Source organism: Dendrobates tinctorius, unplaced genomic scaffold, assembly GCF_039654945.1.
Source record: "Dendrobates tinctorius isolate UK_male_01 unplaced genomic scaffold, ASM3965494v1 ptg000189l, whole genome shotgun sequence".
Lineage (NCBI taxonomy): Eukaryota > Metazoa > Chordata > Amphibia > Anura > Dendrobatidae > Dendrobates > Dendrobates tinctorius.
This window is the reverse complement of record NW_027361856.1, coordinates 8937760-9081938: the sequence shown is the minus strand read 5'-3', so window position 1 is coordinate 9081938 and position 144179 is coordinate 8937760. Positions and strand designations below refer to the sequence as shown.

Here is a 144179-nt window from a genome sequence, read left to right as displayed (position 1 = left end):
AGGCAACATACAAATCTGCTGTGTGGCACATCGGCCACAATCTGTCCACGTGTGTGGTCCGTGGCGCATGATGCAGATGCGTAATATTTTTTGCTGTTTGCTGTGGGGTCTGAAACCTGTGATGGCCCGGGCCATGGTCAGGGACGGTCCAGTAAGGCAGGGGAGGGCGCAGCTCCTGCAATGTACATGAGCTCAAGGTCATCAGAAATATTTAGGTGGATGTTGATTATTATGGGACATATCCAGATTGTGGGTGGAAGAAGGTGGCAGTGAGATTTCGGACAGGACTGAGACCAGAGGCCGGGCTCGTGTCTATGTGAGAAGGGAAGAGAGACCATCGATGGTGTCAGGAGAGCGTAGACCATCGTCTTATTCCAGAGTATTGTGTACTGAAAAGTGCGAGTGGTGGCCTCGGAGGAACAGGGACAATACATTTCCTCCGAGTGTCATGTGTTACAGTCGGTGGTCTCCACTCAGCATTATTGGTGGTCTCCGCAACGCTCTCTCTAGTGTGGAGGTTTGTACTCACTCACCTGCAGTTGAGGTAGGCACAAGAAGTGGTATTGCTGAAATGTCCAGGCAGGTTTATTAAGAATGCAGACATATTAGTCCTTTAAACCTAAAAGCATAGGTCTCACTCCGTACTGAACTACATTAACCAAGAGCCAAAGAAAATAAATTGATGGCACAAGGAGTGTATATAGAAAAATCACATAATTTTATTCAGAAAAAATGATACATAAAATTAGATCAGTGTGCACATAAGATGCCTCAAAAACACGAACTAGACAACAGCATGCAGCGAGATAGGGCACAACAAACTACAATAGTTAATAAATAACTGCTATATGGTGCCTCAATGCTGACCCACAAAACATTGCCACTATTTATATGTCGGCTATAAATGCCTAAATACATACTGTAGATATTTAATAAAGCAGATTACTGAGCCATCGAGAAAAAAAAAAAAAAAGGAAACCATAAACAAGTGCATGTCAACGTAATAATACCTGTAGTGTGTGTCCCAGCTGCTGCTACGGCCCACCCTGACGCATGTTTCGCCTTTTCTTCTTCCGAGGGTCTGCTCTCTCCTCTCTCCTGTAATGCATGACATTATTGGTGGTTGTCAGGAAAATATGAATAATCCGTAAAATTCTATGTGCACTTCCAGTGCTCGTGCTGCTCCTCCCCTTTAGGTTTGTGCAGTGTACACATGAAGCCCCATGTGCAGGTGTAGGAAGATGGACCAGACCGGTGCTGCCTCTCTTGTGCCGGTCCCGGAACCAAAGGGACTATCACCATTGTTGAAGGGGTGAAAGCATTTAGACCTGGACCAACCTTTGCACTGGACTGAAGGGGGTGTGACAGAGATAAAAAGGGGTTGTGCTCGGGAACAGGGGAGACTCGGCGGGAAGACAGAGTACGCAGCAGGAGACCGTTAACACTCGCTTCGTGAGACGTATCCTCAACACCATCCCTCACTGCCGTTACGCTTCCGCGTACCTCTGCTGACTGTGAGGGAATTGACTGCGTGCCTTCACCTACCTCTGAGACGGAATTGACCGCACCTGCTGTTCCGCAACTAACATGGGCACGCGGCCCACTCCTGAACAGTACTATCAGACGGATCCGGCTGGCTTGCATCCCGCCTCAGCCACTGAACTCTGCAACATTCCGGCGGAACCAGAGACTGCTTCACGACCTGCATGTTGCTCCATCCCCACCTTCGCAGGACCTTGCTCAAGGGAACCCGGATGCACTGCTTTCGTCAGGAGACAGTGCCTCGATTATCTTCAGGACCAAGCCAGAGACTTCACGCTCTTTCTTCGGCGCCACTGTGGAAGAACAAGCCTGCACCGCCCTGAGAACTTCAGACTGATAAGTTTGCCAGTTACTTAGATAACTGTTTTGTTTTCCCTGTTTTATGTGTTTTGCTTTCACCCCCTTCATCACCAATACTTTCCTTGTGGAGAATCCCCTGTAATAAACCCCCTTTAACTCTTGATCTACCTCCTGCTCATCACTGCATCCCACATCCCTGTGCTTTACTACACTTGCCATAGCAGTTGGGATGAACCCACGTACCAGCATTTCTATGGGAGCAATGTTGAATAATTTGCTTAAGTTCACGGGGAGTAACTATGTTGTGTAGCTGGACCGAACGCATGAGGGGAATGCTGAGAATGCACCCCATGACCCCTGCACTAGAAGCTGAAGTGGCCATGATGGCTTTAGATGGGGAAGCTAGAGACTCCGTCATTCGGTCCCCGGGGGACCTAAATACCTTTAACAAGGTGCTGCAAATACTAGAAGAGACTCATGGGGACCCCAAGGACGTAGGGGAGTTAAGGTCACATCTACTTAGCCATATGCAAAGGGAGGGGGAGACGGTGACAATACATGAATGCCCGCTAAGAGATTCATACTGCTATCCTTAGAAAATACGGCATGGGTGTAGGACCAATTGACGCAGTGCTGCGCGATCAGATGATGACGGGCTTATGGGACGTGCTGATGAAGCAGGCTCTGGGGGAATGTTTGCGGGATAACCCTCGCATGACATTGTCTGAAGTGGCAAGCAGGAGCAGGGATGAAGAATTGGAAGATGAAGAAGTCCCTAGATTCAGGAATTCTACCAGGACGGTGGTAGCTACGCATGAACAGATGCAAGTGTTGACCCATCAGGGAGTTTTGAGTCGATCTTGTGATGAATGGGTTCGGTTACAGAAGAAAGATGAAGAACTAGCCCAACTCAGGTGGTGGGTGACGCCCAAACAGCCTCCCTGTCAGGAAGAAAGGAATGCTCTATCACCAGGGACTCTGAACATTCTCCGGCAATGGGAAATTCTTCAGATGCAGAATGAGATGCTGTATCGAAAGGTTCAGCTACGGCAGGAGCTCGGCGCCACCTGGCAAATGGTGATTCCAGAGATGGGGTTATCCGAGGTGGTCACAGAAGTGCATGAACAGGGGGCACACTTCGGCCAGGAGAAGACCGTCCCATGGTTACAACGACTTGTGTACCATCCCCGGTTAAGGGCAGTAGTGGAGGAGACCTGTAGATTGTGCAGGAGCTGTGAGTTGGCAAAACCACCTGAGCAGAGAGCCCCCACACAAACCATCGTGACCTCGGCCCCCCTGGAGGTGTTATTGATTGACTACCTCACAATTGGGCCGGCCCATCAAGGGTATGAACATTGTTTAGTGATGGTGGATCACTTCAGAGTTTGCTGTTGTGACCCCAACCCGAGACCAGACTGCCAAATCCACCGCGTATGCCATCTGTAAAAACTTCATTCAAGTATATGGCTACCCAAAACTAATCCAGTCTGATCAGGGGGCCTGTTTTTTGGGAAAAGTTATGTAAGATTTACACCGGTTATATCAGATTGAAAAGTCTCGCACTACACCCTACCATCCACAAGGAAATGAAGCCTGGGAGCGATTCAATCGACTGCCATGAGAAAAAGGAATTGTGTGGGCATGATTTATATTTACAGGTGCTTCACACAAAATTAGAATAAAATCAAAAAGTTAATTTATTTCAGTTCTTCCATACAAAAAGTGACTCATTATGTATAGTCATTACAATCAGAGTGATCTATTTCACGTGTTTAGGCTAGTTTCACACTTGCGTATGGAGGAGCTGTGGAGGGATGCGGACTTCCTCTGTGAAGCTCCGGCCACTGCCGTGCCTCCTCCGTTCAGCTCCGCCTCTGTCGGCATGCGGCCTGCGCACCCCATCTTTAGCATTGGGTATTCAGGCCGTGCCGATGAAAGTGGATGCCTCCGCATGCGTCGTTTTGACGGTGTGGCGATCTGCACCGAATGCAACGTGTTGGATTTTGTTGCGGTCGTCGCATTGTCAAAACGACACATGCGGAGGCATCCACATACATCAGCACGGCCAGCATACCCAATGCTAAAGATAGGGTATGCAGGCCGCATGCCAACAGAGGCGGAGCTGAACAGAGGAGGAGCGGCAGTGGGCGGAGCTTCATGGAGGAAGTCTGCATCCCTCTGCAGCTCCTCCATACGCTAGTGTGAAACTAGCCTTTTTTCTGTTCTGACTCCATCTTGGCTTCTTTATACATGCATCTCTTCCCTTGAAAGATGGAGTCTATGATCAGATAAGGGGGCTCAGGAATGTCTTTCTCTAATGGACTTAGAGAAAACAGGAAAGTGGAAACAATGAAACTAAGTGAGAAACAAATCTAGACTTCTGATGGGTGTAGAGAGAATTAACTTTAGTCAACTAGACTTATGTATGCTAATGCCAGCACATATTTAGAGATAAGCTGAGCCAATTAAATTGTTACAATGTATGAATACTAATAACCTATATAAAGACTGACTGAATTATGTAATAAAGAGAGCTTTGAAGCTCAATGTATCAGCAAAGCTGTTCAATGCACACATTTTAATTTTACAATTTAATTTGGGACAGGCACAGGCACAACGTCTCAGAACGTCCCACATTATGTAGCGACGACATTATAAATTCTCAAACATTGTGAGTTAACCTCATCACCACTACCCTTTGACCTGTGAATGATGGCCTGAAGGACAGTTGTGGACTATAAAAGGAGACTTTGCCTCTTTTCCAAGTGACTCTACATGATATCAGCTTAGGGGACTTCGGCCCCAGCTGAAAGAACACAGATCTGCTCCATTGACCATCACTGAACACTCAGAGCTGTCTTAATGAATCCAGGTTGGGACGATCAGGTCACATGGCCACATACAGTGGGTATGGAAAGTATTCAGTTCAATTTTTCACTCTGTTTCATTGCAGCCATTTGGTAAATTCAAAAAGTTCATTTTTTTTCTCAATAATGTACGCTCTGCATCCCATCTTGACGGAAAAAAATTTGAAATGTAGACATTTTTGCAAGTTTTTAAAAAAAAAAAACTAAATATCACATGACCACGAGTATTCAGACCCTTTGCTCAGACACTCATATTTAATTCACATGCTGTCCATTTCCTTGTGATCCTCCTTGAGATGGTTCTACTCCTTCATTGGAGTCCAGCTGTGTTTAATTAAACTGATAGGACTTGATTTGTAAAGGCACACACCTGTCTATACTGTATAAGACCTCACAGCTCACAGTGCATGTCATAATCCTTAAATGGAAGAAGTTTGGAACCACCAGAAGTCTTCCCAGACCTGTCCATCCAGCCAAACTGAGTAATCATGGGAGAAGAGAGAGGTAAAGAAGAACCCCAAGATCACTGTGTCTGAGCTCCACAGATGCAGTATGGAAATGAGAAAAAGTTCCACAAAGTCAACTATCACTGCAGCCCTCCACCAGTTGGGCATTTATGACAAAGTGGCCCGACGGAAGACTCTCCTCAGTGCAAGACATATGAAAGCTCGCATAGAGTTTGCTAAAAACAAATACATGAAGGACTCCTAGACTATAAGAAATAAGATTCTCTGGTCTGAGGAGATAAAAATGGATCTGTTTGGTGATAATTCTAAGCGGTTTGAGTGGAGAAAACCAGGCAATGCTCATCACCTGCCCAATATAATCTCAACAGTGAAACTTGGTGGTGGCAGCATCATGCCATGGGGGTGTTTTTCAGCTGCAGGGACAGGACGACTGGTTGCCATTGAAGGAAACATGAATGTGGCCAAGTACAGAGATATCCTGAATGAAACCCTGATCCAGAGTGCTCTGGACCTCAAAATTGGCCGATGACTCACCTTCCAACAAAACATGACCCTAAGCACACAGCTAAAAATAGAATTAGACTTACCGGTAATTTGGTTTCTAGGAACCTTCCACGACAGTCACCTTGGAGGATGTCTCCCCGACCTAATGGGGGATAGAAAACACAAAGAGGTTAAATAACCCTCCCCTTCCTGCTACCTCAAGTCTTTTTTCTGGACATACTAGCATGAATAGTTACCACCAAAGTGCAGGAATCATCCAATAAAGGTATTTAGATAGGGAGGAAAATTAGTACTGTCGTCAAAGGTTCCTAGAAACTGAATTACCAGTAAGTCTAATTCTATTTTCTCTAGTCACCTTCCACGACAGTCACCTTAGAGTCATACCAACACTAATTTTTTAGGGAGGGACCACGGCTTGCATAACTCGTCTGCCAAATGTTAGATCCCTGTCAAAATTTAATCTATAGTGTCTGTGAAAGTGTGAACAGAAAACCAGGTGGCGGCTCTGCATATCTGCTTTGATGATGCGTTCCCTCTCGCTGCCCATGATGTAGCGACTGATCGAGTGGAGTGAGCCTTTAGAGACTCGGGAGGAGAGAGATCTTTTGACGAATATGCCAAGCAGATGGCCTGTTTGATCCAGTTCGCAATCGTGCTTTTTGCTGCTTTCTTTCCTTTTTTCTGTCCTGAATATTGGATAAAAAGGTTCTGGTCAATTCTCCAATCCATGGTTAGCTCAAGGTAACGGAGAACCACTCTGCAGATATCCAACCTGTGGAATCTTTCTTCCTTCACATCAGAAGGATTTGGGCAAAATGAGGGCAACACAATATCCTGACCCCTATGAAAGTCTGAGACAACTTTGGGCATAAAGGAGGGATCCAAACGCAGTACTATGCTGTCCGAGTTGAGCAATAGATATGGTTTTTGTACAGATAGGGCTTGCAATTCTCCTACTCGCTTAGCTGTGATGATTGCTACGAGAAAGACTGTCATAAGTGTCAAAATTTTCAGTGAAATTAAAGGTAAGGGCTTGAATGGGACTTGTGTTAGACTATTGAGAACTAATTTAAGATCCCAGAGGGGAACCCGACTAGGAAGTGTAGGCCGTATTCTGCTTGCAGTGGTCATAAACCATTTGATCCAACGGTGTCTGGCCAGGTCCTGGTCAAAGAAGGAGCTAAGAGCAGAAACCTGTACCCTCAATGTGCTTGGGGTAAGCCCTAGTTCTAAACCCTTCTGGAGGAATTCTAGGACCTGAGCAATGTTGGGATGGAAGGGATCAGGGACGCTAGGAAGACACCAGGAAGAGAACTTCTTCCATACTTTGCCATATATGGCATTGGTTACCGTTTTTCTGCTTTTTTGGAGAGTCCGGATTACGCTATCCGAGAGACCCTGGCTTTCAGGATGTTGGCCTCAGTAACCAAGCTGCAAGGTTCAGTTTGTTGAGGTTTGGGTATAGTAGGGGACCCTGCTGAAGGAGGTCGGTTTTTTGGGGCAGGAGTAAGGGACCTTCCTGGGCCATATCCATCAGAACGCTGTACTAGCTTCGCTCTGGCCACATTAGAGCAATTAGGATTGTTGTGACCTGGCCCCACCGGATCTTCTGTAGCGTCTTCGCCTACATAGGGATGGCGGGAAGGCGTAAGCCAGGTTGAAAACCCATGGATGGGCGAAAGCGTCTATCCCCTTGCTCTGTACGTGGGACTGAGGGAGAAATATGTTCTTGTTTTTGCATTTTGAGCAGTCGCAAATAAATCGACCTCTGGGTCCACCCATCTTGAGGTTAGGGATTGGATGACCACTTGGTTCAGACACCATTCTCCCAGATGGACATCCTTCCTGCTGAGGAAGTCCGCCTGGATGTTGTCTGATCCTTTTAGGTGTACCGCTGCGATGGACAATAGGTGTTTCTCCGCCCAGAGAAATATTCTTGCCGCAATTGATTTTAAGCTGGCATATTTTGTACCCCGCTGGTGTCGGAGGTAGACTACTGTAGTTACGTTGTCGGCGTAGATCCGAACATGATAGTTTTGAATGAGGGATGAAGCAGCTTTCAGTGCTTCTTCCACAGCCTTCAATTCTCAGATTGGAACATCTGGATCTTATGTCCTGGGATCATTGTCATTGGTAGTATGATTCCTCCACCATGGCTCCCCAACCTCTTAGGCTGGCATCGGTGCAAAGTACTTTCAGGGGGAGCTGATCCCAGCTCACCCCCTGCCTCAGGTTTCGGCAATTCAGCCACCATGAGAGGGCCGACTTCACGTGTCCTGGAAGCGGAATTCTTCTGGACAGAATGTTCCAATGCTTCCTTGAGTTTAAAAGGACGTATGATTGAAGGATTCGCCTATGTGCCTGAGCCCAGGACAATGCCTGAATACATGACGTCAGGGACCCGAGAATGGACATGGAGTCTCTTAAGGTCGGTGACCTTTGTTGTCTGAATCTGGAGATTCTCTGGCGAAGCTCGCGCCGACAATCCTCGGGAAGGAAGGATGTCTTCTTTTCTGAGTCTAAGAGAATCCCCAGGAAATTCTTCCTTGGGGAAAGGTGGAGGTCTGACTTCTGAAGATTCGGGATCCAGCCTAGGGATTCAAGGATCTCCAGAGTTTTTGACACGTCCTGGCTCAGTCGAGATGTTGATGGAGCGATGATGAGCAGGTCGTCTAAATATGGAACAATACATATTCCTTGAAGACGGATGAAAATGACTGCTTCCCTCATGACCTTTGTGAACACCCTCAGTACTGATGACACGCCGAACAGGAGAGCATTGAACTGGAGAAGGCTGATCCCCCGGCCGTGGGAGACTGCAAACCTGAGGAACTTCCTGTGATCTGGATGGATTGGTACATGATATTAAGCGTCCCTCAGGTCTATCGTAGTCATCACCCAGCCCTGTCCAATGAGAGGGATTGCCGATTTGACCGACTCCATCTTGAACCTCCGGTATTTGATAAATTGATTCGGGCGTTTCAAATTTATGATAACCCTGTATTTCCCGGAGGGCTTCTTTACGAGGAATAGGCTGGAATAATGGTCTCTGCCTATCTCTTGCTGGGGTACATATGAGATTACTTCTTCTCGTAAGAGATCTTGTAATTGAAGAAGTAAGGAATTTTGGAGATCTGGAGACTGTGATGGGGTAATACTCAGACACTGGGGGGGGGGGGGGGGGGGGAGACGTTCGAATTCCAACTTCAGCCCGAACTGTATGGTGTGGAGAATCCACTGGTTGGTCGACATGGACTGCCATCGGGCGAGGAAATGTGTGAGTCGAACCCCACCGGAGAGTCACTTTTGTCCGGGGCATACTGTTGTTGATGGACAAGGATGTTCTTGCCTCTACCACCCTTTGGGTAGCTCCACCATCCAGTCTTGCCCTTTCCCCTGAACTCCTTCTGGGAGGGCTGCTCACGTGGGGGGACAAAAAAATGCCTCCTTGTAATTTTCTGTTCGGGAAGCGATTTCTTCTTATCCGAAGCTTTTTCAAGGATATCATCCAAGACTGGCCCGAATATGTGGTGTCCTTGAAAGGGGATGGCACAGAGCTTCGTTTTAGAGGTGATGTCACCGCCCCACGACTTCAGCCAAAGCGCTCTTCTTGCGGAATTAGAGAGGACTAAGGATCTTGCTGCCACCCGCACCATCTCTTCTGAGGCATCGGCTAAAAAGCCCGTTGCCTTTGGAGAATGGGAAGGGAGTCTAGAATCTCTTCCCTGGAGGTCCCCTGAGAGAGGTGCTCTTCCAACATGTGAAGCCAGAGAAATAAGGCCCTGGTGACGCATGCAGAGGCTACCTTTGCTTTGAGCAAATTAGTAGAAGCTTCCCAGGACTTTTTTAGGTGGCTTTCTATCTTACGATCCATAGGATCTTTCAATAGGGAAGAATGCTCGAAAGGGAGGGACGTTTTCTTGGTCACTTTAGAGACCTCGATGTCTATCTTAGGGATCTCCCAAATAGAATTGTCACCTTCGAGGGGAAATCGATTCTTTAACTCAGAGGGTACGCTAAGTCCCTTCTCAGAGGAGGACCACTCTTGGAATATAAGATTTTGGACATTTTCATGAAGCGGAATCCCTTTCCTACCTCTGGGTTTCAGCCCCCCAAACATCTCATCCTGAACTGAGAACTTCACCTCCCCCTCCTCAACCCCCATGGTGTCTCTCACCATGGAGACCAGCTCATCCATATCCTCAGAAGAGTAGTGGTATTTTTTCCTATCGGGTTGAGGGGTGGATGTGGAGCCCTCATTCTCCCAAATATCCTCAGACCCTGAGGTATGAATTTCACCCGAGTCTGAGTCTGTTTCCGTAGGTGCCATATTCCTCTTTTTAGGGATAGGGGGATGCGGCACCGGGGTCTGGGAAAAGGCTGCCATGGACGTCTGCACCTCCTGCTTAATACGTGTTTTGATACTGTCCAGGAGGGAGGGCTGCTTGGTACGTAATATGTCCTGCGTACAAGCCTAGCACAGCTTCTTATAATCAGAGGTAAGCCTGGACCCACAAACACCACACTTGCGGCTGGGTTTATTCTTTGGGGCAGAGACCTTTACTCTCTAAAAAAGTGAGAGAAGGTATACTAAATGACCCATGCCACCAATGCTTGGACAGTAAGGGACCGGCCCTGCTACTCACGGTAGGAGGGGGAACGCTGGGCTCCGCAGATGCAGCTGTCAAAGGTTTGTCGCCGTCCATAGTCAGCTCACCAGTCACACAGACACACTACGCCTTACCTGGAGCTCCTGACCCAGATATAATGGAGTCCTCCAGCGTTAATTGTGTGCTTCTGCTCACTCTTGTTCCGCAGGGAGGAACCTATGGAACGACCCAGGCCGCGAATTCAAGCGCCAGAGCCCTCTGTTCCCCCCAGGGGCGCGCGCATTCCAGCTTGGAACGCAAAGGACGCGAACCGGAAGTGCAGTGCGCACAGACCCCGGCACCATGTGAGGATGCCGGGGAGCTACGGGAGGACCCCGGCCACACATCACCGCCCCGCTTTACCCCCGAAGAGGCACGGGAGGGGCGGGAAGGGGTCCCGAGTCACATGGCCCATGAAGACAGGAGCAGCCACCTGGAGGAGAGGCAAACCCCCCGACCTTGGCTGCCCAGCGTGGTAAGGTTTCTAGGAGCTCAGCTTGCCTGCCGCGGCAGCACCTGTAACGACCTCTTCATGCCCCACTGGGGGGACAGGAAAAACACTGGAGGTAGCAGGAAGGGGAGGGTTATTTAATCTCTTTGTGTTTCGTGTCTCCCATTAAGGCGGGGAGACATCCTCCAAGGTGACTGTCGTGGAAGGTGACTGGAGATATAAGGAGTAGCTTCAAAACAACTCTGTCACCATTCTTGACTGGCCCAGCCAAAGCCCTGACCTAAACCCAATTGACCATATCTGGAGAGACCTGAAAATGGCTGTCCACCAATATTCACCTTCTAACCTGACGGAACTGGGGAGGATCTGCAAGGAAGAATGGCAGAGGATACTCAAATCCAGGTGTGAAAAACTTGTTGCATCATTCCAAAGAAGACTCGTGACTGTACTAGCTCAAAAGGGTGCTTCTACTCAATAGTGAGCAAACGGTCTTAATACTTATGACTAGAGTTGAGCGAAACGGGTCGAAAAATTTCAAAAGTCGCCGACTTTTGGCAAAGTCGGGTTTCATGAAACGAAACCTGACCCTAGGATGAGGTCGGCCACGAGGTCGGCGACTTGCGCGCCAAAGTCGCATTTCAAAAGTTTGTTTTGCGCTCTTTTTCAGCCAATCAGGATCCACGGACACTGTGGGCAACGTGATGACATAGGCAGGGGTCACCACCATCTTTCAGAAGGGCATGCAAGTGATTGGCTTGCTTTGGTGGGCGTCACAGGGGGTATAAAAGGGCGTGCACGCCGACCGCCATCTTACTTCTGCCGATCTCAGTATAGGGAGAGGTTGCTGCTGATTCTGTAGGGAGAGCGTTAGGCAGGGAAGAAGACAAAAAAACTGCTTCTGCTGCTAGCGATTTGGCCTGTACAACACACCAGTCACTGTGTGTGCGCAGTGCAAGGGGAGGCTATATAGTGGTGTATCAGTGGTGTTGGTTGTTGGGCTGCCTTCTAAGGCTTCCTGACATTCCTGCATTGCTGTTTACCCACTGCTCCGTAAACTGCTTTTTTAAAAGCAATCATAATTTTTTTTTTTTGTCCTGCTGAGAAGAAAAAAAAACTGCTTCTGCTGCTAGCGATTTGGCCTGTACAACACACCAGTCACTGTGTGTGCAGTGCAAGGGGAGGCTATATAGTGGTGTATCAGTGGTGTTGGTTGTTGGGCTGCCTTTTAAGGCTTCCTGACAGGCTGGCATTGCTGTTTACCCACTGCTCTGCAAACTGCTTTTTTAATAGCAATCCAATCTCCCTTATCCTCTAGTCACTTTGGTCACAGCTGTGCCATCGAGCCTGTCACATAGCGCTCAGATATTCATTGGGTCTCACACAATCCAAAAGTGTCCAGTGTCCACAAGTGTGTGCAGAAATTCAAAATCTCCCTTATCCTCTCGTCACTTTTGTCACAGCTGTGCCATCGAGCCTGTGACATAGCGCTCAGATATCAGTGGGCCTCACACAATCCAAAAGTGTCCAGTGTCCACAAGTGTCTGCAGAAATTCAAAATCTCCCCTGACCTATAGACACCTTGTACCTTGTTTTACATTACTATATAGTTTGTTGGATTTTGTCTACATTTCTACCAAAAATGAGGAAGGCTGGTGGAAGAGGCCATGGAATTGGGCGGGGGTTGGCAGCTGGTAATGATGGTGTTGGTGGTGGATCTGATGGTAGTGGCAAGAGCAAAATAGGACCGAATGCAGGAGGTGTTGAGCCTGCGTCATCGTCTGGCTACATAAGGCCTCGAACGCTTAGTTTTCTAGGAGTTGGCAAACCGCTTTTAAAGCCAGAGCATCAGGAAAAAGTTTTGTCTTACATTGCTGACTCAGCCTCCAGCTCTATCGCCTCCTCTTCTTCAGTTGTAAAAAGTAAAAGCACTGAGTCGTCATTGGAGGCTCATGTTCGTGAACCACACCTTTCCTTGTGTCCTTCACCCCAACCAAGATTGAAGGATGACGCAGGCCATACTACTGATTACTCCATGGAGCTGTTTTCACATACCATGCCTGGATTATCAAGTTAAATGGTGAATTACCCAGGCCAAGATGAATCTGACATGGAGTGCACTGATGCACAGCCGCTGATGGATGATTCTGCTGGTACATTCACTCAGAGCACTACATTGTCCTTGCAGTGTACAGAGCCAGATTCTGACCCTGATGAGACTCAGTTGCCCCTTCCTGCACACTATACCACCATACACGGTGACACAGGAAGGTGCACATGACATAGAAGAGGAGGTGATGGATGACCCAGTTGTTGACCCAGATTGGCATCCATTGGGGGAAGAGGGTGCTGCTTCCAATAGCTCAGATGAGGAGCATCCACAGCAGACATCGACATCGCAACAGCTGTTATCTGGCAGGCCCGGAGCACTCCAAAGACAGGTTCCAAACATCAAAAGAGTTGCTGGACAGCTTGTCCAGAGGGTCAAAAGATCACAGCGTGCTAGGCCGCAAAATGTCTGCCAAAGTAGGAAGAGTGCAGTGTGGCACTTTTTTGACCAAAATCCTCATGATCAGGCCAAGGTTATCTGTAAGAAGTGTGCAAAGACCTTTAGCCGAGGGAAAAATCTGAAAAATTTGAATACCAGTTGCATGCTTAGACATTTAACCAGCATGCACTTGCAAGCGTGGACACAACACCAAACCTCAAGTGCCACATGTGCAACTGATCACAACGAAGGTAGTCAGCAACGCTACATTGTTTCCCCCACTGTAAGCCCACCAGCAAATGTTGAGGTGTCGTTGCAAGGCCACAGCAGTCAGGGAATCCCACGGTTATATCAACGAAAGACTGATTCTAGGCCATCAGAAAGAACACCAACTCCATCACCATCATCAACCCTCTCTCAGTCCGCCCTGTCCACCGCTACTTCCACCATATGCAGCTCTCAAGTCCAGCTCACCCTCCCAGACACTATGAGTAGGTCAAGAAAGTACTCCGTCTCTCATCCGCGCACACTGGGTTTGAACGCCCACATTGCCAAACTAATCTCGTTTGAGATGATGCCCTTTCGGTTGGTGGAAAGCACAGCTTTCCGCGAACTCATGGCCTATGCAGTACCACGCTATGACCTACCCAGTCGCCACTTCTTCTCTCGCAAAGCCATCCCAGTCCTCCACCATCATGTGAAAGACCGCATTGTCCATGCACTCAAGCAGTCAGTGAGCAGAAAGGTGCACCTCACAACTGATGCATGGTCCAGTCGGCATGGCCAGGGCCGTTACGTGTCCATCACTGTGCACTGGGTTAATGTGGTGGATGCAGGGTCCACAGAGGACAGCGCTGCCTAGCCCACGGTATAGGAAACAGTTGGCTGTAGGCGTTCGACCCTCCTCCTCCTCCTCCTCCAGAAGCGAAAGCTCGTCCACAGAGCGCAGTCGTACGAGCACTCCATCTGCAGCTGCCACTGTTGCACACGATGTGTCCCCCTATCGAGCAGCTAGTGGAAAGCGTCAGCAGGCTGTGTTGCAGATGATGTGTTTGGGCAACAGACACACCGCCGAGGTGCTGGCCGAGTACTTGAAGCGACAAACTGAGTCATGGCTGGGCAGTGTACATCTTGAGGCAGGCAAGGTAGTTAGTGATAACGGCCGTAATTTTGTGGCAGCCATAGCCCTTTCAAAACTCAGCCATATACCTTGCTTGGCTCACACCTTGAACCTGGTGGTGCAGTGCTTCCTCAAAAATTATCCAGAGTTAACAGCTCTGCTCCAGAAGGTGCGAAGACTGTGCGCGCACATCCGCCGGTCGCCTGTACACTCCGTTCGTATGCAGAAGCTGCAGCGATTGCTCCACCTTCCCAACCACCACCTCATTATCGACATTGCAACAAGGTGGAACTCCACCCTGCACATGGTGGAGCGGCTGTGCGAGCAGAGGCAGGCCATAATGCATTTGTGGGAGGCTACACGGCCAGGCACTTTGAGAGCAGACATGGAGTTGACAGGTGTGCAGTGGTCGAAGCTGAAAGACCTCTGTAAAGTCCTTCAGTGTTTTGAGGAATGCACACGGCTGGTAAGCGCAGACGACGCCATCCTAAGCATGAGCATCCCACTTATGCGTCTGCTCATGCAAACTTTGACGCACCTTAAGGAGCAGGCGTCTGCAGCCAATGTTGATAAGGAGGAGGGAATCCTTGATGACATTCAGCCATTGTCTGCTCAGGGACCTCTCCTGGACGAGGTGGAGGAAGAAGAGGAGGAGGATGATGGGGATGATTACTTAGGGGAGGAGGATGTATCTCGTGGGGCAAGTGAAAATGTTGGCGTGGCAAGGTCTGGTACAGGGTTTGTGCGTGACTGGAGGGATGTGGATTTGCCAGAAAGTGCTCCTCCAACCAGCACTCGCAGTGCATCATTGACACCGGGAACATTGGCCCACATGTCAGGTTATGCCTTGCAGATCCTAAAAAGGGACCCACGCATTGCCAAAGTGATAAACGATGACGACTACTGGTTGGCCAGCATCCTGGATCCACGCTATAAAGGCAAATTACAAAACATCATGCCACAGGAGAACCTTGACCTAATATTGGCTAATAAACAAGCAACTCTGGTAAATCGGTTGCTTGAGGCATTCCCAGCACACAGCAGCGGTGATGGTTCTCACACGAGCCGTACGGGCCGGGGGCAGCTTGGCAGAGGTGTTCGTGGTGCACACAGCAGAAGTGGCGTTGGAGACAGGGGTTTCATGACAATGTTGTGGACTGATTTTTCAAGTACCGCTCACACCACTGGTAATACTGCATCGATGGAAAGTGACAGGAGACAGCAGTTGTCAACTATGGTTACAAACTACTTTTCCTCCCATATCGATGTTCTCCCACACAGGTCATTCCCCTTTGACTATTGGGCCGCTAAACGGGACACCTGGCCTGAATTGGCACAATATGCCTTACAGGAGCTCGCTTGCCCAGCTGCAAGTGTGCTATCGGAAAGAGTCTTCAGTGCAGCTGGATCAATCCTGACAGAAAAAAGGACCCGTCTGTCAACCCAAAATGTGGATGATCTAACCTTCATTAAAATGAACCACGCATGGGTTTCCAAGGATTTTGTCCCACCTTCCCCTGATGACACATAGGGTGACAGAAAAATGGCTTGCTTTGGTCCACCTCTTCCTGGGACTTGACCTATTTCACCTTTTGCATCAGCTGAATGTCCAACATCAACATATGCCACTTTCTAAAACTCCCTAACTGTGCTGCCTCCCCCCCCCATGGCCGGGGTCACCACCTAGCGCACGACACCGTGCGAGTGCCGTTGCCCTGGACAGGTGGGTAGGCCGACTCTTGGGCGCGGGCACTGGCACAGGGTCCTTCATAGTGCAATCAAGTGTCTCTGACGGTGGTGGTGCACACCCGCCGTCAGACACACCGCCGTACTATGAGGGGCCCAGTGCCAGTACCGACGCCCACGAGTGGGCCCCCCTTGCTTGGGCAGGGCCCCAGCATTTGCAATCTTTACCTCTCCCTGCTCCTCCACTGTGTAGTCTGGGCCGTCAAATCCATACTGTGCCTGACACCGTCTGAGCCTGCCTCCTGATGTATAGACATATATTTTGAATGTGTACGCTATCCATACATGTTATCTGGGGATACGGTACCCTTTCTAACCTTTGTGCAATCACGTGCAATCCATACTGGGCCTAACACCGTCTGAGCCTGCCTCCTGATGTATAGACATATATTTTGAATGTGTACGCTATCCATACATGTTATCCGGGGATACGGTACCCTTTCTAACCTTTGTGCAATCACGTGCAATCCATACTGGGCCTAACACCGTCTGAGCCTGCCTCCTGATGTATAGACATATATTTTGAATGTGTACGCTATCCATACATGTTATCCGGGGATACGGTACCCTTTCTCACCTTTGTGCAATCACGTGTAATCCATACTGGGCGTGAGAACGGCTGGCGAGCTGTTAAGCAAGCTACAGCACCTGTGGTTTGCACACGTAAGTTTTTCATTTTTTCAGGAATGACGGTTAGGCCTAATTCCGGAACTGCGGTTGACCTGCAGTTACTGGGAAATCATCGTTCGCGGGTAATAATTGTAATCAGTGATCCCCATCACTAACGTTGTTCAGCGGGTTATCTGCACCTGTAAGCGACAAACGCTGGCCTTTTCAGTGTAGCGCACATGCAGCCACGGACATATAAGGGCATGACACACCAGTTATTGGCCAATCTCATGTGCCAGAGCCTCACGTGTCCCTCTAGTAAGCCGGACTCGGACCGCGGGGCATGACGGAGTCTCGTTCGTTAACTGAATTAAGCTTGCAATGTGTGCATCTGTTCTGTAGCTGGCATGGTTGAGGTTTCCCAGGTGGAGTCAAATTTAACCGTAGGCTCCACTCCTGGTGGTGCCCTTCTGGACATTCCTTTAAGGTTCAGCTTTGCAACCATACTGCCCACGTAAAACAAACACTTTGCCTTCATGAACGCTGTTTGGAGGGTCATGACTCGTGGGAATAACGCCGCCCAATCAGTTAACCTGCTAGAGCGATCGTTCGTTGCTCCCAAGCATGACATCACACTCCCTAGGAAGAAGGTAATGCCACTGTGGCGACCGTACTCCTGGGGGCGACACAAGTGCACTGATGCCCAGCCACTGCTCGATGAATCTGCTGGTACATTGACCCAGACCACTACATTCCCCTCGCACGCTCCACGACCTGAATCTGACCCTGATGAAACTCAGGTTACCCTTCCCATATACAGTTCCATCTTACACGGTGACAAAGAGGAAGCTGCAGATGAAAGTGCAGGTTCGGCCCACCCGCCATCAGACACACCACCGTACTATCAGGGGCCCTGTGCCAGTGCCGTCGCCAACGAGTGGGCCCCCCCTGCTTGCTCAGGATCACAGCACTTGCAAAGTTGAAATACTGTGCAGTGAGATGGAAGATGGGGACGACGAGGAGTCCAGACAAGTACAGGGATTCCCTAGCGAGGAGACTTATTTGATTGTTTTCAATGTTGGGACAGCAATTTTTGGGGAGCACTATACTCTGGAGAATGATAGATGGGGCCCATCATACACTGGAACATTCCAAAGGTGGACATCAGACACTGGAGCAGCATTTACAGGGCCCATTATACACTAGAGCATTAGAAATGGGGCCCATTATGTTTGGAGCATTATTTGGGCCCATAAGACAGTGGAGCTTCATCCATGGGGACCAACATATACTGTAGCATTATGTGGAGCTCATCATATACTGTTTCAAACATTATATGGGACCAATGATTTTGTATGGAGAAATAGATGGGCCTCGTCATGAGATGTAAAAAGTGAGGTATTTTTCATTGTACTATACCGCTATTTCTCTGCCGTATCGGAGCATGATGAGTTGTGGTATGTGTTAAAGGGGCGCTCTTTCCCCCAGGGCACATGAAAACCTGCAGCCAGCCCTCCCCCCCCACAACTTTAGCCAAATAACCCCCATTTTTCAGTGCGTTACTTGTATTATGAAGTTAATTAAGGTTGACAAGCTTAAGTAAGAAGAATTGATGCTTTTGGCATTCAAATGGGCACTGTAGGTGTGTTTCCTGTCCTCCTCTCACTGCCGACTTTTATTCCCCATTGACTTACATTGGGTTTTGTGACGACCCCGACTTTTCCCTATAATCGGACGATCTTGCTCGACCCGACTTTTGGAAAAGTCGGGTTTCACGAAACGAAACGCGACCCTAAAAAACCAAAAGTCGCTCAACTCTACTTATGACCATGGGTATTTTGCGGTTACTGTTCAATGTGTTATTTGCATGTTTTGTGGTTTAATAAAGTACTGCCACACTGTTTTACCCTCACCCTGTTGTTGTCTGAGTAGTAATATGCCCACTGGAAAGCTGAGCAAGGTGTTCAGTGGGATGAGATCTGGTTCATGACATGAGGTCTCGGGCAGCAAACTAGAGCACCTGCAGACACTCTGTGTGTTAACATTTGGTGGCAGCAGTGGGATACTATTCAGTTTCAAGGGAGCTGCAGGGGGACTGATGTTCATAGACACTGTCCAAAGACTCCACAACCCGGGAGGCATATAAATAGACTCAGCAGACCATAGGTTTTAGACGCCAACATCACAGCGCGGCCTTGGGAGAAGGAAAGCAGGGGAAATACAGCTGCAACCAGAAACGGCGACTGCAGTAGTTATGCCAGCTTAGACAGATTGAATAATGGGCAACTGACATCCAGTAGGATTTGATACAGGAATTGGGATACCCAGAACATCATGGAGGGCAATGAAAACTCCGCTGAAGTGCAGGCTTGTGTTATTGAACCAGTTTTGGAAGTTCCAGTATTCTTATCGCCAACACCGGACACTACCTCTATGATGTCCCACCACCAAGGAAATCATCTTCGCTATAGAGACGTGCCAGTGTTTACTGACAACACAAATGTGTTTGAACAGCTGCAAAGCTTTGAGACACTGATGATAGAGCAACCAGGACAGGATGCTGTCCGGTCTCTTGGGCCTCAGGACTGTCTGGACTATTAAGGACACCCTGTTGGCCCGTTTTCCCATCACCCCGAGAGATATTGCACCAAATTCTGGACTTTGTCTCTATAGGGAGCCTCCCTAGAATTTATACAGTAGCAGAGGATGAAGTGAAATACCCTCTTCACACGATATGTGTTACACCCGGTCGCATACCTCCGCGGGATCCCCGTCGGGACTCCCGCTCTGTGCCGGCCCCACGTTGTCCTGCTGCAGCTTCTGCTTCCTCGCTCCCTGCTTCCTGGCATGCGGCCAGCAGGTCTCTGAGTAGAATGCTTAGGTCGTGCGCATGCTCCTGGTATCTTAAAGAGACAGCGCACATTTTTCAAAAAATACTTCTGACCAATGGTGTGTTAGTGATTACTATTTCTGGCCCCTCCGCCCTAGGGAGGGCACCAGAGCAACAAGTATCCTCTGTTGCTAGCTTCTGGTTTCTGCTAATGTTGTGCCTGTGCTTCGCTTACCACTGCTGTCAGCTACCAGTTACTCGGCTATCCAGGACGACGTCCGTACTGTCTACGCCAGTTCAATCTCGTCCCGCTACTCAGCCATCCATACCACTGGACAACGCCATTACCACCTGTGCCAGCTCCTAACCGTACACCCGGAATCCGCCGGTCAGCTCCACGACATCTGATAAGGCTAATTTCACACTAGCATATGGCCGAGGTGCGGAGAGCTGCGGGCTTCCTCCGTGAAGTTCTGCCCCCTGCCGTGCCTCCTCCGTTCAGCCCTGCCTCTGTCGGCATGCGGCCTGCGTACCCTATGTTTAGCATTTAGGTACGCAGGCCGTGCCGATGAATGCGGATGCTGTCGCATGTGTCTTTTTAAATGGTGCGGTGACCGCACCAAAATGCAACACGTTAATTAATGTTCTCAACAATTACCTGTGAAGTTTCACAGGTCAAGCCAGAGACCAGGGGGAGGATATGGAGGACCCCGCCAGAGGAACTGAACCCCTTTCCAGCGAATTGAATACAGAGTCATCGTCTCAGAGCTTCCCTCATTGGGAAGTTGACAGGATCTAAAAGATCATATGATAAAAGCTGGAGATGTCTTCTATGCTGATGTGCCCAAGGATGGCATGGGGATGGTAGAGTTTATTCACAAGGATGACATGGAATTTGCTTTAAGGAAACTGGATGATACAAATTTTCATTCTCATGAAGACGAGACCTCTTACATTTGTGTCTGTGCTTAAAGACATGCCGATCGACTGTCCCAGATAAGTGGAGGATGATTGGAAGCCTATGACGACACAGCATTTAATCTTATTTATCCAGACATAAATTCAGTAGGCCCAGAAACTTAGGCCAGGGTCACACTTGCGAGTGTAATGCGAGAAACTCACGTGAATCTCTCGCATCAATACCCGACACTGCCGCTGGCACTCGGACCATAGTGTGCGGCTGCATAGAATTCCAGCGTCAGTCCTGGGTATCGATACGAGAGACTCGCACGAGTTTCTCGCATCACACTTGCAAGTGTGACCCTGGCCTTAGGCTGCTGTCTGAATGTTGACACTTGTGTTGATTTTTGTTGTAACTTATTGTCTGCTATCTTTGAGCAACAGGGATATAGGATAATTGAACAATTGTTTGTTAATATGTTAATTACATATTGTACAAGGCCAGCTAGTTTGCTGACCTGTAAAACAGAGGAGGCAAGCTAGGCCGATTGATTAAATATTCAAACAATGCAAGTTAATCTCATCACATTTTCCCCTTGACCTGTGGGTGATGTCTTGAAGGATAATTGGGAATTAAAAAAAAGGAGGATATACTTCTATATCAAAAGGGAGTTTACAGTACAACAGCCAGGACACCATTACAATAAAGAAACAGGATCAGGACAACATGACTCCATAAAGAGGGACACAGATTTGACATTCTGCAGAATGTGAATTTAGGGGATCATGGCCCTAGCTGGAAGAATACAGATTTGCTGCATTGACCATCAGTGGACCTTCAAAAACATTCAAAGAATCCAGGATGGGACAATCCAGTCACTTGGCTACATACCTCAATAGATTGTCAGCTTTCTAAGCTTGTCGTTACTTCCAGTCTGTGACCGCCAAAAGAGAGTTTCCACTAGTGGGAGTAGTCGGCCCTGTAAGTCTCGAAGTTGCAATTGCTCTAATCCCACAGAGTCAGCAGAAGGGTGAGACTCTAGAATTTTGCACCATCTTGGGTATTTTGCTGGGACTGTTCTATTTGTTATTGTCTGTTTGGGGATTCAATAAAGTATTGCCACGCTGTTTTACCCTCACCCTGTGTTGTCTGGGTAGTATGCCGACAGGAAAGGAAAGCAAGCAATCAGTGGGATGAGCCCTTGTTCATACAGTTTCACGCCAGTGGACTAGAGCACCCACTGACCTCGTGTCTCCGCAGAGATCATGGATGTGTCTCATTCCAGGAGAGAGGGGCGCAGGGATTATATGTTGCATATTCTAGGAGAGAGGGGCCTGGGGATCATGGATGTGTCATATATTCCAGACGAGGGGGGCGTGGGGATCAAGGATGAGTTGTATATTCCAGGCAAGAGTGGCGTGGGGATCATGAATGTGTTGTACATTCCAGGCGAAAGGAAAGTATTTATCATCAATGTATCATATATTCTAGGCGAAGGGAGCAGGGATCATTAATGTGTTGTATATTCCAGTTCAGAGGGGTGTGGGGATCATCAATGTATTGTATATTCTAGGCGAGAGTGGGGATCATGGATGTGTCATATTCTAAGCGAGGGGAGCGGGAATCATGGATGTATTGTATATTCTAAGAGAGAAAGGCACAGGGACTGTAGATGTGTCATATTCCAGGCAAGGGAGCGGGGACTGTGAATGCGTTGTATATCCCAGGCAAGAGGGGAGCGAGGACTGTGGACGCGTCGTATATTCTGGGCGAGAGGGGTGCAGGGACTGTGGATGTGACGTATATTCTAGGCGAGAGGGGACTGTGAATGCCTCGTATATTCCAGGCAAGAGGGGTGCGGGGACTGTGGATACATTGTATATCCCAGGCAAGAAGGGAGCAAGGACTTTGGATGCGTTGTATATTCTAGTCGAAAGGGGTGCGGGGACTGTGGATGTGTCATATATTCCAGGCGAGAGGGTCGCAGGGACTGTGGATGTGTTGTATATTCTAGACGAGAAGGGGATATGGATCATCGATGTGTTATATATGCTAGGCAAGAGGGGTGCAGGGACTGTGGATGTGTTGTATATTCCATGCGGGTGGGGTGCGGGGATCATCGATGTGTTGAATATTGAAAGCGAGAGGGACATGGGGATCATCGATGTGTTGTATATTCCAGGCCAGAATGGCGGGGGTGGGGGGGATCATTGATGTGTTGTATATTCCAGGCCAGAATGGCGGGGGTGGGGGGAATCATTGATGTGTTGTATATTCCAGGTGAGAATGGCGCTGGATCATCGATGTGTTGATTATTCCAGGCAAGAGGGGCGCAGGGGATCATCGATGTGTTGTATATTCCAAACGAGTGGGGCGAGGGGACCATCCATGTGTTGTACATTCTAGGCGAGAGGGGTGTGGGGACTGTGGATGTCGTATATTCTAGACGAGAGATGTGTGGAGACTGTGGATGTGTCGTATATTCCAGGTGAGAGGGTCATGGGGACTGTGGATGCATCACATTCTAGGAGATAGGGGTGTGGGAGATCATCGATGTGTAGTATATTCCAGGTAAGAGAGTAGGGATCATAGATGTTGTATGTTCCAGGTAAGAGAGTAGGGATCATAGATGTGTTGTATATTCCAGGCGAGAGGGGCGCGGGGATCCTTGGATGTCATATCCTAGGAGAGAGGGGCATGGGGATCATCAATGTGTTGCATAGTCTAGGCTAGAGGGGATCATCAATGTGTTGTATAATCTAGAAGAGAGGGGCATGGGGATTATCAATGTGTTGTATATTCTAGGGGAGCACGGGGATCATCTAGGTGTTGTACATTCTAGGCTAGAGGGGCGTGGGGACTGTGGATGTTGTATATTCTAGGCGAGAGGGGAGCGGGGACTGTGGATGTATATTCCAGGCGAGAGGGATGAGGGGACTCTGGATGTGTCATATATTCTAGACGAGAGGGGTGAGAGGGATCATCAATGTGTTGCATATTCCAGGCGAGAGGGTCACGGGGATCATCGACGTGTTGTATTTTCCAGGCGAGAGGGGCACGGGGATCATCGACGTGTTGTATTTTCCAGGCGAGAGGGGCACGGGGATCATCGACGTGTTGTATTTTCCAGGCGAGAGGGCCACGGGGATCATCGACGTGTTGTATTTTCCAGGGGCGTGACGACTGTGGAAGTGTCGTATATTCCATGCGAGAGAGGTGCAGTGACTGTAGATTTGTCGTATAATCTAGGCGAGAGGGGCTCATTGATGTGTTGTATATTCCAGGTGAGGGGAGCAGGGATCATGGATGTGTTGTATATTCTAGGCAAGATAGGAGCGGGGACTGTGGATATGTTGAATATTCCAGGCGAGAGGGGTGCGGGGATCATCAATGTGTTGAATATTCCAGGCGAGAGGGGCGCGGGAACTGTGGATGTGTCGTATATTCTAAGAGAAAGGGGCATGGGGACCTGTGGATGTGTCATATATTCTAGGCGAGGGGACTGTGGATATATCGTATATTCCAGGCAAGAGGGGTGCAGGGATCATGGATTGTGGTATATTCTAGGCAAGAGGGGCGCGAGAACTGTGGATTGGTCATATATTCTAGGCGAGAGGGGCACGGGGACCTGTGGATGTGTCGTATATTCCAGGCGAGAGGGGCCCGGAGACTATGGTTGTCGTATATTCCAGGCGAGAGGGGCGCGGGGACTGTGGATGTGTCATATTCTAGGCGAGGGGACTGTGGATATGTCATATTCCAGGCAAGCGGGGCGTGGTGACCGTGGCAGTGCCATGTATTTCAGGTGAGAGGACCATGGATGTGTTGTGACTAAGCTAACACAGAAGCTCAGACTCGCTCCTTGTCCCCAATTTCTGCCCCGCACAAGTGACAAGTCAAGTTTTTTCTTTTATTTGTTTTCTAGGTTTACAGCATTATATGAAAATCACAGCCGATGCCGTTCATAAAAAGGTCAGTCTGATATTTAATCTCAAAGTGTCTGTGCATTGCATAGGTGGAGATGTGCCTTCATAGAAGACAACACTTGTATTTACAGTTCGGTCAGAAGGGACAATGTATACATCATCGCGGGACTGTATACATACAATATAGATAGACATGTATATACAACACCATTCAGTCTCCTGCATGCTGCTCTCCTCTGACGGCTCTGTACAGCGGGGTCCTGCTGTATTACAGAGGATCTCGTTCCCCACCTGCCCCCCTCCCCCCAATTTCTCCTCAAGATTGAGAACTCCTGGGGTATTGACCATCGAGCAGTGGATGTCCCCAGGTTCTGGGGTAATTTAGTGCAATTTCCTCCCATCACACAGGCGTGATTTAGAGTTGTGGGTACTCGTAGGCCCTTGTAGACTGACTAGATGAGGGCACTCCGTCTGCTGCATTCAGGCTTTGCTACGAATGTTGGTTCAATTATGGTATATTACTAGTTCTGAACCCACACATGACTGGGCCTCACCCGAAGCAGCGACCATCACTACAGGTCTGGTATTTCCACCTCCAGTATTTTGCAGTCTTATCGTCCATTGCATCAGTTGGCTTGTTAGATATCATGTCAGTGGTCTGTGGGGAGGAGGATAAAATATGGCACTAGAAAGTGGGAGAGAGGAGCATTTGGTATGTAAAGGGTTCTGCTACTGTGCTCAATGCACTTGATAAATCCATGAGGCTGGCGATAATCTGAGCAAGAGATCACAAGGGGATGAGATACTGAAAAGAAACATGTCAACATGTCCAGAAGAAATGGAGGAAACCAACTTGGTACGGTAAGGCTGACTTATACGATGGTCTGTTGTCACCCCAAAGTCCTGCACTCGGCGTGCATCCTCGCAGGAACCTAGCGGGCATAGGCACTCAAGTATTAACAGCCCATAGTTATGACTGCAGGTGTATGTCGGGGCTAGGACGGAGCAGGCTCCTGCGGATCACAGGCTCGTGGCAGCAGCTCCTTGGTCCGGTCTTCTCATTGATATTATTGATGAGATCACGGAACCTCAGTAGTTTCCACTGGTGTCTGAGTTGTGACTTTAGTCCTGAAGTTTGATTCTTTGTAAAAGAAATTAAAAAAAAAAAAATATAGATGACTGAGGACGCTGCTCCTCCCTTCAGCCGTGACCCAACCTGTGCAGTCCGTACAGAGTTCTGACTATGGAGTGAGCGTTAGTTTTCCAGCTCCGAGGTCTTCAGTCCTAACATAAGAAAACTAAGATGCCAAGAGAGTAATTAGGAGCAGAGAGACAGTCACAGTCAAGTGTAAGTGTTCCCGCTTTGGGCTCGTCCCGCTAATGCTTTTCTCCAACTTGGGGATCACGGGATTAAAATTACCTGGAATATAAAAGAGGGAAAAGGTTTATGCAACGTCCTACACCCAAAATACAAGTGATGGTCTGGCGCTTTTAACAGTATAAAACAGCGACTTCGTCAGCACGGAGTCTGAGTTTGTAAATGGACAACAGGAGAAGGGCCAGAGTGCAAGAGATGGCTGAGGAAGGAGGGGGACAGGCTGAAAGTAGGGTGGAGATGAGCTGTGGCTGCAGTCCAAGAGACAGGCTTGGGCCAGAGAACGACAGACAGCTGAGGCAGGAGGGTACAGGCTGGAGCCACAGCCCAAGAGGTGGGTGGAGACTAGTTGGAGCTGTGGTAGAAGAGATAGGCTGGGGCCAGAGTACGACAGACGGCTGAGGCAGGAAGGGGACAGGCTGGGGCTACAGCCTAAAAGGCGGGTGGAGACAAGCTGGAGCTGCAGTCCAAGAGACAGGCTGAGGCCAGAGTACGAGAGATTGCTGAGGCAGGAGGAGACAGGCTGAGGCCACGAGAGGCAGGAGGAGACTAGCTGCAGGCCAAGAGGTGGGCAGAGACTGGACTGTGCCATAGTAGGAGAAAAAGCTGATGCAGGAGGGGAACAGGCCAGAGCCCAAGAGGCAGGTAGAGAAAAGCTAGGACCACAGCCCGAGAGGCGGGTGGAGACTAGTTGGAGCTGCAGTTCAAGAGACAGGCTGTGGCCAGAGTACGATGGATGGCTGAGGCAGGAAGGGACAGGCTGGAGCTATGATCCCAAGAGGCAGGTGGCGATAAGCTAGGGCCATAGCACGAGAGGCGGGTGGAGATGAGCTGGAGTCCAAGAGAAAGGCTGGGGCCAGTGTACAACAGGAGGGGATGAGTGGGGGCACAAAGAATATTCAAACTATAAGGTGGCGAGAGAGGCTGGACACTGAATGCTCAGCACCAGATATAACTAGCGAGGTTGGGAAGGCCACCATTGGCACCGCACTGAACATGTTTCCTTTAAGATAAGATAATCCTTTAATCGTCCCACTATGGGGAAATTCAGAGCATTACAGCAGCAAGGCAGGAACAAGTACAAATACAGATGCATAAAGGCATTACATTGACAGTAGGTAGGTACATATACGAAAAAAAAAAAAAAAAAAAAAAATGTAACCGGACTGTCACAACTTTGGATCTATCAGTTCTCTGTTTGGGTCGTTCTCCGTTTTTGGACAGTGCTGGTTATACAGCCTAACTGCAGCAGGAAGGAAGGACTTTCGATAGCGCTCCCTCTCACATTTAGGATGAAGTAGCCGGTCACTGACAGTACTGCACATCTTTGTCACGGTCTCATGCATGGGATGGGAATCATTCTGCACCATGGAGCTCACCTTGGCCAGTATCCTCCTGTTGCCTACTTCCTGAACTGGGTCAAGGGGGCATCCCAGGACAGAGCTGGCCCTTCTAATCAGTTTGTCCAGCCTATTCCTGTCCCTGGTTGATATGCCACTACCCCAGCACGCCACACCAAAGAAGATGACTGATGCCACAACAGACTTGAAGAAGAATTTACATGAAATCCATAAAGGTTTCTCTTGATCCAGGAACAGCAAGTCCTTCTTGAGCCCATTAAAGCGCAGAGCTGCCCTGTGACGCTGTTCTGCTGGCCACATTATGAGCTAAACATGACCAAAAAGGAAATGGAGCCGCTCATGTTAAGTTACGGCTGCGAGGACAAGAAAGAGAAGCTGAGGCCAGGAAGAATCCTAGTTTACGCTCCAACTGCAGCAATGAAGCCCCGTCTTATTCACGGCTGGTCAGAGCTCATTCACTAATCCAATCATACAGGCCACGTGTCTGAAAACCCAGAAACAGAGACAACAGACGAACCAGGGCACCAGGAACAAGCGCCTGCAGGACATCATAGGCGGTAGATGTGATTGTTCATCATGGACAAGGCTCAGAACCAGTGAGGCTGCCCTACTGATCGGCCATAAATCTGCAGCCCCAAGCAAGTGAGCCCCTGTAGGATATGACCTGGACACAGATATTGTGAGAAAAGCCATAGCACATAAGGACAGCTAGTACATGGCCATCCAGCAGGGGGCGACAGCGAACCACGAGGGGAACGAACTCACCTAGATCTTCAATCTTCACATCTGGTCCTATCGTGAAGTCGGGCAGCGTGGGAGTGTGCTTCTCTCCTGAGTGGGCCGCTGCGGGGAAACAAACAGCATTAGCACCCGCCAGCGACAACCACCCCCATGGTCCAGATCACTGCTCCAGGGTGGCCAATACTTACTGGTGGCACAGCACACGGACACCTTCATCTTCAGGCAGGAGTGCCGGTGGTTGTGGGTTGGAGTTGCTGGGGAAAAAAAAAAAAAAAAATGGAGAATCAGAGCAAAGCAGAGGAGGAGGAGCAGTTGGAGAGTCCTGCAACTGAGGTGACACTGCCTGTAAGGCTGGTTTCACATTTGCGGTTGAGTCCGCAGCGTTTGCTGCGCATACATCTGCATGCGTCCTGGGTACCCATCTTTAACATGGGGTACGCAGGGACATGCGTTTCTATGCGTTCAGGTGCATTTGCGCTGTTTCGCGGTATGCAGCGAACGCATCGCTGCATTTTTTTGCAGTGTCAAATATCCGCAGCCATCCGCATGCGGATGACGTGTGTAAAAAAATGCATTACTGGCTATGGTAACGCAAGAGTACGCAACGACATGCATACGCAAGAATTTACATAAAACACACCCATTGGGTGTTGCTTGTGTAAATTCAAAATTCGCCAGGAAATAGCATTTGCCTATTGTCCGCAACGCATTTTTGCATGCGTTTGCGTACGATACGCTGCGGACTCAACCGCAAATGTGAACCTAGCCTAAGGCAGGCGACTGCAGCAGGAGCCTCCCCCTCCTATGATCAGTGAATCTCTGCGTGACATGGGGTGAGGGCATCTGCCATTTACCTGGCAATATGGGGGGAGAAGAGACATAACCTCCTCCAGAATAAGGAAGGAAAAAGACAGCGCAATAGGGTTTTAACCAAATAAAAAATAGTCTGTTTTATGTTTTATATACATTTATTAGTTCTATAAGTGGTTTTGTATACGTTTTATCAATTTTATAGATGTTTTTGTATACATTTTATCTGTTTTATAGTAACAGTTAGCAAGGCTGAAAAAGACATTTGTCCATCCAGTTCAGCCTATATTCCGTCAGAATAAATCCCCAGATCTACGTCCTTCTAAAGAACCTAACAATAACTGTAAGATACAATATTGTTGCGCTCCAGGAAGACATCCAGGCCTCTCCTGAACCCTTTGACTGAGTTCGCCATCACCACCTCCTCAGGCAAGGAATTCCAGATTCTCACTGCCCTAACAGTAAAGAATCCTCTTCTAAACTGTGTTCCAAATTATTATGCAAAAAGAGTTTAGGAGTGATAAGGTTAGAATTTTTTTGTTTGTCATTTAAACTCATTGATGGTGATGTGTGTCAGGGCTCTTTATATCACTGAAAGCAATTACAGATACCTGTGCAAGTTAGTTTGGCAGGTGTGTCCAAATAAAGGCAAGACTACTTAAGAAGGCTGTTCAACATTATTAAGCAGCCTACATTTTTTGCCAAAATGGGAAAGAAAAAGGATGTGTCGGCTGCTGAGAAGCAACAAATTGTGGAGTATTTAGGTCAAGGCATGACTACAATCAACATTGCCAAGACACTTCATCGTGATCATCGCACAATCAAGAAGTATGTAGCCGGTTCCCAGCACACACGTGTGCGTGCTGATAAGGAAAAATTGAGGACTCTTTCCAACAGGCAATTGTGTCAGGTTAAAAGAGCAGCTGCAAAAATGCCTTGTCATAGCAGCAGACAAGTTTTTGAAGCTGCTGGTGCCTCCAACGTCCCCCGAACAACAAGATGCAGGGTCCTTCAGAGGTTTGCAGCTGTGCGTAAGCCATCCTGTCGACCACCTCTATCCACTGCACACAAGCAGAAACGGCTCCAGTGGGCCAAACGATACATGAAGACTGACTTCCAAAATGTTTTGTTCACCGATGAGTGCCGTGCAACGCTCGATGGTCCAGATGGATGGAGTGGAGAATGGCTGGTTGATGGACACCCCATGAAAACACGGCTAAGGCGCCAACAAGGAGGAGGTGGAGTAATGTTTTGGGCTGGAATCATGGGGAGAGAGATTGTCGGCCCCTTTAGGATCCCTGAAGGGGTAAAGAACTCCATAATCTATGTGGAGTTTCTAAAACAGCACTTCCTGCCATGGTTCAAGAGGAAGAACCGTGCTTTCCGCAGCAAGATCATTTTCACGCATGATAATGCACCGTCTCATGCTGCAAATAACACATCTGCATCTCTGGCTGCTATGGGCATAAAGTAGGACAAACTTATGGTGTGGCCACCATCTTCCCCTGACCTCAACCCCATTGAGAACCTCTGGAGCATCATCAAAAGGAGTGTCTATGATGGCGGGAGGCAGTTCACATCTAAGCAACAGCTCTGGGAGGGTATTCTGTCCACAGGCAAAACAATTGAAGCACAAACCATCCAAAAACTGACAAATTCAATGGACGAGAGAATTCAGAAGCTTCTTTCCAACAAGGGGTCCTATGTGCAAATGTAACATCACCTAGAAGAAAGTTTTGACTTGAAAACTGTTTGATTTCGTTTTGTAATAAGCTGATAATGCTTATAATTTCACAATTGACCATTTTTTTGTTCAAAATAAAAAGGTTGAAAACTCTGCTGTGCATAATAATTTGGAACATGCATTTTGAGCGTTTCTTATTTTTAAAAATATACTGTTTTCATAGGCAGTTTGTTCAAAAACATTGCAATTATACTAGAATATTAGATGCCTGGAAAACAACAATGACTGCAATTCATATGGGTAATTTAGAGAAAATATGAGGAAATATTTTTTGCATAATAATTTGGAACAGTGTATGTTGGTGGATAAACCTTTTCTCCTCCACACGCAGAGAATGCCCCCTTGTGTCAGTCACCTTCCTTGGTATAAACAGATCCTGGGAGAGATATTTGTATTGTCCCCTTATATACTTATACATTGTTATTAGATCGCCCCTCAGTCTTTTTTTTTTTTTTTTTTTTTAGACTAAATAATCCTAATTTTGTTAATCTCTCTGGGGATTGTAGTTCCCCCATCCCCTTTATTAATTTTATTGCCCTCCTTTGTATAGGTGTTTTTTATACATTTTATCAGTTTTAGGCCGGGATCACACATGCGAGGAATACGGCCAAGTCTCGCATGTTAATCCCCGGCACTGCCGCCAGCACTCAGGAGCGGAACGTGCGGCACCATGTATTGCTATGTGGCCGCACGCTCCGCTTTTGGGTGCCAGTGGCAGTGCCGGGGATTAACATGCGAGACTTGGCCGTATTCCACGCATGTGTGATCCCGGCCTTAGAGGTGTTTTTGTATACATTTTATCAGTTGTATAGGTGTACACATTTTGTCTGTTATAGGTGTTTTTGTATAGGTTTTATCAGTTTTATAGGTGTTTTTGTATACAGTTATGTTTTATAAGTGTATACATTTTATCTGTTTTAGAAGTGTTTGCATACATTTTATCTGTTTTCTCGTCTTTCCACAGTTTTTATAGAATTAATCTTTAATTAATATCTGTTATTACAGCTCTGTAATTGTGAAGGAGACCACTAATATACAAGACTCACAGTAGGAGTTTTTGGTTGTGCCAAGTAATGTGCCACCGCTAATACTCTTTGCCGCCTTTAAACAGATTGTTTTGTGCATTTATTTTTTGTAGCCATTTTTATGAATGCTATTTCGTATCTTCACTTTCTCTTTTAGGACATATCACTAGAATGTGATAACATACCAACAAAAAAAAGAAAAGGTAAAAGACTTATGGATCCTGTGTGTTCATTGCTGCCACTGTTGTCTGTAGACGCGCTTTGGTATGTGAAGGAATATCACTGTCACAACCTTCCTCATGTTTTCCTTATGCTCCATGGGATTTTTTTTTTCTGTGCACTTATATGATGGGGATTCTCCGGGGGACACCGGTGACCATAGCGCTCAGCAGAGACTATGCTGCGTCATTACACGGCCGGCGTGGACTTGATAACCCCATGATTTATTACATTACAACACATTCAAACCTTTATTTCACCACATATCCATTTTATAATTTAAAATATATATATATATATATATATATATATACACACATACATACACATATACACATACACACATTTTTAATCTGAAAAAAACAATCCAAAGAAAAAAATATTTAAGACATTTTTTGAGAGTAAGGGAGTTCTGAAACATGATTTAGGCGAAAAATTTACGAGCAAAAAAATAAAAAATTGGGAATTTTTTTTTTTAAAGATTTCTCTTTTTAAATTTCACATGAGGCTCTGAAATCTTGTTAACTTCTTCCGAGGAGCTCAGAGGTCAGCCCAACATAACATTAGAATATAATCATATCCCAAAGTCAAATCCATTTTATCTACACATTTATAGCAATTTTTACATACATTTTTTTCCCTGATAAACTTTGACACGTCAGAAGTTCGTCCGTCCGTCCCCCGCCCTTGCCAGCCAGTCCGTCCGTCCCCAAGATTTGAGTCTCCAACTAAAATGTGCCTGTAATGTATTGAATGCGGCTTTTCTTGTTCTGATGAAGTCTGTAGTATAAAGAAAAACCACATGTGCCGTTGCTCTGGATTTAGATTTATTATACAGTGGGGAAAAAAGTATTTAGTCAGCCACCAATTGTGCAAGTTCTTCCACTTATAAAGATGTGAGGCCTGTAATTGACATCATAGGTAGACCACAACTATGAGAGTCGAAATGAGAAAACAAATCCAGAAAATCACCTTGTCTGATTTGGCAAGATTTGTTTTTCAAAATTATGGTGGAAAATAAGTATTCCGTCACCTAAAAACATGCAAGACTTCTGGCTCTCACAGACCTGTAACTTCTTCTTTCAGAGGCTCTTCTGTCCTCCACTCATTACCTGTAGTAATGGCACCTGTTTGAACTTGTTATCAGTATAAAAGACACCTGTCCACAACCTCAAACAGTCACACCCCAAACTCCATTATGGTGAAGACCAAAGAGCTGTTGAAGGACACCAGAAACGAAATTGTGGCCCTGCACCAGGCTGGGAAGACTGAATCAGCAATAGGCAAGCAACTTGGTCTGATGAAATCACCTGTGGGAGCAATAGTAAGAAAATGGAAGACAAACAAGACCACTGATAATCTCCCTCGATCTGGGGCTCCACGCAAGATCTCACCCGGTGGGGTCAAAATGATCTCAAGAACGGTGAGCAAAAATCCCAGAACCACGCGGGGGGACCTAGTGAATGACCTGCATAGAGCTGGGACCAATGTAACAAAAGCTACCATCAGTAACACACTATGCCACCATGGACTCAGATCCTGCAGTGCCAGACGTGTCCCCCTGCTTATGTCAGTACATGTCCAGGCCCGTCTGAAGATTTCTAGAGAGCACTTGGATTATCCAGAAGAGTATTGGGAGAATGTCATATGGACTGATAAAATCAAAGTAGAACTGTTTGGCAGAAACAAACCGCCATGTTTGGAGGAGACAGAATGCTGAGTTGCATCCATAGAACACCATACCTACTGTGAAGCATGCGGGGTGGCAACATCATGCTTTGGGGCTGTTTCTCTGCAAAGGGACAAGGATGACTGATCCGTGTACATGAAAGAATGAATGGGGCCATGTACTGTGAGATTTTGAGTGCAAACCTCCTTCCATCAGCAAGGGCATTAAAGATGAAACATGGATGGGTCTTTCAGCATGACAATGATCCAAAGCACACTGCCAGGGCAACAAAGGAGTGGCTTCATAAGAAGCATATGAAGGTCTAGGAGTGGCCTAGCCAGTCTCCAGATGTCATCCCCATAGAAAACCTTTAGAGGGATTTGAAAGTCCGTGTTGCCCGGCGACGGGCACAAAACATCACTGTTCTAGAGGAGATCTGCATGGAGGAATGGGCCAACATACCACCAACAGTGGGTGCCAACCTTGTGAAGACTTACAGAAAACATTTGACCTCTGTCATTGCTAACAAAGGATATATAACGAAATATTGAGATGAACTTTTGTTAATGACCACATACTTATTTTCCACCATAATTTGAAAAAGAAATCTTGCCAAATCAGACAAGGTGATTTTCTGGATTTGTTTTCTCATTTTGACTCTCATAGTTGTGGTCTACCTATGATGTCCATTACAGGCCTCTCTCATCTTTTTAAGTGGGAGAACTTGCATAATTGGTGGCCGACTAAATACTTTTTCTCCCCACTGTATGTGACACCAGAAGCACAGATTATTCACAAATCCTCCAGACTCATCCTACAATCCATAGCGGGATTTTGCTCGGGGGACACGGATGGAAGTGATCACTCCAAGGATGAAAAGCCCCCAGTAGAACGCCTCTTGTCCTAGAGATTACAATCCATACTGTCTGTAAGGATTCATCTATTACTCTCTGTAGGGTTCTTTTTTTTCTCTTTAGGGACTTATCTTACTCTATGTAGGGATTCAGGTCTTATTTTCTATACGGATTCATCTCTTACTCTCTGTAGGGATTCATTTATTTACTATTTTACTTTTATATAGAGCCATTAATTCCACAGCGCTTTACAGACATTATTGGCACTGTCCCAGATGGAGCTCACAATCTAAATTCCCTATCAGTATGTCTTTGGAATGTGGGAGGAAACCTGAGTACCCGGAGGAAACCCACGCAAACACGGGGAGAACATACAAACTCCTTGTTACTCTTGGTGGGATTTGAACCCAGGATTCATCTTTTTTTTACTTTGTCGTGCCTTATTCTCTTACTCTCTGTGGGGATTCATCTTTTACGCTCTGTAGGGATGCATGTCTTGCTCTCTGTAGGGATTCGGCACCAGTCACACCTGCAGTTCAGCAGCTGGACACTAGGGGGAGCTATGCACCAGCCTTTCCACATATTACAAAGGCAGAGCAATGTCTGCTCCAGCTGCTGCCAGGTTACAGGACAGTGCGGACTATGGAGACCTATCTACACGGGGAAACACCGGATTATAGGGCATGCGGGCCGGACTAGGAGACCCATCTACAGGGAAAAATCTCCAGATTACAGGGCAGTGCGGCCTGGACTACGGACAGATCCTTCGTGGGACTTTGCTCGGGGAGAGGGATGGAAGTGATCACTGCCAGGATGAAAAGCCCCCAGTATAACACCTCCTGCACTAAAGAGTCCCATCCATCGCACCAGTCACACCTGCAGTTCAGCAGCTGGCCACTAGGCGGAGGTATGCACCAGCCTTTCCACATATTACAAAGGCAGAGTGATGTCTGATCCAGCTGCTGCCAGATTACAGGACAGTGCGGCCTGGACTAAAAGACCTATCTACAGAAGGAAATCTCCAAATTACAGGGCAGTGCAGCCTGGATTATGAAACCTATCTACAGGGGAGAAATCTCTGCATTACAGGACAATGCTGCCCGGACTATGAGACCAATGTACAGAGGGAAATCTCTGGAACACAGGGCAGTGCAGCCCAGACTACGGACAGATCCTTGGTGGGACTTTGCTCGGGGGGAGATGGATGTAAGTGATCACTCAAAGAATGAAAAACTCCCAGTATAACACCTCCTGTCCCAGAGTCCCATCCACTGCACCAATCACACCTGCAGTTCAGCAGCTGGCCACTAGGGGGAGCTATGCACCAGCCTTTCCACATATTACAAAGGCAGAGTGAGGTCTGTTCCAGCTGCTGCCAGATTACAGGCAGTGCAGTCCGGACTAGAAGACCTATCTACAGAGGGAAATCTCCGGATTTTAGGGCAGTGCAGCCTGGCCTATGAGGCACATGTACTGGGGGAGACGGATGGAAGTGATCAAAGGATTAAAGGCCCCCAGTATACCGCCTCCTGTTCCAGAGAGTCCCAACCACAGCTCCACCTACAGATCTGCAGCTGGCCACTAGGGGGAGCTATGCACCAGGTTTTCCACATATTACAAAGGCAGGGCATGACAGCTCCAGCTGCTGCCAGATTACAGGACAGTGCCGCCCAGACTATGAGATTTATCTACAGAGGGAAATCTCCGGATTACAGGACAGTGCAGCACGGACTATGAGACCTATGTACAGGGAGAAATCTCCAATTACGAGGTAGTGCGGCCGCTATGAGACCCATCTACAGGGGGAAATATCCGGATTACAGGACAGTGCGGACCGGACTACGTACAGATCCTTAGCTGGACTTTTCTCAGGGGAGACAGATGGAAGTGATCACTAGCCCAGAGTCCCATCCACTGCACTAGTCACACCTGCTGTTGTGAGAAGCTGGCCACTAGGGGGAGGTATGCACCAGCCTTTCCACATATTACAAAGGCAGAGTGATGTCTGTTCCAGCTCCTGCCAGATTACAGGACAGTGCGGCCCGGACTATGAGGACCTATCTTATAGTGGGAAATCTCCGGACTACAGGGCAGTACGGACTCGACTAGGAGACCTAAGCTACAGGGAGAAATCTATCCTCCGGTACTCGCTGAATTGTACCCATCTATCCTCCGGTACTCGCTGAATTGTACCCATCTATCCTCCGGTACTCGCTGAATTGTACCCATCTATCCTCCGGTACTCGCTGAATTGTACCCATCTATCCTCCGGTACTCGCTGAATTGTACCCATCTATCCTCCGGTACTCGCTGAATTGTACCCATCTATCCTCCGGTACTCGCTGAATTGTACCCATCTATCCTCCGGTACTCGCTGAATTGTACCCATCTATCCTCCGGTACTCGCTGAATTGTACCCATCTATCCTCCGGTACTCGCTGAATTGTACCCATCTATCCTCCGGTACTCGCTGAATTGTACCCATCTATCCTCCGGTACTCGCTGAATTGTACCCATCTATCCTCCGGTACTCGCTGAATTGTACCCATCTATCCTCCGGTACTCGCTGAATTGTACCCATCTATCCTCCGGTACTCGCTGAATTGTACCCATCTATCCTCCGGTACTCGCTGAATTGTACCCATCTATCCTCCGGTACTCGCTGAATTGTACCCATCTATCCTCCGGTACTCGCTGAATTGTACCCATCTATCCTCCGGTACTCGCTGAATTGTACCCATCTATCCTCCGGTACTCGCTGAATTGTACCCATCTATCCTCCGGTACTCGCTGAATTGTACCCATCTATCCTCCGGTACTCGCTGAATTGTACCCATCTATCCTCCGGTACTCGCTGAATTGTACCCATCTATCCTCCGGTACTCGCTGAATTGTACCCATCTATCCTCCGGTACTCGCTGAATTGTACCCATCTATCCTCCGGTACTCGCTGAATTGTACCCATCTATCCTCCGGTACTCGCTGAATTGTACCCATCTATCCTCCGGTACTCGCTGAATTGTACCCATCTATCCTCCGGTACTCGCTGAATTGTACCCATCTATCCTCCGGTACTCGCTGAATGTACCCATCTATCCTCCGGTACTCGCTGAATTGTACCCATCTATCCTCTGGTACTTGCTGAATTAACCCATCTATTCTCTGGTAATCGTTGAATGTACCCATCTATCTTCTAGTTCTCACTGAACGTACACATCTATCCTCCGCTACTTACAGATGTAGTAGTAGTTGCTTCCTGCGTGGAACTCGTACCCCAGGGAGAAGGCGCTGTATCGCTGAAACTTCTCTGAGAACTTGATGGGGCTGTGCAGGGAGTGCGTCCGGTTACACTCCCAGCGCTTGAATCCCTGGCTGATGTTACAGAAGCGGTAGCCGTCATAATTCACCATGTACAGGATATACTGCTCCATCCTGCGCTCCGCCATCGTATCGTTATAATGTGGGCAGTAAATGTCCAGGTAGTCGTTCACATTCACATGAACTGTGTAATCATTGCGCCGCAAACTGGAAGAAATGGAGAAAGAGACATTAGTCACATGTGCAACATATCACAGGAGCCACTACGCTACACCGTACAGCTGCGAGTCACATGTGCAACATATCACAGGAGTCACCATGCCACACCGCACAGCTGCGAGCCACATGTGCAACATATCACAGGAGCCGCCACGCCATACCGCACAGCTGCGAGTTACATGTGCAACATATCACAGGAGCTGCCACGCCACACCGCACAGCTGCGAGTCACATGTGCAACATATCACAGGAGCTGCCACGCCACACCGCACAGCTGCGAGTCACATGTGCAACATATAACAGGAGCTGCCACGCCACACCGCACAGCTGCGAGTCACATGTGCAACATATAACAGGAGCCGCTAAGCCACACCGCACAGCTGCGAGTCACATGTGCAACATATCACAGGAGCTGCCACGCCACACCGCACAGCTGCGAGTCAAATGTGCAACATATCACAGGAGCCACTATGCCACACCGTACAGCTGCGAGTCACATGTGCAACATATCACAGGAGCCACTACGCCACACCGCACAGCTGCGAGCCACATGTGCAACATATCACAGGAGCCACTATGCCACACTCTACAGCTGCGAGTCACATGTGCAACATATCACAGGAGCCACTACGCTACACCGTACAGCTGCGAGTCACATGTGCAACATATCACAGGAGCCGCCAAGCCACACCGCACAGCTGTGAGTCAAATGTGCAACATATCACAGGAGCCACTATGCCACACTGTACAGCTGCGAGCCACATGTGCAACATATCACAGGAGCCACTATGCCACACTCTACAGCTGCGAGTCACATGTGTAACATATCACAGGAGCCACTACGCTACACCGTACAGCTGCGAGCCACATGTGCAACATATCACAGGAGCCGCCAAGCCACACCGCACAGCTGCGAGTCAAATGTGCAACATATCACAGGAGCTGCCACGCCACACCGCACAGCTGCGAGTCAAATGTGCAACATATCACAGGAGCCACTATGCCACACCGTACAGCTGCGAGTCACATGTGCAACATATCACAGGAGCCACTACGCCACACCGCACAGCTGCGAGCCACATGTGCAACATATCACAGGAGCCACTATGCCACACTCTACAGCTGCGAGTCACATGTGCAACATATCACAGGAGCCACTACGCTGCACCGTACAGCTGCGAGTCACATGTGCAACATATCACAGGAGCCGCCAAGCCACACCGCACAGCTGTGAGTCAAATGTGCAACATATCACAGGAGCCACTATGCCACACTGTACAGCTGCGAGCCACATGTGCAACATATCACAGGAGCCACTATGCCACACTCTACAGCTGCGAGTCACATGTGTAACATATCACAGGAGCCACTACGCTACACCGTACAGCTGCGAGCCACATGTGCAACATATCACAGGAGCCGCCAAGCCACACCGCACAGCTGCGAGTCAAATGTGCAACATATCACAGGAGCCACTATGCCACACTGTACAGCTGCGAGTCACATGTGCAACATATCACAGGAGCTACTACGCCACACTGTATAGCTGTGAGTCACATGTGCAATATATCACAGGAGCCGCCACACCGCACCGCTGCGAGTCACATGTGGAACATATCACAGGAGCAGTCACGTTATACAGCTGAGTCACATGTTCAGCATATGACAGGAGCCGCCACGTTATACAGCGCAGTTACATGTGCAACATATCATAGGAGCCGTCATGTTATACAGCGGAGTCACGTGTGCAATATATCACAGGAGCCGCCATGTTATACAGTGCAGTCAGATGTTCAGCATATGACAGGAGCAGTGCTGTACTGCGGTCAGTGACCCATACATCTTCCCACACGAGCTGTGCTGTACCTCAACATTTCCTGCTCCCCAAAAGAAAAAAAATAAACATCTTTGTACCAGATACACACTCCTTAGACCAACAGTCGACTAAAAAGTCTGTGATTATCGGCCTCTGGTCACATGTGTCACTCAATACGTTTCATGCATGGCTGAGCTGTAATTTGTTTTTTTTCCTCTAATCTCTGTTCTCAAGGCTGAGAATTAATTACAAAATATTGAGCTGGCCAAAAGCACTTAGTAATTTTCACGCTTCCCCGTAACACACACCCCGACTGTGCCAGGCCACGGAGCTACAAGGAGCAGTGATCACATGAAGAGACGTGTGGGGATTATATAGAGCCGCGATCACATGAAGAGACGAGTGAGGATTATATAGAGCAGCAATCACATGAAGAGACGTGTGAGGATTATATAGAGCCGCGGTCACATGAAGAGACGTGTGAGGATTATATAGAGCCGCGACCACATGAAGAGACGTGTGAGGATTATATAGAGCCGCGACCACATGAAGAGACGTGTGAGGATTATATAGAGCCGCAATCACATGAAGAGACGTGTGAGGATTACATAGAGCAGCAATCACATGAAGGAGAGACATGTGAGGATTATATAGAGCCGCAATCACATGAAGGAGAGACATGTGAGGATTACATAGAGCCGCAATCACATGGAGACGTGTGAGGATTACATAGAGCCGCGGTCACATGAAGAAGAGACATGTGAGGATTATATAGAGCCGCAATCACATGGAGACGTGTGAGGATTATATAGAGCCGCGATCACATGAAGAAGAGACATGTGAGGATTATATAGAGCCGCGATCACATGGAGACGAGTGAGGATTATATAGAGCCGCGACCGCATGAAGAGACGAGTGAGGATTATATAGAGCCGCGATCGCATGAAGAGACGTGTGAGGATTATATAGAGCCGCTATCACATGAGGAAGAGACGTGTGAGGATTATATAGAGCCGCGATCACATGAAGAGACGAGTGAGGATTATATAGAGCCGCGATCACATGAAGAAGAGACGTGTGAGGATTATATAGAGCCGCGATCACATGAAGAGACGAGTGAGGATTATATAGAGCCGCGATCACATGGAGAAGAGACGTGTGAGGATTATATAGAGCCGCGATCACATGAAGGAGAGACATGTGAGGATTATATAGAGCCGCAATCACATGAAGGAGAGACATGTGAGGATTACATAGAGCCGCAATCACATGGAGACGTGTGAGGATTACATAGAGCCGCGGTCACATGAAGAAGAGACATGTGAGGATTATATAGAGCCGCAATCACATGGAGACGTGTGAGGATTATATAGAGCCGCGATCACATGAAGAAGAGACATGTGAGGATTATATAGAGCCGCAATCACATGAAGAGACGTGTGAGGATTACATAGAGCAGCAATCACATGAAGGAGAGACATGTGAGGATTATATAGAGCCGCGGTCACATGAAGAAGAGACATGTGAGGATTACATAGAGCCGCAATCACATGGAGACGTGTGAGGATTACATAGAGCCGCGGTCACATGAAGAAGAGACATGTGAGGATTATATAGAGCCGCAATCACATGGAGAAGAGACATGTGAGGATTACATAGAGCCGCAATCACATGAAGAGACGTGTGAGGATTACATAGAGCAGCAATCACATGAAGGAGAGACATGTGAGGATTATATAGAGCCGCGATCACATGAAGGAGAGACATGTGAGGATTATATAGAGCAGCAATCACATGAAGGAGAGACATGTGAGGATTATATAGAGCCGCAATCACATGAAGAGACGTGTGAGGATTATATACAGCCGCGATCACATGAAGAGACGAGTGAGGATTATATAGAGCCGCGATCACATGGAGAAGAGACGTGTGAGGATTATATAGAGCCGCGATCACATGAAGAAGAGACGTGTGAGGATTATATACAGCCGCGATCACATGAAGAGAAGTGTGAGGATTATATAGAGCCGACGCCTGCGGAGGGGCAGGGGCGCGACGCCTGCGGAGGGGCAGGGGCGCGACGCCTGCGGAGGGGCAGGGGCGCGACGCCTGCGGAGGGGCAGGGGCGCGACGCCTGCGGAGGGGCAGGGGCGCGACGCCTGCGGAGGGGCAGGGGCGCGACGCCTGCGGAGGGGCAGGGGCGCGACGCCTGCGGAGGGGCAGGGGCGCGACGCCTGCGGAGGGGCAGGGGCGCGACGCCTGCGGAGGGGCAGGGGCGCGACGCCTGCGGAGGGGCAGGGGCGCGACGCCTGCGGAGGGGCAGGGGCGCGACGCCTGCGGAGGGGCAGGGGCGCGACGCCTGCGGAGGGGCAGGGGCGCGACGCCTGCGGAGGGGCAGGGGCGCGACGCCTGCGGAGGGGCAGGGGCGCGACGCCTGCGGAGGGGCAGGGGCGCGACGCCTGCGGAGGGGCAGGGGCGCGACGCCTGCGGAGGGGCAGGGGCGCGACGCCTGCGGAGGGGCAGGGGCGCGACGCCTGCGGAGGGGCAGGGGCGCGACGCCTGCGGAGGGGCAGGGGCGCGACGCCTGCGGAGGGGCAGGGGCGCGACGCCTGCGGAGGGGCAGGGGCGCGACGCCTGCGGAGGGGCAGGGGCGCGACGCCTGCGGGGGACAGGGGCGCGACGCCTGCGGGGGACAGGGGCGCGACGCCTGCGGGGGACAGGGGCGCGACGCCTGCGGGGGACAGGGGCGCGACGCCTGCGGGGGACAGGGGCGCGACGCCTGCGGGGGACAGGGGCGCGACGCCTGCGGGGGACAGGGGCGCGACGCCTGCGGGGGACAGGGGCGCGACGCCTGCGGGGGACAGGGGCGCGACGCCTGCGGGGGACAGGGGCGCGACGCCTGCGGGGGACCAGTCATGTCCCCTATAGTCGGTACGCCGTGTCAGGATGAACGTGCCATTTTGCCTGGAGGGACATGCAACGCTGGCAGGCGACATTACCCGGCTCCATCTGTCAGAGGCCTCCGCTCCCGACCAACAGCAGATATTTATAGTGAGTGGATCCCATTTATACTAATTAAGAGGCAGCTCTGCGCCCCACACAGAAGAGACAGATGACGGCATCGCGCCAGTCACCAACACAGAGGAGCAGAGCAGGCGACAGCCTCGGAGGCAGAAGAAGCGGATGTCAGCTGTCACCAGAGCAAAATCTACAGAGAAGCAAGGAAGAGCGTCCGCAGCACACTACTACCACCATAATCCAGAAGGTCTGACCTCAAAATATTACCACCACACAGTGCTCCTGTACACAATACACTACTACCACCAGAGTGCTCCTATACACAATACACTATAACCACCATCATCCACCACACACTGCTCCTGTACACAATACACTACTACTACCACCATCAACCACCACACAGTGCTCCTGTACACAATACACTACTACCACCATCATCATCCACCACACAGTGCTCCTGTACACAATACACTACTACCACCATCATCCACCACACAGTGCTCCTGTACACAATACACTACTACCACCATCATCCACCACACAGTGCTCCTGTACACAATACACTACTACCATCATCCACCACAGTGATCCTGTACACAATACACTACTACCACCAGAGTGCTCCTATACACAATACACTATCAACCATCATCCACCACACACTGCTCCTGTACACAATACACTACTACCACCATCATCCACCACACAGTGATCCTGTACGCAATACACTACTACCACCATCATCATCCACCACACAGTGCTCCTGTACACAATACACTACTATCATCCACCACACAGTGCTCCTGTACACAATACACTACTATCATCCACCACAGTGATCCTGTACGCAATACACTACCACCACCAGAGTGCTCCTATACACAATACACTATAACCACCATCATCCACCACACACTGCTCCTGTACAAAATACACTACCACCACCATCATCCACCACACACTGCTCCTATACAAAATACATTATAACCACCATCATCCACCATACAAGTGCTCCTGTACACAACACATTACTACCACCATCATCCACCACACAGTGCTCCTGTACACAATACACTACTACAATCATCCACCACCACCATCATCCACCACACACTGCTCCTGTACGCAATACACTACCACCACCATCATCCACCACACACTGCTCCTGTACGCAATACACTACCACCACCATCATCCACCACACAGTGCTCCTGTACACAATACACTACCACCATCATCCACCACACAGTGCTCCTGTACACAATACACTACTACCACCATCATCCACCACACACTGCTCCTGTACACAATACACTACCACCACCATCATCCACCACACACTGCTCCTGTACACAATACACTACTACCACCATCATCCACCACACACTGCTCCTGTACACAATACACTACTACCACTATCAACCACAGAGTGCTCCTGTACACAATACACTACTACCACTATCAACCACACAGTGCTCCTGTACACAATACACTACCACCATCATCCACCACAGTGCTCCTGTACACAATACACTACTACCACCATCATCATCCACCACACAGTGCTCCTGTACACAATACACTACTACCACCATCATCATCCACCACACAGTGCTCCTGTACACAATACACTATCAACCACACAGTGCTCCTGTACACAATACACTACTACCACCATCATCCACCACACAGTGCTCCTGTACACAATACACTACTACCACCATCATCCACCACACAGTGCTCCTGTACACAATACACTACCACCATCATCCACCACAGTGCTCCCGTACACAATACACTACTACCATCATCCACCACAGTGCTCCTGTACACAATACGCTACTACCACTATCAACCACACAGTGCTCCTGTACACAATACACTACTACCACCATCATCCACCACAGTGCTCCTGTACACAATACACTACTGCCACCACACAGTGCTCCTGTACACAATACACTACTACCACCATCATCCACCACACAGTGCTCCTGTACACAATACACTACTACCACCATCATCCACCACAGTGCTCCTGTACACAATACACTACTGCCACCACACAGTGCTCCTGTACACAATACACTACTACCACCATCATCCACCACACAGTGCTCCTGTACACAATACACTACTACCACCATCATCCACCACACAGTGCTCCTGTACACAATACACTACCACCACCACCATCATCCACCACACAGTGCTCCTGTACACAATACACTACCACCACCACCATCATCCACCACACAGTGCTCCTGTACACAATACACTACCACCACCATCATCCACCACACAGTGCTCCTGTACACAATACACTACTACCACCATCATCCACCACACAGTGCTCCTGTACACAATACACTACTACCACCATCATCCACCACACAGTGCTCCTGTACACAATACACTACTACCACCATCATCCACCACACAGTGCTCCTGTACACAATACACTACTACCACTATCAACCACACAGTGCTCCTGTACACAATACACTATCAACCACACAGTGCTCCTGTACACAATACACTACTACCACCACACAGTGCTCCTGTACACAATACACTACTACCACCATCATCCACCACACTCTGCTCCTGTACACAATACACTACTACCACCATCATCCACCACACAGTGCTCCTGTACACAATACACTACTACCACCATCATCATCCACCACAGTGATCCTGTACACAATACACTACTACCACTATCAACCACACAGTGCTCCTGTACACAATACACTACTACCACCATCATCCACCACACAGTGCTCCTGTACACAATACACTACTACCACCATCATCATCCACCACAGTGATCCTGTACACAATACACTACTACCACTATCAACCACACAGTGCTCCTGTACACAATACACTACCACCATCATCATCCACCACACAGTGCTCCTGTACACAATACACTACCACCACCATCATCCACCACACAGTGCTCCTGTACACAATACACTACCACCACCATCATCCACCACACACTGCTCCTGTACACAATACACTACCACCATCATCCACCACACACTGCTCCTGTACACAATACACTACTACCACCATCATCCACCACCACACAGTGCTCCTGTACACAATACACTACCACCACCATCATCCACCACACAGTGATCCTGTACGCAATACACTACTACCACCATCATCCACCACACAGTGATCCTGTACACAATACACTACTACCACCACCATCATCCACCACACAGTGCTCCTGTACACAATACACTACTACCACCATCATCCACCACACAGTGCTCCTGTACACAATACACTACTACCACTATCAACCACACAGTGCTCCTGTACACAATACACTACTACCACCATCATCCACCACACAGTGCTCCTGTACACAATACACTACTACCACTATCAACCACACAGTGCTCCTGTACACAATACACTACCACCATCATCATCCACCACACAGTGCTCCTGTACACAATACACTACCACCACCATCATCCACCACACAGTGCTCCTGTACACAATACACTACCACCACCATCATCCACCACACACTGCTCCTGTACACAATACACTACCACCATCATCCACCACACACTGCTCCTGTACACAATACACTACTACCACCATCATCCACCACACACTGCTCCTGTACACAATACACTACTACCACCATCATCATCCACCACACAGTACTCCTGTACGCAATACACTACTACCACCATCATCCACCACACAGTGCTCCTGTACACAATACACTACCACCATCATCCACCACACACTGCTCCTGTACACAATACACTACTACCACCATCATCCACCACACACTGCTCCTGTACACAATACACTACTACCACCATCATCCACCACCACACAGTACTCCTGTACGCAATACACTACTACCACCATCATCCACCACACAGTGCTCCTGTACACAATACACTACTACCACTATCAACCACACAGTGCTCCTGTACACAATACACTACCACCATCATCAACCACACAGTGCTCCTGTACACAATACACTACCACCATCATCATCCACCACACAGTGCTCCTGTACACAATACACTACTACCACCATCATCCACCACACAGTGCTCCTGTACACAATACACTACCACCACCATCATCCACCACACAGTGCTCCTGTACACAATACACTACTACCACCATCATCATCCACCACAGTGATCCTGTACACAATACACTACTACCACTATCAACCACACAGTGCTCCTGTACACAATACACTACCACCATCATCATCCACCACACAGTGCTCCTGTACACAATACACTACCACCACCATCATCCACCACACAGTGCTCCTGTACACAATACACTACCACCACCATCATCCACCACACACTGCTCCTGTACACAATACACTACCACCATCATCCACCACACACTGCTCCTGTACACAATACACTACTACCACCATCATCCACCACCACACAGTGCTCCTGTACACAATACACTACTACCACCATCATCCACCACCACACAGTGCTCCTGTACACAATACACTACCACCACCATCATCCACCACACAGTTATCCTGTACGCAATACACTACTACCACCATCATCCACCACACAGTGCTCCTGTACACAATACACTACTACCACCATCATCCACCACACAGTGCTCCTGTACACAATACACTACTACCACTATCAACCACACAGTGCTCCTGTACACAATACACTACTACCACCATCATCCACCACACAGTGCTCCTGTACACAATACACTACCACCACCATCATCCACCACACACTGCTCCTGTACACAATACACTACCACCACCATCATCCACCACACACTGCTCCTGTACACAATACACTACCACCATCATCCACCACACACTGCTCCTGTACACAATACACTACTACCACCATCATCCACCACACACTGCTCCTGTACACAATACACTACTACCACCATCATCATCCACCACACAGTACTCCTGTACGCAATACACTACTACCACCATCATCCACCACACAGTGCTCCTGTACACAATACACTACCACCATCATCCACCACACACTGCTCCTGTACACAATACACTACTACCACCATCATCCACCACCACACAGTACTCCTGTACGCAATACACTACTACCACCATCATCCACCACACAGTGCTCCTGTACACAATACACTACTACCACCACCATCATCCACCACACAGTGCTCCTGTACACAATACACTACTACCACCATCATCCACCACAGTGCTCCTGTACACAATACACTACTACCACTATCAACCACACAGTGCTCCTGTACACAATACACTACCACCATCATCATCCACCACACAGTGCTCCTGTACACAATACACTACCACCAACATCCACCACACAGTGCTCCTGTACACAATACACTACTACCACTATCAACCACACAGTGCTCCTGTACACAATACACTACTACCACCATCATCCACCACACACTGCTCCTGTACACAATACACTACTACCACTATCAACCACACAGTGCTCCTGTACACAATACACTACCACCATCATCCACCACAGTGCTCCTGTACACAATACACTACTACCACCATCATCATCCACCACACAGTGCTCCTGTACACAATACACTACCACCACCATCATCCACCACACAGTGCTCCTGTACACAATACACTACTACCACCATCATCCACCACACAGTGCTCCTGTACGCAATACACTACTACCACCATCATCCACCACCACAGTACTCCTGTACGCAATACACTACTACCACCATCATCCACCACACAGTGCTCCTGTACACAATACACTACTACCACCACCATCATCCACCACACAGTGCTCCTGTACACAATACACTACTACCACCATCATCCACCACACAGTGCTCCTGTACACAATACACTACTACCACTATCAACCACACAGTGCTCCTGTACACAATACACTACCACCATCATCATCCACCACACAGTGCTCCTGTACACAATACACTACCACCAACATCATCCACCACACAGTGCTCCTGTACACAATACACTACCACCATCATCCACCACACACTGCTCCTGTACACAATACACTACTACCACCACCATCATCCACCACACAGTGCTCCTGTACACAATACACTACTACCACCATCATCCACCACACAGTGCTCCTGTACACAATACACTACTACCACTATCAACCACACAGTGCTCCTGTACACAATACACTACCACCACCATCATCCACCACACAGTGCTCCTGTACACAATACACTACCACCACCATCATCCACCACACAGTGCTCCTGTACACAATACACTACCACCATCATCCACCACACACTGCTCCTGTACACAATACACTACTACCACCATCATCCACCACCACACAGTACTCCTGTACGCAATACACTACTACCACCATCATCCACCACACAGTGCTCCTGTACACAATACACTACTACCACCACCATCATCCACCACACAGTGCTCCTGTACACAATACACTACTACCACCACCATCATCCACCACACAGTGCTCCTGTACACAATACACTACTACCACCATCATCCACCACACAGTGCTCCTGTACACAATACACTACTACCACTATCAACCACACAGTGCTCCTGTACACAATACACTACCACCACCATCATCCACCACACAGTGCTCCTGTACACAATACACTACCACCAACATCCACCACCACACAGTACTCCTGTACGCAATACACTACTACCACTATCAACCACACAGTGCTCCTGTACACAATACACTACTACCACTATCAACCACACAGTGCTCCTGTACACAATACACTACCACCACCATCATCCACCACACAGTGCTCCTGTACACAATACACTACCACCATCATCCACCACCACACAGTACTCCTGTACGCAATACACTACTACCACCATCATCCACCACACAGTGCTCCTGTACACAATACACTACTACCACCACCATCATCCACCACACAGTGCTCCTGTACACAATACACTACTACCACCATCATCCACCACACAGTGCTCCTGTACACAATACACTACTACCACTATCAACCACACAGTGCTCCTGTACACAATACACTACCACCATCATCATCCACCACACAGTGCTCCTGTACACAATACACTACTACCACCATCATCCACCACACAGTGCTCCTGTACACAATACACTACCACCAACATCCACCACCACACAGTACTCCTGTACACAATACACTACTACCACTATCAACCACACAGTGCTCCTGTACACAATACACTACCACCACCATCATCCACCACACAGTGCTCCTGTACACAATACACTACCACCACCATCATCCACCACCACACAGTACTCCTGTACGCAATACACTACTACCACCATCATCCACCACACAGTGCTCCTGTACACAATACACTACTACCACCACCATCATCCACCACACAGTGCTCCTGTACACAATACACTACTACCACCATCATCCACCACACAGTGCTCCTGTACACAATACACTACTACCACTATCAACCACACAGTGCTCCTGTACACAATACACTACCACCATCATCATCCACCACACAGTGCTCCTGTACACAATACACTACCACCAACATCCACCACACAGTGCTCCTGTACACAATACACTACTACCACTATCAACCACACAGTGCTCCTGTACACAATACACTACCACCATCATCATCCACCACACAGTGCTCCTGTACACAATACACTACTACCACCATCATCCACCACACACTGCTCCTGTACACAATACACTACTACCACTATCAACCACACACTGCTCCTGTACACAATACACTACCACCATCATCATCCACCACACAGTGCTCCTGTACACAATACACTACTACCACCATCATCCACCACACAGTGCTCCTGTACGCAATACACTACTACCACCATCATCCACCACCACACAGTGCTCCTGTACGCAATACACTACTACCACCATCATCCACCACACAGTGATCCTGTACGCAATACACTACTAACATCATCCACTACACAATAACATAGTATTTAAGACTGAAGGGAAACTAAGTCCATCTAGTTCAACCCATAGCCTAACATGTTGATCCAGAGGAAGGCAAAAAACCCATGCAGCAAACACTAAGCTCCTCACTGGGGAAAAAAATTCCTTCCCGACTACACATATGGCAATCAGACTAGCTCCTTGGATCAACGCAATAGTAAGGAATCTAGTATATATACCCTGTAATATTAGGCTAGGTTCACATAGCGTTTGTGTGCACAGCGTATTGTCTGCATGCGCAACCGCTTGTCAAAATGCAAAAAAACTGCTGCGTTTGCATTTTTTTCAGCGCATGCGTTTGGAGAATTTCCTTGACACAAGCCACACCCAATGGGCGTGTCTCATTTCCCAGACAGGATTGTGTGAAAAACTTGTGTACGCATGCGTTCCCATAGACAGTAAAGCGTTTATTTGACACACTCATCCGCATGACTGCACATATTTGACGGATTTTTGCCGCTTCCAAAAAATCCAACATGATGCGTTCGCCAGACCGCGCCGCGCACCGAAAAACAACGCATGCATACGCTGACGCATGCGAAATGATGCAAACGCATGCCCCTGTGTACACCATGTTAAAAATAGGGAAACATGACTCATAGATTGCTGCGGATGAAACGCTGCGCAAACGGTCCAAAATGTGAAACCAGCCGAATACTTTTCAAGAAAGACATCCAGTTCCTATCTTAAATTTTAGTAGTGAATGTCAGGAAAATAGGAAATCATTTTCCATGGTTTCCACCACACATACAGAGCCATCGTCTGCAGGTCCTTGGTATGTGAATGACATGCTCCAGCAACGATCCCCCTTCCAGCTTCCAACCACCTCTCTCTGCTCTGAGTCACTTTCCCTCCCCCCATTGGTTTGTAAAGGACACTGAGCTCACCCAACATTCCCCCTCCCTCTAGCTACTCCAGCTTGGTATAATGTGAGACTGTGGTATACCTGCAACACAAGGAGTAGTTTACAACCCTAAGGCTGCGTTCACACGTTCAGGTTTTTTCGCGACGGTTTTTACGCGACGGTTTTTACCGTCCGATTTTGCCGCGAAAACGCAGAAAAACAGCATCCCATGCATTCCTATGAGATTCCACAATGCTGTGCTAATGCTGCGGATTTTCCCACGGCGGAATTGCATCGCGGAAAAATACGCAGCATGCTCATTAACCCCTTACTGCCATCTGATGTACTATCCCGTCCATGTGCCCTGGGACTTAATTCCCAGGGACGGGATAGTAAGTCATAGCGATCAGCGGCGCCCACGTGGTGAGCGCCGCTGATCGCGGCCGGGTGTCAGCTGATTATCACAGATCGCTGATCTGTCACAGTGATCTGTGATGTGACAGATCAGCGATCTGTCACAGGACAGTGATGTCCCCCCTGGGACAACCTAATAAAGTTAAAAAAAAAAAAAATTGCTAAATAAATTAAAAAAAAAAAATATTCCCTAATAAATTCATTTTTTGGAAATAAAAAAAAACTAAAATAAAAGTACACATATTTGGAATCGCCGCATCTGTAACGACCTGCCCTATAAAACTGTCCCATTAGTTAACCCCTTTAGCGAACCCCTTAAATAAAAAAACAAAGCAAAAAATGCTTTATTATCATAACGCCGAAAAAAAAGTGCAATAACGCGCGACCAAAAAGACGCACATAAATATCCATGGTACCGCTGAAAACGTCATCTTGTCCCGCAAAAAACGAGCCGCCACACAGCATCAGAGAAAAAAAATAAAAAAGTTATAGCTCGCAGAATAAAGTGATGCAAAAATAATTATATTTTATATAAAATTGTTTTTATTGCATAAAAGCGCCAAAACATAAAAAAGTGACATAAACGAGGTATTGCTGTAACCGTACTGACCCAAAGAATAAAAGCGCTTTATCAATTTTACCGCACGCGGAACGGTGTAAACGCACCCCCCAAAAGAAATTCATGAAACGCTGGTTTTTGTTCATTCTGCGTCCCAAAAATCGGAATAAAAAGCGATCAAAAGAGGTCACGTGCCCGAACATGATACCAATAAAAGCGTCAACTCGTCCCGCAAAAATTAAGACCTCACATGACTTGGTGGGTCAAAATATGGAAAAATTATAGCTTTCAATATGTGGTGATACAAAAACTATTTTTACAATAAAAAGCGTCTTTTAGCGTGCGACAGCTGCCAAACATAAAAACCGCCATAAATAGTAAATCAAACCCCCCGTTATCACCCCCTTAGTTAGGGAAAAATAATAAAATTAAATGTATTTATTTCCATTTTCCCATTAAGGCTAGGGTTAGGGCTGAGATTAGGGTTAGGGGTGTGTTGGGGTTCGGGTTGGAGTTAGAATTGGGGGTTTCCACTGTTTGGGCACATCAGGTGCTCTCCAAACGCAACATGGCATCTGATCTCAATACCAGCCAATTCTGCGTTGAATAAGTCAAATGGTGCTCCTTCCCTTCCAAGCTCTGCCATGCGCCCAAACAGTGTTTTACCCCCACATATGGGGTATCAGCCTACTCAGGACAAATTGCAAAACAACTTTTGGGGTCCAATTTCTCCTGTTACCCTTAGGAAAATAAAAAATTGAGGGCAAAATTATTTTTTGTGGAATAAAAATATGATTCTTTTTATTTTCACGCCCAGGCATTATAAAACATCTGTGAAGCCCTTGGGGGTTCAAAGTGCTCACCACACATCTAGATAAGTTCCTTAAGGGGTCTAGTTTCCAAAATGGTGTCATTTGTGGGGGGTTTCCACTGTTTAGGTACATCAGGGGCTCTCCAAAGGCAACATGACACCCGCAGACCATTCCATCAAAGTCTACATTCCAAAACGTCCCTACTTCCCTTCAGAGCCCCGACGTGTGCCCATACAGTAGTTTTCTCCCACATATGGGGTATCGGTGTACTCAGGACAAATTGGACAACAACTTTTGGGGTCCTTTTTCTCCTGGTACCCTTGGGAAAATAAAAAAAATTGGGGACTAAATGATCATGTTTGTGGAAAAAATACGATTTTTTTATTTTCACGCCCGGGCGTTATAAACTTCTGTGAGGCACTGGGGGGTTCAAAGTGCTCACCACACATCTAGATAAGTTCCTTAGGGGGTCTAGTTTCCAAAATGGGGTCACTTATGGGTGGATTCCACTGTTTAGATACATCAGGGGCTTTCCAAACGCAACATGGTGTCCGATCTCAATTCCAGCCAAAAAAGTCAAATGGCGCCGCTTCCGTTCCGAGCTCTGCCATGCGTCCAAATAGTCATTTACACCCACATATGGGGTATCAGCATACTCAGGACAAATTGCACAATAACTTTTAGGGTCCTGTTACCCTTGGGAAAATAAAAATTGGGGGTGAAAAGATCATTTTTGTGGAAAAAATATGATTTTTTAATCGTACCGCTGTACGTTATAAACTTCTGTGAAGCCCTTGTGGGTTCAAAGTTCTCACCACATATCTAGATACGTTCCTTGGGGGGACTAGTTTCCAAAATGGGGCCACTTGTGGGGGGTTTCCACTGTTTAGGTACATCAGGGGCTCTCCAAATGTGACATGGCGTCCGATCTCAATTCCAGCCAATTTTGCATTGAAAAAGTCAAACGGCGCTCCTTCCATTCTGAGCTCTGCCATGCGCCGAAACAGTGCCCCCCCCACATATCAGGTATCAGCGTACTCAGGACAAATTGCACAATAACTTTTCCAGTCCAATTTCTCCTTTTACACTTGGTAAAATAAAAAAAATTGAACCTGAAGTGTTTTTTTGTGAAAAAAAGTTAAATGTTTTTTTTTTTTTTAAATATTCAAAAAATTCCTGTGAAGCACCTGAAGGGTTAATAAACTTCTTGAATGTGGTTTTGAGCACCGTGAGGGGTGAAGTTTTTAGAACGGTGTCACTTTTGGGTATTTTCTATCATATAGACCCCTCAAAGTGGCTTCAAACGTGATGTGGTCCTAAAAATAAAATGGTGTTGCAAAAATGAGAAATCGCTGATCAACTTTTAACCCTTATAACTTTCTAACAAAAAAAAATTTTGGATCCCAAATTGTGCTGATGTAAAGTAAACATGTGGGAAATGTTACTTATTAAGTTTTTTGTGTGCCATATCTCTGTGATTTAAGGGCAGAAAAATTCAAAGTTGGAAAATTGCGAAATTTTCAAAATTTTCGCCAAATTTCCGTTTTTTTCACCAATAAACGCAAGTTATATGAATGAAATTTTACCACTAACATGAAGCACAATATGTCATGAGAAAACAAAGTCAGAATCACTGGGATCCATGGAAGCGTTTCAGAGTTATTACCTCATAAAGGGACAGTGGTCATAATTGTAAAAATTAGCCCGGTCATGAACGTGCAAACCACCCTTCGGGGTTAATTTGCGGAATCGCGGCAATTCCGCCCACATAGGAATGCATTGTTCTGCTTACTTTCCGCATGTGGCTGTGCACACCATGCGAATAGTAAGCAGAACATTTGCGGATGGTACCCAGGGGGTGGAGGAGAGGAGACAGTCCTCCGGGCTGTGGGTACCATATCCCTGTAAAAAATAGAATTAAAATACAAAAATCGGGTTATATTCACCTTCCGACGTCCCGCGCAGCGTCCCCAGGCTTCAGCGATACATGCGGCAGCTCCCGTTCCCAGTAATGCATTGCGATGACCTTTGCTGACGTCGCGTCTAGCGACGTCAAAGGTCATTGCCGCAATGCATCACTGGGAACGGGACCTGCCGAAGCATCGAGGAGGCCGAGGGACGTCGGAAGGTGAATATAACCAGTTTTATTTATTTATTTTTTAACATTAGATCTTTTTACTACTGATGCCGCATAGGCAGCTTCAATAGTAAAAAGTTGGTCACACTAGTCAAACACTATGTTTGACGAGTGTGACCAACCTGTCAATCAGTTCTCCAATCCTCCAATCGATGCTACAGATCACTTGGAAAACGCTAGTATTCTGCAAGCTAATTATGCTTGCAAATCGCTAGTTTTTCCGTGGGAAAATTGCGGGAATTTAAAATGCGATTTTTCCCGCGGAATGGAATTCCGGAATTCTCGCGGCAACTTCCGCGGGAATTCTGCTACGTGTGAACTCAGCCTAACTGGTTAAAAGCAGTTCTTTAAGCACGTTTTCTTAGTTCATTCAAACTGTAATATAATAACGCAGATTAGGCATAGAGGCAGGAAACTTATATTTAGAATCTACATCCTTTGATCTATTCACCACAGCGCTTTACGACTTCCACGCTCACCAGAAACTGAGAAACGGGTATATGCTTCCCCGCAATACCTAGAGATACAACGTTTAGGTAATTTTGTCAGAAAAACTATAACACTCCTGCCGGCAAGCTGTGAGCCTCGCAACCAGAGTTATGGCTCTCATAAGTAGTAATTTTCAAAAGGGGAGTGCATTCTATAGCTCCACCCACCCAGGGAAAGGCATAAGATTAGGGGGCTCGAGCAGGAAGTCATTTGCCCGGGGTGCCAGCTAGGAAGCTGTGCTGTTAGACCATTTTCCCTTGGGGAAAGGCGCCTCTCCCCCCTTCTCCATATGGCGTGCCACTGACTGAGATCTATAAGTTTCATATTTTAATCCATGTTATTTTGTAATTGCCTATGTATAATGCATCTTGTCTTTTTTGTAACATCTTTCATATTTTTGTAAACATTTTCTGGAGTAAATCTATAATATTTATTAGTTTAGTTTTCCTTGCTCTATAACGTACTGCCACGTACTCTGTGCTCAATTTACACTACCTAGTAGTTTGGCTCCTGAACCGATATTGATTTTTATGTAGAACGAGGAGCTGGAGGCAGCAAAGTTTTCTGGGGCATTTGGAAGACTCTGCTAGTGACAGAACAGATATTTTGTGTCTATTACCTGCCTGAGACTGGGGACATACTGTACATACCGCCCCTCACTGCAGAGTGCCCAATAAGCCAGTACACGGCAAGGCAGCCTTTCTGGCGACTACTTATTATAGGTGTAGTTCTCTGACTGACCTGAGGGGAAAAGGGGCGCCAGACAGCTGCAAAGTCTTAGAACAGAAGGTGGGATATAATAAATCCCTGACTACTGGGGGAAACTTCACACCCCAGTTCATGACAGTGAATCACTCATTACAACATCATATGGCAAAGAGTTCCATAGTCTCACTGCTCTTACAGTAAAGAATCTGCGTCTGTGATTATGATTAAACCTTCTTTCCTCCAGACGTAGAGGATGCCCCCTTGTCCCCGTCACAGGTTTAAGAGTAAAAAGATTATTAGAAAGGTCTTGGTATTGTCCCCGCATATATTTATACATTGTAATAAGATCACCCCTAAGCCTTCGATTTTCCAAACTAAATAACCCCAAGTGTAATAACCTGTCTTGGTATTGCAGACCCCCTAGTTCCCCAATAACCTTGGTCGCTCTTCTCTGCACCCGCTCCAGTTCAGCTATGTCTTTCTTATACACCGGAGACCAGAACTGTACACTGTATTCTAAGTGTGGTCGCACCAGTGACTTATATAGAGGTAAAATTATGTTCTCCTCATGAGCATCTATGCCTCTTTTAATGCATCCTGTTATTTTATTTGCCTTTGCAGCAGCAGCTGCCTGACAATAGCCACTAAGGCTATGTGCACACGTTTCGGAATTGCCACGGAAATTTCCGCAGAAATTCCGGAATTCCATTCCGCGGGAAATATGCAAGAAAAATCCGCATTTTAATTCCCGCCTATTTCCCGCAGAAAAACTAGCGATTTGCAAGCGTAATTACCGTAGCTGGCAGAATGCTAGTGTTTTCAAAGCGATCTGTAGCATCACTTGGAGAACTGATTGACAGGTTGGTCACACTCGTCAAACATAGTGTTTGACAAGTGTGACCAACTTTTTACTATTGAGGCCGCCTATGCAGCATCAGTAGTAAAAAGATCTAATGTAAAAAATAGTAAATAAAAAAATCGTGTTTCTCACCTTCCGACGTCCTGCGCAGCATTCCCGATCATCGCGATGCTCCCGGCAGGTCCCGTTCCCAGTGATGCATTGCGCCAATGACCTTTGATGACGACGCGGTCTCGCGAGACAACAACGGTATCGCAAGACCGCAACGTCAAAGGTCATTGGCGCAATGCATCACTGGGAACGGGAGCTGCCGGGAGCATCGCTGAGGACTGTTGACACTGCGAGGAACATCGGAAGGTGAGAATATGACGATTTTTTTATTTTAATTCTATTTTTTACAGGGATATGGTACCCAGAGCCTGGAGGAGAATCTCCTCTCCCCCAGAACGTGGGTACCATCCGCAAATGTTCTGCTTACTTTTCGCATAGTGGGCACAACCACATGCGGAAAGCATTCCTATATGTGCGGATTTTCCCGCGATTCCGCACAAAGAATGAGCATGCTGCGTATTTTTCCGCGATACAATTCCGCCGCGGAAAAATCTGCAGCATTAGCACAGCATGTGCGGAATCACATAGGATTGCACGAGATGCTTTTTTTTGCGTTTTCGCGGCAAAATCGTGCGTTTAAAATTGCCACGAAAACGCAAAAAAAGGCTACGTGTGAACGCAGCCTAAATGTGAGTTTGTCATCCACCCATACACCCAGGTCTTTTTCAGTGATGGTTTTGCCCAGTGTTTTACAATTAAGCACATAAATTATACATCTTGTTTCTTCTACCCAAGTGAATGACCTTACATTTATCCCCATTAAAGCTCATTTGCCATTTATCAGCCCAAGCTTCTAGTTTACATAAATCTTCCTGTAAAATTAAATTGTCCTCCTCTGTATTCATTACCCTGCAGAGTTTAGTGTCACCTGCAAATATAGAAATTCTAGTCTGTATGCCCCCCACAAGGTCATTAAAAAATATGTTAAAAAGAAGCGGGCTTAATACTGACCCCTGTGTTACCCAACTGCTAACCGTGACCCAGTTCGAGTGGGCTCCATTAATAACCACCCTATGTTTCCTATCCCTGAGGCAGCTCTTAACCCACTTACACATTTTCCCCTATCCCCATTGTTCTCATTTTATGTTATCAACCTTTTGTGTGGCACCGTATCAAAAGCTTTGAAAAGTCCATGTACACCATGTCCACTGCATTCCCTTGATCCAGTCCGGAGCTTCCCTCTTCATAGAAGCTTATCAGATTAGTCTGACAGGAATGATCCCTTGTAAACCCATGTTGATATTGGGTCATGAGGTTATTCTTCTTCAGATACTCCAGTATAGTATCTCTTAGAAATCCCTCCAGGATTTTACCCACAGTAGAGGTTGAGCTTACTGGCCTATAATTTCCAAGTTCGGTTTTTGTCCCCTTTTTGAATATTGGCACCACATTTGCTACACGCCAGTCCTGTGGTACAGACCCTGTTATTATGGAATCTTAAGGCTATGTGCACACGTTGCAGAATTGCAGCAGAAATTTCGGTGGGAATTCCGCAACTCCCTCCGCGGGAAATACGCTAAAATTCAGCATGCGTGATTCCCATGATAAACTAGCGTTTTGAAAGTGTAATTAGCTTGAAGAATGCTGGCGTTTTCCAAGCTATCCGTAGCATCGCTTGGAAAACTGATTGACAGGTTGGTCACACTCATCAAACAGTGTTTGACTAGTGTGACCAACTTTTTACTATTGAGTCTGCCTTTGCAGCATCAGTAGTAAAAAGATATAAAGTTAAAAATAATTAAAAAAAAGTGGTGTTTTTCTCACCTTCTGGCGTCCCACGCAGCATTCCCGAGCCTTACGATGCTCCCGGCAACTCATTCCCAGCGAGGCCTTGCGACAATGACCTTTGATGACGTAGCGGTATCGCGACAATAAAAAAAGAAGTCATGGAATTTTTACAGGTTGGACTCCCTGGTATTTGACGTACGCCTCAGGAACTTAGTCTATAAGATTTTGACATTTGAGAGGTGCAGTTTAGCCCCTTAGCTACGGTATTGCAAGACCGCGACTTCACCAAAGGTCACTGGGAACCGGAGTGGGCGGGAGCATCGCTGAGGCCTGGGGACACTGCGTGGAATGCCGGAAGGTGAGAATATCATGATTTTTTATTTCAATTCTATTTTTTACAGGGTTATGGTACCCAGGGCCTGGAGGAGAGTCTCCTCTCCTCCAGACCCTGGGTACCATCCGCACATTTTGCGCTTACTTTGCGTATGGTAGCCATAGCCACATGCGGAATATAAGCGGAACAATGCATTCCTATGTGTGCGGAATTCCTGCAATTCCGCACAAAGAATGAGCCTGCTGCATATTTTTCCGCAAAGCAATTTTGCCGCGGAAAAATACGCAGCATTAGCACAGCATGTGTGGAATCCCATTGAATACAATGGGCTGCTTATTTTATGCGTTTTTGCGGCGAAAAACGCGGCAAAAACGCATAAAATCCGCGAGAATTCCGGACATGTGCACACAGCCTTAAAGATTAAAAATAATGTTCTATGACTGTACATAATTCCTGCAGTACTCGGGGGGTGTATCCCACCCGGGCCCGGGGATTTGTCAATTTTTAGACGCCACCATACTTCCTGCCGGATTAAGCAGGTGACATTTAAACCCATAGTGACAGCCAATTTGCAGCTTAATGACAGGGCCAATTTTTACAATTCTGACCACTGTCTCTTTATGAGGTTATAACTCTAGAACGCTTTAACGGATCCTGGTGATTCTGACACGGAAATCAGCAAAAAACAAACAAACGGAAATCTGCCAAAAAATTTTAAAATTTCACAATTTTCAAACTCTTAAATTTCACATTACAAGGCTTAAAAATTGACCAGCGATTTCTCATTTTTACAACAAAAATTACAAAACTTTTTTTTTTTTTTTTTTTTTTTAGGTACCACCTCACATTTGAAGTCACTTTGTGGGGTGTACATGACAGAAAATACCCAAAAGTGACACCATTATAAAAACTGCACACGTCAAGGTGGTCAAATCCATATTCAAGAAGTTAATTAACCTTTTATGTGCTGCACAGGAACTGAAGCAATGTGGAAGGAGAAAAATAAACATATACCTTTTTTCACAAACATTTTACTTCAGAACCAGTTTTTTATTTTCGCAAAGTGTAAAAAGAGAAAATGAACCACAAAATTTGTTGTGCAATTTCTCCTGAATATGCCAATACCCCATATGTGGGAGTAAACCACTGTTTGGGCGCACGGCACAGCTCGAAAGGAAAGGAGCGCGCAGTTTAACTTTTTCAATGAAGAATTGGCTGGAATTGAGATCGGACGCCATGTCGCGTTTGGAAAGCCCCTGATGTGTTTAAACAGTGGAAAATCCCTGCAAATGACACCATTTTGGAAACTATACCGCCCAAGGAACATATCTAGATGTGTGGTGAGCACTTTAAACCCCCAAGTGCCTCACAGAAGTTTATAACGTAGAGCCTTGAAAATAAAAAATAATCATTTCCACAAAAATAATCTTTTAGCCCGCAATTTTTCATTTTCTCAAGGGTATCAGGAGAAATTGGACACCAAAAGTTGTTTTGCAATTGGTACGGCGTACGCGGATACCCCATATGTGGGAGAAAACTACTGTTTGGGCACACGTCGGGGCTTGGGAGAGAAGTAGTGACTTTTGGAATGCAGACTTTGATGAAATGGTCTCCAGGCATCATGTTGTGTTTGCAGAGCCCCTGATGTGCCTAAACAGTAGAAACCCCCCACAAATGACCCCATTTTGGAAACTAGGTCCCCCAAGGAACTTATTCAGATGTGTGGTGAGAACTTTTCACCCCAAGTGTTTCATTAAAGTTTATAACGCAGAGCCGTGAAAATAAAATTTTTTTTCCAATAAAAATGATTTTTTAGCCCCCAATTTTCTATTTTCACAAGGGTAACAGGAGAAATTGGACCACCAAGAGTTGTTTTCCAATTTGTCCTGAGTACAACGATACCCCATATATGGGGGTAAATCACTGTTTGGGCGCACAGCAGAACTTGGAAGGGAAGGAGCACCGTTTGACTTTTTCAACCCAGAATTGGCTGGAATTGAGATCGGACGCCGTGTCGCGTTTGGAGATCCCCTGATGTGCCTAAACAGTGGAAACCCACAATTCTAACTCCATCCCTAACCCCAACACACCCCTAACCCTAATCCCAACACACCACTAACCCTAATCCCAACCCTAACCCCAACACACCCATAACCCTAATCCCAACCATAATCATAACCGTAACCACAACCCTAACCCCAACCGTAACCCTAACTTTAGCCCAAACCCTAACTCTAGCACACCCCTAACCCTAATCCCAACTTAAGCCCCAGCCCTAACCGGAAAATGAAAATAAATACATTTTTTATTTTTCCCTAACTAAGGAGGTGATTTACTATTTTTCTTTTATTCTGATCACTGTGATAGGGTCTATCACAGTGATCAAAATGAAACAATAGGAAAAAAAAAAATCTCATATCTCCATTTTCTCCCAGAAGAAGTAGCTGGCAGCCCAAGGGACCATAATAATCTTTTTAATATTACTTTCACTTCCTCATCTCCTTTAATTGTGCCCTCTGGAATCCACGGTCTGTATGTAACAAACTTACTTTCCTGCACAACTACTTTCTGAACAATTCTCTGATTCTGTTGGCTCTCACTGAAACCTGGGATTCAGGATTCTAACACCATCTCCCCTGCTGCCGTTTCCCATGGTGGCTTACAATTCTCCCATTCCCCGAGACCCACAAACAGACTTGGTGGTGGAGTCGGCATACACCTGTCTCCACAATGCACTTTCCAGGTCATCTCCCTAGTTCAATTACTCTCATTCCCTTGTTTTGAGATCCACACCATCAGGCTCTTCTGTCCCCTCTCCCTCAGAGTAGCAGTTATATATTGGTCCCCAGGCTCACCCACCCACTTCCTTGACCACTTCTCAGCCTTGGTGTCGCACTTCATGTCTTCAAAACTACCAACCCCTATCCTGGGAGACTTCAACATCCCCATTAACAGCACCACTTCCACACTGCATCCCAGCTTCTATCACTAACCACTTCTCTAGGCCTCTCACAGCTTTCAACCTCTGAGACACAAAAGGACAGTAACACCCTTGACCTGGTCTTTGTCCGGCTCTGTTCAATCTCCTACCACAACATTCTCTCGTTCACAAATCCTTACCCACACCAGCACACTCCTACCTACCACACATTCAGAAATCTACAAGCCGTTAACCCTCAGACACTTTCAGACTCCCTACACTCATCACTGTCCCCAATCTCCTCTTTTTCCTGTCCTAATCTGGCTGTTCATCACTACAACACTCTAAAGGTACTGTCACACTTAGCGATGCACCAGCGATCCCGACCTGCGATATGACCTGGTCAGGATCGCTGGTGCATCGCTAAGTGGACGCTAGTGAGCTGCCACACAGGCAGATCTCACCAGCGACATAGCAGCGGTCGGGGGTCGTTACTTACCTGTCAGACGAGGCGATCCTGACGTCCTCCCGCCCGCGTCCATGTGTCGCTCGTCGGCGCCATAGGAAGCCCAGCAGGAAGCTGATGATGAGAAACGGTCCAGGACGTTCTCGCGCGATCATCGATAACCAGCGGGGGAGCCGGTCGGTGGTAAGTATCAGACTTAGCGATATCGCTAGCAATATTGCTGCAGCGTCACAAAACCAGTGATGTTATAGCGATATTGCTAGCGATATCGCTTAGTGTGACAGGCCCTTTAGAAGCACCCATGACCAAATAGCGCCCCTCACCCTCAGAACAAACACAGAGTAAAACAGCCCTGGCTCACATTGCAAACTCAACTTCTCCAGAAGACTTCATCCACTTCAAATTTATGTTAAGAACCTATAACGCTGCCCTTCACCTCGCCAAACAGACCTACTTCACCACCCTGATCTCCTCACTAGCCAACAACCCCAAAAAACTTTTTTACGCCTTTCACTCCCTCCTCAGGCCAAAAGCACAAGCCCCTATCACAGACATTTGTGCTGATGACCTGGCCTCACACTTTATAGAAAAAATAGATAATATCCGTCAGGAAATCCATTCCCAACCACCAAGAGCTGTGACTCCCATCCCTCCCTGCATTTCCCCTGGCTCACTTTCCACATTTTATCCCATCACAGAAGTGGTCTCCAAACTCCTCTTTTCTCATCCGACTACATACCCCATTCCCTCACACCTCCTTCCAGTCTCTCTCTCCAGTTGTCACAACTCACCCAACTACAATCTTTAATCTCTCCCTCTCCTCGGGCATTTTCCCATCCTCCTTCAAACACTCCATTACTAAAGAAACCCGCTCTTGACCCATCCTGCACAAACAACTAAAGACCAGTCTCCAATCTTCCCTTCATCTCTAAACTTTTGGAGCGCCTAGTCTACTCCCGCCTTACCCATTACCTCTCCACTCACTCCCTCCTAGATCCTTCACAGTTCGGCTTCCGCCCCCCCTACATTCGACTGAAACTGCACTCAAAGTTACCAATGACCTTCTGACAGCAAAATGTAACGGTGACCACTCTCTGCTCATTCTTCTCGACCTTTCTGCAGCTTTTTAACATTGTTGACCACTGTCTCCTACGCTCTAGGCTCCAGTCACTAGGCATTAAGGACCCTGCTCTCTCCTGGTTCTCTTCCTATCTTTCTGACCACTCCTTCAGTGTTTTGTTTGCTGGCTCCACGTCATCTCCTCTTCCTCTCGCTGTCGGTGTACGACAGGGCTAAGTCCTTGGCCCCCTTCTCTTCTCGCTCTTCACAGCCCCAATTGGACAGACCATCAGCAGATTTTGCTTTCAGTACCATCTTTATGCTGATGACACACAACTATACACGTCATCCCTCGACCCTACCCCCCCTGTACTACAGAACGCCAATGACTGTCCGCAGTCTCCAACATCATGTCCGCTCTCTATCTGAAACTCAACCTCTCAAAAACGTAACTACTTCTGCTCCCACAGTCTACTAACCTCCCTAAATCTGACATCTCTCTCTCCGTGGGTGGCACCATAACAACACCTCGGTGTTATGCTTGACACCAATCTCTCCTTCACATCCCATATTCAATCTCTTGCCCGCTCTTGCCGCTTACACCTAAAGAACATTTCTAGAATACGCCCTTTTCTCACCATGAAAACAAAAACCCTCACTGTCGCACTAATCCACTCTCGCCTGGACTACTGCAATGCTCTCTTAATTGGCCTTCCCGTTACTCGACTTTTCCCTCTCCAGTCCATACTTAATGAAGCAGCCAGGGACATCCATCTGGCTAATCGGTACTCAGACGTGTCCGCTCTTCACCAATCGTTACATTGGCTGCCCATTCATTATAGGATCCAATTCAAAGTACTTGTTCTCACCAACAAAGCTCTCCACAGTGCGGCACCCCCCACATCTCCTCCCTCATTTCTGTCAATCGGCCTAACCGACCGCTGCGTTCTGCAAACGACTTTCGACTAACCTCGGCACTAATCTGTACCTCCCACTCCCAACTCCAAGACTTCTCCCGCGCTGCGCCAATCCTCTCGAATGCTCTTCCCCAAGAAATTAGGACTATCCACAATTTGCAAAGTTTTAGGTGCTCCCTCAAAACGCATTTGTTCAGAGCGGCCTATCACGTTTACTAATCAAAGTCATTTTATGTGTAAGTGTGTAGCCCATTCACTATCTCCATCTATCCCCCACTCCCTCAAGATGGCTGGACCATCACTGTAAATACATCATTGTAAATACATACCTGTACTTTGCATCGCCCCCACCTCATTGTAGATTGTAAGCTCTCACGAGCAGGGTTGTCTTATTTTGCTTTAATTATTGTATTGTTAAAGTTGTTACTTATGACTTGTGTTTGGAACTGTTAAACTGTAAAGCGCTGCGGAATATGTTGGCGCTATATAAAGATTATTATTTTTATTAATATTAGCCCGCCTTCTGTGACCCAGTTAGCTGCTTCACTGTCCTGCAGTTCCGTACTACCATCCTCCCCCACATCTATCCCATTGAGCGTCTGCTCAGTGAGAAGCAGACTCCTTTCCATATTGTCTATGGATCTCAGTGTTGCCAGCTGCACATTTAGATCCAGTATCTGGGCTTTCAAATGCACAATGTGCTCACATCTTGCACAGCAGTATGCACCATCGACCGGCTGTTCAAGGATTGCATACATGTGGCAAGATGTACATTGGATAGCATTGTCAATATTGGAGCACATTTCCTAATGGGGATTGCACTAGACAGAAAAGTTAAGTAACAAGAAATATAAAAGTAGTAATAAAATATAACATCAATTCAATATTTCATCCATTGTAAACTTCTTGAATCCAAAGTCACTGAATCACAAGTCACACACCACCTTTCGCACTTACGCTCTGGTCACACTCGCTAAGGAAAAAGAAGAGTTTTTTTTTCCCCCTTTAACAGTAACCTACAGCTCAATGCACTTCCAGTGCTCCTGTAGACTATACACTACCACCACCATCATCCACCCCCACACAATGCTCCTGTACTCAAACTACCACCACCATCATCTACACACATTGCTCCTGTACTGAATACACTACTACCATCATCATATGATCGGTTGAGAGAGCTCTTACAGTAAAGAACCAGATCCTGAGGTCGGCTGGCCAGTATAGATACAGCTCTCAGGCTGTGTGCACACACGTTGCTTTTTTTTTGCATTTCCGCCACGGAAACGCTTAAAAACGCGTTCCCATGCAATCCTATGGGAGTCCGCAGTTGCTGTGCCCATGATATGGATTTTACCGCTGCGGAATCGCATAGCAGTAAAATCCGCAGCATGTCCATCATTTCTGTGGAATCGAGGTGATTCCGCCGCTATAGGATTGCACTGAAACGCTCACTTTATGCATGTGGCTATGCCCACCATGCGTAAAGTGAGCGCTTCATGTGCGGATGGTACCCAGGGTCTGGAGGAGAGGAAACTGTCCTCTATGCCCTGGGTACCATATTCCTGTAAAAAATAGATTTAGAATTAAAATTCTTTTACTATTGCATAGGCAACATCAATAGTAAAAAGTTGGTCACACTTGTCAAGCACAATGATTGACAAATGTGACCAACCTGTCAATCACTTTTCCAAGCGATGCTTCAAATCGATTGGAAAAGAGCAAGCATTCTGCAAGCTAAAAACGCTTGCAAAACGCTTGTGTTTTGCAGGAAAACGCATGCGAATTCCGCATGTGTTTTACCCGCGGCGGGGAGTTCGGAAATGCTACGGACAATTCCGCAGCATTTCTGCAACGTGGGCACTTAGCCTAAACAGTAAAGAATCAGACATTAAGGTCGGCTGTTTCATATAAACACTGCTCTTACTGTTAAGAACCAGCTCCTGAGGTCAGCTGTTCAGTGTAGACCCACCTCTTACAGTAAAGAAGCAGCTCCTGAGATTGGTTGTTGGTTATAGCCATGGCTCACAAAAAAAAACAAAAAAAAAACCAAAAAAAAAAAACCAGATCCTGATGTCAGCTGTTCAGTATAGACACTGCTCTTACAGAGTAAAGAAGCAGCTCCTGATGTTGGCTGCTCCATATAGAAACTGCTTTTACAGTAAAGAACCAGCTCATGAGATCGATAATGATAAATTACAGAAAACTGACGGCACTTCTAGAACTAGTCTGAACAAGTGCATACCAAAAAACAGCTTGCATATCAAAATGAAGAAATGGTTGCACTCAATTGCATTAAGGCATGTCAATGTGAAATACAAGAAGTGTGAATAGCGTAGTGGCTTTTGAAATTTAGGAAAAACACGAGATAGCACAAAATTTGGCCAAAAAATGTGAGCCGATTCACCAACGTCAAGGTGATCTCGTTGAATGGGTCCCTGACCTGACTGCCTAGTGTGAACACTTACCTATGGCTAATAACTTGGTAAAGCCAGTATTTATAGGAAGGTCAAAATCGATATGGATAGGTGTAACGGTACAAAAAAGCCTGAGGGCCTCTGGAGATTGGTGCTTTTCTTTCTGCAGATGGATGGGGGTGCTATTGTCTTTTAAGGGGTCTCACATCTTTGTTGGTGTTGGCCATGCTCATCACGTTTACAGCGTTTTTTTCCCATATGAAAACCTTTGCAGTCCTTATTGTCCTCACCTCCAGAATGAGTCAGCAAAAAGGGATCAGAGTATTACACTACGAGGGATGCCGGCGGCCCCTGAGGTTTACATCTGCCCTATGTCAGCAGGAGAGGATCAGAGTATTACACTATGAAGGACGCCAGTTGCCCCAGAGCTCCACACCTGCACTACGTTGCCAGCCGAGGATCACAGTATTACACTACAAGGGACGCAGGCGGCCCCTGAGCTCTGTATCTGCCCTACGTCAGCAGCAGAGGATCAGAGTTTACATTATAAGGGATGTCAGACCCTCGCATCTGCCCTACATGAGTAGCAGAGGATCAGAGTATTGCACTATGAAGGACGCTGGACCCTCACATCTACGATACACGAGTAGAAGAGGATCAGAGTATTACATTATGAGGGACATCGGCGGCCCCTGAGCTTCACATCTGCCCTAAGTCAGCAGCAAAAGATCTGCGTTCACATCTGCCCTATGTGAGTAGTAGAGAATCAGAGTACTACACTACAAGGGACGCCAGAACCTCACATTTGCCCGACGTGAGTAGCAGAGGATCAGAGTATTGCACTACAAAGGATGCCAGAGGATCAGAGCATTACATTATGAGGGACGCTGGCAATCCCGGGTTGCCAGCTGGCTGCTCACATCTATCTGCCTACCACAGCAGCACAGGATCAGAGTATTACACTACAAGGGACGCCGGCGGCCCCAGAGCTTCGCATCTGCCCTACATCACGAGCCGAGGAGCAGACTGTGTGCTGTACTCCCGGCAGTTGCCACAACCAGGAGTAGGGAGTGTACCTGGGCTTTTGCTGACATATCTATGGCAGCACTAACGGGGGGTCTCTAGCGATTGCCCCCGGCCATAGCTCAGAATTTGGGGCACGGCGGGCACAGCCAGGCACACCCTCATGTCTAGAGGCGTTAGTGGTCATATAGACCCAGCGGTGGCCACACATCACAGATCTGGCGACGGAGCAGAGGAAAAGGTTCTGCCCAGAGACCAAATCCACTGAGACCGCGGCTGCTGACAGTCACCGCAGCCCGCACGCTGCTGCTCTGCCGTGCACTCTTTTCAATGGGACTAATTTAAGCCGGCAGGCGCACACAGCTGTACACTGTAGAAGAAAAGAGATGGGGCAGGGAGAGGAGGGAGAACACAGCCACAACACGGAGGGGGTCTGTACACGCCAAGTCTCCAGGTCTCGGACCACTTCTGCTCACAGGTGGCTGCGGATACAAGAAAGGGCCGGTGGGGGGGCTAGAAGGAGTCAGTCCTGGAGCCGGGACAGAAGAGCTGTACATGTAGGAGGCTGGAATAGGACTGGCAGAGTGCTCGGGCCGGCTGCACAACGTGTGTCCTAGTTACAACGAGGCATCATGAATAATTGAGCGCACATCAGACGGACGGTACATCAGCCCGGCAGCTGTGAGTGACACGCCAAGCAATCACTCAGGACGGGGAAATCAGCTGAAGTGGTCCCGACACTGTCGACCATCAGAGGACAGGAAACACGCGGGCAACCCCAGACAGGACACCGGGCCAGCGCATCGCGACCTTCACAAATCACGTTATTGCCATATCGGGGAGTCAAACTGACCCCTGAGGACCACTGATCAAGCACTGCGCGGCCATTCTGGCACAGAGCCCGCATCACTGGTGAGAGATCGTCGACTGCTTCACAAGGTCCATACTAATGACAGCCGCTTGTAGGACAGCAGGTAGCGGCTTCTGCAGATGAGGGGAATTCATTCTACAGGAAAAACTATTGTCCAAGTGTCAGATGCCATCGATTGGAAGGCACGTGGGCCCGGAGGGTGTGTGAGCGGAATCACAATGAGCGCCACCAGGTCCCGGACCACCGAATGAGCGGACAGCACAGCAGGGATTAATATGTTAAAGAGCCGCCGCCATCAGAAAGGCCACACAGCAAATATAAGCCACAGTCCGAGTGAGCACCTCCAGTAGGCACAGAGGTGTAAGGGGCATGAAACGAGAGCTGCAGCAGGCACCTACAGGAAATGCGTGCCCCCTACAGCCAGCGTCATCCCTACCGCAAAAGAGTGCCCCCTACAGCCAGCGTCATCCCTACAGCAAAACCGTGCCCCCTACAGCCAGCGTCATCTCTACAGCAAAACCGTGCCCCCTACAGCCAGCGTCATCCCTACAGCAAAACCGTGCCCCCTACAGCCAGCGTCATCTCTACAGCAAAACCGTGCCCCCTACAGCCAGCGTCATCCCTACCACAAAAGTGTGCCCCCTACAGACAGCGTCATCCCTACAGCAAAACCGTGCCCCCTACAGCCAGCGTCATCCCTACTGCAAAACCGTGCCCCCTACAGCCAGCGTCATCTCTACAGCAAAACCGTGCCCCCTACAGCCAGCGTCATCCCTACCACAAAAGTGTGCCCCCTACAGACAGCGTCATCCCTACAGCAAAACCGTGCCCCCTACAGCCAGCGTCATCCCGACCGCAAAACCGTGCCCCCTACAGCCAGCGTCATCCCTACCGCAAAAGCGTGCCCCTACAGCCAGCGTCATCTCTACAGCAAAACTGTGCCCCCTACAGCCAGCATCAACCCTACAGCAAAAGCATACCCCCTACAGCCAGCATCATCCCTACCGCAAAAGTGTGCCCCCTACAGACAGCGTCATCCCTACAGCCGGCGTCATCCCTACAGCAAAAGCGTGCCCCCTACAGCCAGCGTCATCCCTACAGCAGAAGCGTGCCCCCTACAACCGGCGTCATCCCTAGAGCAAAAGCGTGCCCCCTACAACCAAGCATCATCCCTACGGCAAAAGCGTGCCCCCTACAGCCGGCATCATCCCTATAGCAAAAGCGTGCCCCCTACAACCAGCGTCATCCCTACAGCAAAAGCGTGCCCCCTACAGCCAGCGTCATCCCTACAGCAAAAGCGTGCCCCCTACAGCCAGCGTCATCCCAAGAGCGAAAGCATGCCCCCTACAGCCAGCGTCATCCCTAGAGCAAAAGCGTGCCTCCTACAGTCAGTGTCATCCCTACAGCAAAAGCGTGCCCTCTACAGCCAGCATCATCCCTACAGCAAAAGCGTGCCTCCTACAGCCAGCGTCATCTCTACAGCAAAAGCGTGCCCTCTACAGCCAGCGTCATCCCTACAGCAAAAGCGTGCCCCCTACAGCCAGCGTCATCCCTACAGCAAAAGCGTGCCCCCTACAACCAGCGTCATCCCTACAGCAAAAGCGTGCCCCCTACAGCCAGCGTCATCCCTACAGCAAAAGCGTGCCCCCATACAGCTAGCATCCTCACGGATGCAAAACTCAGTAACTGATCCCCAGTGATGTGCACCACAACTCACACCCCACGTTAAAGAGCTCCCTGATCCTCACATTTTTGCTCTACAACTCACTGCTCTGCTCAGAGTCTCTCTTGTTCGAGTACACACTGCTCCTCTGTCATACCAATATCTGCTGTAGAGCTCGCTGCTCCTCTCATTCATCTGTGCTGTAGTGCTCCCTACTCCTCTCATACCAATCTTTGCTGTAGACCTCGCTGCTCCACTCTCATACCCATCTTTGTTGTAGTGCTCCCTGCTTCTCGCATACCGATCTTTGCTGCAGTGCTCCCCGGCTCCTCTCTCATACTCTTCTTTGCTGTAGTGCTCCCTGCTCTTCGCTCATGCCCATCTTTGCTGTAGTGCTGCCTGTTCCTCTCTCATACCCATCTTTGCTGTGAAGTTCCCTGCTCCTCTCACACCCATCTTTGCTGTAGAGCTCGCTGCTCCTCTCATACCCATCTTTGCTGTAGTGCTCCCTGCTCCTCTCATACCCATCTTTGCTGTAGTGCTCCCTGCTCCTCTCATACCCATCTTTGCTGTAGACCTCGCTGCTCCACTCTCATACCCATCTTTGTTGTAGTGCTCCCTGCTTCTCGCATACCCATCTTTGCTGTAGTGCTCCCTGCTCCTCTCATACTCTTCTTTGCTGTAGTGCTCCCTGCTTCTCTCATACCCATCTTTGCTGTAGTGCTCCCTGCTCCTCTCATACCCATCTTTGTTGTAATGCTCCCTGCTTCTCGCATACCCATCTTTGCTGTAGTGCTCCCTGCTCCTCTCATACCCATCTTTGCTGTAGTGCTCCCTGCTCCTCTCATACCCATCTTTGCTGTAGTGCTCCCTGCTCCTCTCATACCCATCTTTGCTGTAGTGCTCCCTGCTCCTCTCATACCCATCTTTGCTGTAGTGCTCCCTGCTCCTCTCATACCCATCTTTGCTGTAGTGCTCCCTGCTCCTCTCATACCAATCTTTGCTGTAGACCTCGCTGCTCCACTCTCATACCCATCTTTGCTGCAGTGCTCCCCGGCTCCTCTCTCATACTCTTCTTTGCTGTAGTGCTCCCTGCTCTTCGCTCATGCCCATCTTTGCTGTAGTGCTGCCTGTGCCTCTCTCATACCCATCTTTGCTGTGAAGTTCCCTGCTCCTCTCACACCCATCTTTGCTGTAGAGCTCGCTGCTCCTCTCATACCCATCTTTGCTGTAGTGCTCCCTGCTCCTCTCATACCCATCTTTGCTGTAGTGCTCCCTGCTCCTCTCATACCCATCTTTGCTGTAGTGCTCCCTGCTCCTCTCATACCCATCTTTGCTGTAGTGCTCCCTGCTCCTCTCATACCCATCTTTGCTGTAGTGCTCCCTGCTCCTCTCATACCCATCTTTGCTGTAGTGCTCCCTGCTCCTCTCATACCCATCTTTGCTGTAGTGCTCCCTGCTCCTCTCTCATACCCATCTTTGCTGTAGTGCTCCCTGCTCCTCTCTCATACCCATCTTTGCTGTAGTGCTCCCTGCTCCTCTCATACCCATCTTTGCTGTAGTGCTCCCTGCTCCTCTCTCATACCCATCTTTGCTGTAGTGCTCCCTGCTCCTCTCTCATACCCATCTTTGCTGTAGTGCTCCCTGCTCCTCTCATACCCATCTTTGCTGTAGTGCTCCCTGCTCCTCTCTCATACCCATATATTTACTGTAGAGCTCGCTGCTCCTCTCACTCACAGCTGGGGAACATGAAGTCCTGGTTCCCAGCTCGCTGCATGCCCAGTCATCTACAGATAAGGCACATTCCTAGCTTGTGCCGCCCTGTTATTGATCAAGGCCACGGCGCACTTTGCCTCACAAGAGGATTGAGTGGACAGAGCAGTGTTAACCCAGCCAAGATCATCAGCAGATGCTGTTCTCAGTAAATTGACCCCACAAAGAAGTCAACTGATACCAGGCTGAGCCTCTCAGATGCCCCATCCCAGCATAAGCTCGGTCCACCCAGGAGAGATCACATTAGCGGGTTCTGCTTCCCAATGATATAAGTGACAGGATCTGGCCTCAATCTGTTCTCTTCCTTTTATTGTCACGTTGAATGCACAAGGGGGGCACAGAGATGGTCATTATCTGCGGGAGGAAGCCATGCATGAAAGTGACAATATCCATAGTAATACAGGCGGCAGCAGCCACTGACCAGAAATGCTGGAAATAGCCGAGCCTCCACAAATCACCTAGTCAACTGCGCCTGCAGACGTGGCACATAGGACAGGGCTCAGCTATTGCCATACAGCAAGCTAAGATGGCGCAGCGCACCGACAGATCACAGGTAATGAGGTCCCCGCTTGTGTGTGGCCGTAGGGCAAGAATGGATTACAGCAGGTCCGCGTGAGATCACCTCTAGGTGCCAGTGGCACATTACATGTTTTCTAGAAGTAATCGTCAGTGCAGAAACAGCAAGTTATCCAGATATATCCATGACCCCCATGACATCCTTCATGCAGCAGTCACCAGACGGTGGGCGCAGAGGATGACAAGGTGGGCTACATGAATCTCAGTGCGCTCACCCCATAAGACCTTACCAGCTGAAGTTTAATGTACGAGAAGTCATGTGAGGAGACGAAACAAGATAGATATATATATATATATATATATACACATACATATATACACACACACACACACACACACACACACACACACACACAACGATCCAGGCTGCAGGGACCGGACGGCTCACTTTCGCCAGTCCAGAAGCGCTCAGTCAGCCCTTTTAATTTTGCACATCTTGCGCCACACAAAATGCCAGTCATAATGAAACGGGGCCAGAGGCAGCAAGCGGCAGATAATCAAAGGTAAAGTGTGAAGTATGAAGGCAGCAATCGAGAATAAGGCAATAAGTGCAGACACAGTAGACCCTCCAAATAGGGATAAAAAGGTACAAGAACCAGGAGAACCTACAGACACAGAAACCAATCAAGAACACATACTAAATGGATCTTTGACCTCAGCTGAACCATTTACAGAAACATAGCCATAAAGACGACGGTTACAGATGAGACTTTCCCAATCTCCTGTACGACCTTCAGCAACTTCTCACTTGGTGGTAAAGCCATCAGGGACAGTGGGCACGAGCTCTACGCTGCGCCAAGCAGAATCTGCACTTTCAAAGGTTGTTCTTTCTATAATTACAAAGCACCTGGTTGTGAGCGGCCCGGACACGCCTGGAGAGAAAACGCACAAGGAGATGTCACACATCTTCAATCATGTTTATAGAGACATGGAAGACTCTGAGGTAAGCTGCACGGGTGCACCAGGAGAGGATGCACCATTGATGGGACGTTCCAAGAGAGGACGTGCAACTTCCATGTCTGTGGTGTTAGGGAGGCCAGGAAGAAGAAGCGCACCTTCTATCATGTCTGTAGTGACATGAAGGCACTAGGAGAGGACGCGCACCTTCCATCAGGTCTGTAGTGACGCGGAGGCACCAAGAGAGGACACGCACCTTCCATCATGTCTGTAGTGACATGGAGGCACTAGGAGAGGACGAGCACCCTCCATGTCTTTGGTGACACAAGGAGGCATCAGGAGAGGATGCGCACCCTCCATCATGTCTCTGGTGACAAGGAGGCACCAGGATAGGACGCGCACCTTCCATAATGTCTGTGATTACACTGAGGTACAAGGAGAGGAAGCGCACCATCCATCATGTCTGTAGTGACACAAGGAGGCACCAGAATAAGATGTGCACCTTCCATCATGTCTGTAGTGACACGGAGGCACCAGAACTGGATGTGCACCTTCCATCATGACTGTGATGACAAGGAGGCACCAGGAGAGAAAACACACCTTTCATCATGTCTGATTACACGGAGGCACAAGGCGAGGAAGCAGACCTTTCATCATATCTGCGATTACACGGAGGCACCAGGAGAATATGTGCACCTTCCATCATGTCTGTAGTGTCACAGAGGCACCAGAACAGGATGTGCACCTTCCATCATGTCTGTAGTAACACGGAGGCACCAGGAGAGGACACGCACCTTCCATCATGTCTCTAGTGACACGGAGGCACCAGGAGGAAACGCATCCTGCATTATGGAATTATCGAGTTATAAAGCATAACTAACAGGACTTACATACAGTAGGCATATTTAATCTCTATGTGGAGATAAAATCCAGCGGAACCCAGTGGCAGCACAACCAACTCATTCAGAGCTTTGGGCGAAAAGTTATGGCCCATCCATGATTCTGGACAGAAAATCTTATTCTCAGACATGGGAGGAGGGAGGCAGCCCAGCCCAGCCAGTCAGCAGAGTGTAGGAGGGAACAGCCTAGGAGATATATGGCAGTCCCTCATTTTGGACTTAGTTTTCTATTAGCAGGAGGACCCACTAACTGACGCCGCCACGGAAACCATGTAACTAAGATTTGGACCTGTGATCCATCAGCACCTCCTTGTGGTCACATGCTACATAACACTGTAACTGCAACCTATCTATACCATACCTTTATACTGCACTCCTGACTGTATACAAGTTATTATTCTTGTAAATATATACCTGTGTATATCTAGTGCACCTTTTCGGCGATTAAATATAAAATTAATCTTTGGCTGCTCGTATCTCGATTCACAAATCCCCACGTACGCACGCTCGGTCAATTGTACGCTTCCCAGGGTTGGTTTCTGACCTGATATAAGCCTGTTGTCGAACGAGGAACTGGTGGCAGAATACCTTACTGTTTTAGTGAGGAACTCTGGGAGTGACGGCCGGGAGGTTTAAATATATATCCCCAGCCTGGACTGATGATATACATCCCCCCTCACTGGGAGTGCCTCACTAACTTGTACCTATAATGGAAGCCTTTCTGGTGACTATTTAAATGCCCTCGGTGCAGTTCCCTGACTGACCTGGAGCAAGCGGTGGCGCCAGAGAGCCAACCCCTGTGGGTCCTTCTCTCCCCACCCCCGAGGGGAGCGAAGTCCACGCCCCCCTTTCCCTGTGAGGTCCCTTACCTAGAGTCACCATTCATATATAATCAAACAAATAAAGCAGCACTCTGCAGAACTATAGCAAGCAAACATGAAATATGAAAAATTCAATTGCATTACTGCACTAGAAATATGAAAAAGCTGAGAATGCTTAGTGCATACATTGGCCAGTTCATGTGTACCTGGCAGTCACGATAAGGCGATTCTCGTTTCCAGGACCTAATGCCAATCCTCTCTTAGACAGTCTACATCTCTCTGGGAACCTAATGTGAATCCTCTATTAGACTAAAGTCTATATCTCTATGGAGAGGTAGGATCCTGCTGAAATTAAAAACGCCTGAGGCTAAAGGGCGGAGTTCTCAGTCAGAAGGCTAATACAATATCAAAACTGACGGTCACATCCAAACTCAAATTGGGTCTGAACAGGTACTTACCTAGAGTCGCCAACTCATGTACAATCAAGCAAATAAAGCATTACTCTGTAGTGCTATAGCATGCAAACATGAAATATGAAAATTGAATTGCATTACTGCACTAGACTGTCTAAGAGGATTGACGTTAGGTCCTGCCAACGAGAATCGCCTTTTTGTGGCTGCCGGGTACACATGAATTGACCAATATATGCGATAAGCACTCAATTTTTCATATTTCTAACGCAGTAATGCAATTGAATTTTCATATTTGCATGCTGTAGCGCTACAGACTGCTGCTTTGTTTCATTGTGATGACACGGAGGCACCAGGAGGAAACACACGTTCCATCATGTCTTTAGTAACACGGAGACACCAGGAGAGGATGCGCACCTTCCATCAGGTCTGTAGTGACACAGAGGCACCAGAAGAGGATGTGCACCTTCAATCATGTCTGTAGTGACACGGAATCACCAGGAGAGGACGCACACCTTCCATCATGTCTGTGAATACAAGGAGGAACTATGAGATGAGGTGCACCTTCCATCATGTCTGTAGTGACACGGAGACACCAGGAGTGGACGCACACCTTCCATAATGTCTGTAGTGACACGGAGGCACCTTGAGAGGACACGCACCTTCCATCATGTCTGTAGTGACACGAAGGCACTAGGAGAGGACACGCACCCTCCATGTCTTTGGTGACACAAGGAGGCACCAGGAGAGGATGCGCACCCTCCATCATGTCTCTGGTGATAAGGAGGCACCAGGAGAAGACGTGCACCTTCCATCAGGTCTGTAGTGACACAGAGGCACCAAAAGAGGACGTGCAGCTTCAATCATGTCAGTAGTGACACGGAATCACCAGGAGAGGACGCACACCTTCCATCATGTCTGTGAATACAAGGAGGAACTATGAGATGAGGTGCACCTGCCATCATATCTGTAGTGACACGGAGGCACCAGGAGAGGATGTGCACCTTCCATCATAGTGACACGGAGACACCAGGAGAGAACGCACACCTTCCATCAGGTCTGTAGTGACACAGAGGCACCAAAAGAGGATGTGCAGCTTCAATCATGTCAGTAGTGACACGGAGGCACTAGGAGAGGACGCGCACCCTCCATGTCTTTGGTGATACAAGGAGGCACCAGGAGAGGATGCGCACCCTCCATGTCTCTGGTGACAAGGAGGCACCAGGAGAGGACCTTCAAATCATGTCTGTGATTACACGGAGGCACCAGGAGATGATGCCCACCTTCCATAGTGTCTAAAGTGACAGAGGCACCAGGACAGGATGCGCACCTGCCATCATGTCTGCGATTACACCGAGGCACCAGGAGAAGACGCGCACCTTCCATTATTTCTGTGGTGACATGGATAACTTGGATGTGATCTGCACAAACATGCCAGGAGGGGACATCGACCTTTTATAAAGTACTTTTCATTTCACCCCCACACACAAGCTATAGGTAGCACATGACTGCATTCAGTCTGCTGACTCCTAGACCATATTTTTTGCATACGGCTTTGTTCTGCATCATAAAATATTTCAGATGGTGATGGAGGAAAATCAACTAGTCATCAACTGTACAAACTTTCTGCCCAGGAGATACAGTCTGGGAGTGCAGGGACCCCAAAGAAGCACTGCAAGATTCTTGTTTTTTAATCAAACTCACTTTCCTGTTGGCATCGATTTGTTGTCATAACTGATGCCAAGACGCTCACATTTGTCAGGTAGATCTCTGATAGCCTCCCCATCAGGTGTCCAAGAGAGATGCACACAATCCTCCAGGAGGAATCCTACGGTGACTCAATGACATGTTGCTGGGTGAAAAAAAGGCACAAGATCCCCAGGGTCGCAGAGGAAGATGGGAAGAGGCTTCTATTTTATGGCAGTCATGCTCTTCTCTCAGAGGGTAGCACGGTGGCTCAGTGGTTAGCACTGCAGCCTTGCAGCACTGGGGTCCTTGGTTCAAATCCCACCAAGGACAACATCTGCAAGGAGTTTCTATACTCTCCCTGTGTTTGCGTGGGTTTCCTTCCACATTCCAAAGACATACAGATAGGGATTCTAGATTGAGTCCCATTGGGGACAGTGACAATAATGTTTGTAAAGCACTGTGGAATTAATGGCGCTGCATAAATGAGAATAAATAAATAGAATTAAAATGAAATGCCATCGTAGATTCTTCTCCAGCTGCCAGGCAGGGGGAATTCAAAGAATGCAAACTGCATCCCCCATGTCACGTGAAGATGCCGTAGGAACCTGGACGTGGTCTGATCCGAGACCGGACAGGTATATTCATGAGCGTGTCTGCAGCACGATGGAGACCAGCTCGTCAGTTGGAGAAAAATGCAGCAACTTATGTTTATTAATGTGGCTGCACCTAGTTTTTTGGAGGACAATATTCTGGGTCAAACTCTAGACAGATTTGTTAATAGTGTATATTTTGGCTTGACGTGAGAACGACTAAGCCGAGCTGTAACTCGCAACAAGGAGGAGTAAGAGAAAATGTCTAAGTCTATTGGGATGCTCCAAACCTTCAACTCGCCTGGTCTGAGCATTCCCTCCACTATGGCGGATGTAGCTCCAAATCCATTCAGCAGTTATCTCTGATCATACTGGCCGTTCATCAAGAGGAATAAACATGTAAATGTATTCCTTCCACTGAGATCAATACTGCACTCAGTATCAGAGTTCTCCAGATTTACTGCATCACCAGATCCATTGGCTGGAACATCACCCTAATGACGTCCATCAATAATCCCAGAGCAGTCACCTCTGAGCCACCATCACTACACTCCCCCCATCTCTCCAGGAGATCTAGACATCACACTCTACAGACAGGGTACAAAGGTGCTGGAGGAGCATTCGTGGCTGATAAATGTCTCCTTCACAATTACAATAAAATATTCAATATATTCAGGAGGTTTCTACCCTGCAGTCCCAGGAGAAGGATGTGCCGTGTACGACACATCGACACCTTATAGGGGCCCTATCACAATGTTTTATGAGCCAGATGTGCATTTATTCAAGCAAAATGGTCTCTAGAGAAAGAGACCAGAAATCTGCACAAACTGCAAACCTGGCAGAGGTCACTGAGCGGAGGGACAATGTATTCAGCTCCTCTCTTAAGGGAGAGTCAGGGAGCGTCAATGCATCACATCCGGTAAGTACAGCCATGGTCATTACCAACCACTGTGGGGGAGATGAGGGACAAGACCTCCTGTGGACGCCGCTCAGGGTGCGTGCACTGGCCACAATTCTGGTCAGTAAAGGGTGATACGAAAGACTGAAGCTGCTTCCTCTCTGAGCCATCCTAGCAATAAAGTTTTAAAGCAATTTAGGGCATCATATTGGTACCTTGCCGGAAAGGGTCAGAGACCACAGAAGTCGCTATTAATTCAAGAGCAACTCAGACCCGGTGCAGGGCTTTCTGCTAAAGATGGAAGTCACTCTTCTCCAGTCACAGCCTTGTGGCCTAATGAAGCGCTCACAAAGGTCTGCAGCACACACATACAAGCCTTCATTATAAAGAGTCAGGAATGGAGGTCGAGAAGAAAGGAATAACAGCCACCCTCCCCGAATCACAGGGGCATTAGAGGGCGATCGGTTCCAGACCGTCACACTGCAGCAAGTTCAGAAAAGAGATACCAGGATGGTGAGCAGACTGTAAACTATGTCCCTATGAGGAACGGATAACGGATCTGGGAATGTTCAGTTTGCAAAAAAAGACGGCTAAGAGGAGACTTAATAGCTGTCTACAATATCTGAAGAGATGTCACAGTGTAGAGGAATCAGTCTATGACAAGCCCCTCAAACAAGAGACCAGTCCCCTCACCCAAGTTTCCAGGCCAGAAGTTGGGCCAGAGTCAGGGATCCATGGCTTTCCCTTTGGGAAAGCATATGTACCCTGTCCTCCCTATGATCTGCTGCCAACCCAGGGTCCACCAGGTGGGGGATGACGACACTGTTGGCCAAACACATACTTATCACTTCTAAATGAAGGGTATCCTAAATGGCACCGAACCTTGAAAGGATCTTTATGACAAACGGATAAGCAAAGTACTCACACAAGGAAATGAGGATTGTGCTGCTGAATTAGAGGACGGGATAGACGACATCCGCTCATGAACTTTATGTTAACAAGGAAATGGGTTATTACCGTGCATGAGACCTCTGGGGAGAGACATGCCGAGCATTGGAGCAAAGCATCCTCCGGAGAGGACTCCGAACAACAAGAGCCTCGCCCGGGACCAGATGCAACCAGCAGTACAACCACCTCCTTCCCCGAGGGAATGGGATACAAACACAGAAGTCCTGCGGCTGATAAACACAGGGCTGGTAGGGAGTGAGACCCAGGAGGTCAGGCCCTACACACCTCAGACATAACTGTACACTGAGGAAACACTAAATTTTGGGTGACCAGGCCATACAAGCCTTAAAGGGACCCAAAGCTAAGGCTGCCTATTGCTCCCCGTTATCAGCCACTCCAGGCTGTGGGAAGTTTGGTTCTGACCTCCTGTATGTGACAGATTTCCTTTGTTACACCATGCTTTGTGGCTTGTGTAGTGCGTCGTGCTCAGTTAGCACTCAGTTACTGCTCGTGCTCTTTGTCATCCCACACAGGGAGCAACTTTCAGTGAAATCCGCAGGACTGAATGGTTTCAGTTACACGCCAGGAACCTCGCTTAGCGGAGAATTAACAGGAGCTAAGTCTTCTGGTTCTCCACATACTAATGAGTCTGTACGAGAACACAGCGCATAGAAAGAGGATTTCTCGCCCTGTTAAAATTAAATCCCTTTTTATTTCCTTAATGCCGTAAAGGGCAGCCTTCCGGGAGCGGCCATCATTGATTAAGAGCTTCAATCCCTTCATATCCACTCCACAGACAATCCCAGGCCTCCTAATCGGGAGTGAGACTGAATTGCGGCGTCTGATCATCGCTGGAGCCTGTGACCCTGCGGTCCCGCTCAATTAATTATTAACCTTCAATCTTGTGTTTGACTCAAGAATTAAAAGCCAGTTCAATGCTTTACTAAATAAACCAGTGTAGATTTCAGGGAGCCGTCAACGACTAACAGAGGACGGCAGGTCTATCGGGACGTCCCGACACTCATGTGTCACCATGGCGAGAGGACGCTATGTAAGGTAACACCACAGGTTGTGATCTTACATTGGACCATTACCACAACGAGAGATCCAATTACATGTCAAACATCCCAAACAAACAGGAGACTATCGAGTGCTGGCGACCTACCAGCTCCAGGAGAACAGTGATGATCTAGAACTGCAGTGGAAAAGTGAACGATTCTTATGACTTCTCTCCCATCTACGGAATCAGAAAAATCTGTGATTGTCTAGATACGCAAGCAGTATGTGAACTATTTCTACTTTGTCTCTACAAGCTCTGGCATAAGATCAGTAATAATCTAGAAACGTAGATAGATTAACAACTTCTATAAGTTTTCTACAAGCTCCGGTATCAGAGGACATCAATGCTCATCTGAAGCCGCAGATGGAATGTGAACGATTCCTACGACTTATCCACTAGTTCTAGTAACAGACGATCAGATGGAACACCACCGATTCCTCTGACTTCTCTGATGCTGGAGCCTGTAGAGAAGATAAAAGAATCATTGACATGGTCTACAGTTCTATATCATTACCGATCTCTACAAGCTCCAGCATCAGAGGAGATCAGTAATAATCTAGAACTGCAGACAGAATGTGACAGATTCCGATTTCTCTATCAGCTACAGCATCACAAAAAGAGTTCTAATAGCAGAAGAGTTCAAATCCAACTAGCTTGGCCCGTGCGAAATTTTCGCATGTTGGTCGTCGGAGGCGCAGGCAATATCCAAAAAAGCAAGCTGGTGAAATCTAAATGTATTTCATGAGATGATGAACACAGACAGGTATTTATATATGTAGATTGGTAATACAAAAAATTTGTTTGATAAGTAGAGGCCAAAAAATGTTTTCCGGTTCAGGTGCCACCTGCAGGTCATTGTTTCTTTCAGCAGGTTTATGGAAATGAATGTTTAAACTGTATTTAGTGATAAAATCGTGAATGTGTGGTTTGTTTGGCTCTTTTCTTGCTGAAGGGGGCAATTTTACCTTTCAAATGGTCTACTATTTGTGTGTGTGGGGCGAAGTAATCACCGAAAAAAGCAGTTCATGTTTACAAATGTGTTTGCATATGTGACTCACCTGCAGTGAAGTGTGCAATTCTCCAATGTGCCTGAAATAGGCTGGGCAAGCTGGAAAGACCCCAAGGCAAATGTTTGGATTTGTTTGTGATGTCTGTAAGCAGCTTTGTGGTAGTGTGACAACCAGATTAATTTATCATCTCATGTCCTGTCTGATGAGTCCTCAATAGGGGACTTTCCTTTGTTCCGGCCACCAGATTTGATCCTTTTGAATGGATAAAGGATATTAATTTGTTTACTCGGAAACTAAAATGGAAATTGCCCTGAATGACAAAACCAAGTGTTAACTTGGAATATCAATTGAAGAACTCCCCTATGTGTTACTTCTGGCGGATTTGGCGGAATAGGGACAACGGGAAATTGGGGTAGGACCTTTCTCTGATTTAAAACCTAAGAGCAGCAAAATGCCTCCGATAGGTGAAACGGGGAGTATGGATATCTTTTTGCAGTTGGTCTCCGATGAGATCCGTAAAATTGACCCAAAAATCGAACAGGCCCTACCTAATCTACCGTACAGTGAGAGGAAAGCACTGGAGGGTCTTAAGAATAATATTCCTATTATATTGAAACCCTACGACAAGGGGGGGGGGGGGAACACAGTCATTTTCAATAGTGATAAATATATTGAGATGTGTCTCACAATTTTGTCTGACCAGTCAACCTATGAGGTACTTAGGAGGGATCCTACTAAGGATTATAGCCTCAGACTGTCTAAAATACTCAAGGAGGCTTTGGAATCTAGACTCGTTTCCAAAAATGAATACATAAGGGCATCAATCCCCTGAAGGGTAGACCGATAATTTCAGGGATTGATGCCCTTTGTCAAAACTCTAGTGTCTATTTGGACAAATTATTGAGACCATTTGTGCTGGCCCTTCCCTCTTACCTACGGGATACAATGGAACTTCGTAATAAACTCGAAGGGGTATCAGTTGACCCGGGCACTATACTGGCATCTATTGATGTCGAAGCATTGTATAGTAGTATTAAACATACTGAAGGCCTTAAAGCGGTAAAATATTTCCTTAAGGGTAGGGGTTTACATTTGGGAGCACAATTTTTTGTTGGAACTTTTTTTTTTTTTTTTTAGAGTTTGTACTCTGTCACAATTATTTTCTGTTTAATGGCAGGTACTACCACCAACTCAGGGACACAGCGATGGGGAGCCCTTGTGCCCCCACTTATGCTAATTTGCTCCTGGATTTGTGGGAGGACACAATGGTCTTCAACGACGAGGATGTCGTCTGGTCCCCTAGGATTCAATTCTGGGGATGCTACGTTGACTACATCATCGTCCTATGGGCAGGCAGTAAGGAATCTTTCGGGTCTTTTGTGGATTCTTTGAATACTAATGAAATGGGTTTTTTTTTTTTTTTTTGTTTTTTTACACATGAGGTGGGGGGAGATCTTATTACATTTTTGGATATTAACATTTCTATTTCCAAAGATGGCTCCCTGAAAACATCTCTCTTTCAAAAACCGACTTCTACGAACAGCCTTCTGAGATGGGAGAGCCACCATCCCCCCCCCCCCCCCCTTTAAAATGTGGTATCCCTAGGGAACAGTTCCTCAGCGTCAGGAGGAACTTTTCAGACTGGAAAGACTGAGGCACAATCAAGAGATCTGTGGAGGAGATTTAGGGATAGGGGATACCCTGCTAAGGTGTTAGAACTGGCCTTTAAACATGCTAAAAAAGCGAGTAGGGCATCTCTATTGGTTGCCAGGGAGAAAGAAAACCCTAACAATATGACTACACTCTTAGGTACTTTTGATGATCAGTCCGGGAGGATTATGGAAATACTTAAGAAATACCGGGCAATTCTAAAGACTGATCGTGACATATGTGATCTCATCACCGCTAAACCTTCGGTTACATACAGAAAGGGTAAGTCAATCAAGGACCATGTGGTAAAGAGCCATTTGAACTGCTGAAAAAAGAAGGAACATGGTTGCAGAATAAAGCAATGGGAACAATTAGATGTGGACATTGCAGTTTCTGTAAATTTGTATGTCCATCAAAGAAAAATATTCAGAATTGAGAGTCCTCAGTGGTTGATACCTTTTAATAGCTAACTGAAAAGGTGGTAACACATTGCAAGCTTTAAAGACTACTCAGGTCTCTTCATCAGGCATAGACTAATACAAAATCTGATGAAGAGACCTGAGTAGTCTTGAAAGCTTGCAATGTGTTACCATTAGTGTTGAGCATTCCGATACCGCAAGTATCGGGTATCGGCCGATACTTGCTGTATCGGAATTCCGATACCGACTTCCGATATTTTTTCAATATCGGAATTCGGCATCGGAATCGGAAGTTCAAAGTTGATTGACGGCCTGACGTCATCATGATGCGCGGTGTGTGCGCATCATGATGCGCCGTCATTTCGGGCCTTCCGGGGGTCTCTGCCGGCCTGCCGGGGGGCTGTGTGGACTGCCCGGGGTCGGTACCGGCCTGCCGGGGGGCTGTGCCGGCCTGCCGGTGGTCTGTGCACCCTGTGGGGGTCTGTACCGGCCTGCCGGGGGGCTGTGCCGGCCTGCCGGTGGTCTGTGCACCCTGTGGGGGTCTGTACCGGCCTGCCGGGGGGCTGTGCCGGCCTGCCGGGGGGCTGTGCCGGCCTGCCGGGGGGCTGTGCTGATGTCCGGGGGTCTGTGCAAGCATCGTCCGATGGGACTACAAGTCCCATCTGGCGATGCCTGCTACCATGACAGTGATTGACACATTAGCCAATGATGGGACAGTAGTAGTCCCATCATCCGGCTAATGTGTTAAATGTTAAAAAAAAAAAAAAAAAATACTACATACATACTACATGCTACATACATACTACATATATACTACATGCTACATGCTACATACATACTACATATATACTACATGCATGCTACATACATACTACATGCTACATACATACTACATATATACTACATGCATGCTACATACATACTACATACATGCTACATACATGCTACATACATACTACATACATACTACATGCATGCTACATACATACATACTACATGCATGCTACATACATACTACATGCATGCTACATGCATGCTACATACATACTACATGCTACATACATACCACATACATACTACATACATACTACATGCTACATACATACTACATATATACTACATGCATGCTACATACATACTACATGCTACATACATACTACATATATACTACATGCATGCTACATACATACTACATGCATGCTACATACATACTACATGCTACATACATGCTACATACATACTACATACATGCTACATACATACTACATACATACATACTACATACATACTACATGCATGCTACATACATACTACATATATACTACATGCATGCTACATACTACATATATACTACATGCATGCTACATACATACTACATATATACTACATGCATGCTACATACTACATATATACTACATGCATGCTACATACATACTACATGCATGCTACATACATACTACATATATACTACATGCTACATACATACTACATATATACTACATGCATGCTACATACATACTACATGCTACATACATACTACATACATGCTACATACATGCTACATACATACTACATACATACTACATGCATACTACATACATACTACATGCATGCTACATACATACATACTACATGCATGCTACATACATACTACATGCATGCTACATGCATGCTACATACATACTACATGCTACATACATACCACATACATACTACATGCTACATACATACTACATATATACTACATGCATGCTACATACATACTACATGCATGCTACATACATACTACATGCTACATACATACTACATGCTACATACATACTACATGCTACATACATACTACATATATACTACATACATGCTACATATATACTACATACATGCTACATACATGCTACATACATACTACATGCATGCTACATGCATGCTACATACATACTACATGCTACATACATACTACATGCTACATACATACTACATATATACTACATACATGCTACATATATACTACATACATGCTACATACATACTACATACATACTACATGCATGCTACATGCATGCTACATACATACTACATGCTACATACATACCACATACATACTACATACATACTACATACTACATGCATGCTACATACATACTACATGCTACATACATACTACATGCATGCTACATGCATGCTACATACCACATACTACATACATACTACATACATACTACATGCTACATACATACCACATATATACTACATACATACAATACATTCATACAATACATACATAGACATACAGTACATATAACAGAGTAACATACTTACCAAAACTTGTCACATTGTTCCCCGAAGCCATTGTCTTTTCCGGAATAAATATTAACATAACAAACCACAAAAATACTCACCCACGATCCGAAGCAGTCCACGAGTGTGTCCCACGACGATCTTGGGTAGAGAACTGCAGCATCAGCTGTTGCTGCCGTTCTCTACGGGCTGCAGGAATCCAATGACGGAAGGTAGGTATCCTTCCGCACTGTATTCCTCCGCCACTTAAAAAAAAAAAAAAGTCCCTAGTCTCACTTTATGCCATTGCTGTGTGGGAATTTCCCACGCAGCAATGGCATAAAGTGAGACTAGGGACTTTTTTTTTTTTTTTAAGTGGCGGAGGAATACAGTGCGGAAGGATACCTACCTTCCGTCATTGGATTCCTGCAGCCCGTAGAGAACGGCAGCATCATCTGATGCTGCAGTTCTCTACCCAAGATCGTCGTGGGACACACTCGTGGACTGCTTCGGATCGTGGGTGAGTATTTTTGTGGTTTGTTATGTTAATATTTATTCCGGAAAAGACAATGGCTTCGGGGAACAATGTGACAAGTATTGGTAAGTATGTTACTCTATGTTATATGTACTGTATGTCTATGTATGTATTGTATGAATGTATTGTATGTATGTAGTATATATGTGGTATGTATGTAGCATGTAGTATGTATGTAGCATGCATGTAGTATATATGTAGTATGTATGTAGCATGTATGTAGTATGTATGTGGTATGTATGTAGCATGTAGTATGTATGTAGCATGCATGTAGTATATATGTAGTATGTATGTAGCATGTAGTATGTATATAGTATGTATGTGGTATGTATGTAGCATGTATGTGGTATGTATGTAGCATGTAGTATGTATGTAGCATGCATGTAGTATATATGTAGTATGTATGTAGCATGTAGTATGTATATAGTATGTATGTGGTATGTATGTAGCATGTAGTATGTATGTAGCATGCATGTAGCATGCATGTAGTATGTATGTAGCATGCATGTAGCATGCATGTAGTATGTATGTAGTATGTATGTAGCATGCATGTAGCATGCATGTAGTATGTATGTAGTATGTATGTAGTATGTATGTAGTATGTATGTAGTATGTATGTAGTATGTATGTAGTATGTATGTAGCATGCATGTAGTATGTATGTAGTATGTATGTGGTATGTATGTAGCATGTAGTATGTAGCATGTAGTATGTATGTAGCATGCATGTAGCATGTATGTAGTATGCATGTAGTATGTATGTAGCATGCAGTATGTATGTAGCATGCATGGAGCATGCATGTAGTATGTATGTAGTATGTATGTAGCATGCAGTATGTATGTAGCATGTATGTAGTATGTATGTAGTATATATGTAGTATGTATGTAGTATGTATGTAGCATGCATGTAGTATATATGTAGTATGTATGTAGCATGTAGTATGTATGTAGCATGTATGTATGTATGTAGCATGTAGTATGTATGTAGCATGCATGTAGTATGTATGTAGCATGCATGTAGTATGTATGTAGCATGCATGTAGTATGTATGTAGCATGCATGTAGTATGTATGTAGTATTTTTTTTTTTTTAACATTTAACACATTAGCCGGATGATGGGACTACTACTGTCCCATCATTGGCTAATGTGTCAATCACTGTCATGGTAGCAGGCATCGCCCGATGGGACTTGTAGTCCCATCGGACGATGCCTGCACAGACCCCCGAAGCCTGCACAGACCACCGGCAGGCCGGCACAGCCCCCCGGCAGGCCGGCACAGCCCACCGGAGCCTGCACAGACCACCGGCAGGCCGGCACAGCCCCCCGGCAGGCCGGCACAGACCACCGGAGCCTGCACAGACCCCCTGGCAGGCCGGCACAGCCCCCCGAAAGGCCCGTACAGACCCCAGAGAGGCTGTACAAGGCAAAAACAGGGTTTTTCTTATTCCGATACCGGAAGTCCCATAGACTTGAATGGGACTTCCGGTATCGGAATCGGCGATACCGATACTTTTTTTAAAGATCGGCCGATCCATTCCGATCCGATACTTTGAAGTATCTGACGGTATCGCTCAACTCTAGTTACCATCTTTTCAGTTAGCCATTATAAGGTATCAACTACTGAGGACTCTCAATCCTGAATATTTTTCTATCCTCTGGCTAACACGGTACAAAGATATACATCTTTCCTGTATGTCCATCAAAGACATTCTCCAGTACCTATACGAAAAGAATTTATAACATTGTTTTGCAAATTGCCATACCATGGGAGTGGTATATCTATGTACCTGCTCTTGTCCTCTTGATTAAGTGGGCAAAACGAAGTGAGAACTACGCATTCGTATTGGCGAACACTTGGGTGATATTAGACATGGCAGGGATACTCCGTTTGCCCGCCATGTCAATTCTGTGCATGGGGGTGATAAGAAGCAAATTTCTGTGTTATTGTGAAAATTCAACCCGCAGTGAGACAGGGAGATTGGAACAGGAAGATCTTACAGCGCGAGACACGCTGGATCTTCTGGCTCGAATCTCAGAGTCCTAAATGGACAGTTGAACTTTACGAGCTATTTATAACAATGTGGTTCCCGACAGACCCAGCATACTTCTCTAAGGCTCTTTTTTGAGCAATTACAATTTTGTTATATCTATTATGAACTATTATCTATCGACTTATTCCTATTCTGTATGGATACACGGGTGTTTTCCATTGTTATTATTTTTGTTAAGATGGGGCAAAGATATTTAATCATTAATTACCTAGGTTATAAAGTTTTTATTATGACTATGTGATTAAGAAGTGGGACATGTATTAGCATATTTTTGCTTAAGGTATTAATTGGCACACTGTATGCGTTTGAATTGACCCTAGGCTTGCAAATTTGAAACGGCTATTTCCCTTATGGCTGACTGTAGGAGCATAAGTGACGTCCTAATTATTATTATCTGAAGTGACTTCTATTTTTCATTTTATTAAAGTAGCGCTCTAAATATATATTTAATTTTTTTTTTTTGTTTGGAGCGCATCTTTTGCTCCATATTTGTCTTAGCCTCATACACTTCCGTTCCTTGGAATGCAAGATGCGTTCCACTGTAACATGTGACCGGAAGTGGGTATAACAGCGCCTTTGAGTACACTTCCTCTACTTGGAACGCTTGTGGCGCTTCGGACCCGCCCCATTCTGACGCACTTCCGTGATTTGGAGCGCATGATGCGTTCCATGTGGATTCCATTCTAGTGCATGTGACCGGGAGTGACGCCTTATCTCTATCGCGGGGAATCTGAGTTATACGCGCATGGAACACGCCGCACACTGCATTGCTCTTTCGGCCTGGGGGTGATTAAACCCCAATTGCTGACCCCTGATGAACCCTCAAAAATCTAGAGGGGGAAACGCATCAGGTTTTCCTTTCATCTATGGCTAATAAGTATTGGTCTTTGTTTACACATCGATGGCCGACAGACCTATTGTTTGTTGTAACATGTACATTTTTTTAGATTGTTTTTGGGGTGAGAAGTATTAGCCTCATCTGATTGTGGTATGCCAAGTACCTTTGATTGGTTGCAACATTTTTTCAGATGGATTATTATATCCGGATGTATTATGAATCTGTCACTTTTTGTTTTGTTTTGACCGATTATACCTTGTGGGCTTCACTGACATACTACTTATTAGGTGGAAAAGTGACTTATTTTGTGCTGTTTATTAAGTCTAATAGATGAACAATAGGTGTTTTTAAAACACTGGAGCTTATTAACTGAAGGAATTGACCCCTCTGTATACTTTTTTTGAGGCATTTTTTGTTGTGGGTATTTACCCTATGGTCTGTCTTTTTTGCAGCATGGTTTTTTTACTACAAGTTTACCAAGCTGCAATTTCAGCATTTTTTACGATTTAAGTCTATGATATTGTAATATTTTTGACTTCGCGTTTACAGCACTTTTTCAAATGAGACTGTCTCCCCACTGGGGTGTTTTTTTCGGGTTGTATGTGTGTGTTTTTTGTGTATCCCCCTTTGTATACTTAGGGTGGTCTAGGGTCTTCTAGGGCTACCGACAATGAGCGGGGGGGCGCCACATCGTCAACTAGGGTGCCAACCTATGCAGTCAGGTAGGGCCTCTGTTAGGGCCCATTAGGGTGAGATTAGTTTCCCCATATTTAACATAGGGTATTTAACTTGATATTTGTATTGGGTACTGGTATAGGCCCTAAACCCTCTTATATTTAGGATAATCTACTATGATGTTTTAATTATTGAATTAAAGGTATTTTTTAGGAGTTAATATTTTTTCTGCTTTCTTGGTTTTCTTTTTGAGTCTTTGATCACAATAATTTTGCTTGAGGTTTTGTGGGTAGTGTGCTGCCACCTGCAGGTCATTTGACCTTTCAAATGGTGTATCATTTGTTTGTGTGGGTGGAGTATGAACGGAGCAAGTGTGCAATTCAATAGGCAGTGCATGTTTACAAATGTGTTTGCATTTGTGACTCACCTGCAGTGAAGTATGCAATCCTCCAATTTGGCTGAAATAGGCTGGGCAAGCAGTTTGGCAAGCTGCAAAGCCCCCAAGGCAAATGTTTGGATTTGTTTGTGATGTCTGTAAGCAGCTTTGTGGTAGTGTGCTTTGGGGTAGTGTGTTGCCACCTGCAGGTCATTTTTCCTTACTGCAGGTTTATGAAAATTAATGCTTAAACTGTATTTTGTGATCAAATCATGGATGTGTGGTTTGTTTGGCTATTTTCTTGCTGAAGGGGGGGAAGATTACCTTTCAAATGGTGTATCATTTGGGTGTGTGGGTGCAGTATGAACGGGGATACAAAGTAATCACCGAAAAACAGTGTTTAGAAATAATAGAATAGATGGGAATGATTCCTTCAAACTTGCCTAGTTCAGGTAATAGAGGACATCAGATGGAACATTACAGATTCCTGTGTCTAAATCTCTGATGCTGAAGCTTGAAGAGGAGCTGTAGACAGATAGAGAAGTCATAGGAAACGTTCACAATCAACAAAGGAAACAGAAAAAATTGTGATGATCTAGAATCGCAGGCAGTATGTGAACGATTTCTACTTTGTCTCTACAACCTCTCTCAAAGAAAGATCAGCGTTAAATCTAGAACTGCAGATGGATTGTTAACGACTTCCATGACTTTTCTACAAGTTCTGGTAACAGAGGAGATTAGATGTAACATGACTGATTCCTCCAACGTCTCTTCTCCTTTGATGCTGGAGCTTGTAGAGAAATTGTAGGAATCGTTCACACTGTATACAGTTCTAGATCACTACACGCTCCAGCTTTGGAGAAGATCAGTAATTAGAACTGAAGCTGAAATGTGAATGATTCCTACAAATTCTCTACCAGCCACATCATCAGAAGAGAGCAGTGGTGATCTAGAACCATAGATGGATTGTTAACGCCAATGGCTTATCCACAAGCTCCAGTATTACAGGAGCTCCACAATCATACAGAACTGGAATCATTCATATACCTTCTACACAAGATTCGACATAAAAGGAGATGTGACAAATCGTGAACCATTGCAAGCACTTATCTACTAGAGGCAGGGAGATTGTCAGTAGGGTTCATGCTGCCCTTCGCATGCTGAGGGGCAATCATCACAATGTCGTAGCTCAGCTCAATCAGACGAAAAGGAATTAGAGCTGCGTAATGTGAGCGGACAGCAAATAAATGAGGTGACAGTCTCAAGGATTACAGAGACATCTCCTCCTGATACAGAAAATTACAAGGGGAGCAGGACACGAATACAACTGGATCAGCAATCATCCCACAACAGCCTCGTTACCCGGAATCACTATGGTGGAGGACATAATATATACAAAGGGGTCTCAATCAGAAGATGCCGTTAACGGTGAGAATGATCATCAAATTGTGAAAGCCTAAATCAACGGCCAGCCCGGAGCCCAGGGGTGAACACATACGGAGCTTGCTGCCTCCCAATATCAAATATGCATGGAGGACTCCACAGCCCGAGCAGAGATCTCCTGTCAGTCACCGCAGGATTTGGCTGACCGATATTTCTGACTGGATGGATTAGGAGCAGAGGGGACCTGTCCATATTGGCAATTCAAATGCATCGGTGCCATGTCCAGCGTTCTGCCTGGAAACCACATGTCACTCTCCAGTGAACCAGAGCAGAGCATAAGCCCTCGACCATCATCGGTGAGCCGACCCCAATACACTGCCCAACACCACCAAGATCCCTCCCTATCCAAAGAAAAGGAACCCGAATATCCGCAGCAATGGCCGCCGTGTCCAGCTGTTATTAGGACTCACTCCCTCGGTGACAAAAAGCGACAGCAGGGGCTAAATCACCGGGTCTCCAGCACAGAGAGGAAGCCATGATTATCTAATAGTGATGTGTGAACGTGCTTCCGTTACCCGAGCATCTGGGCGTGCTCGTATAGTATGTTTGAGTCCCCGCGGCTGCATGGTTTGTGGCTGTTAGACTGAGCATGCATGAGGATTCCATACCAGAAACAATACCCACACAAGGAGGCTGTCTAACAGCCGCAGAGACTGAAACATAATAGACGAGCACTCCCGGACGCTCAGAGAAGACGTTATCGGAGCACGTCCATTATCTACCCCTCCCCTGTACAGCAAGGAGCCGTGCATTATATATGCCCCTCCATGTTATTTGCCACGATCCCGCTTTCACAAGGTCGCCAAGTCTATTGTAAAATCCATGCAAATTACCAGCAGCCATTTGGATGCAACTGCGAGGGACGAGCCCGAGTCTTGTGTCTTAATTGCGGAGCATGAAGTGGTGATTTGAGACTACGCCAGACTGCGCGTCCGTGTGGCATGCAAATCACAGGCCGGAGAGCGGTCCCGGCCATGGAGGTAACCGCCAGGCCATTGTTTTCTGCATCTCACCCTATGTATCCGCAACATATTATACAGCCTCCATATTGCACTGCGGACGCCGCGAATTAACCCCTTCTATCAGCCTTTGTCTAAGGAGACAAGCGCTCCCCCCCCCCCCCCCCATGTCAGATCCTGATGATCAGGCCAGCAATGGTGAGTGAGCTCTTGAGAACAGGTCTAGAATGCCGCCGTCTTTGCTTGGGGAGGTGCATTTTATGATGCGGAAGGAAGAAAGCAGCAGGACGAGGAAATAAATGGTGTTCTGGTAATGAAAGCAGCGATTCCTGACACCAACATCCCATAAATCAGCTTTATGAGGTCATTTAGAAGCTGGCACAGATCTGCAATTCAAAGTAATTTGGAGGGAGTAGGGAAAAAAAGCCAGATGAGGAGGCTTTTATTAGGGAGAAGTTCAGACCATCCTCGGGGACAGGAGAAAATGTAAGCTCTGCAGACGAGGCTGGGTGCGGAGGTGCCGCTCTCTATGCGTGGCTTCCTACATCGACGAGGCTTCTTCTTGCACCACCAGGACAAATCCCGCGGGTGGAAACACATTACCGGCACCATCGTACAGGCCCCAGAGAAAATATGGGTTAAAATATTCCATTTCTGGTTTGTGGCTATGAATTATTCATCGGGGATTCATTTCTATATAATTCACAAACATCAAAGCCGTGGAGTCAAGGTGCCAAGCCCAGCGCCCCAGCAACGAGCCCTCCACCTTTCAAGTGCCAGCCTTTGATGTACACACAAGAAAATTATTTAAAAAAAAAAAAAAAATTATGCCCCAAAGAATAAAACAATTTTATATAGATTTACAAATACGGGTGCAAAAAGGAAATTGAAAAAGGTTATCAATGGCGTGGTGAGAGCTGGAGAGGCGAGGGCCGGGGCGGCGAGCTGGAGAGGCGAGGGCCGGGGCGGCGAGCTGGAGAGGCGAGGGCCGGGGCGGCGAGCTGGAGAGGCGAGGGCCGGGGCGGCGAGCTGGAGAGGCGAGGGCCGGGGCGGCGAGCTGGAGAGGCGAGGGCCGGGGCGGCGAGCTGGAGAGGCGAGGGCCGGGGCGGCGAGCTGGAGAGGCGAGGGCCGGGGCGGCGAGCTGGAGAGGCGAGGGCCGGGGCGGCGAGCTGGAGAGGCGAGGGCCGGGGCGGCGAGCTGGAGAGGCGAGGGCCGGGGCGGCGAGCTGGAGAGGCGAGGGCCGGGGCGGCGAGCTGGAGAGGCGAGGGCCGGGGCGGCGAGCTGGAGAGGCGAGGGCCGGGGCGGCGAGCTGGAGAGGCGAGGGCCGGGGCGGCGAGCTGGAGAGGCGAGGGCCGGGGCGGCGAGCTGGAGAGGCGAGGGCCGGGGCGGCGAGCTGGAGAGGCGAGGGCCGGGGCGGCGAGCTGGAGAGGCGAGGGCCGGGGCGGCGAGCTGGAGAGGCGAGCTGGAGAGGCGAGGAAAGCTGGCGGGGGAGGGGAGGACGGAAGCACAGTGATACATGACATCGGGAGGCTGTCAAGAGGGCAACATAGAAAACATGGAGACCCACCCCCAGGTTAGAGCTTGGCTTTCCACTACCCCCTGGGTTAGTGGCCCGCTGCTTGGCTTTTTCCCCCTGGGATAGAGCCACAACAGCTACGAGGAATCACGGTACTGGACACTCAGTGTAAGCGATGGCACCTCACTCACGTTCATGACAAAAAGGGAGATTTCATCACAAGGACGGGTGCGAGCAAGGGATCACCGGATAAGTAATGTGTTTACCAAGCTGCACCGGGCCTTCCTTCCTCTAATTTACCACTGCTGATCAGACTCAGAATCCATTAAGATTAGTTCACTTTGATTTATCAGCTGCGGGATCGGAGGTATCTCAGCGGCAATGCACTTCCCCAGCAACACATCTCGTTATCATCCAGCCTGGTATCGGCTCCCCATCATTCGGTGTGACCCGGGCACAGGCGTCACTCACCGTACACACCAGGATGCTGCCGACACCCATATGGGACCCTTGGGTGCTGGCAGAGGATAACTATGAGGGCCTCCCTGCAGGAAGGCCGGAGTGGTGCCATCTAAGGGCAGCTGTCCCGTCTACACGAGCAGCCTGCTCAGCACAGTGCGCAGTCAGCGGGTCGGGCACACGTGCACCAGCCAGCACCAGCCCATTAGACCCATATCAATCAGTGTGCTCCCCCTCCCCCAATCCTCCACTGTCAGAAAGGTTTAAAGCAACAAAGCATGGCCACTGTAGCCGAGCAGCTCCAGAGAACGGCAGAGTCCTAAATTAGCAACGAGCTCTACCAGATCTACGCATCAGTGATATTTACTGCATGGCTGCGCACAACACTCAGCTGAGAGGAGCGAACGCTGCCACCACTCATGTACGCTGGGTACAGCCAAGCCCTTTCCTCTCCAACAGCATCCTGTGTCATATAGTACAAAGAGGGCATCTAAGAGTTTAGATACAGATGAACGCTCATATGTCATCTGTATAGTGTGGCACTTGGTGATGCCAGTGACAAGATGGCACAACTAGCAAGCAAGTTTTAGGAGAGGCGCCCGTTATACGACGCAATCCATGACTAAATGCACAGTAAGAATCTTGATGAGCGGCGCTCTGCACCCATACTGGGACGCTCACACAAATGGCCATCCTGAATAGATGGCTCCTTTAAGCGGCGGTGAAGACAGTTCACGTCATGCGGATGACTGGTTATGTAGGACAGTCTCTGCTATGTAACACCTTAGTGACAAATACAACGGAGAACTATACCAGAGCCTCCATCGACCCCAAAGACTCAACCAGCAGCACTGTGCTCACATGGGGCCCACTGCCCATCCACAATCACCCCAGGACCAGACACGGTAGAAGAATCCTAGGGATGGTGGGACACCTCAGGGGTCAGCAACCAGATTTAAAAGGTAGAAGGTAAGGTAAACAATCCAAAAATTATCACCTGTAATTTCTAGGAGAATGCAAGAAACTGTTTCCACTTGAGGTGATGACCCAAATCTTGGAGGTCACACGAACCAAACAGTAAGACAATTCCCATCATAGAGGAAGCGACTGTCAAGATTATACGAATGATGCCGTCAGTCACACCCACCAGTAATAAAAGTCTCATCCCAACATAGAAGATGTGTCAAACATTTTAACTTACAGGATTGTCCAACTTCAGTCTGTTTATGGGGGTCTTAAGAGTCTGTAAGGCCCCTCCCAAAGACGTTTGGTGGTATATGGACACCTGCCATCAGTAGAGTTGGAAGGCCACCATACACATAACATAGTTGGATTACCATAAATCTGACCATAGAGCGCCTACATAACCATAATCAGCCACAACTGCATGCTTGCTTCAACTGTGTAGAGGGTAGCAAGCGTCTGTCAGGCATCAGTCGGGCTTTTCTGCTGGAGAACAAAATATCATCATGCCCAATCTGTTTCCTTCACATCATCAGTTGGTGGAAAAGTCAGGAGGCTCTTATACATGTTAGACTGGATTCACAGGTTTGGAGATTCACAGCCCACGTAAAGAGTGACATTTCCAGACAGCCCACGAGTGTCCCTGACCTAAAGGAACAGCCTCATATATGCCTGTTTCTAGGTACTGGTCAGTCTGGGTAACTTCAGACCATACACAGATGTGTGAAGCCTAGGTCAGTAGCATTGCAAAAAGCAGCAGGTTGATCTCATCTGGATGCAAACCTTTAGCCTCAAGTTTAATAAGTCTGCTCCCCATCCTGACCAGTGACAGATGGGCTGACACTCGGACAGAGAAAGTTGTTGCTCTCACATTGCTGACATTTTTCTGGCCGGTTGTAAACTGCTTAAGAGCCCAACCATTGGGGATCTGCTAACGAGATCGATGGTATTCTAAATTGAGTTTTAATTAAACAATCAATCTACATCCTCTTACTCAATTAGTGGCCCCAATGATATTCAGACACCACGAAACACTGGCTGCGCCACACAGGAGAACGGAAGTGGAGCTGGGACGGTGAGAAAAATCCTAGGACTGAAGCTCCGGGGTCACATACCTCTACATGTGACTTCAACCCTCTGCTTACCACACAACAGGAGAGAAACTCGATGGGAAAACATCAATAAGGGCCACACTGTCATAAAATTAAAAAATGCCATATTTCTCCTCTGTTCATTAAAGTTCTGGACAGACTGGCTCTTGTGATCCTAACCAAGAGTAAGAAAAACCGACTAATGTAACATTGTGCGAATTAGCCCGAAACACAAGAACTACTGTGAAGGTCCCCCCAGAATAGGGGAAACCAGAAGGTACACAACAGAGTGAGGCCAAAGCCTCTAAACAGGAGAGATGCAACGCCGTACCTCAACTAACAACCAAACCATGTAGCATGGTGGGTCTCTCCAGCGCACTTTACACGTGTGGTTTGTGTACACATGCGAGGAGTGGAATAATCTCACAGGAGAAACTGTTACCATAGTAGCAAAATAAGTCAGTTCTATTCCAAGAGGTTCTCAATTTCAGCCAATGTTTCCGAGTATGATGATCCAACTCGAAGTCCAGAACTTTTTCATGTGCACACGGCCCCGCTCACGAGTCCACACATCTCAAAATTTTGGTGCGGTCGCTATTGGTTTGTTAATACCAGAAGGTGCCATAAGCAGACGTTAAAAGCCTTGGACGTTGCGGGAATCTTCATTTGTAATGCAGAATTTATAATAACAGATAATGAGGATCTCATCTGAAGAGTCATGGTATGTCAGTAATTAAAAAAAAAAAATAAAATTAGCAATGGGGTTAAGTAATAGTACAGCTGAGTAGACCACCGTTTGCACCCATGCTACGATCTAAAGGTGGCAGGTGATGAATCGACCCATGCATGGAATGCTTGAGCAGGAAATCTTTCTACCTGTCAGCAGGATGGAACAGATGGTGGAGAATGCGGGCACGTCTTCTCACCCATCTAGGCAATTTCATAGGTGCATGTCGAGTCACAACTAACTAGCGTAGAGGGATCATTTGGGGTGATCTGGGATTATTACAGACACTATGTGGTGTTTTAGGACTACATTTGTGCTTGCTCAGAAGGGAAACGCGATCAATGACCCAATGGTGGGGTAGGCGGCGCAGCAAGGTTTTTCTGAAGGCTAAAGGAAGATGACCCACAAGCAACAGCGCAGATGCTGCCCTCTTAGAACCCGTCCTCCACATGAGATTACAGAAAATTTCCTGGCATGGAGATGTGTGACAATGACCACAGATGTTTCACACGGAGACTGGATTTGCTCTGACAATTCCCAGCACAATCTCTTCTGACATATGCCTCCATTTAAATGCCTCGAAGAAAAACGAGGCACGCACAGTATTAGCAGCACTGGGGTTTCTTGTATTCTCAGTTAACGGAAAAGAGAACAGAAAGAACACAAGAGGAAGAGGCAACGAAGTCCAGATATATATATAACTAGTCGTGTGAGAAATGTGGAAAATGTTGTGTTGCGAAACCTCTCAACACCCACCCCCAATGAACCAGCTGCCAAGTGAGGACACCCTCAGGGTCAGCCAAGTTCCTGCAAATGTTAGGAGCCAATATGATTTGTTTGTAACGGTTTTTTTTTTTTTTTTTGTTTATAAGACCTCAAAAACAAAATCTACCCAAAAAGATAGGTGCCTGCAGCAGCCCCCTAAGGAAACTGACCCCTGGAGACTCCTGTCTCCTCAGGAGATGTCAGCTACTTTTCCTAGATTACTCTGCCACTGATCGGTACATGGGATGGAGGAAACATGAACCTCTAGATTTTCAGCTGTAAGATTGATAAAATAATCGACAAGTATATAAGAGTGGACCAACCCACACACAACGGCACACATCTATCTGAAGAGTGCGGGAGGACCACCGGCTGTACCCTCACAGCTTTCGCCTCCAGGTGGAAAACATTCAAAGACAGCAGTGAAATACAAGAAAAAGGTTTCTCTCCCACAGCAAATGTGTAGAAAAACAACTTGAGCAGAGTCTAAAGCTTTAATTAGGTTGGAACCTTGGAGACCAACCTTGAAGACCTCCCAGACTTATCTCAACTGTGGGAATTGTGCTGTAGGCCTAATTTAAATAGATCCAGTTGTTGAGCAGCTCCCAGAGCCAACAAGCCAGCCCCAATTCTCCAACTAAGCCAAACACTGCACCGAGGGTTAGCCTGGCACGGGGCCCCGATCAGCTCCATGCAGGGGAACGCAGGACAACCCCGGGGTACTGACCCAGAGAACAGACTGGTACTCAATGCTCTGGAGGCCTTCCACCTTCTGATGAGGATGCTGGGCTCATCACCCATTCAGCATGCACAGAGCTGCACTCACTACTCTGCTGTTACATAAAGTCCTGCACTCCAGTAACATCCAGAGATGCAGTCACTATTCTGCTGTCACATCATGTCTTATCCTCCAGAGCTGCAGTTACTATTCTGTTACATCATGTCTTATCCTCCAGTCATCTCCAGAGCTGTAGTCACTATTCTGCCGTCACATCAGGCCTTATCCTCCAGAGCTGCAGTTACTATTCTGCTGTCACATTAGGTCTTATCCTCCAGTCATCTCCAGAGCTGCAGTCGCTATTCTGCTGTCACATTAGGTCATATCCTCAAGAGCTGCAGTCACTATTCTGCTGTCACATTGTGCCTTATCCTTCAGAGCTGCAGTCACTATTCTACTGTTACATCATGTCTTTACCCCCAGTCACATCCACAGCTGAACACACTATTCTGCAGTTACATCATGTCTTATCCTACAGTCACCTCCCGAGCTGCGATCACTATTCTGCTGACGTCTTGTCTTATCTGCCAGACATCTCCAGAGCTGCAATCACTATTCTGCTGTTACATCATGTGTTATCCTCCAGACATCTCCAGAGCTTATCACTATTCTGCTGTTACAATGTGTGTTATCCTGCAGATCTGCAGTCACTGGTCTGCTGTTACATCATGTGTTCTCCTCCAGAGCTGTGGTCACTATTCTGTTGTCACCACCAGAGCTGCGGTCGCTATTCTGCTGTTACATCATGTCTTAGCCTCCAGTCATCTCCAGATCTGTGGTCACTATTCTGCCGTTACATCACCTCCCGAGTTGCGGTCACTATTCTGCTTTTACATCACCTCCATCACTGTTCTGCTGTTACATTACTTCCAGAGATGTGGTCACCAGTATTCCCTGCTGCATTGCATTCTAGTAGAAGTATCTGCATTCTTTGGTGTGAGGGGCTACAGTGTGCTCTTTCGACATTGAGGCCAGCAGAATTGTGAATGCTGCTGTGGAGTGTGAGCCAAGTATCGGTGATTGACGGAGGAGATGTGGCGACCACCAGAGTTTGTAATCACCTCTGATACACCACCATCAGGACACCACCCCAGTTTCTCAGCTGTACCGCATTTCGCAGATGGTCGGTCTACAGCTCGAGTCCCGCTGCCCCCCTTGTCAGCCCGTTTTTCAGAACCGCAGGGGGGCTCGGGGGTGTACACTACAAAAAGCAGCTAACCCCTTCCATGCCATGGGGAGAGCAGTGCAGGTGGTAGAGGTTTCCCAGCTCCCAGTATAGTGGAGACACAAAGCATCAGAAGATAAAGCTCGGGGCTTTGTGTGGAGATGCCTGGCATTCCGGGAATGGCGCAGCCACTCAATGCGCCCGTCTCAGCAGAAATCTTCATGTGTCGTGGTTTAAAATAAAATCATAATAAGAGAAGATCTGCTCCTGAAAGCAGCAGGGCCGCACAATGGAGCCCGTGACAGACATATTCACCCCTCTGACTGATCACTCCGCCAGCAGAGAAGGGGCTCTCTGTCTCCCTCATCTTCCTTTCATGCAGCAAAGATGGGATTGAAGCAAGTAAAGTGCCTTCCTTAAAGGGCCCTCTTCTTTCATTGCCCCTTGACAGGATGGAGGATTAACGTCTCCCGATTTCACGCTGAAAGTTCACAGGCTGGAACAAATTACCATCCTCACAACCTGCAGCTCCGAGCTCATCCAGGGCCGGAGAGCAACAACTAGGACTCGCAATGTCACCTAACTGCAAGACAGAGAAGGACCACAAAAAGACACAGGAGCAAGGCTCCATCCCGAGGAGTAGATAATCCTTATAGGAGGAACCAAAATAGGTTCTCCATCCTAAAGAGTAGATTACTCTTACAGGAGGAACCAGAGCAGGTTCTCCATCCTAAGGAGTAGGCAACGCTTACAGGAAAAACCAAAGCAGCTTCTCCATCCCGAAGAGTAGATAACTTTTACAGGAAAACCAGAGCAGGTTTTCTATCCTTGGGAGTAGATAACCCTTAAAGGAAAAAACAGAAAAAGTCCTTCCTCCTGAAGCGTACATAACCCTTATAGATGGAACCAGAGAAGGTTCTCCATCCCCAGGAATATATAGTCCTTACCTTACAGGAGGAGCAAGAGTGGGATCGCCATCCGAAAGAGTAGATGACCCTTACAGGAGGAACTAGAGCTGAATTTGCATCTCAAAGAGTAGATAACTTGAAGGGTATGTTCCCACAAACAGTAAACACTGCGGGATGGACGCTGCATACTTCCGCAGCGGCTAGATGTTACAGCATAGTGGACAGGATTTCAAGAAATCCCATGCCCACTACGCGTGCACAGCCGCCTCCGGCTTCCCTGCGGAGATGCACAGCGGGCACATCTTTCCAGACCGCAGCATGTCTATTTATCTTACGGAGACACGAGTTTCCGCAAGATAAATATCACCAGTGTGATGCATAGGACGCTGTGATTTCGCACGGTTCAACGAACACATGCGGAATCACCTGCATTGAAAAGCCGGAAGCGGTCATGTGCTGCGTGTAAATCGCTGCCGGTTACAGACCATGTGGACGTAGCATTAAAGGGAATCTGTCACCGGAAGTTGGCGGCCTATGTAAATGGCCTGTGTCCGGTCCGATGGACGGTGTTTCTTCTTTTTTTCTCCACCCCATTCATGGCCCCCGTCCGCGATCTTTTCCGGAATTCTAGTAGTTCTACTCCATAGTTCACGCATTCGCAAAGCAATCTTGCTTCACGCACGCGCAGTATGCTTTACCCAACTGCAGGCAAAGCCCAAAATCATTACTGCGCATGCGCCGGTACACAGCGAAATACTTCCGGGACATAGTGTACCAGCGCATGCGCAGTAATGATTTTCGGCTTTGCCCGCAGTTGGGAAAAGAATACTGCGCGTGTGCGAAGCAAGATTGCTTTGCGCACGCGCGAACTATGGAGTAGAACTACTAGAATTCCGGAAAATATCCCCGTTGGAGGCCACGGATGGGGTGGAGAAAAAAAAAAGAAGAAGAAACACCGCCCATCGGACCGGACACAGGTCATTTACATAGGCCGCCAACTTCCGGTGACAGTTTCCCTTTAAAGGAAGAATCAGAGCAGCTTATCCATCCTAAGGAGTAGATAACCATTACAGGAGGAACTAGAACAGGTTCTCCATCCTAGGGAGTAGATAATGCTTACAGGCGGATCTAGAGCAGGCTCACCATCCCAAGGAGTAGATAATCATTACAGAGAAGGCTCTCCATCCTGAAGAGTAGATAATCCGTACAACAGGAAGCAGAGGAGGTTCTCCATTCTGAGGTGCAGATAATCCTTACAGGATGAAACAGAGCAGGTTCTCCATCCTCAGGAGTAGATAATCTTTAGAAAGCATATTCTCCATCCTGAGCAGTAGATAATCCTTAAGGGAGGAACCAGAGGGAGTTGATATTCCTTACAGGAGAGAAGATAATCTTTACCAGAGTCAACAGAGCCGGATTTCCATCCCGGTAGTACATAACCTTTTCAGGATGAACGAAAACAGGTCCTGCATCCCAGGAAAGTAGATAATCCTTATATATCAGGTTCCTATGTCAGGTTCAATAACTGGGAGAAAGGGGAGCAGTTTCTCCATCTAATCTGCAGTAAACACAAGCAGGACCACCACCCTGAGCTGATCGTTCTTCCACACACATTAAATCCAAGCACAACTACTGACATTGTGAACTGTATTAAATCCAAATTAGACCTGCTCCAGAATTATGACTCAACTCCTGACACTGCTCCTTATTCAGTGAAACAATGCTCTATAGGACATCAACTACTACAACTACTGATAAGACACAAATAAGTCCTAAGGTGGGAAATGTCCTCAGTTGGGTGCAGCCAACAGTAAAGCTGGACATAGACAGGACATTGTAGCAATCCCTGTCAGCTGTGTGAGATTTCGAACAACGTGGAATTTAATCAAAGTGTTTGCTCTAGTAAAGATGGGCATTGACCTGGCCGCAAGAGACGCGTCGGAGACGAGGGTGCTGCGCTCATTACTCCGGAATACAAATTATCACGCACATCCATACAGGCCAATTGTGCCCATGATATGGGAGCTTGGTGGTTCAGTTATGTCCCCTTCACAACAACTCCTCAGGTACATAATCCATAGGGAGTCATGAGGCTCTTGTAGAGAAGGCTGGTATTTATGGCAGGACTCATGCCTCCTCTGCTGCAGACCCTCATGATGAGAAGTTGAGGGGATCCTTAACAGATCAATATACTTAATGAGGCCAAGCAGCCAGGGGAGGGGGGCCTCCCCTCATTTTCCCCTCTACAGCAGCCAGTATATCACTTTCAGCTTGTTTAAACAGGCAGAATAGGGGTCCCCTGTCGTTCACCACATGCACAGACCCCAACTTTGCATCTATTGAGAGACAGCATCCTGCATTAATGGGCCCCATGCAGAGTCATTTATCACAGGCCCCTCTCGATGGGGCGCTCATGGTGAGCTGAGCAACGTTCCCACCCTTGAGATCCCTGGGGCAGCAGGAATATGCGTGTGAACAGACCCCAGACAAAGCAGTGATCAGGGCAATAGGTCGGCTTAGTACCACAATCATAGCAGCCCAGGAGAAAGGACGCTGGTACCACGAGCAAGCCAAGCCACCAAGCATAACACCAAGAGGTCCAGCGTCCGCCCCCACAACACGGCTACCATGAATCACAGGCGCAGAATAGTTAACACGGTACTATGCACGCTGCCATCATTAGGGCCTGGTTCCTTCCTCACCGATCCCACGCACAAAACATCTGATTCGTCATTGCTTCTGCAGAAAAGCATTTCATCCAGAAGCGAAACAATTGCACTGTAGTGGCAAAGCCAAGCACAACCCGGATGATGCACGGCAAAGGGTTAACCGCAGACACCAAAAATAAGGGTCCTTGTCTAGTCACCGGGTGCATCTCGCAGGTCTGTAGCACTCACGATAATGAGTCCTCCTGTCTCTTGGGTCATTTTGACCCCAGGAAAAAAAATAAAATTACAGATACAGTGTGAGCAGGCTCGCCAGGAAACGTCACGTGGAGAAAACCAAGACCAGATCTACAAAAGAAAGTAGCAACGCTAAACCACCATGTGACGTGGGCTACATACAGGACGGTCTACCCTCATGTCACCTAGACACCATAAACACACGCCAACGAATGCACAGAACCAGGGTACAGATGCCCACTGCTTCACATGTCAGTGTAATACAGAGGTGGGCAGAAGGACAAGACCCTCCGCTGTAAGGCTCCCAGGGAGTGGCTGTAATGTCCACCTCTATAATGACCCATGTAGAATTATCATCGGACCTCTCAGCACTGAGCCCCGAGGTGTGCACACGTGTCCATCCATAGCCAGGCGCTTTCCCTTGTGGTTCCAGGTGGCACTTCACTGTTTAACCGAGCCTCTAATCTTCAGCTTCACCCTGTCCCCAGTGACACAATTATATAGAAGAGCCGCAGAACTAGATCACAGGCAGCGAGATGGATGGGACACTGGGAAACACAGCAGATGCTGCTGGGAAAACAGAGAGGTGTGCAGCGCCCGTGTTTATCCAGAAGGCTGAGAGATGCCATGAAGGAAGAAGCAGCACCAACACTAGGGCAGCGCGGGGGTACATCCCGCGCCGGGGTGGGGGGAGGGACACATTCTGCATGGGTCCAACGTGGGGGGGGGGGGACTCGTCCCATACCCACGGGTCTGCACATTATGGCTACACATCGGCCTGGACACCACTCTTGGTGTGAACGCATTTAAGGTACTGTTCATAAGGGCCAACATCAAGCCCACAAAATAATAAAAGCGCATGCGAGACCATGGAGGCCGTAGGATTACAAGGGTGATGATGCCATGGTGCCTTTCATCATTCCGCACAGGATTAGCGTCCTGGACATGGGCACACTTATATGAGTGGATGTACAGGTGGGTTGGCCGGACTAGGTGCTGTGCACACAGGCACTGCCATCTCAGCAGCGTGGAATGCCCTGAGCCCCCAGGGGAAGTCACTCATTTCATACAGAACAATCAGACATGTACAAAGGACAGAGGATGGAGAGGCCATGAGTCCCCGCAAGGCCACCGCTCTCTAATTACTTTCCACCAGGAGCCGATAAGATCGCCTCTCCTGAACAATTGCCCTCACTCCTCAACATGTAATTACAGTTGGAGGCACCGATAGCATCTCTGGGCGGCATTTATTAGGACTGACCCCAGGTGAGGGCGATCTCTCCAGCCAGGTGGCGCCCAGCTCATCACATTGAGGAGCACTGCCGTACTCTGGAGGCTCCAACTAACGTTCACTTTGATAACATGGCTGGAAGGAATCATCTGACTTGCAAATCTGCTCATTAATTAGTGATGTTCCAGCCCCTAAACGAGGGCAGCATTTTGTCAGATGGAGCGGGCGCTCTTCAGCAGAACTCCGGCTCCTGCTCCCCAATAATCCCAGGTCGCTACCCTTGACGGATGTGGCACAGCCCCCTCACATATTCCCACGCTCCCCAGATGGCCTCGTTACATTGTCAGGGTATAATTAACTCTGACTGTCCAATAGATGTGCTGTAGAAATCCATGCAATGGCACAAAGAGAAATTACGAGGAGGGAACATATAAGGATGCGATCACACTGGTCAGCCAGGAACAAACCACCTCTAACCGGCTACCGAGGGCCATTTAATAGCATGTGTACAATGCCGACCGCACAACCGATGAGTGCAGGACAATTGCTGGTGGATTGTGCTCAGCAGCACGTGTCTAGTTTACACAGATCGTTCGACAGCACATCAATCATTTTTAAGCTTAAAAATTATTTCACCCCACGGACGAGCGAGTTGGGTGATTAGTAGCCTATTCACACTGTCCGAATATCAAGAAGCGAGCATTCCTAAGCATGTTTGCACCCATAATCGGGTTGTGTAAATGTAAGTGTGTCACTATTATACTCCGAGGGCTGTGACCACCACTGAGGAGGCCGACTTTCAGCATAAGCACACTGGGGTGCAGCCGGCTCCCCACATACAATGACACTGCTCCGATGCAGCACCTGTGAGTGCGCTTCATCCATTCACTATCCAGGTGATCAATTAAATATGTAAACTCATGCAGGTTATGTTAATTTGGCAATAGCTGATTGCAACTGATGCAGCATAGCGGCCTTGCAAATAACCTCTAAGCAGCCAGAGCCACTGTTCACCAGAAGAGGCAACCACCTAGTCAAGAGCATAGTTAGCCAATGTAACCGAGACCACCGCAAGACAGCACACCGTGTCCTCCCAGGAGTACTAGTCAGAGTTTGGTCAGTCATGAAATACGTGAAGATGTGCAACCATTCTCTGTAGCAACAGTAGCCTGAGTGGGCCCTGGGGAGCTGGGGCTATGATGACATACAGTCATGGCCAAAAGTTTTGAGAATGACACAAATATTAATTTTTACAAAGTCTACTGCTTCATTTTTTCTAATGGCAATTTGCATATACTCCAGAATGTTATAAAGAGTGATCAGCTTAACAGCAATTAGTTGCAAAGTCCATATTTGCCTAGAAAATTAACTTCATCCCCCAAAACACATTTCAACATCATTGCAGCCCTGCCTTAAAAGGACCAGCTAACATCGTTTCAGTGATTGCTCCATTAACACAGGTGTGGGTGTTGATGAGGACAGGGCTGGAGATCAATCTGTCATGATTAAGTAAGAATGACACCACTGGACACTTTAAAAGGAGGCTGGTGCTTGGCATCATTGTTTCTCTTCTGTTAACCATGGTTATCTCTAAAGAAACACGTGCAGTCATCATTGCACTGCACAAAAATGGCCTAACAGGGAAGAGTATCGCAGCTAGAAAGATTGCACCTCAGTCAACAATCTATCGCATCATCAAGAACTTCAAGGAGAGAGGTTCCCTTGTTGCCAAAAAGGCTCCAGGGCGCCCAAGAAAGACCAGCAAGCGCCAGGACCGTCTCTTAAAAGTGTTTTAGCTGTGGGATCAGGCTACCAGCAGTGCAGAGCTTGCTCAGGAATGGCAGCAGGCAGGTGTGAGTGCATCTGCACGCACTGTGAGGCGAAGACCCTTGGAGCAAGGCCTGGTCTCAAGGAGGGCAGCAAAGAAGCCACTTCTCTCCAGAAAAAACATCATGGACAGACTGATATTCTGCAAGAGGTACAGGGAGTGGACTGCTGAGGACTGGGGTAAAGTCATTTTCTCTGATGAATCCCCTTTTCGATTGTTTGGGACATCTGGAAAACGGCTTATTCGGAGAAGACCAGGTGAGCGCTACCACCAGTCTTGTCTCATGCCAACTGTCAAGCATCCTGAAACCATTCATGTGTGGGGTTGCTTCTCAGCCAAGGGAATGGGCTCTCTCTCAGTCTTGCCTAAAAACACAGCCATGAATAAAGAATGGTACCAGAATGTCCTCCAAGAGCAACTTCTCCCAACCGTCCAAGAGCAGTTTGGTGAACAACAATGCCTTTTTCAACATGATGGAGCACCTTGCCATAAAGCAAAGGTGATAACTAAATGGCTCAGGGAACAAAACAGAGATTTTGGGACCATGGCCTGGAAACTCCCAGATCTTAATCCCATTCAGAACTTGTGGTCAATCATCAAGAGACGGGTGGACAAACAAAAACCTTCAAATTCAGACAAAATAAAAGCATTGATTTTGCAAGAATGGACTGCTATCAGTCAGGATTTGATCCAGAAGTTGATTGAGAGCATGCCAGGGAGAATTGCTGAGGTCCTGAAGAAGAAGGGTCAACACTGCAAATATTGACTTGCTGCATAACTGTCAATATAACCTTTTGTTACTCATAATATGATTGCAATTATATTTCTGTATGTGATAAAAACATCTGACAAACACACATAAAAACCAGAGGCCAGCAGATCATGTGAAAATATAATATTTGTGTCATTCTCAAAACTTTTGGCCATGACTGTACAAAGGACCAAACTGTCCCAGCAAGTATCACCACCACCAGAGGAAAGCCGAACTATCTGCTGCACTGGCTACATATGCTGTACTCCATGCCGTCCTACCTCCTCCTCAGCAGCTACGTGCTGTACACCATGCGGTCCTACCTCCTCCTCAGCAGCTACGTGCTGTACACCACGCCGTCCTACCTTCACCTCAGCAGCTACGTGCTGTACACCACGCCGTCCTACCTCCACCTCAGCAGCTACGTGCTGTACACCACGCCGTCCTACCTCCACCTCAGCAGCTACGTGCTGTACACCACGCCGTCCTACCTCCACCTCAGCAGCTACGTGCTGTACACCGTGCCATCCTACCTCCACCTCAGCAGCTACATGCTGTACACCGTGCCGTCCTACCTCCACCTCAGCAGCTACATGCTGTACATCGTGCCGTCCTACTTCCACCACGCCAGGTACATGCTGTGCACCGTGCCGTCCTACCGCCGCCACGCCAGGTACATGCTGTGCACCGTGCCGTCCTACCGCCGCCACGCCAGGTACATGCTGTGCACCGTGCCGTCCTACCGCCGCCACGCACATGCTGTGCACCGTGCCGTCCTACCGCCGCCACGCACATGCTGTGCACCGTGCCGTCCTACCGCCGCCACGCACATGCTGTGCACCGTGCCGTCCTACCGCCGCCACGCACATGCTGTGCACCGTGCCGTCCTACCGCCGCCACGCACATGCTGTGCACCGTGCCGTCCTACCGCCGCCACGCACATGCTGTGCACCGTGCCGTCCTACCGCCGCCACGCCAGGTACATGCTGTGCACCGTGCCTTCCTACCTCCGCCACGCCAGGTACATGCTGTGCACCGTGCCTTCCTACCTCCGCCACGCCAGGTACATGCTGTGCACCGTGCCTTCCTACCTCCGCCACGCCAGGTACATGCTGTGCACCGTGCCTTCCTACCTCCGCCACGCCAGGTACATGCTGTGCACCGTGCCGTCCTACCTCCGCCACGCCCATGCTGTGTACCGTGCCGTCCTACCTCCGCCACGCCCATGCTGTGCACCGTGCCGTCCTACCTCCGCCACGCCCATGCTGTGCACCGTGCCGTCCTACCTCCGCCACGCCCATGCTGTGCACCGTGCCGTCCTACCTCCGCCACGCCCATGCTGTGCACCGTGCCGTCCTACCTCCGCCACGCCCATGCTGTGCACCGTGCCGTCCTACCTCCGCCACGCCCATGCTGTGCACCGTGCCGTCCTACCTCCGCCACGCCCATGCTGTGCACCGTGCCGTCCTACCTCCGCCACGCCCATGCTGTGCACCGTGCCGTCCTACCTCCGCCACGCCCATGCTGTGCACCGTGCCGTCCTACCTCCGCCACGCCCATGCTGTGCACCGTGCCGTCCTACCTCCGCCACGCACATGCTGTGCACCGTGCCGTCCTACCTCCGCCACGCACATGCTGTGCACCGTGCCGTCCTACCTCCGCCACGCACATGCTGTGCACCGTGCCGTCCTACCTCCGCCACGCACATGCTGTGCACCGTGCCGTCCTACCTCCGCCACGCCAGGTACATGCTGTGCACCGTGCCGTCCTACCTCCGCCACGCCAGGTACATGCTGTGCACCGTGCCGTCCTACCTCCGCCACGCCAGGTACATGCTGTGCACCGTGCCGTCCTACCTCCGCCACGCCAGGTACATGCTGTGCACCGTGCCGTCCTACCTCCGCCACGCCAGGTACATGCTGTGCACCGTGCCGTCCTACCTCCGCCACGCCAGGTACATGCTGTGCACCGTGCCGTCCTACCTCCGCCACGCCAGGTACATGCTGTGCACCGTGCCGTCCTACCTCCGCCACGCCAGGTACATGCTGTGCACCGTGCCGTCCTACCTCCGCCACGCCAGGTACATGCTGTGCACCGTGCCGTCCTACCTCCGCCACGCCAGGTACATGCTGTGCACCGTGCCGTCCTACCTCCGCCACGCCAGGTACATGCTGTGCACCGTGCCGTCCTACCTCCGCCACGCCAGGTACATGCTGTGCACCGTGCCGTCCTACCTCCACCACGCCAAATACATGCTGTACACCATGCTGTCCTACCTCCGCCACACCAACTACATGCTGTACACCATGCCATCCTACCTACACCATACCAGCTACAATCACATCCCATCACTCAGGACCCTGTTTCACTTCACACAAATCCCAGGTTAGAACAGAACCAACACGAGAACTGGCACTGAACGTGTCGAAAAAGCAGCGAGACGTTTACACATCGACCTAACATTATTTTATGTGTTTTACACAGGCAGGTAGTGCTAATGCCTCCTCCCCCAGTCATGGACGCTGTTTACCCTAACTAATGCCCAAACCAAGCAATAATCTTCAAGCATCCGGTAAATCTTGGCAACGCGGGAAGCCGTCCGCTCAGAGACACCAGAGATTGCACCCATCACGCTCTAATGTAGGAGGGCAGGAGAAGGACGTATGAATATGGTAGACACCACGTGCTCCAGCTGCTGCCCGCATACATATTTCATGGTGTTAATCTACGGTGTACCTTGTGTCCATATATTATGTATCAATGTGTGCGTTATCATCGTCTTATCCACATTCACAAAACAAATCCGGCAGCTCAGGAAGGAGACGTTACATAGAAACTCTACAGTCAGAGAGCCCCATTCTCTCCAGTTACCTGCTCACCATGCTTGATTCATCTAGAAGGATGCAACTCGGCACCCATCATGGCGGTTTCTCCATGTGTAATGAATGGGTACCAGCTATAATCAGCACGGTTCCACTAGCATCACATCCAGTCATATCTGACTCCATCATGGTGGCATCTTCAGATGGATATGAAGGTAAGGAACAAACAGGCGATATAACCTGCAGTCGGCACCACAACAGACTCCATCATGGTGGCATCTCAAGAGGATTAGTATATCAATAACATACAAGAGATGTAACGAGCAGCCATCACAACAGACTCCATCATGGTGGCATCTCTAGAGAATACATGTGAAAATAACATTCAGAAGATATGACCAGCAGCCATAACCACAGCAGACTCCATCATGGCAGCATCTCCAGAGGATACGCAGGTCAGGAGCATACAGGAGATATAACCAGAAATATCACCACAACAGACTCAATCATGGTGGCATCTCCAAAGGATACGTGTGACAATTACAGGCGATATGACCGGAACCTGTCAGCAGCACAGAAAACTCCATCATTGTGGCATCTCCAGAGGTTATACATGTAAAGAACACAATATATAACTAGCAGTCGTCACCACAACAGATTCCAGCATGGTGGCATCTCCAGAGGATGCGTCTGAAAATAACATACAGATGATATAACCACCAGTCATCACCTTACAACAGACTCCATTGTGGTGACATCTCCCAATGATACGTGGGTAAATAATATACAGGAGAAATAACCGCAGTCGCTACCAGCACAAAAGACTCCATCATGGTGGAATCTCAATGGCTTGTGTGTGTAATCAGCGACATCCTAGCTCAACCAAGTCCATTGTAGTAGTGTGTCCAGCGTTCAAGTCAGCAATGAAAGCACAGCAGATATAACCGGTGCCATGCTACGGCCTCCACCATGTTGGATTCTAGATGACCTTCCTGAGACAGAGGACAAAACTGCAGCAGAGTCGAGTGGACGACACATCACTGACAATATAGGTGACTGAATCCTAAAAATTAATCTAGCAAAGTACACATGGCACCTATAAAGGCCACGGTCACGCGGGCCCTACAGCACCCTTATATGTCAGCTCCGGGGCTCCTGGCACACAGGCCCTGCAGCACCCCAATGTGTCAGCTACGGGGATCCCGGCATCACCCCAATATGTAAGCTATGGTGGTCCCAGCACACAGACCCATCAAAACCCCAATATGTCAGCTACGGGGGTCCCGGCACACAGTCCTAGAGTAGAATGACCACTTCCTAAGCTGTTAGTTGCGATGGAGCAGATCCCAGGGCGTGCTGAGCCTTGTGCGAGTATGGGGGGCTGAGGCCTCGGTGAATGTCAGCTCCCAGACATCAAACAGCAGATCAGGATGATGGATGCAGCAGCAGAGAGTACATCTGCTCTGGGAGCGCTGCCCCACATTACATCCTGGTACCTCATTAATTACAGGGGGGGCGCTGACCTGTCACTCCACTTCTCAGGAATATTTCCCCAGTACCACCAGGAAAACACACACTACAAGCCCCCAACACGGGCGCGATGTCAAGGGAGCACAGGCCACCTACCACTGACTGAAACAGGACTGACCAGACACCCAGCTGCCGATAGGAACCAATAGTCGTACACAACGGCCTGCGCTGTAGGCAGCATCCACAGCAATCAGCAGAGCCGAGCGTGCGCTCCCAGCAATAAGTGCCACTACATGATGAGGAGCAGTGCGGAGGACGACTGCAGACCGAGGAGAGAGGCAGCTCACAGGACAAGTCTGACAGCAGACGCGGCAACTGCAATCAGTGCCTCCCCCCATATCTTCATTCACCGGGGTCCCTCATCAGCTCTGATGTCCTTGCTTATCCCCTAATAACCTCCACAGTATAATACCCCAGATATAACCCCCACAGTGTAATAAACTCAATATTACCCCAGCGGTATAATAACCCCCACAGTGTAATAACCTCAATATTACCCCAGCGGCATAATCCCCACAGTATAACAATCCCCACATAGTCCACCAGTGATACAATAACCCCAATATAACCTACACAGTAGCACCATCTTCCCATATAACACTGCACAGTCGCACTATCCTTCAATATAACGCTGCACTATCCTCCCATATAACGCTGCACAGTCGCACTATCCTCCCATATAACGCTGCACAGTCGCACTATCCTCCCATATAACGCTGCACAGTCGCACTATCCTCCCATATAACGCTGCACAGTCGCACTATCCTCCCATATAACGCATTATCTTCCCATATAACACTGCACAGTCGCACTATCCTTCAATATAACGCTGCACTATCCTCCCATATAACGCTGCACAATAGCACTATCCCCCCCATATAACGCTGCACAATAGCACTATCCTCCCATATAACCCTGCACAGTCGCACTATCCCCCCCATATAACGCTGCACAATAGCACTATCCCCCCCATATAACGCTGCACAATAGCACTATCCCCCCATATAACGCTGCACAATAGCACTATCCCCCCCATATAACGCTGCACAATAGCACTATCCCCCCATATAACGCTGCACAATAGCACTATCCCACCATATAACACTGCACAATAGCACTATCCCCCCATATAACGCTGCACAATAGCACTATCCCCCCATATAGCGCTGCACAATAGCACTATCCCCCCATATAGCGCTGCACAATAGCACTATCCCCCATATAACACTGCACAATAGCACTATCCCCCCCATATAGCGCTGCACAATAGCACTATCCCCCCATATAGCGCTGCACAATAGCACTATCCCCCCCATATAGCGCTGCACAGTAGCACTATCCCCCCATATAGCGCTGCACAGTAGCACTATCCCCCCATATAGCGCTGCACAGTAGCACTATCCCCCCATATAGCGCTGCACAGTAGCACTATCCCCCCATATAGCGCTGCACAGTAGCACTATCCCCCCATATAGCGCTGCACAATAGCACTATCCCCCCATATAGCGCTGCACAATAGCACTATCCCCCCATATAGCGCTGCACAATAGCACTATCCCCCCATATAACGCTGCACAGTAGCACTATCCCCCCATATAACGCTGCACAGTAGCACTATCCCCCCCATATAGCGCTGCACAATAGCACTATCCCCCCTATAACGCTGCACAGTAGCACTATCCCCCCCCTATAACGCTGCACAGTAGCACTGTCCCCCCTCATATAACACTGCACAATAGCACTATCCCCTCTCATATAACGCTGCACAATAGCACTATCCCCCCATATAACGCTGCACAATAGCACTATCCCCCCATATAGCGCTGCACAATAGCACTATCCCCCCATATAGCGCTGCACAATAGCACTATCCCCCCATATAGCGCTGCACAATAGCACTATCCCCATATAACACTGCACAATAGCACTATCCCCCCATATAACGCTGCACAATAGCACTATCCCCCCATATAACGCTGCACAATAGCACTATCCCCCCATATAGCGCTGCACAATAGCACTATCCCCCATATAACACTGCACAATAGCACTATCCCCTCATATAACGCTGCACAATAGCACTATCCCCCCATACAGCGCTGCACAATAGCACTATCCCCATATAACGCTGCACAATAGCACTATCCCCCCCCATATAGCGCTGCACAATAGCACTATCCCCATATAACACTGCACAATAGCACTATCCCCCCCCATATAGCGCTGCACAATAGCACTATCCCCATATAACACTGCACAATAGCACTATCCCCCCCCATATAGCGCTGCACAATAGCACTATCCCCATATAACGCTGCACAATAGCACTATCCCCCCATATAGCGCTGCACAATAGCACTATCCCCATATAACACTGCACAATAGCACTATCCCCCCATATAGCGCTGCACAATAGCACTATCCCCATATAACACTGCACAATAGCACTATCCCCCCATATAGCGCTGCACAATAGCACTATCCCCCCATATAGCGCTGCACAATAGCACTATCCCCCATATAGCGCTGCACAATAGCACTATCCCCCCCATATAGCGCTGCACAATAGCACTATCCCCCCCATATAGCGCTGCACAATAGCACTATCCCCCCATATAGCGCTGCACAATAGCACTATCCCCCCCATATAGCGCTGCACAATAGCACTATCCCCCCCATATAGCGCTGCACAATAGCACTATCCCCATATAACACTGCACAATAGCACTATCCCCATATAACACTGCACAATAGCACTATCCCCATATAACACTGCACAATAGCACTATCCCCTCATATAACGCTGCACAATAGCACTATCCCCTCATATAACGCTGCACAGTAGCACTATCCCCCCCATATAGCGCTGCACAATAGCACTATCCCCCCCATATAGCGCTGCACAATAGCACTATCCCCCCCATATAGCGCTGCACAATAGCACTATCCCCCCCATATAACGCTGCACAGTAGCACTATCCCCCCCATATAGCGCTGCACAATAGCACTATCCCCCCCATATAACACTGCACAATAGCACTATCCCCTCATATAACGCTGCACAGTAGCACTATCCCCCCTCATATAACGCTGCACAATAGCACTATCCCCCCCATATAGCGCTGCACAATAGCACTATCCCCCCATATAGCGCTGCACAATAGCACTATCCCCCCCATATAGCGCTGCACAATAGCACTATCCCCCCCATATAGCGCTGCACAATAGCACTATCCCCCCCATATAGCGCTGCACAATAGCACTATCCCCCCCATATAGCGCTGCACAGTAGCACTATCCCCCCCATATAGCGCTGCACAATAGCACTATCCCCCCATATAACACTGCACAATAGCACTATCCCCCCCATATAACACTGCACAATAGCACTATCCCCTCATATAACACTGCACAATAGCACTATCCCCCCCATATAACACTGCACAATAGCACTATCCCCTCATATAACGCTGCACAGTAGCACTATCCCCCCCATATAGCGCTGCACAATAGCACTATCCCCCCCATATAGCGCTGCACAATAGCACTATCCCCCCCATATAGCGCTGCACAATAGCACTATCCCCCCCATATAGCGCTGCACAATAGCACTATCCCCCCCATATAACGCTGCACAGTAGCACTATCCCCCCCATATAGCGCTGCACAATAGCACTATCCCCCCCATATAACACTGCACAATAGCACTATCCCCCCCATATAGCGCTGCACAATAGCACTATCCCCCCATATAACACTGCACAATAGCACTATCCCCCCATATAGCGCTGCACAATAGCACTATCCCCATATAACACTGCACAATAGCACTATCCCCCCATATAGCGCTGCACAATAGCACTATCCCCATATAACACTGCACAATAGCACTATCCCCCCATATAGCGCTGCACAATAGCACTATCCCCCCATATAGCGCTGCACAATAGCACTATCCCCCATATAGCGCTGCACAATAGCACTATCCCCCCCATATAGCGCTGCACAATAGCACTATCCCCCCCATATAGCGCTGCACAATAGCACTATCCCCCCATATAGCGCTGCACAATAGCACTATCCCCCCCATATAGCGCTGCACAATAGCACTATCCCCCCCATATAGCGCTGCACAATAGCACTATCCCCATATAACACTGCACAATAGCACTATCCCCATATAACACTGCACAATAGCACTATCCCCATATAACACTGCACAATAGCACTATCCCCTCATATAACGCTGCACAATAGCACTATCCCCTCATATAACGCTGCACAGTAGCACTATCCCCCCCATATAGCGCTGCACAATAGCACTATCCCCCCCATATAGCGCTGCACAATAGCACTATCCCCCCCATATAGCGCTGCACAATAGCACTATCCCCCCCATATAACGCTGCACAGTAGCACTATCCCCCCCATATAGCGCTGCACAATAGCACTATCCCCCCCATATAACACTGCACAATAGCACTATCCCCTCATATAACGCTGCACAGTAGCACTATCCCCCCTCATATAGCGCTGCACAATAGCACTATCCCCCCCATATAGCGCTGCACAATAGCACTATCCCCCCCATATAGCGCTGCACAATAGCACTATCCCCCCCATATAGCGCTGCACAATAGCACTATCCCCCCCATATAGCGCTGCACAATAGCACTATCCCCCCCATATAGCGCTGCACAATAGCACTATCCCCCCCATATAGCGCTGCACAGTAGCACTATCCCCCCCATATAGCGCTGCACAATAGCACTATCCCCCCATATAACACTGCACAATAGCACTATCCCCCCCATATAACACTGCACAATAGCACTATCCCCTCATATAACACTGCACAATAGCACTATCCCCCCCATATAACACTGCACAATAGCACTATCCCCTCATATAACGCTGCACAGTAGCACTATCCCCCCCATATAGCGCTGCACAATAGCACTATCCCCCCCATATAGCGCTGCACAATAGCACTATCCCCCCCATATAGCGCTGCACAATAGCACTATCCCCCCCATATAACGCTGCACAGTAGCACTATCCCCCCCATATAGCGCTGCACAATAGCACTATCCCCCCATATAGCGCTGCACAATAGCACTATCCCCTCCCATATAGCGCTGCACAATAGCACTATCCCCCCCATATAACGCTGCACAATAGCACTATCCCCCCCATATAACGCTGCACAATAGCACTATCCCCCCCATATAACGCTGCACAATAGCACTATCCCCCCCATATAGCGCTGCACAATAGCACTATCCCCCCCATATAGCGCTGCACAATAGCACTATCCCCTCATATAACGCTGCACAATAGCACTATCCCCCCTCATATAACGCTGCACAATAGCACTATCCCCCCCATATAGCGCTGCACAATAGCACTATCCCCCCCATATAGCGCTGCACAATAGCACTATCCCCCCCATATAGCGCTGCACAATAGCACTATCCCCCCCATATAGCGCTGCACAATAGCACTATCCCCCCCATATAACGCTGCACAGTAGCACTATCCCCCCCATATAGCGCTGCACAATAGCACTATCCCCCCCATATAACACTGCACAATAGCACTATCCCCCCCATATAACACTGCACAATAGCACTATCCCCCCCATATAGCGCTGCACAATAGCACTATCCCCCCCATATAACACTGCACAATAGCACTATCCCCCCCCATATAGCGCTGCACAATAGCACTATCCCCCCCATATAACACTGCACAATAGCACTATCCCCCCATATAGCGCTGCACAATAGCACTATCCCCCCCATATAACACTGCACAATAGCACTATCCCCCCCCATATAGCGCTGCACAATAGCACTATCCCCCCATATAACACTGCACAATAGCACTATCCCCCCCATATAACACTGCACAATAGCACTATCCCCCCCATATAACACTGCACAATAGCACTATCCCCCCCATATAACACTGCACAATAGCACTATCCCCCCCATATAACACTGCACAGTAGCACTATCCCCCCTCATATAACGCTGGACAGTACCACCATCCCCCCCATACAGCACACTCGGGCGCAGGTTGCCCGGTTCCGCACTCACTGGTAGTTGGAGCTGTTCCAGTGCACGGCGTGCCGGTTGGCTCCGGTCCCGGGGAGCAGAGAGAGCAGAGGAAGCAGCAGAGAGATCAGAGCCATCCTACAGCCGCACCAAGCAGCGCACTGCCACCTCCGGCGCGGGGACGCGCTGCTCGCAGTCGCCACCGCCGTGGCCCGCCCACCCCGCGGAGACACGCCCACCCCGCGGAGACACGCCCCTCACTAACAAGCGGCAGCGCTCAAGCACCGGGTTTGCCTCCACACTGCGAAGAGGCGACAGCGGCTGAGCTAGAGTAGTGACAGTGTATACCTCGTGTATGCCTCTTATATACTTCATATATACTTCGTATGCCTTATATATACACCTCATAGTGTGTGCCTCATATGTACAGTATATGTATCATATAGTGTGTGCCTCATATGTACAGTATATGTATCATATAGTGTGGGCCTCATATATACGGTATATACCTCATAGTGTGTGCCTCATATATACAGTGTATGCCTCATATATACCTCATCTATACAGTGTATACCTCATCTATAGTGTATGCCTCATATATACCTCATCTATACAGTGTATACCTCATCTATAGTGTATGCCTCACCTATACAGTGTATACCTCATATATACCTCATCTATACAGTGTATGCCTCATATATACAGTGTATGCCTCATATATACCTCATCTATACAGTGTATACCTCATCTATAGTGTATGCCTCACCTATACAGTGCCTCATATATACCTCATCTATACAGTGTATGCCTCATATATACAGTGTATGCCTCATATATACCTCATCTATACAGTGTATGCCTCATCTATACAGTGTATGCCTCATATATACCTCATCTATACAGTGTATGCCTCATATATACAGTGTATGCCTCATATATACCTCATCTATACAGTGTATGCCTCATCTATACAGTGTATGCCTCATCTATACCTCATCTATACAGTGTATGCCTCATCTATACAGTGTATGCCTCACCTATACAGTGTATGCCTCATATATACAGTGTATGCCTCATATATACCTCATCTATACAGTGTATGCCTCATCTATACAGTGTATGCCTCATCTATACAGTGTATGCCTCATCTATACCTCATCTATACAGTGTATGCCTCATATATACCTCATCTATACAGTGTATGCCTCATCTATACAGTGTATGCCTCATATATACCTCATCTATACAGTGTATGCCTCATCTATACAGTGTATGCCTCACCTATACAGTGTATGCCTCATATATACAGTGTATGCCTCATATATACCTCATCTATATAGTGTATGCCTCATATATACCTCATCTATACAGTGTATGCCTCATCTATACAGTGTATGCCTCATATATACTGTTACACCGCTCCGCCATACTCACCCGGCCTCCGCTCCCACGCCGCAGCCTCTCTCCACCCGACGGCCGCGGCGGTCACCTGAGACAGACCCGCGACCGATGCCTTCCCTGCATGCTATGCGCATGCGCCATAGGCCGCGGCCGCGCCTCCTTCCTGCTTCTTATGCTCCGGCTGTGCCCTGACCCGGAAGCACATTTGGACCAATGGCTGACCAGACGGGGCCATATCAGGCCGCTTCCCCCTGAGGGAGGCGCCTGATCGTTGTGTTTCCTGACACTCTGGCCTCGCTCCATCGTGCACACTCTGCTCCTGCAGTTCCTGTCTCGGCTGCTCCTCACAGCAGCTTCTCAGTCCTGCTACCCGTGTTCCTGTCGTCCTACTCCAGTCCTGCCTTGTGTTTCTGCCGTCCTACTCCAGTCCTGCCTTCACTGTTCCTGCCGTCCTACTCCAGTCCTGCCTTCACTGTTCCTGCCGTCCTACTCCAGTTCCGCCTTGTGTTCCTGCCGTCCTACTCCAGTCCTGTCTTCTGTGCTCCTGCCGTCCTACTCCAGTCTCAGTTTTACTCCGGTCCATCCTGAGCCGCCCCTCTCGGTACCGGCTACCGTGGTACTCGAACCCCTGGGCCTGCTCCTAACGGTCCCTGTATAGGGGTCGGTTCCACCTGGCAGCTCGCCCGGGGTCCCTCGGTGCCATGGCCCAGAGGGTCCACTCTCGGAGCTCCCGCTCCTGACCACCCACGCTAACAGTACGATCAGGCCATGGACTCCGCCGGTACTACGGCTGCTACCCAGAAAGAGTTGCTATTCCTACGGGAGAATCAGGGGCGCATTATGTCAATCATGAAGTCGATGGACACCCGTTTGTCGGCCTTACAGGTGGCCGATCCTGGAAATGCCACTCAGCTGGCCAGTCTCCAACAGGAGCTGGGCCAGCAGCAAGATACTCAAACCCACATTTTGTCCTACATGGCCTCCTTTGATAGTCGCTTGTCGGCCCTCCAGGCTGCCGCTGCAGTGCCGACTCCTCCCCCTGCATCTGCTGCTCATCCGACGCCCCGCCTCGCCAAGCCGCCTCGTTTCACCGGGGATCCCAAGCTCTGTAGGGGGTTCTTAAATCAGTGTAGTCTCCACTTTGAATGGCTGCCGCAGCAATATCCCTCGGACCGGGCCAAAGTGGCCTTCATCATGTCCCATCTGGAGGGAGAGGCCCTTTCTTGGGTAAACCCGCTCTGGGAACGTGACGACCCGGTCGTTTCGAGTCTCCCGGTTTTCCTGGATACGTTTCGTAAGGTTTTCGATGAGCCGGGCCGGTTAGCCTCTCTCACTGAGTCACTCTTTAACTTACACCAGGGCTCTCTCACGGTCGGACAGTACGCTATTCGCTTTCGCACTATTTCCTCTGAGCTCGGCTGGAATAACGCAGCTTTGGTGGGGGCATTCTGGCGCGGTCTTTCTAGTAAAATAAAGGATGAACTCGCTGGTCGAGATACCCCGTCCACCTTAGAGGACCTTATCTCGCTGGCTACCCGCATTGACCTGCGCTTCCTGGAGCGCGCTCGGGAGTCAGTGAGAGACAGGCGCTCCTCCAGGTCAGTTCCTCCTTTCACTCAGTCGGCCAGCTCACGTTCAGTCGGATCTTCTTCCCTCTCTTCGGGTGAGCCCATGCAGATAGATCATCTCAGGTTGGCCGAGTTACGTCAGAGAGAGAGACGGGCACAAGGTCTGTGCCTCTATTGCGGTCATTCGTCACACTATATCCGCACCTGTCCTAAGAGACAGGGAAACGACTCCACCTAGGTCAGGTAAGAGAGGCCTTCCTAGGTGATGATGATGATTCCTCTCAACCCCTTACGATTTCTGTGCTTTTGGTCTCAGGAGGGAGGCGTGGTTCCGAGGTGGCCTACGTGGATTCGGGCTCAGCGGGTAACTTCATTCGGCCGGAAGAGGTAGACAAATACCAAATTCCTGTAGTCACTCTATCTAACCCAATTCCGATTGCCACCGTGGATGGCAAACCGCTACAGGTGACCGTCACCTTGGTCACTGAAGAGGTGGAATTGCAAATCGGAGCCTTACATCGAGAGAAGATAGCCTTTTACGTTTTACCTAAGCTCTCTCATGCCATTCTACTCGGTCTTCCATGGTTAAGGACTCATCAGCCTGTTCTCGACTGGTCTTCTGGGGAGATACTCCGCTGGGGGCACCCGTGCCAAGCTCGCTGTCTGACTCCTGTCCGCCTGGCGGCCGCTCCACGGTCACCTCCAGACCTCCCGGGTCTTCCTCCAGCTTACAGCTCCTACGCCGATGTTTTTGATAAGAAGGAAGCAGAGGTCCTCCCTCCACACCGGCCGTTTGACTGCCCAATTGAACTTGTTTCTGGTTCAACCCCCCCAAGGGGCAGAATCTACCCTCTGTCTCCCGTGGAGACCACCGCCATGTCCGAGTACGTCCGAGAGAACCTCGCCAAAGGCTTTATACGGAAATCCTCTTCGCCCGCGGGAGCCGGGTTCTTCTTCGTCAAAAAGAAGGACGGGACTCTACGGCCATGCATTGACTATAGGGGCTTGAATGAGATTACCATCAAGAACAGGTACCCTCTTCCACTCATTCCGGAACTGTTTGACCGTCTCAGAGGGGCTCGGGTCTTTACCAAGCTGGACCTCAGAGGAGCCTACAATCTGGTCCGTATCCGTGCAGGTGACGAGTGGAAGACCGCTTTCAACACTCGAGATGGCCATTACGAGTACCTGGTCATGCCCTTCGGTCTTTGCAATGCTCCTGCAGTCTTTCAAGAGTTCGTCAACGAGATCTTCCGGGATCTCTTGTACTCCTGTGTGGTCGTGTACTTAGACGACATCCTCGTCTTCTCGCCGGACCTCTCGTCCCACAGAAAGTGTCCGCCTGGTGCTTCAGCGTCTTCGGGAGAACCGTCTGTATGCAAAGATCGAGAAATGTCTCTTCGAACAGACCTCTCTGCCATTTCTGGGATACATTATCTCCGACGCTGGTCTAAGGATGGATCCCGAGAAGTTGTCTGCCATCCTCAAATGGCCTCGCCCCGTCGGATTAAAGGCGATACAACGATTCCTCGGGTTCGCCAACTATTACCGGCAATTTGTCTCCCACTTCTCCGCGATCACAAGACCCATTTCTGTGCTCACCTGTAAAGGGTCTACTTCCAAGGATTGGTCTCCTGAGGCAGAGGAGGCCTTTCTGTCCCTAAAACGGGCTTTCTCCACGGCTCCGGTCCTGCATCGCCCTGAGAGCGATCGACCTTTTGTACTCGAGGTGGACGCTTCCTCGACTGGTGCCGGGGCGGTGCTGTCCCAGAGAACCGCCTCCGGTCGCCTGCACCCTTGTGGCTTCTTCTCGAAGGCCTTTTCTCCATCTGAGTGTAACTACTCGATCGGTGACCGGGAACTTTTGGCCATCAAGTTGGCCTTGGAGGAATGGCGCCACCTCCTGGAAGGAGCTGTCCATCCTTTTGTCATCTTCTCGGACCACAAGAATCTGGCCTATCTCCAGTCTGCCCAGAGACTAAACCCTCGCCAGGCCAGATGGTCTTTATTTTTTGCCCGATTTGATTTCGAGCTCCGATTCCGTCCCGGCAGCAAGAATTCCAAAGCCGACGCCCTGTCCAGGGTCTTCCAACCACACGAATCCACGGAGGAACCGTCACATATCATTGATCCCACTAGGATCATCACCGTGGCTCCAGTGAACTGGCTTACTCCTCCGCCTGGCAAGACGCTTGTGCCAGAGAATCTCAAGCAAAAGGTTCTTCTATGGGGGCACTCCTCCAAACTGGCCGGCCATGCCGGAACTAAGAAGACCCTTGATCTTATCAAACGTCACTACTGGTGGCCCTCACTTCGCCAAGATGTACTCGATTTTGTGGCTTCTTGTCCATCCTGTGCAAAGAACAAGGTACCACGGAGATCTCCGTCTGGCTTGTTGCTTCCGTTGCCTGTCCCTACGGTTCCTTGGGAGAACATCGCCATGGATTTCATCACCGACCTACCCTGCTCTGCGGGCTGCTCAGTCATTCTGGTGGTGGTGGATCGTTTTTCCAAGATGGCTCACTTCATCCCTCTGCCCGGTCTTCCCTCAGCGCCGGAGCTGGCCGAGATCTTCATTCATCAAGTCTTCAGGCTTCATGGACTACCTCGACGCATTGTGTCTGACCGAGGGGTTCAGTTTACCTCCAAGTTCTGGCGTTCGCTTTGTAAGCTTATGAACGTTTCCCTCGACTTCTCCTCGGCCTACCATCCACAGTCCAACGGACAAGTAGAGCGTACCAACCAGACGCTTACGGGATACTTACGCCACTTCTCTAACGCCCACCAGAACGATTGGGTCAGCTTACTCCCCTGGGCAGAGTTCGCTTATAACAACCATGCTGGTGAGTCTTCGGCCAAGTCTCCGTTTTTCATTGTTTTTGGCAGACATCCTGGTGTCCCTCTTCCGATAACCCCTGCCTCTGAGGTACCCGCGGCCAATGCCTTGTCCTCGGAATTTTCTAAGATTTGGGCTGAGACCAACACATCACTCAAGAGATCCGCTGATCAGATGAAGAACTATGCAGACAAAAAGAGGTTGGATTCTCCTCCGTATCGTGTTGGCGACAAGGTCTGGCTCTCCTCCAAATTCGTCCGACTAAAACTGCCCTCCTACAAGTTGGGTCCACGCTACATCGGTCCGTTTGAAATTCTGGGACGTATTAATGAAGTTGCCTACAAATTGAGGTTGCCTGCTTCGCTCCGGATCCCGAACACCTTTCACGTCTCTCTCCTGAAGCCTGTGGTGCTGAATCGTTTCCATTCCTCGCTTGATCTTGGTCCTCAGCCGGTGGGTGCCGACGACGTTTTTGAAGTGCAGGACATCCTCGCTGTGAAAAGGGTTAGAGGTAGGACTTTCTTTCTCGTTGATTGGAAGGGCTTTGGTCCTGAGGAGAGATCCTGGGAGCCTCGGGAGAATATTAATGCTCCCCGTATCCTCAAGAGGTTTCTTGTTAATCTCCGGGGGGGGCGGCTTAGGGGAGGGGGTACTGTTACACCGCTCCGCCATACTCACCCGGCCTCCGCTCCCACGCCGCAGTCGCCCTCCGCTCCCACGCCGCAGCCTCTCTCCACCCGACGGCCGCGGCGGTCACCTGAGACAGACCCGCGACCGATGCCTTCCCTGCATGCTATGCGCATGCGCCATAGGCCGCGGCCGCGCCTCCTTCCTGCTTCTTATGCTCCGACTGTGCCCTGACCCGGAAGCACATTTGGACCAATGGCTGACCAGACGGGGCCATATCAGGCCGCTTCCCCCTGAGGGAGGCGCCTGATCGTTGTGTTTCCTGACACTCTGGCCTCGCTCCATCGTGCACACTCTGCTCCTGCAGTTCCTGTCTCGGCTGCTCCTCACAGCAGCTTCTCAGTCCTGCTACCCGTGTTCCTGTCGTCCTACTCCAGTCCTGCCTTGTGTTTCTGCCGTCCTACTCCAGTCCTGCCTTCACTGTTCCTGCCGTCCTACTCCAGTCCTGCCTTCACTGTTCCTGCCGTCCTACTCCAGTTCCGCCTTGTGTTCCTGCCGTCCTACTCCAGTCCTGTCTTCTGTGCTCCTGCCGTCCTACTCCAGTCTCAGTTTTACTCCGGTCCATCCTGAGCCGCCCCTCTCGGTACCGGCTACCGTGGTACTCGAACCCCTGGGCCTGCTCCTAACGGTCCCTGTATAGGGGTCGGTTCCACCTGGCAGCTCGCCCGGGGTCCCTCGGTGCCACGGCCCAGAGGGTCCACTCTCGGAGCTCCCGCTCCTGACCACCCACGCTAACATATACCTCATCTATACAGTGTATGCCTCATCTATACAGTGTATGCCTCATCTATACCTCATCTATACAGTGTATGCCTCATCTATACAGTGTATGCCTCATCTATACAGTGTATGCCTCATCTATACAGTGTATGCCTCATCTATACCTCATCTATACAGTGTATGCCTCATCTATACCTCATCTATACAGTGTATGCCTCATCTATACCTCATCTATACAGTGTATGCCTCATCTATACAGTGTATGCCTCATATATACCTCATCTATACAGTGTATGCCTCATCTATACAGTGTATGCCTCATCTATACAGTGTATGCCTCATCTATAGTGTATGCCTCATCTATACCTCATCTATACAGTGTATGCCTCATCTAAATAGTGTATGCCTCATATATACCTCATCTATACAGTGTATGCCTCATCTATAGTGTATGCCTCATCTATACCTCATCTATACAGTGTATGCCTCATCTATACAGTGTATGCCTCATCTATACCGTGTATACCTCATCTATACAGTGTATGCCTCATATATACCTCATCTATACAGTGTATGCCTCATCTATACAGTGTATGCCTCATCTATACCTCATCTATACAGTGTATGCCTCATCTATACCTCATCTATACAGTGTATGCCTCATCTATACAGTGTATGCCTCATCTATACCGTGTATACCTCATCTATACAGTGTATGCCTCATATATACCTCATCTATACAGTGTATGCCTCATCTATACAGTGTATGCCTCATCTATACCTCATCTATACAGTGTATGCCTCATCTATACCTCATCTATACAGTGTATGCCTCATCTATACAGTGTATGCCTCATCTATACAGTGTATGCCTCATATATACCTCATCTATACAGTGTATGCCTCATCTATACAGTGTATGCCTCATCTATACAGTGTATGCCTCATCTATACCTCATCTATACAGTGTATGCCTCATCTATAGTGTATGCCTCATCTATACCTCATCTATACAGTGTATGCCTCATCTAAATAGTGTATGCCTCATATATACCTCATCTATACAGTGTATGCCTCATCTATACCGTGTATACCTCATCTATACAGTGTATGCCTCATATATACCTCATCTATACAGTGTATGCCTCATCTATACAGTGTATGCCTCATATATACCTCATCTATACAGTGTATGCCTCATCTATACAGTGTATGCCTCATATATACCTCATCTATACAGTGTATGCCTCATCTATACCTCATCTATACAGTGTATGCCTCATCTATACAGTGTATGCCTCATATATACCTCATCTATACAGTGTATGCCTCTTATATACCTCATCTATACAGTGTATGCCTCATCTATACAGTGTATGCCTCATCTATACAGTGTATGCCTCATATATACCTCATCTATACAGTGTATGCCTCATCTATACCTCATCTATACAGTGTATGCCTCATCTATACAGTGTATGCCTCATATATACCTCATCTATACAGTGTATGCCTCATCTATACAGTGTATGCCTCATCTATACCTCATCTATACAGTGTATGCCTCATCTATACAGTGTATGCCTCATCTATACAGTGTATGCCTCATATATACCTCATCTATACAGTGTATGCCTCATCTATACAGTGTATGCCTCATATATACCTCATCTATACAGTGTATGCCTCATCTATACCTCATCTATACAGTGTATGCCTCATCTATACAGTGTATGCCTCATATATACCTCATCTATAGTGTATGCCTCATCTATACAGTGTATGCCTCTTATATACCTCATCTATACAGTGTATGCCTCATCTATACAGTGTATGCCTCATCTATACAGTGTATGCCTCATATATACCTCATCTATACAGTGTATGCCTCATCTATACCTCATCTATACAGTGTATGCCTCATCTATACAGTGTATGCCTCATATATACCTCATCTATACAGTGTATGCCTCATCTATACAGTGTATGCCTCATCTATACCTCATCTATACAGTGTATGCCTCATCTATACAGTGTATGCCTCATCTATACCTCATCTATACAGTGTATGCCTCATCTATACAGTGTATGCCTCATCTATACAGTGTATACCTCATCTATACAGTGTATGCCTCATCTATACAGTGTATGCCTCATCTATACCTCATCTATATAGTGTATGCCTCATCTATACAGTGTATGCCTCATCTATACCTCATCTATACAGTGTATGCCTCATCTATACAGTGTATGCCTCATCTATACCTCATCTATACAGTGTATGCCTCATCTATACAGTGTATGCCTCATCTATACAGTGTATACCTCATCTATACAGTGTATGCCTCATCTATACAGTGTATGCCTCATCTATACCTCATCTATACAGTGTATGCCTCATATATACCTCATCTATACAGTGTATGCCTCATCTATACAGTGTATGCCTCATATATACAGCACGGTGGCTCAGTGGTTAGCATTGCAGCGCTGGAGTCCTGGGTTGGAATCCCACTAAGGACAACATCTGCAAGGAGTTTGTATGTTCTCCCTGTGTTTGCGTGGGTTTCCTCCGGGCACTCCGGTTTCCTCCCACACTCCAAAGACATACTGATAGGGAATGTAGATTGTGAGCCTCATCATGGACAGTGATATGTGTGCAAACTGTAAAGCGCTGCGGAATATGTTAGCGCTATATAAAAAGATTATTATTATTATATACAGTGTATGCCTCATAGATACAGAGTATATCTCCTATATACGGTGTATACCTCGTATATAGTGTACGCCTCAACAGTGTATACCTAATATATACAGTGTGTGCCTCATATATACATCATATATGAAGTATATATCCAAATTATTGGGCCTAGATAAATGGCACTTCCAATAAACTATAATATCAAATAAGGTACAGGACGTATATAGCCATAAAATAAATAGCCTTTATTCAATTACAGAAACATAAAAGAATTTTAAAAGGAGATGCATATCCAATATGCTATTACAAGGTCTATACATAGATAGTAAATATAGTGCAAAGATGTAAATAGTTGGCACTTTCAAAAATATTTGCTATATCCATTAATTCCTCATACAAAAATAGGACCAAAATGCTTCAGATAAATAAAAGCATGAGACATACATATATAATACAAAGCTAGTACAAGCGTATCAGTACAGTACCCATGTAAAGTGGTGTCCCTGCTGCAGGAATTAAGTATAAAAGGAAAGAGTTGTGCCTTTTATGTGCTCTGCATAAAAATAGCCCATGACACTAAAATAGTGCATATAATGAACAGTTGCACGCAATATGATAATATTCAAATGGAAAAGTGAGGCATTAATATGTGTATTGTGAGGTAGCGCTGTCATTCAAGTAGGGGATACTCGCTCAGCAGCCACAAAATCAGATCCGGCACAGATTTTCCATAAACCATAACATAGTCCATGCGGTTTATTAGGCATCATAAACCCACAGCAGTAACATAAACTCCATAGATTCAGCATAGCGTCCATTATACAGGCTCTTCAGCCTCAGTATTATCTCACCCACGTCAGGGTCACTCATGGGTCCTTCACCATCATGCGGCAGACGTCCACTCCCTCCAGGGAATCACCAGGCACGTGCAGCCATTACACACAGCGTTCACTTGCTGTCAGAAGGCAGCCCCATCTCACTCAGAAGGGACCTTCCACACTGAACCAATCAGGTCCCAGCATTCACCACATGTGACCTACCCTGGCCACATTATATGGTTCATAGCCACGCCCACCGGGTCACATGACTCTGACCTCATCACAGGTCCTTCAAGCATTTACACACTCTTTACCACAGTGTTCTTTAAACACACCCCCTGGGTGGGTTTGTAGGTAACCAGGTCCGCCCATCTCTCTAGTTATCCGGAGACTTCTCCCTGACACCTTGAAGCAACACCTCAGCAATGTCCTTGCTGATCAACAGTAAATGGATGGACAGTCGCACTCAGAAAATAAATAATCTTTGCAAAAGAGTCTTTGAAGAAAATTTTTTTATGATTTTTAATTCATGTGAGATTTTTCCAATAAATCAAATAATGAAACACCGCAAACAAAAAAGAAATATTCCAAAGGTGAGTATTATATGTTTTTTTTTTTCCTCTACTTGCTGATCAACACACATACATAAGTATCCATCTCAAGGCCACCCACCTTGAGATACATAACCGTCCTTCAGGATTCTGCCACTCATCCTCTCTCTTGGGACATCCATACATCGCCCCCTAGCGGACACAGTGGTTACTACACCACATACCTCCCCCTTTGTTCAAACTTGTGGGGGTGAACACACAACATTACATCAGGCTCTCGAGACCGGGCACTCATTGCAGCTTGCCTCACAGGTCTTAGAGAACCGTCTCCATCTGTCATACGGCCTCATCTCTACGTTAGGCCTCCCCCGCACCCAGCGTTCAGAGTACCGGCACTGATCTTTGGCCCTCCAGTTACAGTCTGTCAGCGTCATCAGACACTGTTTGGTCACCACGTTCCTCTTGCTGTTTGTTCCGTTCCCCGACCAGCTCCTACGGTTGGTACGGTGATCAGTCTTAATCAGGCCTTCTGTCTGGCCTGAGTCTGACTCATTCAGGGTCTCACAGGAACTATGGTCTCTCAACGTCATCCTGCCAGTCGAACTACCACTTGCTGACATGCTTCGGCCATCTGCCCTGTCACTTCTTGGTGGAACCCTTCGGGTCCTTACATCTTGGGTTGGAGGCAGCCGCCACCTGGTATTCCGTATTTCTTTATTAATTCACCAGCGGTCCAGCCTCAACTGCTCAATCTCTTGCAGGTACCTGACTCGATACTCCACGAGCATTCGAAAGTCTCTCAGTCTCTCCACGTAGCCAACCACCATGATGGGAATCCTACCCACTTCACTGGATACCTGGTCTTCATCATCAGTAGGAATCCTCACCCTCACCACACCGGAGATATTCACAAGGTCTTGCATTACCTTCCCGGATCTTCCAATGATTCTCCCAATCAGAGCTTTGGGTACCGGAACCACATCTTTCCACAAACCCAGACGATCCATAGCTTCCCTTGCTAACTCTAGGCGTCGAGCAGCCTTCACATTACTCCGCCTGACCAGCTGTTTGGCGTGGAGACATTGTAGATGTGTCATGTCCGCCATGTTTGTCATGTCTGCCATGTCTGTTTTGTCTCAAGAACTCCTGGAGCGATGTGCATGTGCATATCTTGTCTGCTGTCCTGCATGTTCACTAGAGCAGTGTGCACACTCGCCTCATGTCTGAGCTGCAGGATGCCTGCGTTTCTGCTCTGCCTTCTGTGATCTTCTCGTCATGTGTGGGATTCCTGATCGTGTGTTCCTGCCTTGATCCTGCATTGTCTGGTTCTGCAGTCATCTCGTCATGTCTGAAATGCTGATCATGTGACGTTTCCTAAAGATCCTGCACTGTCTGGTTCGACAATCATCTCGTCATGTCTGAAACGCTGATCATGTGACCTTTCCTAGGATCCTGCACTGTCTGGTTCGGCAATTATCTCGTCATGTCTAGAACTCTGATCATGTGACCTGTCTAGGTTTCAGCACTGGATCTGCAGTCGTCTCGTCATGTCTGGAACTCTGATCATGTGACTGTGCTCTGTTATCCTGTGGATCTGAACCCGGAAGTGCTCCCCTGGTCCTGACCTGGAAGAGGAGGTGCTATGCCCTATATCAGGCCGCCCCTTCTTATGCTCAGGGCCTGAGTATTGTGTCGTGTCTCTGCATGGCTGCTTGGTCTGTGGGGCACTCCCTCTATTCTGTGCCCTTGCACTCTGCGCTGTCGTGCATCTCTGCACACGCTCTGTGCTCGTACTCCATCTCTTGTCCCGTGCCTTGTCTTATGTTTGTCCGTTGTGCCATGTTCGTCCTTGTCCTGCTTGGACTTGTAGTCCTTCTGTTATTCTCTGCCTTGCCTTCGCTATGCTCTGCCTTGTTCCTCCCTATGATCTCTGTCTTTGCTTGCTCTGCCTCGCTCTCTCTGCTATGGTGCTCTGTAGTGCTCCCTGGCACACGCACCATTCCTCCTCTCTTTCAGTTTGTGTTCTTTTCCATGTCTAGTCCCAAGGTCCTTCCTTGGCCCGGCTCTGGGCTTCGGCCTACGCTCCGCTGCTAGACTCTTTCCTATTATGCTCTCTTGCACGTTTCTAGGCTAGTCCCAAGGTTCTCCCTTGGCCGGGCTCTGGGCTTCGGCCTACGCTCCGCTGCTAGCTCTGTTCTCGCTCTGACCTGATTCCGTGTTTCTGCCTATGCTTCTGTTCCTGGTTCTGTACTCTGCTTAAGCCCTGCCTTGTTTCTCGTCTTGTCTTCCCTTGCTCTGTTTCTTCGTATGCTCTTTGCATGCGCCTGGCCTTCCTAGCCTCCTGTTTGTGCCTCAGCCGTGCCCGCCTGCTTGTGCCTCAGCCGTGCTCGTCGGTCAGTGACAGCTGTGTCGCCTGCCATGCCTCAGTCGGGTTTGCTGGAGTCTTGCCCGTCTGTCGGTGCCGCAGCCCGATCAGCTAGCCAGTGCCCTCTGTGCTCCCTTGCAGTTCACGCTGTTTCCGCACTGTGCTCTGCGTGCTCTCTAAAGCACGCGCAGGCCCTCGCCTGCCCTTGGCATACCTCCCCGTGCTTCTGTAAAAGTACGCGCAGGCTTTGCCATGTTCCCTGTCGTGCCCTCTTGCACGCACAGGTCCTAACCTGGTCCTTGAACCCTGTCCCTGGCATGCCTCTCTGCATGCGCAGGACTCTGCCTCGCCTGACCCTGGTGTGCCCTTTGCACGCTCAGGACTCTGTCTTGTACCTCGTGCCTTGGCGTGTCTCTACACACGCACTCTGTCTCGTACCTTGTGCCTTGGCGTGTCTCTACACACGCACTCTGTCTCGTGCCTTGGCGTGTCTCTACACACGCACTCTGTCTCGTGCCTTGGCGTGTCTCCACACACGCACCCTGTCTTGTTTTGTGAACCCTGGCGTGTCCCCTACACACGCACCTAGTCTTGAACCCTGGCGTGTCCCCTACACACGCACCTAGTCTTGAACCCTGGCGTGTCCCCTACACACGCACCTAGCCTTGAACCCTGGCGTGTCCCCTACACACGCACCTAGCCTCGGACCTCGGCGTTTTCCCTAACACGCACCATGCCTGGATATCTGTCGTGCCTCCTTGCCTGAAACCTGGTTTGCCTGCCGGATGCCCGGAACCTGCCGATCGCTGCCAGAGATCATGAGCTGGATGACTGCGGCCTGACATCTGGAGCTGATGTCCGCAGCCTGATGCCTTGATGATGCCAGCAGTCCAGAGTCCGATGCCATCGTGCCGTTACCTGTACCTAGGCGTGCCACCTGGCACGTACCATGCTATGGACCTTGGCGTGCCCACGCACGCACCTTTCCGTGTTTGCTTTCTCACGTTTTTGCTCTGTATGTGATCCTGAGTTATCCTAATGAAGATAACTTGCACCTACATCTTGTCTTGCTTCCTGCTCGTCTTTGTAGTCAGACACTTGCACTTAGTGTCCCCCTGAGCCGGCCGTCTGGTTCCAGCAGTCGTGGTGGCTCACTCCCTTGGTCTTGCCCCTGACACTCCCTGTACAGGGGGTGGGTTCTCACTAGGTCAGCTCGCCCTAGGTGGGTGGGTGCCACGACCCAGAGGGTCCACTCTAAAAAGGAAGATGGGCTCAGCAGAAGCCGAGTCCGTAACAAGATGCATCTCCTTCAGGACAGCTACTCGGTTTGATGTATCTTCTCTGGCTGATACTATCACCAGCTGCCGAGTCTCAGGTGCCCAGTGCTCTTTACACGCTTTGACCGCCTCTTTGAAAGTCTTATGCACACCTTCCTCAGCACAGGCTTCCTGCATGTCCTCTGGTACATCAATCACAGACTGGAAGGTCGTGTTCTTGCTCTCTTCCTGGACCGAAGGCTCTAGCTTTACCACGGACACTTCCCTCACTACCGTTGACCCGACCGTGTGACTGTCTTCTTCAGTTCTTAACTTGCCGACTTCACACGATTTGATCACTTCATGACCCTTTGCCCCAATGGATACTGGCAGTTCCGTCTTGTTATCACTCGCGCTCACCCGCGGTAAGTCTTCTCCCGCAGAAGACCTTTTACTACTCCTCTGAATTCTTCCATCTCTTCCTTAAGGCTCCTGTTCACACTTTGCCAGGCGGACAAGTGATCTCTGAGCTCCAAGACGTCTTTCTCGAGCCCCTCATCCCTGTGCTCGGCCATTTGTCTCAGGACTAGTGTTGAGCATTCCGATGCTGCAAATATCGGGTATCGGCCGATATTCGTTGTATCGGAGTTCCGATATTTTTACAATATCGAATACCGGAATCGGAAGTTCCCATAATGCAATGAGCCTGGTTGTGTTAGCCATGTTAACTAATGGCATGGCTGTGATTGGCTGCTGAAATGATGTCATCATGATGCGCAGTCTGTGCGGGCCTGCCGGTGGGGGTCTGTGCGGGCCTGCCGGGGGGGTCTGTGCAGGCTGCTGGGGGTCTGTGCAGGCCTGCCGGGGGTTGTGTGTGTGTGTGTGTGCAGGCATTGTCCGATGGGACTACAAGTCCCATCAGGCGATGCCTGCTACAATGACAGTGATTGACACATTAGCCAATGATGGGACAGTAGTGGTCCCATCATCCGGCTAATGTGTTGAATGTAAAAAAAAAAAACAAACAAACAAAACATACTACATTCATACAACATACATACTACATTCATACAACATACTGTGTACATACATACATACTACTTACTACATACATACAACATACATACTACATACAATACATTCATACAATACATACATATAGACTTACAGTACATATAACATAGAGTACATACTCACCATCACTTATCACTTTGATCCCCGAAGCCAGTGTCATCTCACTGTAAAATATATTAAATAACAAACAACCAATATACTCCCTGATCCGCAGAAATCCACGAGTGTCCCACGACGATCTCCTGCAGTGCATCACTGAGAGGTTACTATAGTTTACTGGTCTCACTTTATGGCAAAAGCTGCGTGGGAACTTTCTCACACAGCAATGCCAAAAGAGAGACTAGGGACTATTTTTTTTACAGTGGCGGAGGAATACAGTGCGGAAGGATACCTACCACCCGTCATTGTATTCCTGGAGCCCCTAGAGAGCGGTCGCATCAGCTGATGCTGCTGTTCTCCACGGGAGATCGTCGTGGGACACTCGTGGATTTCTGCGGATCAGGGAGTATATTGGTTGTTTGTTATTTAATATTTTTTACAGATGACACTGGCTTCGGGGATCGAAGAGACAAGTGATGGTATGTACTCTATGTTATATGTACTGTATGAATGTTGTATGAATGTAGTATGTATGTATGTACAGTCATGGCCAAAAGTTTTGAGAATGACACAAATATTAATTTTTACAAAGTCTACTGCTTCATTTTTTCTAATGGCAATTTGCATATACTCCAGAAAGTCAATATTTGCCTAGAAAATTAACTTTATCCCCCAAAACACATTTCAACATCATTGCAGCCCTGCCTTAAAAGGACCAGCTAACATCGTTTCAGTGATTGCTCCATTAACACAGGTGTGGGTGTTGATGAGGACAGGGCTGGAGATCAATCTGTCATGATTAAGTAAGAATGACACCACTGGACACTTTAAAAGGAGGCTGGTGCTTGGCATCATTGTTTCTCTTCTGTTAACCATGGTTATCTCTAAAGAAACACATGCAGTCATCATTGCACTGCACAAAAACGGCCTAACAGGGAAGAGTATCGCAGCTAGAAAGATTGCACCTCAGTCAACAATCTATCGCATCATCAAGAACTTCAAGGAGAGAGGTTCCCTTGTTGCCAAAAAAGGCTCCAGGGCGCCCAAGAAAGACCAGCAAGCGCCAGGACAGTCTCTTAAAAGTGTTTCAGCTGTGGGATCAGGCTACCAGCAGTGCAGAGCTTGCTCAGGAATGGCAGCAGGCAGGTGTGAGTGCATCTGCACGCACTGTGAGGCGGAGACTCTTGGAGCAAGGCCTGGTGTCAAGGAAGGCAGCAAAGAAGCCACTTCTCTCCAGGAAAAACATCATGGACAGACTGATATTCTGCAAGAGGTACAGGGAGTGGACTGCTGAGGACTGGGGTAAAGTCATTTTGTCTGATCAATCCCCTTTTCGATTGTTTGGGACATCTGGAAAACGGCTTATTCGGAGAAGACCAGGTGAGCGCTACCACCAGTCTTGTCTCATGCCAACTGTCAAGCATCCTGAAACCATTCATGTGTGGGGTTGCTTCTCAGCCAAGGGAATGGGCTCTCTCTCAGTCTTGCCTAAAAACACAGCGATGAATAAAGAATGGTACCAGAATGTCCTCCAAGAGCAACTTCTCCCAACCGTCCAAGAGCAGTTTGGCGATCAACAATGCCTTTTTCAACATGATGGAGCACCTTGCCATAAAGCAAAGGTGATAACTAAATGGCTCAGGGAACAAAACATAGAGATTTTGGGACCATGGCCTAGAAACTCCCCAGATCTTAATCCCATTGAGAGCTTGTGGTCAATCATCAAGAGACGGGTGGACAAACAAAAACCTTCAAATTCAGACTAAATAAAAGCATTGATTTTGCAAGAATGGACTGCTATCAGTCAGAATTTGATCCAGAAGTTGATTGAGAGCATGCCAGGGAGAATTGCTGAGGTCCTGAAGAAGGGTCAACACTGCAAATATTGACTTGCTGCATTAACTCATTCTAACTGTCAATATAACCTTTTGCTACTCATAATATGATTGCAATTATATTTCTGTATGTGATAAAAACATCTGACAAACACACAAAGCAGCAGATCATGTGAAAATATAATATTTGTGTCATTCTCAAAACTTTTGGCCATGACTGTAGTATGTATGAATTTAGTATGTATGTAGTATGTATGTAGTATGTATGGTGTTTTTTTTTTTTTTTTTTTTACATTCAACACATTAGCCGGATGATGGGACTACTACTGTCCCATCATTGGCTAATGTGTCAATCACTGTCATTGTAGCAGGCATAGCCCGATGGGACTTGTAGTCACACACAACCCCCGGCAGGTCCACAGAGACCCCCGTCAGGCCCGTACAGACCCCCCCCCGTCAGGCCCGTACAGACCCCCCGGCAGGCCCGCACAGACCCTCGGCAGCCCCGCACAGACCCCCGAGAGGCCCGTAAGACCCTGCCCGCGCACACACACGCACAGTCTCCGCCCACGCACCGCCCACACTCTTCCCCCCCTCCCGAACTGGATGTGCAAGGAAAGAAAGGGTTTATTTTCATTCCGATATTTGTGCCCCATTGACTTGCATGGGTTTCCGGTATCGGAATCGGCGATACCCGATATTTTTGGGGTATCGGTCCGATCCAATCCGATCCGATATTTCCCGATATCGGAAGGTATCACTCAACACTACTCAGGATTTTTTCTCTTTCGAGATGTTTTTCCACTGTCTCTTTTATCAACTGTATCTCATGGTCTTGTTCTTGTTTGGCCATCACGTGTCGCACCACTACTTCTTTGATTATATTTTCAATGGGTACCACTGGGTCAGCCCCACCAGTGGAGTGAACCCTCCAGTCACCCTCTGACCGTGTGTCTAGTCCAGTCGTCTCATCTCCCAGCCCATCATCCGTCCTGTCAGGAGACGTCAAGTCCGTAAGTTGGACAGATGTACCCCTTTTTCCGGTCACTTCTACAACTGAGCTGTCCAGCTTAGCAGGCGTCACCGGCACAATGTCTGCTAACCCAACCGTAGGAACGTCTCCATCCTCCTGCCACATATCATCAATCACCATCAAGTCCCGGTACAACTCAAAGGCATACACTAAGTCTGGTGGTATACCGCTGCCTTGGGACTAAACGCTGTGTGACGGGTCAAACATTACTCTGTCTACCGCATAGTTCACCGTGACTCCATGTTTACAGCAAACCCGTACCATTTTCTCGGTCAGCCAGAAAGTGAGCAAAGTTCCTGTCAGGGTCACCTGACTCTTTCAGTCCAGCCGACCAGAGACTCTTTTCCGGCGCAACATCACAGTACACACCTGCGGCCCATCGTTACGACCCGGAAAGGATATCGCACATTCTGAAAAAGACCTACACACACACTGCGGTACTCCAGACATACCCTCTGAGTCAACCAGTGCTGCCATTTCCTGAACCACCCCGCTTTGGGTCACCGTCCCCTCCCGGGACTCCACCCCTTTTTGGGTTACCATCCCAATTTGGGTCACCGCCCCCTCTGGGACTCCACCCCCTTTTGGGCTATCACCCCGATTTGGGCCACTGCCCCCTTTCGGGATTTCCCCATGTCCGTTATACCGGTCTTCTCAGACCACAGTTCACACAACACAGTTTATGTCTTTTAACGATACCACACAAGTCCTTGCTGGCACCACCACAGCTCCTGCTGTCACCGATCACGGACACCACCGGTTGCTGTTCACACACAGCGGCTGGTGTCCTCTTCGTAACCCCGCCGAGTTACAGGAAGCCGCCTATCCCCTTCGTAACCCCACCGAGTTACCGGAAGCCGTTTGTCCCCTTCGTAACCCCGCCGAGTTACAGGAAGCCGCTTGTCACCTTCTTGACTCCCACTGAGCCACCGCAGGCTGAGTTGAGAGAAGAAGAGGAAAAAAAAAAACACCACAAAACACGTGTCCTGTCTGTGTGCTACTCAGGATGTACCGTCTCCACCTGAGACCGTCCAACACACAGGGCGCACCAGGTGCTATTCAGGGAGCCGACCCTCCTCCCAGGGTTTCCCAACACACTGGCCTCACCAAGTCCAGGGGATCAGCGGGTGCTCTTCAGGACATCCGTCTCCTCCTGAGACTGCCCAACACTCACGCCTCACCAGGTCCAAGGTCATACCATGTGTTCCAGGGAGACGATTCTTCTCCTAGAATCTCCCAACACTGACCCTCCAGGACCTTGCTCACTGAACCCTCCAGGTACACAGTCTTTATCACTGACCCCGGTCAGTACAATACGAACACCCATCCGTTACCTGTGTTGGCCACACAGGTCCTCGGATACCTCTTCTCCACAGAGGCACCCTATAGCAATCACCAGTCTCTTTCTCACTGACCCCGGTCAGTACAACACGGCTTTCACGACCGTCACCTGCTGGCCGCGCAGGTTCTCAGACCCCTCTACCGCAGAGGTGTCCTATAAGTCTTTCCCACTGACTCCAGTCAGCGTATCACACGGCTTTTCAGACCATCAGCCCTCCTGGCTCAGCATTGCCAGCACTGCAACATGCGTTTTTGGAAACCGTTGCCCTTAGCAGCCAAATTTTGCAGTCCTCATCCGTTGCTCCTAGCAACAAGGCTACAATATTGCCCATAGTATTCTCCACCAATTGTGAGGTAGCCCTGTCATTCAAGTAGGGGATACTCGCTCAGCAGCCACAAAATCAGATCCGGCACAGATTTTTCATAAACCATAACATAGTCCATGCGGTTTATTAGGCATCGTAAACCCACAGCAGTAACATAAACTCCATAGATTCAGCATAGCGTCCATTATACAGGCTCTTCAGCCTCAGTATTATCTCACCCACATCAGGGTCACTCATGGTTCCTTCACCATCATGCGGCAGACGTCCACTCCCTCCAGGGAATTACCAGGCACGTGCAGCCATTACACACAGCGTTCACTTGCTGTCAGAAGGCAGCCCCATCTCGCTCCGCCGGGACCTTCCACACTGAACCAACCAGGTCCCAGCATTCACCACATGTGACCTACCCTGGCCACATTATATGGTTCATTGCCACGCCCACCGGGTCACATGACTCTGACCTCATCACAGGTCCTTCAAGCATTTACACACTCTTTACCACAGTGTTCTTTAAATACACCCCCTGGGTGGGTTTGTAGGTAACCAGGTCCGCCCATCTCTCTAGTTACCTGGAGACTTCTCCCTGACACCTTGAAGCAACACCTCAGCAATGTCCTTGCTGATCAACACACATACATAAGTCTCCATCTCAAGGCCACCCACCTTGAGATACATAACTGTCCTTCAGGATTCTGCCACTCATCCTCTCTCTTGGGACATCCATACAGCGCCCCCTAGCGGACACAGTGGTTAATACACCACAGTATATACTAGTGCATATCACAATGGTAGGAAAAATACCCCAACTATATAATCAGCAAATGCCCACTTAAAACTGATATGACATACAATAGCCAGCATTAATTATAAAAGTACAAACAGACCAATGCCTGTATGGAACTGATATGGTATATGGAAGCCAGCGTTATTTGTGGAAGTGCAATCAGAACCAGGCCCATATAATGCTGGTATAGCATATGGTATCTAGCATTGCTAATTAAAGTGCATATATATATATAGATATCACCCCCCTGAGACGAAGCTAATGCGAAACGCGTGTCGGGGATTAACGCTTATTATTATTTATTATTATAGCGCCATTTATTCCATGGCGCTTTACATGTGAGGAGGGGTATACATTATACATACAAGTACAGTAATCTTAAACAATACAAGTCACAACTGGTACAGGATGAGAGAGGACCCTGTCCGCGAGGGCTCACAATCTTCAATGGGATGGGTGAGGATACAGTAGGCGAGGGTAGAACTGGTCATGCAGCGGTTCGGTGGATCGGTGGTTACTGCAAGTTGTAGGCTTGTCGGAAGAGGTAGGTCTTCAAGTACTTTTTGAAGGTTTCCATGGTAGGTGAGAGTCTGATATGTCGTGGTAGAGAGTTCCAGAGTAGAGGGGATGCGCGGGAGAAATCTTGTATGCGATTGTGGGAAGAGGAGATAAGAGGGGAGTAGAGAAGAAAAACTTGTGAGGATCGGAGGTTTCGTGCAGGTAAGTACCTTGAGACTAGGTCACAGATGTACAGAGGACTCAGGTTGTGGATGGCTTTGTATGTCATGGTTAGGGTTTTGAACTGGAGTCTTTGGGTAATGGGGAGCCAGTGCAGGGATTGACAGAGGGGAGAGGCTGGGGAATAGCGGGGGGACAGGTGGATTAGTCGGGCAGCAGAGTTAAGAATAGATTGGAGGGGTGCGAGAGTGTTAGAGGGGAGGCCAGAGCGTAGGAGGTTGTATGCTTTCTGCCCTATTGCACTCGCAATTTGAATCTAATGGCGATTTTTTTTATATGTGAAGTGGAAATGGCTATCGGTACAGGTCTTTTATTGACCGCTATATATATGCACTTTCATTAATAAAGGCATTATATGGGCCTGGTTCTGATTGCACTTCCACAAATAACGCTGGCTTCCATATACAATATCAGTTCCATACAGGCATTGGTCTGTTTGTACTTTTATAATTAATGCTGGCTATTGTATGTCATATCAGTTTTATGTGGGCATTTGCTGATTATATAGTTGGGGCATTTTTCCTACCATTGTGATATGCACTAGTATATATACATATTAATGCCTCACTTTTCCTTTTGGATATTATCATATTGAGTGCAACTGTTCATTATATGCACTATTTTAGTGTCATGGGCTATTTTTATGCAGAGCACATAAAAGGCACAACTCTTTCCTTTTATACTTAATTCCTGCAGCAGGGACACCACTTTACATGGGTACTGTACTGATACGCTTGTACTAGCTTTGTATTATATATGTATGTCTCATGCTTTTATTTATCTGAACCCTTTTGGTCCTATTTTTGTATGAGGAATTAATGGATATCATACCAAATATTTTTGAAAGTGCCAACTATTTACATCTTTGCACTATATTTGCTATCTATGTATAGACCTTGTAATAGCATATTGGATATGCATCTCCTTTTAAAATTCTTTTATGTTTCTGTAATTGTATATGAATAAAGGCTATTTATTTTATGGCTATATACGTCCTGTACCTTATTTGATATCATATATGAAGTGTTTGCCTTATATATACAGTGTATGCCTCTTAGGCCATGTGCACACGTGGCGGATTCTACTGTGGATCCATAGCGTTTTTGGCCCTGCGGAACCGCAGCAGATTTTGTTGCGTTGTACAGTACCATTGTTTTCAATGGAAATTAAAAAAACGCTGTGCACATGCTGCGGATTTTTCCATGCGGATTTGCTACGGTTTCAAATCCACAGCATGTCAATTCTTTGTGCGAAATACGCAGCGGTTTCATACCTGCTCTATTGTCCAGGTGTCAAACCGCAGGGGAAAACCGCAGGCTAATCCGCAGGTAAACCGGTCTTTTGACCTGTGGATTTACCTGCGGATTTTTGAAAATCTGCGCCGAAAAATCTGCAGCACCTTCCACTACGTGTGCACATGGCCTTATACAGTGGGTATGGAAAGTATTCAATCCCCTTTAAATTTTTCACTCTTTGTTTCATTGCAGCCATTTGGTAAATTCAAAAAGGTTCATTTTTTTTTTTTCTCATTAATGTACACACTGCACCCCATTTTGACGGAAAAAAACAGATGTAGACATTTTTGCAAATTTATTAAAAAAGAAAAACTGAAATATCACATGGTCATAAGTATTCAGACCCTTTGCTCAGACACTCATATTTAAGTCACATGCTTTCCATTTCCTTGTGATCCTCCTTGAGATGGTTCTACTCCTTCATTCTAGTCCATCTGTGTTTCATTACACTGATAGGACTTGATTTGTAAAGGCACACACCTGTCTATATAAGACCTCACAGCTCACAGTGCATGTCAGACCAAATGAGAATCATGAGGTCAAAGGAACTGGCTAAGGAGCTCAGAGACAGAATTGTGGCAAGGCACAGATCTAGCCAAGGTTATGAAAGAATTTCTGCAGTACTCAAAGTTCCTAAGAGCACTGTGGCCTTCATAATACTTAAATGGAAGAAGTTTGGGACCACCAAATGTCTTTCTAGACCTGGCCATCCAGCCAAACTGAGCAATCGTGGGAGAAGAGCCTTGGTGAGAGAGGTAAAGAAGAACCCCAAGATCACTGTGGCTGAGATTCAGAGATGCAGTAGGGAGATGGGAGAAAGTTCCACAAAGTCAACTATCACTGCTGCCCTCCACCAGTCGGGCATTAAAGGGGTTGTCCAGGCTTTTCACATAATCTCAGTACATATCTGGGCTGCAGAATTATGACAATAAGTAATTTACTTTCTGTCACTAGTTTGCACGGTTTTCTAGATATTCTGAACAGAACGGCCAAGGGGGGGGGTATTATGGCATTGAAATGAGAACTAGTCGTAACCTCCTACTCTACTCCAAACATGCCCTCTATAGCAACAACCCCATCCTCCATAGCTACAGGCCCTCCCTGTCCACATGAAGCAGCCCTCATCACACAGTAACAAATCCTCCCCCTCTAGCAGCCTCACTGCAGAGAGCAGCTGCTCCTCCCCCAGACACACGCTGAACAGTGATCTATGGAAAATAAAACTAGTGAGGAGGAGGGAAAATCGTCCTGTATTCTGGGCCACTCCATGATTGCAATACATAACTCATTATCAGTAATTCCTTCCCTCACTGTCCCAGGTTGCTGGCAGCAGTGAGAACAGACTGTGTGATGGCCAGTCATGGGGGTCTGCAGCTTCTAACCTGTGACAAAGCCTCTGCTGTGTGAATGAGACAGCTCTGTGTCACTGATGTCTTCACACAGCAGCACATTTGGTGCAGTGTATGTGTGAGCACTGTGTCTCTAATGACACAAATACTGATGG

At 48.0% G+C, this 144179-nt stretch overlaps 1 protein-coding gene across 1 annotated transcript; it reads right to left on the bottom strand.

The window, feature by feature from the left end:
* Positions 1 to 24367: 24367 nt before the first annotated feature.
* EFNA3 (ephrin A3) lies at positions 24368 to 119562 on the bottom strand. The gene is made up of 5 exons (XM_073552354.1): positions 119290 to 119562; positions 37431 to 37720; positions 28063 to 28128; positions 27899 to 27976; positions 24368 to 25817 (listed from the first exon to the last, which is right to left on the bottom strand). Exons 1-5 carry the CDS (start codon positions 119382 to 119384, stop codon positions 25696 to 25698), a joined length of 651 nt encoding a protein of 216 aa, XP_073408455.1. The 5' UTR covers positions 119385 to 119562; the 3' UTR covers positions 24368 to 25695.
* Positions 119563 to 144179: the final 24617 nt, after the last annotated feature.

Excerpts from the sequence above, each read along its gene's own strand:
- EFNA3 (XM_073552354.1), bottom strand. The coding sequence starts at position 119,384 with ATGGCTCTGATCTCTCTGCTGCTTCCTCTGCTCTCTCTGCTCCCCGGG. Across the intron at positions 28,129-37,430 it reads AAGCAACTACTACTACATCT|CAACTCCAACCCACAACCAC; the intron begins GTAAGTAGCGGA and ends TTTTTTCCCCAG. Across the intron at positions 25,818-27,898 it reads TGTGAAGATTGAAGATCTAG|GTAATTTTAATCCCGTGATC; the intron begins GTGAGTTCGTTC and ends TTTATATTCCAG.